Source organism: Coccinella septempunctata, chromosome 6 (assembly GCF_907165205.1).
Source record: "Coccinella septempunctata chromosome 6, icCocSept1.1, whole genome shotgun sequence".
Classification (NCBI taxonomy): domain Eukaryota; kingdom Metazoa; phylum Arthropoda; class Insecta; order Coleoptera; family Coccinellidae; genus Coccinella; species Coccinella septempunctata.
The window spans coordinates 11,354,062-11,498,240 of NC_058194.1; the positions used below are offsets into that span (position 1 = coordinate 11,354,062).

Below are 144,179 nucleotides of genomic sequence, written 5' to 3' on the forward strand. Positions count from 1 at the left end.
AATTGTTCGAATTATCAAATTTATATATGCCAAACATCAAATATTTATATTATTTCCACTACTAATCTCATTTCGTAATGCAGAAGCGATTTTTCGGCGAAAATAATAGTAGGGGTACGCCACTGGCGGCCGTCGCCGCTTCGGGTATCTTCGGGATTCTGTCAGCTAGAAATTGTCAGCCAACTTCACACCGCTCTTTGGATGATGATTGCATACTCTATGAAATCCGGGGATTTTTGGGTGTCCCCCTCTTCGTTCATGTGAGGAAGAGAGGAAGAGTATGAGTATGGGGATGGGGAATAACCTGAACCTTGTGATTTGTGATATCTGATAATATACGTCATATCAATCTGTGTTTAGTGCGTTTGGAATTTATTTTAAGACCGATAATTGGCGAGTTTCAGCGTTTACTTTTGTTCGTTTTCATTTTACGGAAAGTTAATCAACAGCAGTAGTAGAGAATTTTCAACCAACCATGAGTGACATGAAAATAGAATATTTCTCAGGTACCTAAATAGTTTCATATTGCGTACAAGTTTTTTTATCACTCAATAACATTTGTCATATCTCATTAAACTTTTGTAACTGTTTTTAATGCACTGAATGTGTACTACGAGATCAATTTACAAGAGATTCTTTGTTTTGATCGTTGACAACTCGGTTGACAATGTGTAGTGCTCATTGTGGGTTTATTTTGAACATATTTAAATTACGTTTTTTTGTCTACCTTATAATATATTAATAGCGATGGTGGGGATAACGTTATAACACATATACATAGCATTGTTAGTTACAGATATTGGTTAACTTGCCTAGTTCTCACATTTTTATTTCTATATGGCTCAAATATATCTTCATGCTGTATCAGAAACTCGAGACAACTGCACACTTATAGACCAATTTTTCGCCCGAAAAACACCCCTACACGACTGCCTGTATTTCATAATCATAATAGATCTCAAAGCCAACTTTTGTTTCACAAAGAGGCGTATCAGTGAGGGAACCCAACGAACAATACCATAATATGACGAATCAATTAAAGACCAGCGTAATGAACAACTTTTTAGGTGTACCAATCAGCAGACTTCTTCAAGATGTTAATGGTTTATATGGTTGAATTCAGTCTCTAATATATACACATCCCACCTCAACTCACAATCTACATGAACATCAAGGAACTTAGCAGAGTTAAAAATGTTCACTTAAGTTCGGTCTGAAGAAATCTCATTTTGCAATTGAAGTTTTGATCGTGAAGTGTTAAAAACTACAAATTCTGCTTGTTGGGCATTGAATTCAAGACTGTTAACTGTTTGGTTTATAGTTACCGAGATCGTCTAGAGTCAGATTTATATATTGTTATTATCTTTGATAGTTTCCAAGCTGATGGAACTGTAATAGTTATAAATACACAGTTCATTATATATCTATATCTATAAATTCAAACACTGAGATCAATAACTGGATCCACCTTTTTTGACTGGAAAAAACAGAAGAATGATTGCTCTAAGGCCAAGAAATAGGAGAAGATAGAGAAACCATGTGAATGGAATGCCGAAAAATCAGTTAGTCACCAGAAACTAATGACGCTTGGAAAACCCCTATGAAATTATATGAAATCTGCTCTTTGTCATCCTAGTTTCAACTAGATAACCTTTGAAGGAAACACAGGAAGAAGAAAAAGACTACTTAGTTTCATTCATTTCTGTTTTGACTATTCCCATATTTTAATTTTATATTTTTAATTAGGACAAGATGTCATTCACACAGGTTGGACAGGACAGTGTGTCTTGGTGCAGTCTCATTTTGCCAGATGTACATATGTTAAGAGGCTTGTTCGTAGAGTGGTTCATATCGATTATGAACTGTACAGAGCAAGCACAGATAGATTTTCTCTACCCTAAAATGGAATTGCTTCTGCTCTGTACAGGGTAGGCAAAATTGGTGATACCTGAACTAGAACTTTTTAACCTAACGAGATAAGAGGAAAATGAATGTGCCATTCATGTCGTCTTTTTTCGAAAAACTAATAATGCGTTCTACTGCATTCCTCTATCTTCTTTTGTTTTTGAGTTATAGGTCAAAATTTAAATTTGGGCGATTGCAACTTTGGTCATTATCTCCGTTTCTGTTTGTGCTAGGATGTTGAAATGAAAACATTTTACAGACACTTTTTTGATAGCAATCCAGTAGCATACTATGATTTTGTACCACAGATATATTTGCTGAGCTATAACAAGATGTGTTTTTTCTTATGAAACCAGTAGTTTAAAATGACTCGGAAAGAATCGCCATTCTTTTACCATTTCAGAAATATATTATACCCCTCAGTATTTCTAAGTCATTTCAAACTACTGTTTTCACAAGAAAAAACATATATTTATGTTATAGCTCAGCAAATATACCCGTTGGAAGAAATCATAGTACGCCACTGGATTGCTATAAAAAAAATGTCTGTATAATGATTTCATTTCAACATCCTAGCTTAAACCGAAATGGAGATAATGACCAAAGTCGAAATTTTAATTTTGACCTACAACTGGAAAACAAAAGAAGATAGAGGAATGGAGTTGATGGCATTATTAGTTTCTCGAAAAAAGACGACCGCAATGTGCCATGCATTTTCCTCTATCTCGTTGGGTTGAAAAAGGTATCACCAATTTTGCCCACCCTGTAAAGTTCACAACTGTTGTGAACCACTCTACGAACAAACAAGTGTTACTTGATTCCCAAACTATAATAAGAGAGTATCCCATCATTCTCATATCTGAGATTGTCTTTCAATGCATAAAAAAATGTGTCAACAACTTATGTCAGTTATAACTATGGTAACAAAGAAATGCCTACTGTGTACAGTCACCGGTACAGTATTGAAGATTACAATACCCAATACCCCCCCCCCCCCCCCTTTGATCAAGTATATTCATAAAAACAAAACAATTAAATAGACATCAATCTATTATAACCAGAAAATTAAATTACATCAATTTTAGATATCGATTGAAATTTATTCTGGGAGGATTCTGCATTTCTTCATAAACTTTTTAGGGTTTTCACTCCCAATCTCCGAAACAAAATCAATCAAAAATGAAATCAACGATTTGCTCCTGCGTAAATTCTTGCACTAATTTGTCAGGAGCAAATCGTTGATTTGATTTTTAATTGATTTTGTTTCAGAGATTGGTAGTGAAAACCCTTAAAAGTTTATGAAGAAATACATCAATTTTAGTTTATTCCTAAATTGTTTATACAGAATTTATGTTTCAAACCATTCGAACTTTTTGTGAAATTATGAACCATTTATGAGGTTGGAAAATATTTAATATTGATGAAACCATTTTAACAATTTCTCTAACGTCCAGTTTCATAATCAAATTCAAAGTGACTCTAAGCTTAAAGCTTTCTTTAATGTCATTTTTAGCAGGGTTATAGAAAGCTTTACAATTAAAGCGACTTTGGGTTTGATTATGAATCCGGCCGTAACCTGGTAAGACTTCAAATGTCTGCCTTGCTATATGCTTTGTCCTGTTATGAAAGACGAAAGTTTTTGAGCACTTTGATTGTCATTGAACAATAGTTCAATGTCGTATTAGTTCATTCCTCAATCCTTCGAGAAAAAAGACAGTGTTTCTTTAGAAACATCTGAAATGGCAATGAATTGAGCTTCAGTGCTCGGCAGGCTAGTGTAATGTTGTTTTCGGGCTTCCCAGCTTATTATTGCGAGTAGTATTGCTCCAATCTACATCAGTAAAACTTATTATATCAGAATCATTTGAACTGAAAGTTTTCGGGCTTCCCAGCTTATTATTGCGAGTAGTATTGCTCCAATCTACATCAGTATAACTTATTATATCAGAATCATTTGAACTGAAAGTTAATTTCTTATCAATTGAACATTTTAAATACCTCAGATTGCTTTTGGCATACATGGAATTGTTCATCGCTATAGCAGTTATTGAATTGGCTTACTATACTTCATTCAACTTTATTTTAGCAGTCGGTTGGCCATGGAAATTTGACACATTTCACTCTGTATAGTACGAAAATGTGGGGTTATGAAGCTTGTCAAAACATTTTTGGGTTTTAAATCAACGCTATGTTGCCCGTTCTACGTAAAAGTTTCTGTTGTTACGTATTTTATCAAAATGTCGAATCTCTTCGGAAAATATGACGAACATAATTGAAGTTTATACAAACTGATTGAAGGCATACCAAATCCAGTTATTTGCATGGAAAATACAAGAGATCAGTATAATATCATAATATGCGCTAGCTTGAGGAGAGTTAATATGTTCGTTATCTTCTTTGGCTTACATCATTTGTAGATTTCAAAAATATTAACCCGAAGATGAAATGCATATGATACAGTGGTTGGCAATGGGTATCTCTTGAAGGAATTAACAGATAATTACAAGAATGTTAAATTTTTCAACAAAAATCATCTAGCATCAATATAAGTAAAAGGAGTTGAAGGAAGTTTCAAGTTAAGATGCAAATTCACCGTTGAACAAAAATTTCACATGAATAAACAGTAACAGGGCAACTTGCGTGTATTTGTGGCTAATGTATGAATACATTGATATAATTATAATAATTAGGTATTTATTAGTACCTTAAGACATTTACATTGTATAGGACAAGTCAAATGAAAAGCAGAAAAATCCATTTTAGGGAACTTAGTCTCCGATGACATTTATCGAAAATCCTGTAGTAAACTTTTCGCATTAATTCACTCAAACATAAAATTCCCAAATGCCACCACTTTTTTGGGTGTCCCAATAGAAGGAAATTCTTTGTCATACTCTTCATTCACAATATTTCTGATTGTGGAAATATTCAGCTGAAATATAAGTCGTTTAGATTCAGATGAAACATTATATAAATTCTCTTACTTTGAATATCTTCGCTAACGTCTGACGTATTGTGGATTTTAGAATATCAGGGTATAACTATTTGAATGAGCGGACCTGATTTCTAAATAGCACTTCCTGAAACCCTGTCTCTTTTTTCAATCACTTTCGGCATTTTCGAATTTTCATAATAAAAATTGATATTAGTTGTGGCAACGGCGTTATGACATTAACGACATTTCATGAGTGCCAACCTAACTTCGTTCTAGTTACAAAAACTTGAGAAAATTATTTCATGGCCAACCGACTGCTAAAATAAATTTGAATGAAGTATATGTCACTACTGTTTATTTCCACTCGTATTTATTTCCACTAGTCGCTTGCACTGTGAACTATAACTGTACTGTACTTCCTACCTGCTCCTCCGCTGGGCTTATATAGGCGCCGGAAACATTCAGGTACCTTCGCGGTTATTCCAGAATCTCGCGACCGCTCTGGTTCTCGAAAGGTCCGACCGCAAGGGCCGGACTGGTTACACTGTCCCCTCCTTAAGCCTGTTCTGTCCCAGAACAGATTTAGTGAATTTCTCCGAGGACCGTGGCGAAACTTGCACTCATCACCATTCCTACAGTAGCCATTCTGATGGAAGTAGCACTCCACAGTTTTTCCAGGCTCTCTGGCCTGCTTTGGGTTGAAACTGCACACCAGGATCCGTATACCAGTCCCCTGAAATCCCACCTCCAGCATGCTGCGCACAACTCGCCAATTCAGCTGGTCCAATCCACAACCGAGCTTGGGAACAGCTAATTTCCTAACTCCAAAGCGTTGAAGGTCTTCTTTCAAGCTATGCAGCGCCGTCCATAGATTCTGATAGGTTGGCTTCTGATGGGAATGTTGCTTGGTGACTAGGTAATAAATGAACCGACCTTCACCCTTCAATTTCAAAACTTTTCCGATTCTTGGCTGCTGTCGCAATAATTCTTCCTGACGTCCAAATTTATTTCTGAATACTCTTGCTATTCCTTTGCTCATACGAAGGTCCTTCGCTATACAATGAGCGAGAGAGTATTCCCCAGACACGGTAAAGATATCTTGATGAAAGAAAATAACGGGAACTTGGACGCAATTTATTCTCTAGAATCCAACTACATAGTCGACGTTTCGAAGGGGTTTCCCTTCTTCTTCAAGGGCTATGCAAATGCAAATCTTTATCTCTATATTTAATATGGAAAACCTAAATCTATTCAGTGCTCTATCGACTAAGTTGTTAAACGGGTGTCTATCCAACATCAAGGAATATATCTGATTTACATTATTAACAATATGGTTTGGGAATACTCTATTCTTTCTACAGTTAAGGAGGAAAATTCTTCTATTCATTAGTGAAGCTAATTTCTCGCTGAACTTCAAGTACTTCTTGCAGTCTCTGTACACTTGTAAACTGTACTCACTCATAATGTACTGGTAGAAACCCCCCGGTGGAATAGTGCGAACTGGTGTAACATCCATAATAATTGATGAAAGAAAATAACGGGAACTTGGACGCAATTTATTCTCTAGAATCCAACTACATAGCTAGTCTTTTTGACGATGCTGAGATGCTAGATAGCGAACCGAATTATTACAAGCGAAGAATAAGCGAAATGATTTTTATCAAAGTCAACAATTCCGTGAATTTCAGAGGTGACGTCGGCAATCTTAGCATAGTTTACAACCCCCTCTTAGATCTTAGTGCATGTTGATTAATTAGTATATAAGTTGTAACTTTATCTTGCCACTGTGTCTCCACTTACATGTATCTTTTTACCTGGAGACCACCCTGTTATTGCTGTTTGTGTTGTTGCCGTTTGTTCGATTTTATACAATAAGTTTCCTCCCACAGCGGCCAGATGACGTTGTTTATTCATAGTCCTCTCAGTTGACAATTAAAATCCCCTCTACATTCTCCCGAACGCACTCGTTCGACACTGAAGACATATTACGAAGTTCTTTGCCTGTGATGATCATTTTCTAACCTTTTCAGCTTCGCTACATCGATGTAAATAATAAGAGTTTTCTAGACCTGATCGATAATACCAACATCGGCGAATTCTGCGTTGTGGGAGGAAAATCTCTGTTTTTCGTTTTCCTTTTATTGTTTTCACCCTGACTCACTACTCACATGCATCGCATGACCGTAGTTTCTAGAAATTTCCATCTCAGGTACTGTGCCTAATTGCTCTTTTATATTTTTCATACTTATAACCGTTTTTTAGCCCTTGAAGAAGAAGGGAAACCCCTTCGAAACGTCGGCTATGTAGTTGGATTCTAGAGAATAAATTGCGTCCAAGTTCCCGTTATTTTCTTTCATCAATTATTATGGATGTTACACCAGTTCGCAGTAAAGATATCTTGATGTACTTCATGTGTAACGCCGAACCGTGCAACGCGTGTCTCACCATAGCAATCCATAAACTTCTGGTAATCGCTGCTACCTTGAATCGGGGCTTCCACAAGACGTACTTCTTCTTTGTCCTGCGCGTACGGGGCTAATCGGTTGAAATGGACGACCTTTGGTTTTCCTCTGGGGAGCTTCCTTATCCGGTAAACTACTTCATGTATCCTCTGGATTATTTCATACGGTCCGTCCCACTGTCTCTGCAGCTTTGGTGAAAAACCTTTTCTCCGTGGATTATGTAGCCACACCAGATCTCCAGTGGTGAATCCACCTTCAATAGCCTTGATGTCGTAGCGCATTTTCATTAGGTCACTTGCTTGCTGCATTTGATTGCGTGCCTTGTCATGAATGTAATCCAGCTTGTTCCTTAATTTACGAACGTAGTCCTCCCCAGCTACGTCTTCTCCAGGCTTACATCCAAACTCTAAGTCGCAAGGCAGCCTTATTTCTCGGCCGAACATTATACTGGATGGAGTTTCCTTGGTAGATTCTTGAACCGAAGATCTATATGCCATGGTGAATAGATGTAAATATTCATCCCAATCCCGCTGGTGATCAGATACTACTTTGGCTAGATGTTTTCCCATGGTCCGATTCATTCGTTCGACCATGCCGTCTGATTGTGGATGAAGAGGTGTAGTCCTTGTTTTGTGAATTCCCAATTTGATGCATACTTCTCGCAATAACTTCGATTCAAAATTTTGGCCTTGATCACAATGCAGCTCCAGAGGTATTCCAAATCTGCAGAAGAATTCTCTGACCAATTTATCAGCTACCGTACTTGCCTCTTGATTAGGAATACCGTAGGCTTCCACCCATTTCGTGAAATGCTACCAAAATGTACTTGTTTCCATGGTCTGTTTCGGGAAAGGGGCCAGCGATGTCGATAGCTACTCGTTCCGTGGGGGATCCGACGTTATATTGCTTCATTGGTGCTTTTCCTTTACCATAAGGTCCGTTAGCAGCAGCACAAACCTTGCATCTTCTACACCAATCTTTAACGTCCCTCTTACAATTTAGCCAATAAAATCGCTGCCTGACTTTTTCCAACGTCTTAGTTATCCCGAAATGTCCACCTGAAGTTCCATTATGTAGTCTGGTCAGAATGTCTGTCACACGGCTCTTCAGCACAATCAACTGAAGTCTCTGCTCAGTTCCATCTTCATTTTCCCAACAACGTTTCAGAAGACCTCCATCAATCTTCAGCGTTTCCTATTGTGCCCAATACGACTTTATATTCTGGCTCAGTCTGGATACTTCTTCCCAAGTAGGTAGTCTTCTTCCAACTCAGGATTACTTTCAAGTCGTTATCTTCCTCTTGTGCTCTTTGAATTTCTTCAGGTAGCCAGTCGTCTTCGATTACGGTGGTCCGCCTTAAATCGATATTTTCTTCCAGGCGCGAACAATGGCTGCAATTCTCGGGACAAGGTCTTCTTGATAACGCGTCTGCATTGCGATGGCTAGTCCCCGCTCTGTGTTCAGTGTCAAAGTCATACTCTTGCAGCCTCTCAATCCATCTAGCCACTTGTCCTTCCGGGTTCTTAAAACTCAGGAGCCATTTCAAAGCAGCATGGTCCGTTCTTAGTAAGAATTTCCTTCCGTACAAATATTTGTAGAAATGTTCTACGGACTTGATGTCTGCTAAATGTTCTACGGACTTGTTGACTGCTAAAAGTTCTCTCCTGGTCACGCAATAATTCCGTTCTGGTTTGGACAACACCTTGCTGAAGTACCCGATGACTCTTTCCTGTCCATCCTGAACTTGCGATAGAACGCCCCCAATGGCTGTATTACTGGCATCGGTGTCGAGCACAAATTTACCTTCAGCCCTTGCGTAACTCAGAACTGGAGTTGTGACCAGAGCCCTCTTCAATCGTTCGAAGGCTTCAGCGCAATCATCGGACCATATGTACTCCTGTCCATCTTCCGTCAATTTTGTCAGCGGCTTGGCAACGTTGGCAAAACCAGGTACAAATATCCTATAATAAGTGCAAAGGCCTAAGAAACTCCGCAACTCACCCTTGTCTTTCGGAATAGGCCATTCCTGCACTGCCTTGATCTTATCCGGATCAACTTTCACACCTCCCCGTGAAACTATGTGTTTTACATTCTTTTCAAGGATTCTATCAATTTGGCATGATGTTCAATAATTATTCCTGCCATTTCTTCAAACTTTCCGTTAACCTTGTCAAATTTTTCATCAACCTCGTCAAATTTTTCCACTGACTATATCGAATCTCTCGTCCACTTTATCGAATTTTTCATTTATGGTTTCCAGTTTCTCATCCAATTTATCTGTAAGTTGACTCACCACATCGTTACAATTTTCCCTAATCTGGTCAATTTTCTCATTCAATTTCTCATCAATTTTCTCATTGAATCTTCTGGAATTTTCTTCCATTTGTTCATTCAACTTACAGGAGTTCTCTTCCATTTGTTCATTCAACTTACAAGAATTTTCATCCATTTTCTCAAAAAGTCCATTACCGCTTGAGTCTCCATCGCGTTCTGTAGTCTTGTGGTCACTGGCGTGAACTCCAAATAACCGAAAATATTTATTTAATTCGAGGGCTTGTTGAACCTCACACCTGACACCAATGTAACGTTTTCTTCGCTTTATTAAAACGTTCAACTAATTGAAATTATTTATTTACACTTAATACACTTATAACACACAATCTTACTATGTCACTACTATTTATTTCCACTCGTATTTATTTCCACTAGTCGCTTGCACTGTGAACTATAACTGTACTGTACTTCCTACCTGCTCCTCCGCTGGGCTTATATAGGCGCCGGAAACATTCAGGTACCTTCGCGGTTATTCCAGAATCTCGCGACCGCTCTGGTTCTCGAAAGGTCCGACCGCAAGGGCCGGACTGGTTACAATACCTATATACATCCAATCAAATTTTGATCGGATAATCCTTCCGACATGTTACCTTTGACTAATTTTAAATTTGGTTCAAGTAAGTTTGGATTGTCGCACATATTCATATTCAGGCTAAAATCATTGCGACAACCATTCGCTCTTCCAGTCGAATTGTTGAAAATATTTCGAAGTGTTTTTTTTTCTATTCGATGAATGGCCTATAACTGTGCTATTGAACCTGTACTTAGCTGCTTTTTATCAACACATTATGTTGAGTTTAGGTTCTTTGCAGCTTTCGTACGTATATGCCAATGTTCCTATGAAGCCAAGTGGACAGGTTCAGCTTACTTTGAACTATCTCTGGTGTAATCAATTTCCGTACCGATCAGGCTTTAGTTATCCTGCCAACATAACTGCTCAAGAAAATACCAAACAATATTGACAAACGAATCAGAACATCTGTCAACATCAGCATGAGTATTGTTTTCAGCAAAATCATGACCAGACAAATCCAACACCATACCGGCTTATCTTTCTCAACAAGCGTTCTTCTGAACTTTGTGTTCCGGTTGAAAATTCACCTCAATTGAAATGCCCGTATGATTACTAATGTGGGGCTCGAAAATAACAACTCTTTGGTCCTGTGGGTTAACATTGGTAAGGATGTAATCTACTTTCGAAATGCTAGTGAGCCCATTAACGTTTGTGAATACTCGAGTGGGATACCGCGACGTAGCCTTCAATTCGTAGCAATCAAGTAAATCATTAACAATTTAGTTTTAAGTCTTTACAGCCAGTCTTCAGGAACTCTATGCTTGAGCCTCCACATAGGAAAATAAAATCCACACTGTCAAAACGTGACTGCAAAGCACATAATACTTTGTCAAAAAATACTTCAACGTTACCAGCCCAGGGCCTAAAAACACTAATAATGCCATAGATCTCGACTTTCATTTCATCAGAGAATTTTGAAACCATTAACTTTTTCATCTTCAAACATTGTCTTGTGAACAGATCTACCGTGTTCCCTTGAGGCGTGACAGAAGAAAACTACCCGAACATAATCTGAGATCAGCATGGAGTCAATACTGTCCACACTACACCAATGCGATACACTCAAATCATCTGCACTTGCTTCCAGCAATAGCAGCCCAAACTATCAAATTTGTTTGAGATACAGATTAGAGATTGTTGGGCGTGTTGGTTGGACCCACCAAAACCTGCCACCGCGACGAAAGCGGTCTATTGTGTCGTTCCCTGACTGAGAAATTAGAAATTTCTAGTTTGTTCCGGGCCAATAAAGGCTGAGGTTGCGCCTTCTCTTGCTAGAGCGCCCGATAACTTGTTGCCTCTGGAGCCTGAGTGTCCAGGTACCTAAATAAGTTGCAGTCCGTTGTGACTTCCCAATTTGTAGTGGTTAGATCTGCATTTGGCAGCTACTAGAGATTTGATGGTAGCTTTACTATCCGTTCGGACTTTTATTGGCCAACTCATGACAAGCAGATGGTTGGTAAATAGGTTAATAGCGAAAATTTCTACCTGAAATGCTGTCTCCAACCTGTCCGGACTGACACTGAGTTCGGTCAGCGCTCTACGACTGTGGACCCCGGCTCCAAAGACCTGTTTGTTTCTGAAGCCATCAGTATACCAACAAGGTCCTTGTAAATAGAGTTTCTTGTTACAGAGCCATTCGTCTCTGCTTGGAATCAGAGGACTGAACGTTCCGTCCGTGCTGGTTCTTGTGATTATCTGATCAGTTCTCATGCCCATCACCTCGTCCGCCTCCAGGTGGTCTAAGAGCCGATTGGACACGAAAGAGTTTATCAGGATCATTCACGGTTAAGTGGAGGAGCCGGTGAGCTAGTCTTGCCTCTCCCTAGACAATAATGCGAAGGAAAGGGAGGTTACCGTGACGTATGTACAGCCAGCGGAGCTGCTTCGGCATTATTCCCCAAGTTTTTTCACAAATCCTTTGAAAGGCTCAGAGGCAGTGTCTGGCTTTGTGGATGATTTTATCCACGGGGGAGTTCCCGCTTCTCATCATCATCATAGAAGAAAACGGATGACACATTCTCGAGCTCTTTTTTTCCGACTATTCCAAACCTGAAAACAGATCCAGCCTAACGGTCATAGATTTTGAGTTATGAACGAAAATTAAGAAATTATCATTTTCAATGAAGCTAAATAACTCGCTTATTTGAACTCGTATTCGAAATCTGTTGTTACATTCTGCAGGCACTTTTTTAGGAGGAATTCGAATCTGATATTATTAAAATTTTTGATACGGCCATTTTCGAGATACGACAGGGATTTATGATTTTTCAAATGTAAACTATAGTTGAAAGTTCTTTCATCTTGATGCAATTTTTTTGCTGATTTCAAAAATGTATCATATGTCGCTATTCAAATGAATGTTACACGAGAAAAAAATCAAATAATTTTTCCTACTTTTCGACTCACTGTTAAATTATAAGTAGTCTGGCTTACCATAGCAACCGTTGAATATGCATTATATTTTGTGAACCTGAGCCTCTTTGATTGGAATCACGGATTGCTGAATAATTATTTCGATGATTAAGAAATCGTTTGTTCATCGCGATGTTTGGCATGCTTATCTCACGATGGTTCACAATTCGAATACTACCGTTGATAGAAGTACCTATTTTTCATCATCTTACTTTTGTAAAAATTATAATTATAGATAGCTATCGTGTTTTATTTATATTACTGACTCTGAAGTTTCTCTCATGAATAGAAAAACGATAATTGAATAAATTTTCTTCTTTAATAATCAGACGAAAGTCTTTTACTCTCTCTTGAGGGATATCGATCTCGATATCGATATATAATTGAAAATGACAATTTCTCAATTTTCGTTCATAACTCAAAATCTATGACCGTTAGGCTGGATCTGTTTTCAGATTTGGAATAGTCGGGAAAAAAGAACTAGAGAATGTGTCATCCGTTTTCTTCTAGCTGCTATAGTTCTCGAGATCCCTTCAGTAGACAACGAATTTTGCCCACCCTGTACAATAAGGGTTCAGCTGCATGATTCTCAGACACCATAAATATATAAAAGAAATATTTATTCGACAGTCCGTTTATCCTATCACAGAAGGTTGAGTTCACATAGGATTATGTGGAGTTCAGGAACCATAATGCATTTTCAACGGTCACTATGGTTACGCCAGCCTACTGAAAATTCAACAGTGAATCGAAAAGCAGGAAAAACTATTGAATTTTTTTTCTTATGTTATATTCATGTGAATAGCGACATATGATACATTTTTGAAATCAGCAAAAGAATTGCATCACGATGAAAGAACTTTCAAGTATAGTTTACATTTGAAAAATCAGAAGTCCCTTTCGTATCTCGTAAATGGTTGTATCAAAAAATAAACAGTGGCTGTAGAATGTAACAACAGATTTTGAATACGAGTTCAAATAAGCGAGTTATTCAGCTTAATTGAAAATGACAATTTCTCAATTTTCGTTCATAACTCAAAATCTATGACCGTTAGGCTGGATCTGTTTTCAGATTTGGAATAGTCGGGAAAAAAGAACTCGAGAATGTGTCATCCGTTTTCTTCTAGCTGCTATAGTTCACGAGATCCCTTCAGTAGACAACGAATTTTGCCCACCCTGTACATTAAGGGTTCAGCTGCATGATTCTCAGACACCATAAATTATTCTACTCCATCTTGATGAATTCTTTTCGCTGAAAAAAATTTGGAGAATTTGTTTTCAGGAAAATTCTGCAAATTTTCTACCCTTGTGTCGGGTTTCAATTTGGTAACCAAGAGAGCCTTGTAGACTTGTCCGGGCCCTGTTGAGGATTCATAGATCTCATTTGCAGAGTTAATTGGATCTCGCAACGCATCCGTCCGCGTTAGAAGATATTCGAGTATCATCTGCTGCGGTTGTTTCGAAAGAAATCATATGGGAAACCCACAACACCCGGAATATGTTTCTTATCAAGCATGTTAAGTTTGAATGCATGGATTACATCACTGAGTGTAGATATCGGGTTGTTTTGATTATTTATAATGTTCTTCAATTCGGAACGCAATGGTGCTACTAATTTCTCGATTACTTCATGAATGGTAACTGAAAGTTAATTTTCACCCTGGCACAAGGTATCCTGGCTACTCGGGTCGATTTTCGGATTGCCAAGGCTACAACAATCTTCACAAATCCATTTTGTACTTTTTCCACTCTCTCAATATGAAAAGTATTCTGCCAACTTAATTGTATCATTATGCGTTCCGCCGTCATGTCGCGAGTACGAGGTATAACTTGCTCTCAATGTTGTCTTAAGATTGATAGGTATGACGATCCTACCGATTGCAAGATTTGCACAAGTAGTTTTCATATCAAGTGTGTGGAAAGTTTGAATAAAATGCGTGAGGATGGACCCATAACCAATTGGATCTGTGATCGGTGTGAAACGGTACTCCAATAAATGCCTTTATTAAAGGAGCAATTCAAGAGGCTCTTCATCCGCTATATTCTGAAATAGCGAATTTGAAAAGCATAATAATTCCGCAGAATGTTCTAATGAACGCACTTATCGAGGAAATTCAATCTTTAAAAAAGAACAATAACAGTACTACATCTATGATATCAGCCGACCGGAATTCCCTTGATGATAAGAGTATGAAACACACGGAACCAAATTCAGGGGGCGTCGAACTATCTATTGATATCTACGGAGTCGTCTGGACTTGATGAAGGGGCTCCTCGAATTGTAAATAAAAATGTAGGATCCCAGGATAATGTCGGTGCTTCAGAATGGACTACTGTTAAATCTAAAAGAAAGAAGTCGATTCAAAACCGACCCGAAATACCTTCTGATGTTCATAAACAAAGAAAACTCAGTCGTCTCATAATTGGATTATCTAAGACTACTACTCTTGTCAGTGCACCCAAAAAATATAATATTTATCTCACATTCATGTCTCTCGCCTTGATCCATCAACTATAGTCGATGATATAAATGAATTTCTGTACAAATCTATTCCGAACTTCACATGCGAACAACTAAAGTCGAAACAACCAGACATTTATTCTTCTTTCAAGTTGAGTTTTTCCTCAGAATATGTATCCCAATTGAATGATCCCACTTTCTGGCCAGAAGGTGTTACAGTGAACATCTACAAATTTGTGAAATCTAACAATTCTTTCGACATTCAAATATCTACAAGACTGAAAACAATCCAGTTAAATACTCAAAGTATTTTTAACAAGTTCACTACTTTGGAGATGACTCTTGGGTCTATGAAACCTGATTTCGTCAGCGTGGCCGAACATTGGTGCTCACCGGAGCAGATTCCTCACATGTCTATCCCAGGATACAAGATTGGTGCCTATCCTACATTATGTACTGAATGAGTGTATCTTGAAGTATGGAATAGTGTTCTTAGGTGGTGATTTAAACGTGAATTACCTGGACGATGGGGATTTATCACGTCAGCTGCTCGAGGATTTATTTATTAGTTTGAACCTATTCGTTGGCTCCTCAGAGCCCACAAGAGTTTTCACAAATAAGCTAGGCTAACATCTTCCAGCAAGGTTAATTATATTGTAACTAATACTGAATATTACAGTTGTTGAACCATTTATTAGCGGTGGTCCATGAATACGTCAATTGCCCAATAAAGAAAATCAATAAAGAGAGAGCAATCAAAATGGTTTCTCAAAATAATCTCAATGAACTCAATTCATTGATTTCCAACATTGATTTCAATAGTATTCACTCTGTAACCGTTGATCAAAAATTCCAAACTTTCATCGATATATTGAAATCTAAAATTGGGATTGCTGGTCCCTCGAAAAAAATTTAACTCTAATTTATCAAGAAGATAGATTAACCGTCGGTTACGTCAAGCCAGAGACCATTTACGTAATTTGCACTGGTTACCTCTAAATTTATATACGCCCAGGGTTAATGTTCAATACCGAAAAGCCAAGTCTGATTTCGTTCGTCTGGTTAAAAATACGAAATTTGAGTACAACAGAAATTTCATATTAGAATCTGCAAATACTAACAAAGCAGTTTGGAAACTGGTTAAGTCTGAACTCTCTTAACTCTCGATGATAAAAAGCTATCTTTCCCTCAGGAAGTGGCTGATGCATTCTTGAATTATTTTAGTCAGGTGAACAGGCTTGCGCTGAGAAACTATTATGGTTACTCTATGTCAAACAAGTGCACCACTCATAAATTGATGAATCATAATTCTTTTTCTTTCCTGTACTGCCAGATGAAGTTTGCTCCACCATTGACAATTCAAAGAATTGTAGTAGCACGGGTCATGGCGGAGTATCTGCCAGAATTTCAACATCAATCTCCCCTCTAATTGCGAAATATATTTCTCCGATCTCGTGAACAAATCGATTTCCACTGGCCTTTTTCCATCTGCCTTAAGTTAGCTAGGGTTTTACCTATCCATAAGAAAGACGACATCGAAAAAATAGCGAATTATAGACCAATCTCCATACTTAGTCAGCTTTCCAAGGTGTTTGAAATAATTGTATATAAGCGTTTGCATGATTACTTGTCTCCGTTTTCCATCCTAACTAGTTGGCAGCATGGCTTCAGAATTGGTCGATCCACCCAGACTGCAAGCTGTGAATTTGTGGAGTACGTCTATGAGTGCTTGGACAGTGGTTCCTACGTCGCCGGCCTGTTCTTTGACTTTTCGCGGGCCTTCGACTGCCTTAATCACCATTTCATCTTAGACAAGTTGTACCAAATACGTTTCCGGGGTATATTTCTGAACTGGATCAACAGTTATCTTACTAATAGAAAAAATTATGTTCAAATACACAACTATGACTCAAGAATATGTGTCTGATTTAGGCGTACCTCAAGGATCGGTTCTTGGACCGGTGCTCTTTATACTATTCATTAATGAGTTGCCTGATTATATTATTGCTTCTATAATAATTCTTTTTGTCGACGACACTTCTGTAGCAATTAAAGCAATTAGTTCAATGGAACTTAAATCACTCTGTGAAGTTACATATTGTAATTCAGAGCTTCATTGATTGGTGTCACCAAAATTCATTAATAGTTAACTCCCTGCTGTCGGTTGGATTCCTGTTCCACCCGCACTTCCTGTCGAAGCAGACAGTGTTCCTCTACATTCCCCATGTACTTGCGTACAGTTCTCGCCGAGCAGTACCGCCTTCTGCATGATTCTGTAGATATTTTCTTCCAACTGAAGTTTCCTCAAGTTCTCTAACAGTTTCTTCGGTATCAGGCCTGTAGATGAAATGACAATAGGGATGGTCTTGATATCTTTCAACTTCCACTGTCTTCTGGTTTGTTCCTCGAGATCTCTATATTTTGAAATTTTTTCAGTGTGCCTATCTAGAAGATTGTTATTATTTGGAATTGACACGTCGATGAATAGTGATCTGTCCTCATCCTTATTGAGCAATATGAGGTCTGGTCTATTGTGGGTTATTTTCCGGTCTGTGAGAACCGTGCGATCCCAGTAGAGCTTGTGATGTTCATCTTCCAATACAGCATCCGGATGGTAATTGTAATAAGGAACCTTTTTCGAACTTAGAAGTTGTTATTATTATTATTATCATCGTATCTATTAATCTTGCTCGTACAACGAGAGCAAACCAATCCACGTATGAGCGACATGACTGCCAATTTTACCATATCATTGTATTTTTTTCAGTATTCTGCAGATATTGTTTATTTCTAGCATGAGCTATATACTACTACTATATATGTCCTCATATTTCTCTATGAGATCATACTTTCATAAATATGCTAACTTCAAAATTGCGGAGCAACTCTGACGGAGCCTACACATATAACTGCATGACGGAATTGAAGTTATAGTTTTAGCTGTGCAAGGTTGTTTAGAATTACTTTCAATTAAAATTTCACCATCTTGATAATTGGTATAATTAATAATCAAATATTATTTTCCTCTTGATGAAAAAGAATATTAATTATTTGGTTTTCAGATATGCTCAATTATCCTGTTTACCCCAGTCCGCCTTCAACAAGCGAAGATTCTCCAATATCATACACAACGTTATCTCCACCATCCTACATGTCTGAGAGTAGTTCATCTCCAGGAATTCTTCAATCATCTCAATTGGTTCTTGTGCCTCAGAATGTGTCCCTCATACCATACCAAGCTTCAGATAAAATCAGTGATGGTAAGATACATTCTCCGTATTGGATGTCACATGATTCATTCATTCATTCATGTCACATGAAGACACACTCAGACTGATTCATTTCCAAACAGAACCTTTAACTCGTATTCACTTTTATTAAATTAGACGGTTGGCCATAGAATAATTTTTTTAAGCATTCATAACTTGAACGGAGTGGTTGGTACAATTGAAATGTCGAATGTCAAAACGACGTTATCACAACCATTTATCAACTCCTTTTTTATGCTGCAAAAATGCGGAAAGTGCGTTCCAAAAGGCAAAGAAAAACTTATTTTGAATTGAATTCTTCTGATTATTTCTAATAGTGACCTTGCTATTTCGTGATCGACGCCGTATGAGACGGTATCGGACATAATCGATGTGAGTAAATTATTATGTTTCATCTTAATCTGAACTAGCTATATTTTTCCACATTCAGGATGATGACAAAGAATTTATTTATTTAGGGAGAACCGTAAAAATGGTGGAAGTTGAGGATTTTATTTTCTAAAAGAATTTGAATCATAAAGGGGGGCGGACATCATTTTTCAAAATTGTGAGTTCAATGGATTTTATAAATACAAAAGAAAGGCAAAATTTCATGCGAGCAAAAGCATGTCATAGTAGCCAGAATTACTTTCTTGTGGAAATTTTTACAATATAAATGTTCAGATGAAAATATCAGATTTGTGTTCTTAGACAAAACAAAAATCACAAAAACGGCTGACTCGATTCTGACGGAAGTCAATAGGCTTCGACACCCATTAGATAAGCACCAATGTGTGAAATTTCTCCTCGGTAGATTGAAAATTGCCCATAACGAATTTTGTGGAACACTCATATAATTCATCATTATTGATTTAGATTCAGGATAAATGCATAAATCAGTTGTTCATAAACGAAACTATTATCTTGCTTTCTTTTTGCATCTTTCTGATTAAAAGGAAATGGTGGATTATGATAATTACTACTTTCGTCATTTCAATAAAAGCCAACTGAAAAATGGAGCAACTATCTGCCCCTAGGAAATATTTCTCTTAAAAACGAAACTCTTCAAGGAAAAGAAAATTGCAGGAAATCTAATTTTAACTGCTACAATATGAATATTCACCAACCTATCCAAGAATTCAGACAACATTACTGGACTGCTTTTTCTCATTTTTGTTAATTCAAAGCATTTACACTTTTGAGTAAATGTTATGTAGTTAAATATTGCATGTGAGATTTCTGGCTTTATGATATGTCGGAATTGTTCCATCGATCTCAAAATATATTTTGGTTTTTCGTCGTTGCCGCTTCTACCGTTCAATATTTTTTATATTTAACAATTTCAAACACTTGTACAATAGTGTTCTTCTTTTTTTGTTTCACAATTGCTTTTGAAGAGGTCGAAGAAATTTTAACTGATAAGGATAATAATGCTATTTTAACATCTTGTTTTATTTATAATTTCCTTAGAATTACTATTGAAATAAACGTTACATATTACTAATAAGGATTTCTATTTCTTTCAGCATATCCCCAGAGTTCCCAACCATATCTTGAAATTACAGAAGAACCCATTGACAGATTCAGATTTCGATATAAGTCCGAAATGACAGGCACTCATGGTTGTTTAAATGGAGAGAGGTCTGATAAAACAAGAAAAATGACATATCCATCAGTAAAGGTGAGTTGGAGAAAAGATTATCAACTTTCGTCCCAGCCATTTTTGCTTATGAATTATAAATAGGTATGTTGGTTTGTTACATCCATGTTTGATAAAACAAGATTTATTTCGGGAATGTGCACAAATATACTCCTGGTGTTATATTCTGTATTTTTACAAATATATTTCTAATTTTGACATATAAAGTGACACTTTTTGTAACTAACTGACATTGTGAAACGCTTTTCTTTTGGCAACCAGTTACGCAAAGTAAACTATTTCGCAACTTATGATGAGAATATACTTGCTTCCGTAGTAACAGAGTGAAAAATTAAATACTTCCGACGATTTGAAGAGAATCTAGCAAAGGGCAATTCAAAATTAAAAAAAATATTTTGTGAAACACGTTGGGAAATACTATTTTTCGCGTTCTCTTTCGTAACTAGCAAATCGCTCATTGCGCAGAAATACGCTTATTGCGAAAAATAATGCTTTTCTCAACTGGTTGCACAAATAACTATTGTGAAAGCACATATTTTTGTTCACAAAGCAGATGTTTCAATCTTAAGTTCTGAATCGCTATTAACAGAAATCTCAAACATTGTGAAACAATGAATAAACGGTTGTAGAAAGAAGAATTCATTTTATTCGGTTAAAATAAGGAGAATTGTGCTATTCAGTTTACTCAAAAAAATTAAGGGGAAAATCATAATAAGCAGATGATATTCGCCAAAACTAGTGATGGGTATTACCACCTCGGGTGGCTATGACTCCATGAATAAGTACATCTAGGCATAGATTCGATTAAGGTCCTACAGTCTTTTTGATAAATTTTTTCCCAAACTTTTGAAGCGCATTAGCAACCTCTACCAATTTGTTTAGTTGGGGGACACGGGCTGGCATCTGTCTTCCTAGCCGATCCCCAGGGTGTCCGATGAGATTACGCGTGTAATCCTGACTTCATTTAAATAGGCTGTAACTATTTTAGCTAGGTGTGGGCACGAGTTATCGTCCATTAACAAAAAACTGGAACCCAAAGATGGCGCAAAAACGATCACATGATCATTGAGAATATTGGTTATGTACCTTTCAGATATTTATTAATGAGCACATATAATTTCAAAATACTAAACAGAAATTATTTTCAGCAGTTGCAACCAACTCAACAAGACCACCTGAAACTTAATCTACCGTTCTAATTTCGTTGATACGTACCTAATGTAGTGAAATTCGGAAAAAACTGTGACCCCTGCTGATCCATTCACGCAAATGCGTGCGGGAAAGAAATAGCAGGCGTTTTTTCCGCACCTTTTGGGAAAGTGACTCTTTGTAACTTGAAATGCGAGCGGGAAAAAGGTTGAACGCGCACGCTTGTAGAGAAAATAATTTATCACCTGTAATAAAAATTATCTAGTATGCGCGATTGAATTCCTACTGTATTCTTTTTCCTCATAGCATTTCTTATGTTCGGAAAATTATTTTCGTAATCTGTATGTGAATGAATGCTTACCCAACTTCTCAATGAATTCCTACAAATTGTACACCACAATTCACGACCGGTTCACGTCTTCAACCCCCGAATAAACATTTATTTATAGTTACCAGGGGCATGTTTACCACGGAAGCTAGGGAAGCTCAGCTTTCCTAACAAATTCGAAGAAAATTAGGGACATAATAGCATAATAATAAAATAAATAAATGATGAAACGAAAACAATAATCGAGAAAAATAATCTCCCCATTTACATTTTTCTCTCGAAACAACGTAGTAGCGGGCAAACTACGATAGGAACCACCGAGGGAACAACGGTCCTAGCTCTGAAAGGCCTTGTAAGCTGTGATCTCCCAGCGTAACGCTCGTAGTGGATTTCTGTATATAATTTCGCTGGGTACCCGCGTGTCTAGGATCGATCGCGTAAATTCTAAGGCCCGGTACTTTCACCTTCGAATACATTTTATTCACTGTTAATAAGTATCTGTCAAATAATTTCCTATCTGATGGATACCTTATTTCGGTGCTTTCAGATGAAATTATTTGACGAATAACAATTCTATGAAAACACGGTATACTACTTTTCACTGATTAATGTAGAATAAGACACCGTATTGTAGAAATTGTCATAGTTCCATCTAGAAAGCAAAAATGTCGTGAAAATCACACAAGGAATAACCATATATCAAAAATCTAAAAAATTTAACCAATAATGACGTACCGACATTCGATCTATGACAAATAAACTCTTTTAATTAAGTTTCAATGACAGTTTTATTCGATGAATAACACTATCTGAAACTGAAAAGACTTCATTTTTACTTATCCTAAGAATAAGGCTTATCTATCGAATAAATTTAGTTATTCGCACGTGAAAGTACCGGGCCTAAATGTCATTAATTCAACGTGAAATTTATGCGTTTTGCTTCAAATTTCTAACTGTTGGCTATATATATTTTATCACTTGGGAATATCTCTTTCTTATTTGACCATTATAAGTATTTTCGTGGCTTGAAATGTACGAGAAATTCAACCTTCTTCGGACCGCCTGTAAGCTGCGATTCTACCGATTACTCTTCGCTTGGCAGTAGTACCAGTGCCGGGTGCCGGTATATTTTGGGCTCAGTTTTAACTGTTATGATTTTGAATATTAGATACATATTGGCTACCTCTAGAAAAGTTTTATGTATATAGATTTAATAATTTCGAAAGTTCTTGTAAACCTTAAAGAAAAGAAGAATTTCGGACGAAGCCTTAAACTCTTAAAAACCATTCTTCGCTTTTCTCTTGTAGCGTTCCGAATTGCCTGTTCATAAACTTTGCAGGTCAAAGACAATTTTCTGCTTTACAAAGTAGAGAATAGAATACTATAGCGTTGATTGAAGTACCTATTTGTTGTAATTAAAATTCAAATCAACGACTAGAGTTGGAATACAAAAATTGATATAATTATATCATCTACTATGTATGATGTAAGACGTGTAGTTTATTCGTAAATTTAATATAGACTCACTCGACGAAAAATTTTGTTGAATGCACGCCTTAAATCATATAAGTGTGTGTTCAAAAAAAATATATATATATGGAGTAGCTTCCCTTATTCCAAAAGTCTAGATACGCCACTGATAGTTACCATTAAAGATCGGTAAAAGGTGTAATAACTCAACAATTCAAAATCTGCTGATATTGAATTACTTTATTTTTTTATAGTTACACAACTACAAAGGATCAGCTATCATAAGGTGCTCAATATGGCAGATTAATCATAACGGAAATGATTTCATGCCTCATGCACATAGGCTGGTGAAAAAAAGACATGGGAAAGAAGAAGCTGACGATCCTCATGAGATAACAGTTAATGAGAATACTGGATATGAGGCAAGGTTAGTCAAATTATTTCAATCCATATGTAGCTGTGATTTAATTCACTTGGTATTGATAGGATTCAATCAGAATCGTCCTACATTTCATTTATATTTGTCCATTTATTAATTGAACTGGATTATTGATCACCTCAAAAAGGATTTTTTCTCTTAGTTCGAAAATGATTCAGGAAGAAAATGGCATTATAAATTCTTATTCTTTTGGAAAGAATAATATTGAATATTGATAAGATTATTTATCCCTAATCATATTTAGGAATGCTATTATATCTCTGTTAGTAGATAACCATTCATTTGAATAACTTCATGAATACAGATGCTTCTTCATTTATAATCTGATTAACAGATGAAAAAACATATTTCAGCTTTTTTTCTATGGGTATAATCCACACTGCGAAAAAGAATATTGTCTCTGAACTCATAAAGAAAAAAACTGCACTAATGAAAGAGCTCGCTAGCAGGACCAACAGAGAAGGTTTGTCAAAAAAAGAAGAAATGGAGGTGAGTTTTGATTTATCCTTATTCTGAAGTTAATTTTACAGTTTCATATAAATCGAATTGAAAAATTGGACTATATATTTTTCGAATGAAAAAATTTGATTTACTTATATTTTTTTCATTGAAATGCAAAATTTTCTAACCATTCTCAGGGCAATGAAGTTAGTTTTTCTCTTCATAGAAGGTAATTTCTCAAGTTAATTACTTTCTCGACGTGTGCGCATTTAACATACAATTTTTGCGCCATTTCTTCACACCGGCTATATTGTCTAATGTCTAATAGGACATCGCGGTGAATTTTGCATAGTGGGTCATTCGAGGGTTCATTGCTGTAGCTTCCGAGATGGAATGGTTTCTTTCGAGGATTTCTAGTGAGCATTCAATAGTAGGTTATGGAATTTTGAAGGTTGATCAGCGAATAATGTTTTAACTTTCAACATAATGTTCTGTATCTAAACGTAGTGGTCAGCTTGTAGACAATTCGAACATGACAAATCAAGCAATAGTTTGTATTTAAAAAAAACACCGATGGAGAAAATATTTTCCAGTGTGACACTGGATTTTACTTCAAGAAGTGTCTGTAGAAGATTTTTCTTTCAGATTTCTAGCTTCAAAGACAAAAAAGTTATGAGAAGCTTTCGAAATCGTCAAAATCTCAATTTATTCTACTTAACTCGAAAATGAATTAGGAGACCGTGAGTGTGCACGTTTCAATCAATCATCAATCATCAAGTTTCATTGATGAAATCGAGAAAAACCTACATTTTTCTGTGTATGTTGTTAAGCCTGAAATCGTAGTCCTAAACAAAATACACAATTCACAATAATGAATCACAACACGAAAAACCAGACGATTTCCCTTGTTTTACACTTGTTAAACTATAATGCAACGGTTTGTTCATTGCGTTCTGGTAGTACTTTCACTACCACCATGCGTAACGTTGCATTCTGCCGTCTTCCTAGCTTTTCTTGAAGACGACTGTGGGTTGTACTATACGGTTTCTAGATTTAAAATATGTAGTCATGACGCTGACATTCTACTTGTATTCAAAATATAAATGAAATTTCAGAAAGAATACTAGAAGATTCGTGCTGAAGTTGAAAAGCTAATCGGGTAGTTGAAGCATAGAATACAAACCATCAAGATTTCATAGCATACTCGATGAATTTTTACAAATTATCGATACGAAAAATACTTCATCTTCGCAAATAGTACATTTTTATATCCAATTGATTAAAATTCTATTTAGCGGTTATTGAGCTTGTTGCGCAAAAGTGAATTATATATGTATATTGTCGCTGATAATTTTGAACAGTAGTTTAGGCGTTGGTATTGCTTTATCCAGTACACATTTCAGTAGTAGACTGAAGAATTTCATGTAGGTTATTACATAAATCAAAATCAAGTAAGTTCAGTAAGAAAGAAATTTGTGTGACTATTATTGACCAAAGTCATCATACCTACTCATCAATCTAGCACCATCAGTTCTCTTCTCATTATTGACACACACCTATATTACTTATCTGAATGCGATGAATATGAAGATTTAACAAAGATCTACGAGGGAGCCATTGAATTCCATACTACTTGGAGAGCATCCTAACTGGACCGAAAGCAATACTCTGAGCCAAAGCCCAATAGAACAAAACATAGATGGTCCTAAATGAGGCGTTGCCGAAGTGATATTGCGTTGTCACAAACATTTCGGCTTCTTGGAGATTCCTTTGGTTGGAAGTTGGAGGTAGTAGTCGAGTCGGTAGTCGACACTAGAAATTCGATCGGAAAACGTGGTTAAAGCCGTAAAAGGTTCATGTTCTTGCTTAGTTTTTTGCTTTGCTCGGTTTGTGTAATGTGTAGAAGAATTCAACTTGGAGTTCGGAGTGTCGATATCTAAGATAATCAGGAGGTAGGGATATTAAACAGGGTGTACCAAGTTCGAGGGCCCATTAGACGTTTCCGGGGAACTGGACCTATTTGAAATCTGAAAATTGGGAATATGATATTGTTCGACATTATCTACTGAGCTAAAATATTCTTGAAGCGTGAGCACTTTCAGTTATACAGGGAATGGAATCAAATTTTCTTTCTAGTTTTTTGTTTCTGATATGATAGAGTATTCAATTTCGAATATATTTGTGTTCGATACCTTCGCTGCCCCTAACTCGTTAATAAGTCACAAGCTATAATAGTTATCATGTGCGCATGACGAAAGATATGCAGAGCAGAAATAAGTTCTACCATTTCTAAAATTATTAAAAAGTTTGTGGAATGTGAGTATTTACGAATATATGAAAATTGCAGTGTTGCTAAACCACCATGACTACCCATGAGTATAAATCGTGTGAATAGAGAGAGGTGTGCACTGCTGTTGAAACTAGTGAACCTTGTTCTAGTAGATAAATTGCTGAACAAGTTGATATTGTTGACAGAACTGTTTGGAATATTTTGCGAAGAAAAGGTTGAGTCTCAATTTATTGTTATATACTGTACTTGTTGTAATATATATTCAATACTCGCGCGTTGCGAGACTTCTGCATTTGAAACTTTGATGAACCAGCTGATGTGCATTATTTGTCTTAGTTGACATTGTTGCGTTTGTTCAAGCTGTTTAATATGTCGCCTGGAGGGCGTCCAGCTTTCGCTTCCGTGAAGAAGCGTTGGGAGGACGACTCCTTTGTAAATAGCTGTCTTCGTCTTCAGATTGAGGTACAAGATTTTGTAATACTCTGTCTTTCAGCTTCCGGAATGCCCGTAATGTCGAATTGATACAGTTGTGTATTTCCGTGTCTAGGTTAGCCCTAGTATTTATGGAGCTTCCCAAGTATTTGAACTGCTCGACTTGTTCTAGAGTTTCATCCTCCAGGCTGATATCTGTTTGAAGGCTTTCTGGAGGACTTACCAGGATTTTGGTTTTGTCGATATTGAGTCTAAGGCCAAAAGCTTCGTATATACGTTTATATGTACATTATCTGTAGATCCTCTGAGTTGCTAGCGATAATTGCGCAGTCGTCTGCATATTGAAGTTCCGTGATAAACTTTGTACGGGGTTTTGCTCTGAGGCGCTTCATGTTAAAAAGGACTCAAATCTGAATCTTATTCCAACACCTCTTACAGGCATACTTATGTCAGCAATTATCGAGTTAGCTATGGCAAAAATATTGAACAGTAAAGGCGCTTACACGCTGCCTTGTTTTATTCCAGAGTTGGTTAAAAAATGGTCGGTTGTAGAGCCATTATTCTGTATTCTAGCGGTGATGTTGGTACGGAGTCTTTTACACACTGCTAAGAATTTTTCGGGTACTCTAAGGCGTACCATGAATGCCGTTTTTGAATGGAGATTCTTGAGGTATTACTTTCCCTTAATATTTAATGTTTGTGGGTCGTCCAGCACTGGACGAAACTTTTCTTCAGAATTTGGACGCACCTCTCCGCTTTTACGTTTTTTGAAGGATGGTAAGGTGCCGTAAATTTGTTGGTTGTATCGTTTGATCGAAAAAACTACATTTTATCATAAGATTGTAATTGTTTCGCATTATCAAATACTATTTTTACCGCTAAACCAAATTTTGCAGGAATATTTTGCAGAATATTGAAGTAGTCGAACTCGATGGTACAGCTTCAAACCATTCAGTGTAGGCATCGACAACTATGAGAAATTTCGTTCTATGAAAAGGACCAGCAGAATCAATATGTATTGGATACCAAGGTTCCTTAGGGTCGATTCTTTTTCACCACACATAGCTCTCTCAAGAGCCCCCATTTTGACAACACCTCTGTAAGATTCATTCAGCTTGTTAAGGAAGGACTCGAGAACGAAGTTTCTTCGAAATGATGATCCCTATACCGTGCAATATGCAACCATCTTGAAGAGAATATTCATGTTATGAATTAATTTTACCACAATCGGCTTGTTGTATAGAATAGAGTTCTTGAGTTCCTTATCGTTCTTGGTCTCTTATTAGTTTTCATCTTTTTTCACGGGTATTGTATCGATCTGGTGGAGGTTAGATTCCATAATCTATTTCATTCTCGAACATCTATGGCAATAGTTGCCTTAAGCAGGACACGCTTTTCGGACGAAGGTAGCTTGGTAGAACAAGCGTATACTTTTTTCTGGAAGGGCTTTCTCGATGGCGAAATCAGACAACATGGCGAAGGCTTTGCCACTAGAAACGACCTGGCCACCAAACTAACCGAAAATCCAGTTGGCATATATACCGAACACCTATTTCATGTATCATACGAAGATATGTATGGTACCCCGTTGACATTTTTCCTCTGCTTACACTGAGATCTGGAACGAGGAACAGGTTTTTAGGATCTGTCTCTTGTTGCCATTTCTTTACACCCGCTTCATTGTTTTTTAGATTGTAAAAGTTTGTAACACTCTTTTTCAAAAGAATATATATATTACGAGACCCAATTCAAGGGTGACCTAGCACCACACGTGCTCAGGGCATTGGCATACTCTCGACTATGTAATCGTGAGAAGAAAAGATCAGGCGTTGGTCACTAAACCCAGAGCAGATCTGGAATGCTGGACTGATCATAGACTGGTAATCTCGAGACTGAAGATCTCAATGCTCCCAAAATACCAATGCAGGCCAAAAATTCTAAGAGGGCGCCTTCAAATCTCCAATGTTTTCAGAGACAAATATATTTTGTACTTCGTGTTCATCCCCACCCCTCCGCCTCTTCCGAATTCAATGAAATTGATAAAAATTGTTTTTGGAGTACATAGAACTCATCCTGTGTTTTTCATCTGAAGAGGATGGTTATTCGATATTTTCAGAAAAAATAAGATTTATGGGGATGGCGGTGATTTTCACCCTTCAACCCCTTCCGAAAACAATGAAATTCGTAAGAATTGTTTTCATGATCATAATAAAAGCATCCTGTAAGTTTCATTTGTAGAGGTAAAGTTTTTCGATATTTCGCGAAAAACGCATATTAAAGTATGTTGCCTATGTCCACCTCTCAGCCCCTTCCGAGTGCAATGAAATTGTAAGGATTTGTGTCTGTAATTATTATTAAAATAGTCTCATATTTTCATCTGCACAGGTTCCAGACGGAGTAGAGTTTTCGGTATCAACTCTTTAAACCCAGTTCCAGAGGTGGGCGCGAAAGAAGGTTCTGTAGATGTACGGATATGAAACGAGACAAATCATTAAAAATAACAAATCGATGAAAAACTCATAAAACAGTAGAATTTCCGGTTTATCGGCACCAAGAATTGTCTTTTCATATCCATTTCCGAACAAATCGCATTCAAATTCAACGATTTTTGTGGTTTACAATTGTCATTCGTTTATTCTAAAACGGACAATTGTACAGAAACCATTAATCCTAGCTGATCTGTGATAAAAAATCTAGTTCGACTTCGAATCGGAGTTTACAGGCCGAGTGTAGCTTTTATATTTACTACACCTTTTTAAGTTTATATTGGCGCTAATCAGAATCAAAATGACATTATTCGAAATAAAATTGGCAACATCAATTTCAAACTGGCATTAATCAGAATCAAATTGGCAATAATCAAGTTCAAACTGACATTTATCATTTTCAAATTGACAATAAATAAAATTGCAACTGTAAAAATCGAACATCAAAATTCTAATGTAACTGGCATCGGTTGATCACACAGATTAACACACCTTTCTTACTATTTTTATCTTTTTCATTCAAAAATTATGAGTTTTTTTAACTCTTTATTAGTTTAATCACTAATGGTTGTAACACTTCGAAAGTATTACATTAAGTGTATTCGGAGTCTCTCAAACCTTGCATATAGTATATAGTTTGCGAAATGAAATAAATAATTTCCAAACAACAGCGAACAGTAAGTAAGTAACTTCTGAAATACAATGAGGGTCTAAAATCTTTACTTTTTATGATAACTCATTGAGAAAACGCACCATTGTGCTCATCTTCCGTCCCTGTTTTGTAAATGAAAGAAATGGTAGAATCCAGATTTGGAGAGATTCGAGAATATGGTTCACAACAATATTTGCAAGGTAACGGTTGTTACCAATCAAAAATCAATTAAAAAAAATTTATTAAACTCCTGTGTAAATTCTTGCACTAATTTGTCAGGAGCAAATCAACTAGAAAACATTGTCGCCTGACAATGAACTGAAAATAAAGAACTTTGAAATTATAATTTTATTTTTTAACGTTTCGGAGTCTATATCAGACTCCTTCATCAGACGAAAATCAATTTTTGAAAATCTTCTGAATTGTGTCTTTTGTTTGACATTAATTGACAATACATAGAAATAGAGTTTCAGGAAATTTAGAATCCTCCCAGAATAAATTTCAGTCAATATCTAACGGTTGTTAATTGTGCAAAATTCATCGTTCATATCCAATGATTCATTCCTTCTGGATATGCAAGATATAATTTTTTGAGAAAATTCGTTATTCTCGAATGGTTTTGATAAATTACGTCATTTGCTCTATCTCTCATTCAATTAAATATATTTTATTCCAATGGATAATTCAAATTCAGAATTGCCAATTTGATTTAATTTATTGTCAATTTGCAATTCACAGAATTCACTAATGACAGATTGAAATTGATTTTTACCAATTTGCTTTTGATTAATGCCAGTTTGAAATGTATGTTGCCAATTTGATTTTGACTACTGTCATTTTGATTCTGATAAGCGTCAGTTTGATTCCGAGATTTTTATTCGTTCTCCATATTCCATATACAGATTTTGGTTGTTGCATTTTCCTGCTTTCAATTTTTGGTCATTCGTTAGCCAAAGCCGTCCTGACAGTCTCTTCGAATGAAATGGTTTGGCTCTGCTGTAAGAGCTTTTCTCGAGTTTCATTACAATGAATACCTCGTATAGCTTGTGCCCTCAAATTAGTATTGATTATGGATTTCTTGCATGATTCGCTTATGAAGTTGAAATTTGTACTGAGTCTTTCAGTTCCACTTGATATTTGGAAATAGATTCAACTTCTTGCTGGCATCTCATCAAGAATTTGTGCTGCTCCGCTACTTCACTTGGATTTTAGCAGAGGTGGTTTCGAAGTACCTTCATTAGCTCTTTGAAAGTTCTAGTGTTGGGTGAATCCATAGACATATTAATAATAAGGGGTAATAAGTCTATGGGAGAATCAGGTGCAGTTTGCCGGCGTCTTTGGGGATAAGTTTCGGAAGATTCATTCAATTCATCGCAAGGCTGTAATGATATTCGTCTTGTTCCGAATGACTTTGAACGTGAACCATCTCTGCACGTTTTTGAGCGTTGATACAAGTTCACGTAGCAATTCTTTCATCTTTCTGATTTGTTATATACGTTTTATTCCATTCTATCCACTATTCCGACTATGGACTTTATTTCCATGACCATTCGACTGCTTTTATAAAAGTCAATGAACGAATGAAGTATAACTGCATATGATTCGCAATTAATCTAAAACAAGCCGTGAAATCAGATAGTGCTAGTCCTTATAGAATACATATTAGTACTTGCAAAAATCTCAATCACGTAGCGAAATTTTGAGTTGATGTAGATTACTTACACCAACTTATTTAGGTTTCTAACGAAAATTGAACATTTGATCAAGATCAACAGAAGTTGACCAAAATCTCGAATCGAATTACCTACATATGCTCCCTTCACTTTTATTTTAGCACTCGGTTGGCCATGGAAATTTGACACATTCCACACTGTACAGGGTGGGCAAAATTCGTGGTCTACTGAGGGGATCTCGAGAACTATAGCAGCTAGAAGAAAACGGACGACACATTCTCGAGCTCATTTTCTCGACTAATCCAAAACTGAAAACAGATCCAGCCTAACGTTCATAGATTTTGAGTTATGAACGAAAATTGAGAAATTGTCATTTTCAATGAAGCTGAATAACTTTTTTATTTGAACTCGTATTCGAAATCCGTTGTTACATTCTACAGGCACTTTTTTATGAAGAATTCGAATATGATACCATTAAATTTTTTCATCCAGTCATTTTCGAGATACGACAGGGATTTCCGATTTTTCAAATGTAAACTATAGTTGAAAATTCTCTCATTCTGCTGCAATTTTTTTGCTGATTTCAAAAATGTATCATACATATGATACACATTTTCATACTGTACAGGGTGGGCAAAATTCGTTGTCTACTGAAGGGATCTCGAGAACTATAGCAGCTAGAAGAAAACGGACGACACATTCTCGAGTTCTTTTTTCTTGACTAATCCAAAACTGAAAACAGATCCTGCCTAACGTTCATAGATTTTGAGTTATGAACGAAAATTGAGAAATTGTCATTTTCAATGAAGTTGAATAACTCTTTTATTTGAACTCGTATTCAAAATCCGTTGTTACATTCTACAGGCACTTTTTTATGAGGAATTCAAATATGATATTGTAAAATTTTTTGATCCAGTCATTTTCGAGATACGACAGGGATTTCTGAATTTTCAAATGTAAACTATAGTTGAAAGTGCTATCATTCTGCAGCAATTTTTTTGCTGATTTCAAAAATGTATCATATGTCGCTATTCACATGAATATAACATAGAAAAAAAAATTCAATACTTTTTCCTGCTTTTCGATTCATTGTTGAATTTTTAGTAGGCTAGCGTAACCATAGCGACCGTTGAAAATGCATTATGGTTTGTGAACTCCACATAATCCTATGTGAACTCAATCTTGTGTGATAGGAATCACAGACTGTCGAATAATTGTCTTTTCTTTCTTTTATATATCGAGATCGACATCCTTTAAAAGAGAGTAAAAGACTTTCGTCTGAAAATTAAAGAAGAAAATTTATTCAATTATCGTTTTTCAATTCATGAAAGAAACTTAAAGAGTCAGTAAAATAAATATGATGCTATCTATAATTATGATTTTTACAAAAGTAAGATGATGAAAAATAGATACGTCTGTCCACGGTAGTATTCGAATTGAGAACCATCGTAAGATAAGCATGCCAAATATCGCGAGAACAAACGATGGCAAATTAATCATCGAAATATTTATTCAGCAATCCGTGATTTCAATCATAGAGGCTCAGGTGCACAAAATATAATGCATATTCAACGGTTGCTATGGTTACGCCAGCCTACTAAAAATTCAACAGTGAATCGAAAAGCAGGTTAAAGTATTGAATTTTTTTTCTTATGTTATATTGATGTGAATAGCAACATTGCTATTATTATGCGACAGTCTGTGATTCCTATCACACAAGATTGAGTTCACATAGGATTATGTGGAGTTCACAAACCATAATGCATTTTCAACGGTCGCTATGGTTACGCTAGCCTACTAAAAATTCGACAATGAATCGAAAAGCAGGAAAAAGTATTGAATTTTTTTTTCTATGTTATATTCATGTGAATAGCGACATATGATACATTTTTGAAATCAGCAAAAAAATTGCTGCAGAATGATAGCACTTTCAACTATAGTTTACATTTGAAAATTCAGAAATCCCTGTCGTATCTCGAAAATGACTGGATCAAAAAATTTTACAATATCATATTTGAATTCCTCATAAAAAAGTGCCTGTAGAATGTAACAACGGATTTTGAATACGAGTTCAAATAAAAGAGTTATTCAGCTTCATTGAAAATGACAATTTCTCAATTTTCGTTCATAACTCAAAATCTATGAACGTTAGGCTGGATCTGTTTTCAGTTTTGGATTAGTCAAGAAAAAAGAACTCGAGAATGTGTCGTCCGTTTTCTTCTAGCTGCTATAGTTCTCGAGATCCCTTCAGTAGACAACGAATTTTGCCCACCCTGTACAGTATGAAAATGTGGGGTTATGACGCTTGTCAAAACATTTTTTAGTTTAAAATTCGACTGTGTTGTCCGTTCTACGTGAAAGTCTCAGTAATTACGTATTTTATCATAAGGTCGAATCACTTCGGAAAATATGAAGTCGAAAATATGTGACGAACATAATTGTCTTTCATACAAACTGATTGAAGGCATACCAAATCTAGTTATTTTCATGGAAGATACTAGTGATCAGTTTTTAAATATATTTTTCTACAATCGTGCGCGTTCAACCTTCTTCCCGCACCCATTCCAAGTTGCAAAGAGTCACTTTTCCAAAAGGTGCGGGAAGAAAGCCTGCTATTTCTTTCCCGCACGCATTTGCGTGCGGGAATGGATTAGCAGGGGTTTTTTCCGCACGAAAATATTATAGAGTAAATTAAATTCTATCATGTTTCTATGCACAGAAGGTCAACGATGAGAAAGCCATAGTTACGACATGCTGAATTACGTCTGTCATTATATATGAATTAATCAAATCGGATATGATCTGTTTCGTGAAATGGATACATTTATATATTTCAAGCGCTTTTAGAAAAAATATTGTTCCCAACTCTTGCGGAAAGTGTCTTTCCCGCACTCAACTGCTTACCCGAACTCTTCTTCGCATCGTTCAGGCAACGACAGTTTCGTGCGGGCAAGTATCACTTTCCGCACTTTATAGGAAAATAACTATTATTTTTGCTATGGGAGAAAATTGAATTATTGACACAATGTGCAGTTTAGCTTGAGGATAGTTAATATTAGTTATCTTCTTTGGCTGAAGGTTGAAGATGTTACATCAGTTGAAGAATTCAAAAAAAATCAACCCGAAGATGAAATGCATCTGATGCAGTGGTAGGGAATGGGTATCTCTCGAAGGAATTAACGGGTAATTACAAGAATGTTGAATTCTTCAACAAAAATCATCTTTCAATAAACTTTTTAGGGTTTTTACTCCCAATCTCTGGAACAAAATCAATTAAAAATGAAATCAACGATTTGCTCCTGCGTAAATTCTTGCACTAATTTGTCAGGAGCAAATTAACTAGAAAAAATTGTTGCCTGACAATGAACTGAAAATAAACGACGTTGAAATTATAATTTTAAGTGGTAACGTTTCGGAGTCTATATCAGACAAACGCCAGAATTCAGAAGATTTTCGAAACGTTACCACTTAAAATTATAATTTCAACGTTATTAATTTTCAGTTCATTTTCAGGCAACAATTTTTTTTAGTTAATTTGCTCCTGACAAATTAGTGCAAGAATTTAAGCAGGAGCAAATCGTTGATTTCATTTTTAATTGATTTTGTTTCAGAGATTGGGAGTGAAAACCCTAAAAAGTTTATTAAGAAATGCAGAATCCTCCCAGAATAAATTTCAATCGATATCCAAAAATCATCTTGCGTCAATGGAAGTCAAAATAATTAAACGAAGTTTCAAGGCAAGAGGAACCTTTAAACAAAAATTTTACACGAAGTAACAATTAACAGGACAACTGGCTCCTATTTACCTTTGTCTGTTTATTTCTAATACTTCGATATAATAATAATAATTATATATTTATTGATCCCTTAAGACATTTACATGTATAGGACAAGTCAAATGAAAATAGAAAAATTAATTTTCTGGAACTTATTTTACGATGACATTCATCGAAAATTCTGCAGTATCATTTCGCATTCGTCCACCCTAAAATAAAATTCTCAAATGCCACAACTCCCAATAGAACGAAATTCTTTGTTTCCGATTGTGGAAACATTCAGCTAATATATAAATAATGGTATATGTACACTCCGCTCACTTTTATTTTAGCACTCGGTTGGCCATGAAATAATTTTCTCAGGTTTTTGTAACTTGGACGGAGTAAGGTTGGCACTCATGAAATGTCGTTGATGTCATAACGCCGTTGCCACAACTAATATCAATCAATATCACAAAAATGCCTAAAGTGATATTTAGCATTCGGGTCCGCTCATTCAAAGAGTAGGTAACCCTGATATTCTAATATCTACAATACGATTATATCAGACGGTAGCGAATATATTCAATGTGAGGGGTTTCATATAATCTAATATATAAAATTCTCGTGTCATAGTTTTCGTTACCATACTCCTCCGAAACGGCTTGACCGATTTTGATGAAATTTTTTGTGCTTATCCGGTATCTATGAGAATCGACCAACATCTATTTTTCATCCCCCTAAATGTTAGGGGTAGTCCACCCCTAAATTTTTTATTTCATTTTTTGGACAAAATTTTTAATTTCTATTTTTTTATGATACAACATACAAAAATACATACAATCCTCAATTTTCACCCTTCTACGATCAACCCTTATTTTTTAATAGCCATTTTAGTAATTTAATCATTTTTCCTCTCCGTTCACAGCGCTCCATGCTTATTTCACGCATATACCACATTCTTACATACATACAATATACACATTCTAACATACATACATACTTACAATAAGTAAGCTATTTTTTGTCTACACTAGAAATTACTAGGAAATTATTTATATGGCAAAACAACGTTTGCCGGGTCAGCCGTGTCTATGAGAATCGGCCAACATCTATTTTTCATCCCCCTAAATGTTAGGGGTAGTCCACCCCTAAATTTTTATTTTATTTTTTAGACAAAATTTTTAATTTCTATTTTTTTACTAGAAACTATTAGGAAATTATTTATATGGCAAAACAACGTTTGCCGGGTCAGCTAGTATTTAATATGAATCTATACTACTTATATTTTAGCTGAATGTTTCCACTAACTCATACATTGCGAATGAAGAGGATGACAAAAAATTTCCTTCTGTTGGGAGAGCCAAAAAAGTGGTGGCATTTGAGAATTTTATTTGAACGAATGCGAAAAGTTACTACCTACAGGATTTTTTATGGAAGCATCGTAGAATGAATTCCAGAAAATTTATTATATATTTCGAATTTCAAGGGATCAATCAATATATAATTATTATTATTATATCGAAGTATTAAAAATGAACAGCCATAAATACGAGCCAGTTGATCTGTTATTTGTTAATTCACGAGAAATTTTCGTTTAAAGTTGAAGTTCCTCTTGCCTTGAAACTTTCTTCAATTCTTTTAACTTCAATTGATGCAAGATGATTAGTCGAAGAATTTAAAATTCTTGTAATTATCTGTTAATTCCTTCGAGAGATATACCCATTCCCTACCACTGCATCATACGCATTCCATCTTAATTTTTTTTGAAATATACAACTGATGTAACGTATTCAACCTTTAGTAAAAGAGGAAAGCCAACATTAACTCCCCTCAAATTTCTGCATATTATGTGTCAATAATTCAATTTTCTTCCATAGCAAAAATAGACTATATTAAAAACTGATATCTTGTATTTTCCAAATAATTAGATTTGTTATGCCTTCAATCAGTTCGTATGAACGTCAATTATGTTCGTCTCAAATTTTCAATTTCATATTTTCGGAAGTGATTCGACATTGTGATAACATATGTAATTACTGAGACTTTTACGTAGAACGGACAACATACCGCTGATTTAAAACCCAAAAATGTTTTGACAAGCGTCAACCCCACATTTTCGTACCATACAGTGTGGAATGTTTCAAATTTCTAAGGCTAACCGAGTGCTTGAATAAAAGTGAATGGAGTATACAGATCTTCTGCTTTTTGGACAGATCAATTCACAAATATTCAAATTCGCAAAACTACCTCATAATATTTTGACATTTTACAAAAGCTCATGTAGCACATACATATAAGAATTTTCAATTGAAACACATCAATATCATTAATATACACGAATACAAGTAGACGTACATCAATGAGAATTAAGCATTTTAAATCCCAAAGAAAATGGAATCAATCAAATCAAACTATCTCTTTAGATAGTTCCTGCTTTTCTACTCATATGTTATGACCATATACACTCTCTTGAACTATTACTATAATACTTTACTATTACAACTAATATTTGGTACAATAAGTTCGCAAAGCACATGGTCAATCATAGTGAAATAAAATGGACACAATTTCATTCATTCTAATGAAATGCTGAGTTACTTATCTAGCGTTTGTTATCGACACAAGGTCCAAAAACAAAACTCTTATATTATATACAATACGTAGTTCAGCAGTTCCCTGGAAACCCGAGGAATCTCAAGTGGTCTTGAAAAATGACGGTAAAGGGGAGAACGGGGAATCAACAAAAACACGGTTGTGTTATGATTGATATGCATAGAGCTTTTGTGGCACTATGCTTTTACAAGTTTTAAGGCGAAGAAATCGCCTCTGTAAATATTTTCGGAATATTTTTCGTCATAGCGGATAAATACGTATGTTTGAAAACCCTTCAGGTTCTACTTACAATTTTGTACCATTCACGGGGAGTAAAAATTGATCTGGAATTTCTTTCTTTGACTAATGAGTATTCATTTCGAATATCGAACTGTTATAATTACCTACTATTGAAGACCGGTGTGAACTTAGCAGCCACTTTCCAGCAGCCACTTCAGATCTAGCGGCCGTTTGACCAGTGGCGTCGGGTACTATTTTTTTCGCGTACTGTGCTTACTGAAATCGGTATTAGGTCTCGGAAATGAATGAATTCTTTCAAACCCAGTTTGTTTATTCATTAGAAGATGATAAATACTATTTGAAAGATTTTTTATTCCAAGAATGTTGAAGTGTCAGTACCAGCCTTAAAATGGATATTCGAAATATAATCGGAAATAGGTCTAAAAAATGAATAAAGGGTTTGAAATTCGGTGTTTGTATATATAAACCCTCAAGGAACGATATTCCAAGAGCTTTTTCATTTGCAGGACTTGGAAGGGTGAATTTCACCCCCTCTCCTCAGAATCCACAGAATAAATAGAAAAGAGGTCTTAAAAATGAATAAAGGGTTTAAAATTCGGTGTATGTATTTATGAACCCTCAAGGAACCATATTCCAAAAGCTTTTTCATTTGCAAGACTTGGAAGGGTGAATTTCACCCCTATTTCCAATAATAAAAAAAACATCGAAAATACGTCTCAAAAATGAATAAAGGATTTGAAATTCGGTGTATGTATTAATAAACCCTCAAGAAACGATATTCCAAGAGCTTTTTCATTTGCAGGACTTGGAAGGGTGAATTTCACCCTTATTTCTAATAATAAAAAAAACATCGAAAATAGGTCTCAAAAATGAATAAAGGGTTTGAAATCCGGAAAAAGCTCTTGCAATATCGTTCCTTGAGGTTTTATAAATACATACACCGAATTTCAAATCCTTTATTCATTTTTGAGACCTATTTTCGATGTTTTTTTTATTATTAGAAATAAGGATGAAATTCACCCTTCCAAGTCCTGCAAATGAAAAAGCTCTTGGAATATCGTTTCTTGAGGGTTTATTAATACATACACCGAATTTCAAATCCTTTATTCATTTTTGAGACATATTTTCGTTGTTTTTTTTATTATTAGAAATGAGGGTGAAATTCACCCTTCCAAGTCTTGCAAATGAAAAAGCTTTTGGAATATGGTTCCTTGAGGGTTCATAAATACATACACCGAATTTCAAACCCTTTATTCATTTTTAAGACCTATTTTCGATTTATTCTGTGGACTCTGAGGAGAGGGGGTGAAATTCACCCTTCCAAGTCCTGCAAATGAAAAAGCTCTCGGAATATCGTTCCTTGAGGGTTTATAAATACATACACCGAATTTCAAACCCTTTATTCATTTTTGAGACGTATTTTCGATGTTTTTTTTTATTATTGGAAATAGAGGTGAAATTCACCCTTCCAAGTCTTGCAAATGAAAAAGCTTTTGGAATATGGTTCCTTGAGGGTTCATAAATACATACACCGAATTTCAAACCCTTTATTCATTTTAAAGACCTGTTTTCGATTTATTCTGTGGACTCTGAGGAGAGGGGGTGAAATTCACCCTTTCAAGTCCTGCAAATAAAAAAGCTCTAGGAATATCGTTCCTTGAGGGTTTATAAATACATATACCGAATTTCAAACCCTTTATTCATTTTCTAGATCTATTTTCGATTCATTCTGTGAACTCTGAGAAAAGGGGATGAAATTCACCCTTCCAAGTCCTGCAAATAAAAAAGCTCTTGGAATATCGTTCCTTGAGGGTTTATATATACAAACACCGAATTTCAAACCCTTTATTCATTTTTTAGACCTATTTCCGATTATATTTCGAATATCCATTTTAAGGCTGGTACTGACACTTCAACATTCTTGGAATAAAAAATCTTTCAAATAGTATTTATCATCTTCTAATGAATAAACACACTGGGTTTGAAAGAATTCATTCATTTCCGAGACCTAATACCGATTTCAGTAAGCACAGTACGCGAAAAAAATAGTACCCGACGCCACTGGTCAAACGGCCGCTAGATCTGAAGTGGCTGCTGGAAAGTGGCTGCTAAGTTCACACCGGTCTATTGAAGATCATTGTGGAATTATTGGATAATAATTGGTTCAATTTGAAAAAAGTTATGGTTAAATGTAGTTGACAATTTAAGATACAAAATTTGAAACATCCTATGAATATTACTCAGGTTCGAAAGATGCACGATAGATTTCTACATTCTTCCGCTTCGGAAATGTGAAGATCGTTTACGCTTAGGATGAAGAATAACGAACATAACACTGACTACCCACAATTGCCTTTTTTAAATTTTTTTTCGAAACTGAAAACTGTAAGGACTAATGCAAAAGTTCGAACAGCTATCCATTCAGAATTGAATATTAAATGATATGAATTATGAAAAAAATTAAAAAAAAGAGTTTTTCAGAAAATTTTCAGGAATAATTTTATACCTTCGTTTTCATTCCCTGTAGAAGTAAGCGTGGGACATTTTTATATTCGTGAAGGAAAGATTCCCAATCTGGGAAACGAAACTGATAAACTATATTCTAATAAATAATAACGATCGGTCTTATCAATATGCAACTTTGTATGATGGATATCGAGTTATTTTTGCATTCCATTTCCTAGAACTGATGACTGAATCATAACGAAACGCGCGCAGCTCGCATCTATTAAGCAATTGTTTGACACAGGAGAAATATTTATCATTAGTTCATTAATTCAGGTTTCGAAATCACGTTAGTGTATGTGTTAGTGCATTTGCTGCTGGAATAGTAAGTTCCGGACTTTGCGGATTTCGTTGAGTTTCCTCCCGGTATTTTAATAAGTAGATGGATGAATAAAATGGTTAGTATTTACCCTTGAAAATTTAAAACAAATGAATACATTGGAGTGAATTGTGAAAAATTTGGTAGAGATGAGAGTGGTTAGTTGGTACTCAATACAATTTTATTATCTATTATCTTGCGATTTATTTTAGACTGATATCATTAAGATCCCACATTCGCAAAAAACTGAACAAAGGGGGAAGATGCGAAGTCAGCAGTTTATTCGTCATTCAAATTCTCATCATAAGCATAAATTGTGTTTACATTTCCTAAGTGAAAGAATGTGGGAATATCGTGCATCTTTTAAATTTGGGAAATATCGACACAGAATGTTTCAAATATTGTATCGAAAATTGTGGACAAAATTTGGGCATACACAATTATTGTCATCCAAGTTTTTCATTAATTGGTCTAGGAGAAAAAAATTACCATTACCAATAGGTTATAGTCATTTCATCCTAAATTACTGGAATTTTTTGAACTTATGTTGTACGTAGAATCAAATCAATGAAATCTGAGTTATAGAAATATTCTGTGAACATAGGAAGATGGATTATTCTATTAATTCTCAAGTGATTATTAGTATTCAGTCTGAGTTTATTGAATTAACAGAATGAGTCCAAGCTGTTAAAATTACCTATTCATTTTGCGTTTCTCCATAATTCGGTTAACTGAATTTTCACTCAAAATTATTTTGTGTGCTTCACATCGAATTGGTGAAATCTCATTCGCTTCGAAATAGAGGTTATTCACTGATTTCATTGTTTTCACTATCAACTGTCTATCTTTTACATGATCTAACCAAGGTTTCCGCAAGTGCTGCGGCGCCCCGGTGCACCCTAGAGAGTAAACAGAGTAGCTGTGGAGCCCTTGGGATTCATCATTTTTTGTCATCATTGTACCCCATTTCATTTAGCTAAGGCGACAAGACAAAATACGAAACTTGTGAGGGCGCCGCGAATTGAAAAAGCTTGGTAACCCCTAATACTTCTCAAATTTGAAAGTTCGAAAGATATTTTCGGAACAATTTCTCTTTCCTTTGGGATAAATTCATCCTGAATATAAAATAAATTCAGAATTACGTCATTTGAATAACGGGGATTCGTTTTGTGAATTCGAACTTTAATAATAATGGATGATAATTAGGCTTTTACTTGATAATTAATCAGATTATTCGTCTTCTATGGTCACAAAATATTCTTATGAAACAAAATACGTTCTCACGTCTCTGTTCTGTAAATTAAACGAAATGGTAGAATCCAGAATTTCCAGAAATTAGAGAATATCGTTCATAATAATATTGGCAATAAGGCAACGGTTGTTAATTGTGCAAAATTCATCGCTCATATCCAAAGATTCATTTTTTCTGCATTGGATATGCAAGATATGAATTTTTTGAGAAAATTCGTAATTTTCGAATAGTTTTAATTAATTATGACGTTATTCACTGTATATCATTCAAAACAATTTTTTCATTAATACATTTAATTCCAATGGAGACTTCAAATTCAGAATTGCCAATTTGATTTTGTTTATTGTCAATTTGTAATTGACTAATGCCAGATTGAACTTGATTAATGCCAATTTGCTTCTGAGTAATGCCATATTGAAATTGATGTTGCCAATTTGATTTCGACTAATGTCATTTTGATTTTGATTAGCGCCAATTTGAACTTGAAAAGGTATATTTCATTTCCTGCTTTTCCGGATAGTCAATAGTTTGGCAAGGGGGTTACATTACACTGCGACCTTGCTTGAGGTTTATTGTGCCCCTGTTCTAGCAACTGCTTATACAGTCGTAAATTGGGCTCAATAGATCTTATCGCAGTGCAACGCTCAAAAATCTGCAAAGATTATACAGGATGATTCAATGGGAAATATGCATACAGTAATGTTGATATAGGATACCGAGGTGCTTTTAAAAACAAGTCTTTTTCCGGCCTCAAAAAAAATTAATTAGAAGGATTTGATTTGAAACAATACCTGGTATATCAAAATTTCATTTATAAATTTGAGAAGAGCAGGTAAGAATAAATAAGAATGGTCAGGATGGCAAAATTTGTTGTCTACTGAGGGGATCTCGAGAACTAAAGGAGCTAGAAGAAAACGGATGACATATTCTGGGGCTGTTCTTCCCCGAGTAGTAATTCAAATCTGAAAACAGAACGGGCCTAAAATTTCTAGATTGTCATTTTCAATAATGCTGAATTAGAGATAGATGCATTGAAAAATGATTCGACAATCGGTAATTCCGAACACAGAGTATTGAGTCCACGAAAAATGAATGCATATTTAACAGTTGCTATGGTACAGCCATCCTACTTGTTGTCTTATTATTCAATAGTGAAACAGAAAGCAGGAAAAAATTTCATTTTTAGGTGAATAGTGTCATATGATGCATTTTTGAAATCATAAAGAATTTTCAACTACAGTTTACGTTTGATAAATCAGAAATACAAACATGTCATATCTTGAAAATAGCTGAATCGAAAAATATTCTAATTACTTATAAAAAAGTGGAAAAGTAGAATGTCATAATCATTTTCGAGTACTATACTCCATTCAAGTTTATTTTAGCAGTTGGCCATGAAATAATTTTCTCAAGTTTTTGTAACTAGAACGGAGTAAGGTTGCCACAACTAATATCAATTTTTATTACGAAAATGCCGAAAGTGATTGAAAAAGAGAGACAGGGTTTCAGGAAGTGCTATTTAGAATTTAGGTCCGCTCATTCAAATAGTTATACCCTGTGTGGGTTGAGTAGTCTGTTGAGCTGGAACTATCGTTTGATTTTCTCGTCGAATTTGTTGTAGGAATTCGGCATGTGAATTTATTATCGAGGAAATTATTACATTTCCTACACCTGATATTCTAAAATCTACAATACGTCAGACGGTAGCGAACATATTCAATGTAAGAGAATTTATATAATGTTTCATCTGAATTTAAACGACTTATATTTCAGCTGAATATTTCCACAATCAGAAAGATTGTGAATGAAGAGGATGACAAAGAATTTCCTTCTATTGGGATACCCAAAAAAGTGGTGGCATTTGAGAATGTTATGTTTGAGTGAATTAATGCGAAAAATTTACTACAGGACTTTCGTAGGTCATCGTAGAATAAGTTCTCGAAAATTGATTTTTCTCGTTTTCATTTGACTTGTCCTATACATTGTAAATGTCTTAAGGTACCAATGAATACCTAATTATTATTATTATATCAATGTATTAAGATGAACAGCCACAAATACGAGTCAGTTGTCCTCTTAATTGTTTATTCATGTGAAATTTTTGTTCAAAGGTGAAGTTCATCTTGATTGGAAACTTCCTTTAATTCCTTTTACTTATATTGAAGCAAGATGAAATTTGTTGAAGAATTTAACATTCTTGTAATTATCTGTTAATTCCTTCGGGAGATACCCATTCCCAACCACTGCATCATATGCATTTTATCTTCGCGTTAATATTTTTGAAATCTACAACATATGTAACGTATTCAAACTTTAGCCAAAGAAGATAAAAACGAACATTAACTCCACTCAAGCTAGTGCATATTATGATCAATTATACTGATCTCTTGTATTTTCCATGCTAATAACTGGATTTGGTATGCCTTCAATCAGTTTGTATAAACTTCAATTATGTTCGTCACATATTTTCCGAAGAGATTCGACATTGTGATAAAATACGTAATAACAGAAACTTTTACGTAGAACGGGCAACATAGCGTTGATTTAAAACCCAAAAATGTTTTGACAAGCGTCATAACCCCACATTTTCGTACAATACACAGTGAAATGTGTCAAATTTCCATGGCCAACCGACTGCTAAAATAAAAGTGAATGGAGTATAGTTATAACAAGCGAGTAATTCGGCATTGTCAATGTCAATTTCTCAATTTTTGTTCATAAATCAAAATCTTAAATTAATAGGGGTAATCTGATTTCAGATATGAATTATTCAGAAGAAAAGAACTAAAGAATGTGTTATCCGTTTTCTTTTAACTGGTATACTTCTGGAGATTGCCCCTTAAGAAGAAGAAGATCCCCTCAATAGAAAACTCTATCAAAAACAAACAATGTTTCAACGAATTGTGGTAAACGAAAAGACTTAGACAGAAAAGCCTGGTTGGAAACCATTTTGCTCCATACATTTTCGAACTCTTAGAGCAAGATATTGGCTTTTGGTCATTTCTCAGTTCGTCCCCTGCGTTCTCAGTTCTCCATAGAAGGTCCTATCTAGTGATACTTCAGTTGAATAAAATGTTGGTGTAATAAACCCAAATATGGTAAATGGTAAATATATATTTAAGTTGGGCAATGTAATGCTTGATTTTTTTTAGAGTGAAGATCAAGCCTCTGTAAATTTCCGTTTCCCTGAATTTGCCGGTTTAGTTTTAATGTAGATATTCCGCAGAATATCATTTAATTTTAGAAATATTTTTCAGAATCCTGATTAACAAATTCAAATTGCGTAAGATTGAAATTTTCATCAGTAATCCGCCGTAATATTTCAAAGCACAGAAAAAGTGTCTTTCTGCATTCGGCGTTGTTTTTCCGTGCACAAAGACACCGTTAATCTGATGAATTCAGCATAAAACAACTTGGATTTCTAATAACGACAGTTTCTTTTACCGATAAAGAAATAAACGCCACCGAGAATACTTCTGGGGAGAAAATTCAAGAATACCGAATTTTTGAATGCAATTTTGGTCACATGACCGTTCACATGTGGGAAAGTTAATAGGGCCGCACCACGGAACAAAATTCATTCTTTATTCGGCAGTTGTTCTTGATTCATTCTTTATTCGGCAATTATTCATTCTTCATTCTTTATTCGGCAGTTGTTCTTGGTGATTCGAAATTGCATTGTTTTAATTGTCTAACTGTGCTATTCCTCAGTGTTGATTTCCCTGTTTAGCAGACTTCTGTCGTCTGGCTCTCTGGTGAACCTAGACCAATCGACAGAAGTTTCTGCTGGTAATGCTTGGCGTGCATATCCGCGGTTGACACGGAGAGATCACAGTGACCTTTCCCGTCCTAGACCTGTTGTGATCCGTTTTCGTTTTACCTGTTTAAAGCAGACTTCTGCCGCCTGGCTCTCTGGTGTCCGAGCCAATCGCTAGAAGTCTTGAAGTCTTTCCAGTGGTCATGCTTGGCGTGTATACTCGCGGTTGCCACGGAGAGACCACAAAAAACTATATCGTCTGTTATCCTGTAAACCGTGTATTGTTGCATTGTGTTTCACCTGAATCAACTCAGTCCTGTTTATTGAATATTTTCAATTTTGGTTGGCCTGTACAGGGTGGGCAAAATTCGTTGTCTACTGAGGGGATCTCGAGAACTATAGCAGCTAGAAGAAAACGGACGACACGTTCTCGAGCTCTTTTTTCCTGACTAATCCAAAACTGAAAACAGATCCAGCCTAACGTTCATAGATTTCGAGTTATGAACGAAAATTGAGAAATTGTCATTTTTAATGAAGCTGAATAACTCGCTTATTTGAGCTCGTATTCGAAATCTGTTGTTACACTCTATAGGCACTTTTTTATGGGGAATTCGAATATGATATCAATAAATTTTTAGATCAAGTCATATTTATAAAAGAAACTTCAAGAGTCGGTTATATTATAAATTAAATACGATAGCTATCTATAATTATAATTTTTAAAGAAGTAAGATGATGAAAAATAGGTACTTCTGTCAACGGTAGTGTTCGAATTGTGAACCATCGTAAGATAAGCATGCCAAACATCGCGAGAACAAACGATTGCAAATTAATCATCGAAATATTTATTCAGCAATCCCTGATTCCAATCAAAGAGGCTCAGGTTCTCAAAATATAATGCATATTCAACGGTTACTATGGTAACCCAGCCCACTTATAATTCAACAGAGAATCGAAAGGCAGGAAAAAGGATTGAATTTTTTTCTCGTGTAACATTCATGTGAATAGCAACATATGATACATTTTTGAAATCAGCAAAAAACTGCAGCAAGATGAAAGAACTTTCAACTATAGTTTACATTTGAAAAATCAGAAATCCCTTTCGCATCTCGAAAATGACTGGATGGAAAAATTTCTTAATATCATATTTGAGTTCCTCATAAAAAAGTGCCTGTAGAATGTAACAACGGATTTCGAATACGAATTCAAATAATCGAGTTATTCAGCTTCATTGAAAATGACAATTTCTCAATTTTCGTTCATAACTCAAATCTATGACCGTTAGGCTAGATCTGTTTTCAGATTTGGAATAGTCAGGAAAAAAGAGCTCGAGAATGTGTCATCCGTTTTCTTCTAGCTGCTATAGTTCTCGAGATCCCTTCAGTAAACAACGAATTTTGCCCACCCTGTACACTGAAAATCACTGAAAGTGCTCTGGATCAAACCCGTCGCTGAACTAACCGCTTACAGGGACTTGGATCTGTCTGAGACAACTGGTTGCTATAAATTTTGTGTAAACCCCGTACTTCCCATATTGTCTCTGAAGGAATCAAAGTGACCGCTATTGATTACTTTCTTTTTTACATCTGATATTTTGACTGAGTCTAGATAATTTGAAAATTGTTTAGTTCATTAAGGGGTTACATGGGTTTCCTGGGTTCAAAAAATCTATTTTTTTTTGCTCATTACTTTCTACAACATCTCAAGAATATTGTCCTAAATTTTCAAGTCGATCCGAATTATAGTTTTGGAGATACAGCCTTTGGAAGGTGTGCGCTCCAAGTCAGGTATAGAAGGGTCAGCGCGCCAGGTACAGGTACAGTGCAAAAAAACTTTAAACGCGTTTTTCTCGGAACCGTGTTTTCAAAGTCGGTTGTCAAATGTTCTCGAAAACTACACAACCGATCTTGATGAAATTTTACACAGGTATTCGAGATACAATTTACTCTTGCTTGGACGAAGGATTTTTTTTTTCAATTATATCTATTTAAAAAAAAACAAAATGTCAAGCAATTTTGACCGAAATTTTCATTTTTTTGGAAAAATGTCTGCCAAAATTCCATTTTTTTTTGTTTGTTCATCTTAGATGATTTTGTCAGGAGTTATGCTGACAACCTTTTTTCCGAGGGGTCATCGGAAATAACGTCACAATGGAGGAGTTTTAATTTTTTAATTTTGAAAATTTCAGAAATGCTTCTAAATATGTATCTATAAGACAGAAAAAATTTTGAATTAAATAAATAATAAAAAAATAATTTTTACATAGAAAAAAATATTGAAAAGAGGCCTTTTTTACCCGACGAAACCCATGTAACCCCTTAATTTAACTGTGTTAATTTTGATTTTCGAGCTTGGCCATCTGATATATACAGGGTGATTCATGAATATTGGGACATAGGCTAAGGGCAGATTGTTCGTACCAAAATATGGCGATAGGACCAAATATACCTCAATAAAATATTGCTGTAGAAAAGGATAGAGGGCGTTAAAGTTGAATTTTTTATAAGGGAACAGTATAATATTTTCTTAAGAGTTCGAAAGTCCTTTATTGAAAGAATTATAAAAGGCATAGAATTCGGAGAAAGCCACGTAGAACATTTAATTTAAGTTTAATGTCCCAATAGTTATGAATCACCCTGTATATTGCTTGACTTGAAGAGCATTGTATGGTTCACTGTAATTTAGATTTATCGTATTAAATTATGTTTTAAAGTACTTGTTAACGCTACCACCTTAAATAACCCCGAACTCTGTCTCCGACTAGTAGATACCTGGGTGGGTTTGCTATTTCTTCCTTATTGAAAGAATAGCTGGGACTCGAGATTGAACCCTTGAAAACTAAACCCGATACAGCTCTCTTACAAGCGTGAAGTCCTCCTATACCAATGGTTTGGAATTGCATTTGAAAGAGCTGATCTGAAGCGGAGCCAGTGACTCTTAATGTCGTCGTTATAATCCGCTGGTGTTAGACTATCTTTGACGGCAGCTCTGAATCTTTCTGTTGTAGAAGTGTTTTGTAGTTTGGAGATTCGAAGGCGCTCTCTTTGCGCTTGCGTTGGTATTTTTGGCGCATTGAGATTTTCATTCACGAGATTACCAGCCTATGATCAGTCCAGCACTCCAGATCTGCTTTGGGTTTAGTGCCCTGAGCGCGGATGGCGCCAGGTCCCTTTTGAATTGGGTCCCGTAATAAAATAGGTGTTCGTTATACACAGATTGTGTTCGGCACAAAGAGCCAGCAGACGTTCTCCGTTCGAATTAAAGCTGTCTGTGTCGTGTTTCCCTATTATTCCCGGCCATAATTCAGAGTCTTGAAATCTGCCCACTCTGGCGTTGGTCTCCAAGGAGAATAATTCGTTCCCGTTTTGGGAGTTCAAAGTGGGTGCGTATACTGCAATGATGTTCACAAACGTATTTTTTGCTGCAGGAAAGCGTAGGGTCATTGAACGTTCTGAGATCCCAACTGGATTTTCGGTTAGTTTGGCGGCCAGGTCGTTTCTAATGGCAATGCCTACGCCATGTTGTCTGATTTCGTCTTTCGGCAAGCCTTTCCAGAAAAAAGTATACGCTTGTTCTACCAAGCTACCTTCGTCCGAAAAGCGTGTCTCGCTTAAGGCAACTATTGCAATGGATGTTCGTTGCAGCTCCTTATCGATTAGGGCAGTACGCCCATCTGGTCGGTCAGCCTTGGGGTTGTCTAGCAAGGTTCTGAGGTTCCATGATGCAAAAGCTATGTGCTTTTTATTGGTAGTTGTTCGATTATTCACTCGCTCAGGCACCTTCCCCTTGAGATCCGAATGGGAGGGTATTTTACCTCCGGATACAAATCTTGTCCTGTTCGACTGATCCATCTTTTTGTAGGAGCTGCGTTAGAAGGTGTTTAAAAGCTGCACTGGTAACGCTGTCAGTGCAACTTTGGTTGCGGTTACGACTAGATTATCTTGTGGCACCGGAATCCTGAGACGACAAGGTCTGAGACGTAACTTGAGCAACGCAGAGAGCCATTTCCTGCTCAAGCCAATGTTTAGGCTAGGTAATTGTGGGAAACAGAGTTATACCACTGAATAAACTAGATTCGAAATGTCTACCTTGATCCGATGTTATTCTGAGCATCTAAGCGGAATAACGAAACGCGAGATCGAAAAGTTGGCAAAAAGGCTTCAGTGAAGGCTTCCATATCTCCGGTCGGCACTACCTCCGGCCCCCGAGAATAACGGTTAACACATGTCAGACAATATCGGTAGCCTTGCGAATATGGCATTGTAATGATTTCGATGTGGACATGTTCAAATCTACCAGCTAAACTATTGAACTGTTTGATCGATCGTTCTGGAAACGTGCCACGGGACACAACGTGTCCACTCGCGACAGTATTTATTCATCGATGGCCACACGAAACGCGACCTTATTAATTTGTTCGTGGCTTTTATACCAGGGTGCGAAAGGTTATGCAATGAGTTGAAGATGTTCTGACGGGAATGCTTCTACACAAACGGTCTGCGTTCGTTCGTTAAATCCCAATAAATTTGGACGTTGAAATCGGAAAAATGAACTTTCTTTATGTTGAGGGAGCATTCATTTCCGGATTCGAGAATTTTACGTGCCTAATTCGTCGTCGGTTTCTTGCGCGACTGCGAGAGTACGGTGGTCAACTACCTGAGAAATTTTTTCGACCCGAGATAATGCGTCCGCTTCACTGTTGTCCTGGCCTTTGATATAACGTATACAGGGTGAGCTCTAAGAGAATTAAGTGAGTAACATCTACTTTGTTATCCAGGTTTTGATTGAAAGCGTTTGTGAGTGGTTTGTGGTCAGTAAATTTAACGATGTTCCGACCTTCTATGGCGTATCTGAAATGTTTCACAGCGTAGTATGTACATTGCCATTGTTCTCTATCGTATACGATGTATTTACGTTGAGCTGTAGAAGAAGAGTTCGTGTAAAAAGCTGATGGTTGTCACAAATTATCAATTAATTGTTATAGAGCGTATCCCATCGCGTAATCGGACGCATCTACCGCTATGATGATTGGTGCGTCAGGAATAGGGTGCGCTGACATGGTTGCATTAACTAGAGACTGCTTTATTAGGTTTAAAGTATTAAGTTCCGTTTCGTTTCAAGATATCAGCCCGTTTCTTTTCATATTACCCTTTACTAAGGGTGACCGGCCACCAAATGCAAAGTTGAGCGAAGCTGAGCGTTTTCAATGCTAATATAATTGACGTAGCTTGTCATTTAGCATTGAAAACGCTCAGCTTCGTTCAACTCCGCATTCGGTGGCCGGTCACCCTTAGTAAAAGGCGGTTATGGCGGAGTGTCAATTACGCGACTGAAGCGGCGCGCGACTGACGCGACCTCGACGCTCGACGAGTGCCAATTGCGCGGCTCTAGCCGATGTAGGATTAGAAATTGGAATACGCGAGAGCGTTGAGGGTCAGGTCTATGAATATCATTGTTACAAAATGCAGATATGTCATGGGGAGACAAACTCGATGTCTAATTGCTTTTGTCACCACAGTTGTGTCGTCTGAAAACGTTCCCATCTTGTCTCTGTAGTTATTGCCAGGTCTGAGTACATATAGAATCGAACCCAGGACAATCGTGGTACTCCTGCTTATATGGAATATTTTGTGTATACTTATTGTCCTACTCTGGTTCTAAATTTTCTGTCCATAAGATAGGACTTCAAGATGTCGAAGTACTTCAGTGGAAAGGTATTCATGATTTTGTACAGTAACCCACCGTGCCAAACTTTGTCAGAAGCCTGGCCCACATCAAGAAACACTGCTTCAGTTCGAATGCTTTGTTAATTATTATTTGTTGTAATTCGATGAGTCTGTTGGACTGTTGAGTCTTATTAGGGAAGGAACATCTCTTAGCTTCAATTATCCAATTTAAGCCATTGTAAACAAAGAAAATCATTGAGGGCAAGGTAACAGTGGCTGGCGTGTAAAGTAATTCGTGTAATTCGAAATTTAAAAGAAAATTACGTTGTGTTATCTGTCAGCTGATTCAGAATATACCCGAAATTTTTTATAGATACTGACACTTCATATCATTGATTCATTTAAAACTACCATTCATTAACACACACGTTAAAAAAATCTTCAAACTTGATAAAAAACAACTATCAGCTGAGAAAAATTAATATATTCAACGAAAAACTCAAAATTATCTCCAAAAATGACACAACTATACAGTTCAAGCTGTCTCCGCTATGTGGCTGCAGTCTGTATGGGGGTATATATGTAGTCACTGTACATTTGTGTTCTCAATAGCTTATCATGTATTATAGTAAGTAATACCTTTGTTTATGGTGGGTTTATGCAGGCTCCCAATAATTAAGACCTAAGAAAGGGACCAATCAAAGTGGCAGACGGCGACATATTTTCTACATCTGCCATTTAGATTGGTCCCTTGCTTAGTTCTTCGGAGGCCTGCATAAATCCATCATTATTAACAGGGTGGGTCCACAGTGCCTGATCGATCGATAATTTTTAGACTAGGAAAATGATTCAAATTGTGGCGCCATCGGATGTAATTATCGCATAAGTTGAAATTATTTTTGAATTTATTAGTTCATCGAAGTAGTGAAACATCCTGCTGTGTCAAATGAGAATCAAAACTTTTATATCATATTCTGAATGAATCTACATGAAATTCTGATTTTGAAATAACCTATTTGTCATAATTTATATGTGTGTCTTTTTGACGTATGCCACTTTTTCCGGCTAATTTCATGATTATGATAGTATCAACTGGAGATCATATCTTGAAAACCGTTAGAAATAATTGTATGATTTTTTTTATTGAATACCCGAACAATTTTGAAGTCTTCTACAGTTTCCGAAAGACACCGGAATTTTTCGAAAATTGCCTTCAAAAATTGCCAACAACTCAATTACAAATGGCGTGCACTGAACTTTTTTTTATCTGTTGGACCCTAGTGGGTGGTACCTTTTCATTTTTATGGAAACATTTTAGGCCTAAATTAAATTTTAAAAACTATTTCCATAAAAATGATAACTACCCATTGGGCAAAAAAGGTTTCACGAGCATGCCCCTTCAGGAATTCAATAAAGAAAATCCTGCGATTATTTCGAACGTTTTTCAAGATATGATATCTAGTTAAAACCACCATAACTAAGATAATTGTCGTAAAAGTGGCAAAAAGATAAATTATAACAATTAGGGTAGGTATTCCGGAATCTGAATTTCATGTAGATTCAAAATTTTAAATGAAAATTGGGTCTTGTCATGTGACAAAGTAGGGTGGTATCGTGTTTCACCACTTCTGGACTATCCTATAAAGCCAAGAATTATTTTATCTTATGCACTAAGAAGAGTCGATTTCGCGAAAGTTTTACAGCGGGTTTCATAAAACTTTAATTGTCCGATCAACGATTTGACAGTTACTCGATTTGTAAAACGAAATCACTGAAACTTTTTTATTTCTGAATATATTGCAGAATAAGCAATTGAGAATAATTGAATGGAAGTCTAAAAATCATAATTTGATGCGAGAATGATATTCTGAATGATCATGGCTGAATTATCGATTGAAAACAAATTGACGTCTATTTGTCAATCAAGAGTTTATTCCGCGATCAAGCTTTATGAAACCCGGGGTTAATCATTCTTCTAGCCCAAAATTTCTAAGACTTATCGACCGATCGAGCACTGTCGACCCATCCTGTATAATATCGCTACGCTCGTAGTGTTATATATAAACAAAGATAGTACGCGTTTCGAACCAGAAGAAGCCTGAAATACAATTTTCATATTTGCTCTTTATTTTTTTTGCAGTAATGCAATCGTTGAAACTGTTGAAAGTATGGAATTTAAGTTGACTTTAGTAGTTCGTCCCAATGGCGAAGTTGTATATGAGGGTACGTTTTGATCATTTTGATTAATTATCCTAATTGCAAACCTCATGCGGATATCTCCTACTGAATGTGTCTGGATAAAGTGCAGCTATCTGCATAGGTTTGAATTGCAATCCTACTTTCAATTTTCAGATTAAGGGATTGGCAGAAGCTGAAAGTAAATCTATTAATCTGAATGTTGTATGCCTACGGTTTGACGCTTTCTTGGCGGAAAAAGATGTCCGATTTCCTATCTGTACTGCGGTATTTTCGCATGCTATCAACAATTTGAGTAAGTTTTATGCAAATTACATATTTGAAGCAAAAATAACCATATATCTTCACTTTTCTACAGAAAGCGCCTTAACCGGCGAACTGAAGATTGTGCGTATGGATCACTGTACAAGTCCCGCCACTGGTGGACGAGAGATATTTTTGCTCGTCGAACGAGTAACTAAAAGTGAGTGTAGCTTAGTTTTAATTTATTAGCATTTTCGTCCGTTTTTATTTTTTTTTGTGTGAAAATATTGAACTAGAAAAAATTAATTGATTCATACTCCCACAGAAAATATCAAAGTACGATTTTATGAATTGGATGAAAAGGATGATTGTCTATGGGAAGACTTTGGAAAATTCAATGATTTGGATGTTCATCATCAGTACGCAATTGTCTTTAGGTAAGATATTTCACCTAATTCTGTATAGATAGTTTTATTTTGTAGAGCTCTTGCTAAGATTCAAGTCGCAGGAAATTGTGAAATCAATTAAATGACTAACAAAACATTCCGAACTTTTCAGTAATTTTCAATAGGCTGAAACTTGAGGAATGGTTGTACGGCAAATTCGAAGGAAGGAAAGTAAAGATCCAAGAAGGCGACACTTGGATGAACAATTTTTTTCCTCCCAATTTGCTATACGAATATTTTTGCTCAAATTACACCTATAATTTTTCCACTAGTGAACACTATGAATGTGGGAATAACTTTCTGGGCGGGAAGACAAAAAAGTTGGCGGTAACATGTCAGATTCATGGTACAAACTCAGATGTAACAGAATATGCGTGTAACTTCTTGAAGGAGACTTCTGATTTTAACTTGTTTGCTATGAAGCATTGAGCTAAAAAGAATCTATCCAGGGTACTGTTTAGGGAGGGATAATGAAAATAAAAATTGTAAAAAAAATTTAATGGATATATCCAATGGGCATTTTGAGTTATGAAAATAAAAAAAGTTTTTCGTTAACGTTGCTAATAAATTCAGGATATTGTTCTCCGAGTTATTTGCAATCCACTTCGCAGTCCCTCGAACCAGTACCTATATAAAAAAACCCACTTAGAATCAATAGGTGACAAAATACATCGATTGAATAAAAAATTTATTGAACAACACAACATAAATATAATTGAGATGCTGTCATAAGACTTACCCACTGCAAATACCCAAAAAGGAGTTACCAGAGCGACAATTATTCGAACACTTGGGTTACATAGATTATGTACTAGTCTGCAACGAATATTGAATTTCGAAAAAAGTTGTTACACTTTTGAAATTCGAATTGGGATATGCTGAAGAAAACTTTACAATCCTAGGAAAGTTCCATCACTATTGAAGCTCGGATCAAATAGAAAAATGAGAACAAAATTAGGTGAAATTTCATAACATAATCATGTTAGGTATGGTGATTGGGTTCAGACGGTATGGTAATGACATGTGCATATTTTTCGAAATAAAGCCTACGGTGGATACGATTACACTCCCAAACAGAAAGAGACCTATAGACAGCACAAATTCCTTGAAATATGATATTTCAGTAGGTATCTGATTGACCCTGCCTTTGTCTGATGTGTAGTAAGAATCTACAAAATTGACGACAAAAATATTTAAATCATCAGAATTATTATCATCGATATTTTGTGTTTGAGCAACTTTTTTCGAAGATTAATTCTTATTATAAACTTGTTGTTCAAAACAAACATTTACCAATACTTCCTTCCTGTGTTGTAGTGTATTTGAAGGTACACTAACTTATTATTAGTATTCCGGGAGCTTCCACATATTTATACATATACATATATTGGATATTCGCATTCTTGATTCTCGTCTCTGATTGATCTGAAATTGGTTTCTATTACACGTTTCTGACGATTTCATACATACGTTATCCGACCGTTTAATTCTCTTGAAAATACATACCCCTCCTGGCCATTTTAACCTCTCAATGATGTTAGCACAACCATTGCAGTGCCTTGCAATTTGTATCAAATTCGCCAAAAAAACGTGATCTTCTCTTCTAGAAGCCGATCTGCGACAGTGCCTCACCAAATCCACATAATAATAAATTCGTCCCTAAGGTCATCTCATGGGGATCATTCGCACTGCAATCAATTTTCCAACACGTGCTGTCCGTTAATTCGGAGATTCTTTCTCCTTTCAGAACCCTAGACTTGAATTTTCCCCTCAAAAGGTGTACGAAGTAGGCAAAAATGTTTACCGAATATTTCTAATAGCTGTGATAACTTTCGTCTCCGGCTTCACTGATTCATTGATTGAACACGAAACGATCAGTTTCTTCATCCAGCATATTGAGGTAAATCGCCAGCCTCGAATCATCGCCGATACTCTGATACTATGCTTCAAACAAAAAATCCCAATGCCTAGTTTATTTTCAACAAGATGTATGGCTAGAAATTGGCCTCACAGCATTAAAAATAAGCATTTTGCGTTATTCACCATTCTCCTATATTTTTTTTTACAGAACGCCTGCTTATAAAAACAGGGACATTGGTAGACCAGTAAATGTTTTTATGGAGCTGGTAAGGCCATCTGATAATGCCAGAAGTGAACCCAAGGAGTTTCAATACACTCCAGCATCAAACTATGGGAAACCCGGTAGCAAACGAGCAAGACCTAATGATTTCGATAGTAGTGAATACGACACCGCGAGCAGTGCAGGAAGTGCGGGAAGTGTTGCCATACCTCGCACTATAGAAAACATGAGTAATGAATTAAATGACATAAGGATAAACGATATAGACAGTGAGGAACTGAATAAATTGATAAATGATATCAATTCTGATGAATTCAGAGAAATTTTCAATAAAAATAAAAGTGAATATGAATCTGCAATTTTCGGCAATAGTGATAGTTTCAGTTTTACCAATATCAGCATGGACTTTCCTGGTAAGGATTATCCACAATTCAAGCTGAATTTTAACCATTTCTTGAATTTTTCAGTCAATAATATCACAAAAAGGAACTACTTGTAAGTATAAGTTTTTTTTTCTCACATTTAATGAGAGCTGATTAACAAAATCCTTTTCAACTGGTAGAGGTTTCTGACTATAAGAATCAAGTGTTTTATTATTTCCCAAGTAGCTCCAACACTTATATTTTAAAAAAGTGCCCATTATTCATGTTGACCTTATAGTTTAAAAGCAGAAGCCTGCTTGCTGTTTCTGCGAGGAATGACTAGTAGAATTCCACTTTCACTACTCATATGTAGATGTCTATTTTGGAATCCAATATATTGGGTCCAGTTATAGTGTATTATATGGTCTGATGAACAATACTCTACGAAGGTTGCTATTTATATATTGAGAACTGACAACACTGGTATTAATTAAAAGTAATTTATATATTCAAGACACTTTTGACCCAAACGGCCTGAAATCTATTTTTTATTTGAACTATTTTATGTCGCCAAAAGATGGCTCAGCCGAGGCGAGTTCCAAGGAGATAGAGCATTTGGCAACGCGGTTAGACGAAGTCGGTAGTGGAGAGTGGCTAATAAATGGCACTAGCGGCTATACTCTTAACCAGGTATCTTCTATAAAGAGTAACAGTTGATTCTCTTTGGTGAACATTCACAGATGCCAAGTTTGAAAGGAAACAGAGAAACAACTGTTACTCTTTATAGAAGATAGCTATCTGCATAACGATAACAGTACCGGTACTGGTGCCAACTACTAGTCACCCTCATTACTGATGACTTCGCCTGACCGCGTTATTAAATGCAATATTTTCTTGAAACTTTCGTCTTTGCTCCTTATATTAAAGCCACATCCAAGACCATGGATGGAGCACTGAATTCAAACATGGCCTTAGTTAGTTCCAAAATCGACCGTGCAAAAAAACACCGATGCTATGCCGAAACTCATGGAAAAAGATCGTCATATGACATCTTGAAATCGATACAAGTTTCAGTTTTTAGCATAACTAGAACTGTGGTTCATCCAAAGTTCATTCATCGTCCTAGGTCATGGATTACCCAGTGAAGAAGCAGCAAATAGGCAGTTTGGGTGATTCAATATGAAGAGACAAGAGAAATAGTATATTTAATTGTTCTCGAAGCCTAAAAACTATTGATTCAGATCAATATACGAGTATCTGTTGCAGAAGTTTTTTTGTTTTGAGAGCAATCAATCCCTAATGACGAAACATTTTACATCACATTTACGTCAAAAACGATAATTCAGATTAACATCGTGGACAACGATTTTATCTCGGGAAGAAGCGTTTGAGGCTTTCTCCTGCTCCAAAACATGCTCTGATGTCAAAAGTCTATGAAAGCAATTAGAATATTTCTGATCAAATTTTATTGTTTGTTCTTTCCACTCCCAATAAATAGCAACCTTCGTATATGGTGTGATACCACAGATAGACCTCAAAATGAACTTTTATATATCAAAATAATCCATTGAACATTTTCAATAAAATATTTTGTAGGTTGTCCAGCACTCTTGAACAAAGTCATTCTTACAAGAAAAAGGTAGTCAGAGTCGTCCAAGAAATTACTGAATACCTAAGAACCAAGCCAAGTGACGAGAATGATACTATAAAGCATATTAAACACTACTTATCGAATTTATCTGGAGGATACAAGTAAGTTACACTCAAAATGGAAAATGCAATCTTTATCTCAATACTTCTATATTATGGTATAGTTCAACATTCGCTGTTAGGTAACAATTACCAGTGTTGTGGTGGTGGTAGGACACCGTAACCAAGGATACACAGAACACAGCTGATTTTTAAACTCTTACAAGGTCTTCAAAGAGCTTTTGTGAGGTGTCACCTTGGTACCTAGGAGAATCAGGAAAATAAGATATAATCGTATTTTGACAATCATTCGGTTTCCCTGAGAATTATGTAATTGAAGGGTACAGAGAAAAAACCATCAATGTCAATTTTTCTCTGAAAATGAGTTAGACAAACAATTCTATTCAGAATGAGGAGCAGTATTTCATGGTATATTAAAACAGGCATGAAACTAGTTCATTCATACATTAAATCGCTACCGAAGATTTACTGTACAAAGAAAGAACTAACGATGTCGATCAATACACGGAAAGAAAAATCTAATAAGTCATTTCATGTAATGCACTCATTTTATGTATAATAATATGTATTAATAATTATCATTCCGAGAACAATAATATTTAATTTGTCATATTTCAAATAATATGAACCGGTTTTGAAGTTGAAAACGCGTTTTTCTCAGCTGGAAGGAAAATTGACATCGATGGATGTTTCCTTGTATACTTCAATTCATAAATCAATGAGCCATGATTCATTGGTCCATCAAACTCAGTCACAACCACAGACAGGGGCCCTGAACCTAAAGATATTGCTCTATACCAATATTGAGATATTGAAATGAATACAAATATAATCGAAAATAAGATGAGATATTTTAGAAACAATCTCACAATCTTAAATATAGTACTGTATTCCGATAGACTGCTTCCGATTTCAATGAAATACCCTTAACATTTCACTTTAAATAGGAGAGCCCCTATATGTTTATAAATTTCGAAGATCTGGTTTCTTCAGTAATAGTAAAAAGCGACGAAAAGTTGATGAAAAATATAGATTTTTCTCTCATCGAATATAGTGCAATCTTCTCTAATAACGATTTTACGAACAGCAAGTTCTTCGTTGAAGATCCTCGTTATTGATCAGGTTATTATATATTCACGATATTTTGAATATGTAGTTTTTCATTCAAAATATGCCCTACCGCCATTGTGTGTGATTTTTATCAGGTTGTGGCTGTTTACCTTTCAAAGGAAAATGTAAAAATGTTCCGAATATGCGTCAGATTTTTGGCAAATAATGCCCGGTCCTATACGTTGTAAATTTCGAAAGGAGGTTGTGTTGCAGTACGACCTTAAGATCTATTACACCCCAAATCAAGTTGTTCGCTCTACTACGTCGCACAGTGAGAAATCCATTTTTAGATGGACAAGTGAGTAAGGGAAGAATCTTTGAAAAATCTTTGACCAATATTTTTCAGTATACCTCAAGGGATTGCCAAAAACGGTTCGCTATAAGCAAAGTTCGCAATAAATGATAAATGTAAATAGCTATCAGGAATTAACTATTATTTCTGATCCTCCAAAAATTGGTTTGTTATAAAGTTGGCTAAAAACGAAGCGGTTATAAGCGAATATTTTTGTATCCATATTTAAATTATCCTGATTCTCCATAGGTACCGAAGTACCCCTCAGAAGCTCTGTGGCTTGTACGAGTTCGGAGAATCAGTTGTGTTCTGTGTAGGCTTTTTTATTGTGTCCTTACGCCACCTTACGCACTGTTAGTTTTAAATACCCAACATTGATGAATTGTGGGCCCGAACCCGTGTCGACTAGAAAATTTCTTCTCTAGCGCGGGATCGAAATCAGTACTTTGTGGTATACTGAGCCGGCGCTTTAACCACCAAGCCAGGGAAGCTAATAAAAACAAGTATCTAAGAAGGCTTCAAGGAGGTTACTTCCTGGGTTCTACAAGTTTCTTGTTCAAAACATTTCTTGTGTTGGCTTGCAATGACTAGATGATCCAGTTTCTTCCTCCGCCCCACAAAATCTGCAATCGTCAGATTTTTGTTAGGTACTTCCAGAAGCGGTAATGCCCAAGGAATCGAGTAAAGCTTTTTTTGATGCTAACAATGTTGCAGATCTACGACCTATTTCGATTCTACCAACGTTGTCTTAAATATTCGAAAAGATAATTCATTCACAAATAATATCATACATACAGAGTGGGCCATTGAAAACGAAACAGACGAGATTACAGACGAAATAAATTTTTTCGATAGAAATGCTCGGACAGGTCGATTTCTGTTTCGAGGGGGACAACTTAAGATGTAGGTTACGGACGCATAGCGCTTCAACCCTTGCTACTACAACCCTCACCCCCAATTTTTGTATAGGGAAGATGGGGTGAGTGATACCTCATCTGAAAGGTATTTTTATACTGATTTCAGCACAGTAATTGTTTTTTCATTTTATGCATTAGTTCTCGAAATATTCTTAACTAAGTATTTGAAAATGAAGTGGTGTTTTCATGGCACTTGTAGTGTTTTTTTGTGGAAAATCGACATTTTGAGCTTCAAAACAACCACGACTGTGGCTTCCTTCCTCCAATCCACTGACATAGAAATCTTCAATCAAGATGTCGAACAAACAAAGCGTATTGTGAAGGAGCTCAATCTTGCTGAAACTTAATCTAAATTATCTTCGATATAATTTGCAGTATTTCCAATAACATGCGGTAACACATGATCGATAGAAATCTCCAAAAAGTCCAAATACGTACATATCTCTAATCAGATTACCAGGTAAGAAAATCAAATCATTAATGATGCCACAGAAATATTCCAGTCCCAATTCGTGAAACGATTTCCGACTTAATTATGAAGTGTTTTCTCAGTTGGCTTCAATAATGTTTTCATTTTGTTGATTAACTGAGAAAACACTTCATAAAAGTCGGAAATCGTTTCACGAATTGGGACTGGAATATTTGGAATGATGTGGCATCATTTATGATTTGATTTTCTTACCTGGTAATCTGATTAGAGATATGTACGTATTTGGACTTTTTGGAGATTTTTATCGATCAAGTGTTACCGCATGTTATTGGAAATACTGCAAATTATATCGAAGATAATTTAGATTGAGTTTCAGCAAGATTGAGCTCCTTCGCAATACGCTTTGTTCGTTCGACATCTTGATTAAAGATTTCTATGTCAGTGGATTGGAGGAAGGAAGCCACAGTCATGGTTGTTTTGAAGCTCAAAATGTCGATTTTTCACAAAAAAACACTACAAGTGCCATGAAAACACCACTTCATTTTCAAATACTTCGTTAAGAATATTTCGAGAACTAATGCATAAAATGAAAAAACAATTACTATGCTGAAATCAGTATAAAAATACCTTTCAAATGAGGTATCACTCACCCCATCTTCCCTATTCAAAAATTGGGGGTGAGGGTTGTAGTAGCAAGGGTTGAAGCGCTATGCGTCCGTAACCTACATCTTGAGTTGTCCCCCTCGAAACAGAAATCGACCTGTCCGAGCATTTCTATCGAAAAAATTTATTTCGTCTGTAATCTCGTCTGTTTCGTTTTCAATGGCCCACTCTGTATATGTATATGAACACCTATTCTCTTTTCAATCCATTTCAGTCTGGATTTCGTAAGGAACATAGTACTACGACAGCACTGACCAAAATAACTAGCGATATTAGTGAGGCAATGGATGGTAAACTACTGACTGTTTTGGTACTCTTAGATTTCAGCCGAGCATTCGATACTGTGGACTTTGATATATTAATTGCTAAGCTCCAGCAGTTGGGATTCTCTTCCAGCTCTAGATTGTTTATTGAATCTTACCTGAGAGGTGGGCAGAGTAGAGTCGACTTGGGGGATAGTGTTTCTCATTGGGCGCAAATGGATGTTGGGGTCCCACAGGGTAGTGATTTGGGTCCACTGCATTTTTAATTTATGTTTCTTCTCTCGTGACTAACACACGATGTAAGTACCATCTCTTTGCTGATGATTTGCAGATATATATTCATACTGTACGGATAAAATCAATGAGGATTTAGCTGTCTTATCTGAAATGGCATCCAACTGTGGTCTTCTTCTAAATCCCGCAAAAACACAATCAATAGTGATTGTTACCCGTAGATCTCTGAATAGGATTGATCCCATGAGACCCGGAAATTGGTATTGGTATGGAAATTCTATTCCATATTCTCAAAGAGTTAAAGATCTCGGTATAATAATCGAAAACACTTTGTCTTGGGATATCGTACCATGCATCAGCTACGTCTCTTCAAAAACTTTTTACCTCTGGCAACAAGAAAAACCCTGTTCTATTCGCTATTGCTACCCTAATCGACTATGCGGATGTGGCTTATATGGGACTGACTTCGGAGCAGCTCACCAAGTTGGAACGACTGCAGAACGCCGGTATAAGGTTCGTACATGGCTTAAGAAAGTTTGACCATGTGAGTAGTTTTCGGCGGGACCTTCAACTTCTAATAATACGGCAATGTCGTTATTGGCGCCTATTAATTCTGGGCTTCAAGGTTATGAGGGCACATGAGCCTGAATATCTCTACGAACGCATTCAGGTTCTGGGTGGTGAGCATGATAATACTCGAGCTCATTCCAACGCGATATCAGAATACCTGCACATGGTACTAGTTTCATTTCCAACAATTTCTCATTGAGGTTCTCCCAACTTTGGAATCGTATTCCTGCTGCTATTGCTCGGAGCTTAACTCTGTCGATCTTCAGGTTTGCACTCAAGAAATATTTACTCACTACCGAACTTTGATAATATGATATAATATTCAAATGTGATCCCTGATCGAATGTAGTCTAATTTTTGTTTGTTATCTATTATTTTATTCATTGTCATATCTTGTTTATTTTTCCCAATAATTAGAGTGGGCAGGAAGATATCGCTTAGTGATATGCCCATTTTTCTGCACTACCAAATATAACCAACTATGTATGACATTGTTATGGCAATAAAGTATTATTATTATTAAAGAGATGAAGCATATTCTCGCTGAGATCCATTTACTGCTTAAATCTTGGGAGTGCTGGAGTTCCAAAGAAACTTTTTGCAACGTCTAGGCTCGGAAGATTTGTAGTTTTCCCCCAAACAGCACCTTTCCTGGCTATTCTTATCCAGAGTATTCATTGGAAGCGTTTCCATGCGGCTACATGCTCTCGCATGTACGAGCGTTTGTAGCCGGTTCAAAACAGGAGGCGCTGCTCTAAAGAGATTGTCCAGTGTAGAGGCTTCGTGCATTAAATTCAGTGTTGCAATGATTACGTAAGAATCGTTTTCCATCCAGTATTGCGTGTGATTTGTGATAGTTGCACCTAATTTTTATATAGATATTTTTGTCCAATTGAAGTTCCTTCTAAGTCTCTATTTGGTACTTCGTTATCAGCCCTGTAGATAAAATGACAATAGGGATGGTCTTCCAACTTCCATTGTCTTGTTTGTTCCTCTAGAGTCTAGATATCTGTATTTCGAAATCTGTCCAAGATGCCTATCTAGTAAATTGGTGTTACTTAGAATCGCTACGTCGATGAATAGTTTGTTCTTATCCCTTATTCGGCCATTATTAAATTATTTATTCCATTTTCCGGGAGCTTTCCAACGGACTCACAATTGGTTCCGTTTGAAAATTGGATGGGGTTGCGGCTATGGGGTTGAAGTAAAATACCCAATTTTATTGCCAGTAATGAGGGTAATTAAAAATCAATTGACAAGGTTCAGCGTTTTCATTTTTGGTTATTGATTGAGGAAATATTGATTTCATCGCAGACATTTACTCAAACCTGTATTTGTTATTATTCATTTTGTTCGATTGGGGTGTGGTCCGTATATAGCCGAGAATTTCAGAGCGTTACTAGGATTACTTTTGTGACACACATTGCACCGAAGTTTCAGGAATTTTACATAAAAAGACCGTCCACTTACTAACCAAAGTTTATATATACGGACCATATCCTTGGTACGGACTTGTCTCAGTAAAATGAGCGATCAGAATTATCCTTATTTCAGTGCATTACATCTGGCAGCCATGATAGGAGATGTCAGAACAATTGAGCTGTTCATCAAACTCATTGTACAGTACAAACTGTTTGAAATCGTAAATATCCCTACTAAAACTGGCCAGGGAACTGCTTTGCATATAGCTGTAGTTTGTGGTGATGTCGAATTAGCTAGGAGCCTTATCACAAATTGTCAAGCCGACATTTCTGTTGTTGACAACAATTTGAATACTCCTTTGCATCTAGCCTCAGAAGATGCTTCCGGCAATATGACAGAATGTCTTATGAGGAGCGTGAGTGGTAGATCACACATCGATCTGAAGAACAAAAGTAAGTGAAATTTTTGCTCAAGTAGATTAAGTTTGGCGTGAATAACTGTACAAATATCTATCGTTACGTTTTTCACTCATTTTTTGTTCTTTGGAAATTATACCTCATGATTTTTTTTAGGTGGGAATACAGCCTTACATATTGCAGTAAAACGAGGTAACTTGAAAGCAGTGAAAATTTTATATCGTTATGGAGCTGATGTGAATGCTCGGCATCTAAAAAGTGGTTTCACACCTTTGAGATTCGCAGTAGAAAGGAAGGATGTGGAAATTATAAAATTTTTATTGCATGATACTAATTCAGACCCCAAAAAACCAGACTTTGCTGGTGTAACCCCCATTCAAGTAATCCATCAAATGGAAAACCTGGAAGTTGTTGAGTTGATTAAAAAATATGAAGTAAGTTGAACCCTATAGATTTATAGCCACTCAAATGAGCGCTTGAGCTAGTTAGGAGATTGGTTGTGTTCTATATGTTTTTATGCTGCACTGCTATTTCTGTGTCCATAACTAGTGATTTCATCATTGCTGCAGAAAAATGAGGCTATCAAATACACCCTAACAAACTGATTACACTCTTAGACTCCTTCCACACTCGGGGGTTTTTGCCGTCGGTTTTTTAACCGTTGTTCCGAATTAAACTGATATAATGGGATCCATCACACGTGTTCCGGTTCACTTTCGCACCAGAAAATAACCGGATGATACTTTCGACAATTCTAACATGACAGAGAACAAAACGTGAAGAGGTTCTCCCCACTGGGAGAATATTCCATTAGGTCAGTTGGCCATTTCTTTTGCAGTCTTCTTGCTTTGTTGTCTTGTGTTAAGGGTTGCAGAAGGATATTTGTGTGTTCTTTCAATCTCGAATGGTGGTTTCTAATTGTTTTTAGGACATCCTGAACAAAGGGTATTTTCAGATCACCATGGAGTGTTTATTTGGTAACATATACCATAGTGCATTGGCTACATTCGCAATATCATGGACTGGCATCTTTAAATGATGGCTATATTTGGCTTGCTTGCGCATCCCCGAAGTTCCAGTCCATACGCCGAAATTTATACTATAATTGTTTTATGCAAAAGAATTTTATTATCCAATGATAGTTTTGACTTTTGGTATTGTTTTACCATTCAGATGGATTGGACATCTGACATCGTTCTTTCCTCAAGGTGAAATCTACTTTTTTCTATTTTGCTTCTTTTATTTTTATTTTCCATTTGTTGACCGAAAATTCTGCTAGTAAATGTTCTTTTACATGTTTGGATGCTATTATGCAGATTGTTTTTTTAAATCTCGAAGTTATCAACATAGCAGTTATGCCCTATTTGAGAAAATTTCAAGATTTTTTCAGATTTCAGACAAAGTATGCTAATGATAGATATATTAAAGCAATATAGAATTCAATGAGTAATCTGATTATGAATAAAAAATTTGGGTGTTACATATAAAAAACGAAAGTTTGTACCACTTCCCAATGCCTTGAGTTCATGGTTCAAATTCATATTGCGCTTCGAAAGGTCGGAAATCCAATCAAGGATCAAACAAGACGCAAATAGTACAAATACGAAATGAACGAATGAGTAGGTTATGTCGACAGTACGTTCCAGGTATAAAAATGACCGAGAAAGAAATCTAAAGATGACATTTCGTTCCCCGTTCTCTCTACGTTCAATCTGTAAGATCCTCAAGACGAACTCACCCTTAATAATGGTTTCGTTCATTCCTCGCCTTTTTAGTTTGGCCGATACGTTTTTTATGTTAGCGCCATTACGAATCTCTCCTGTGAGACTTACGTACCTCCGGCTCCATACTATGGGTTTTTCAAACACCGGTTCGGAAAATCTGCTCTATATTGATGATACTTCTAAAATACATCGAGAGAAAAGTGAACGTCATTGAACGTGATTTTCCAACCAGTCTTTAATGAAAAACATACTTCAATCAACATTTGCAAACATTTCCCCTAAAAATAAGTGATATATAGTTTTTTGAACGAAAAACTCCATGAGTGTGTCTGATGAATCATTAATTAATTGGTAAAGGAAGACGCACTTGTTTTTATAATTATATACTTTGACTATCGATTTCGGCACTAGGCCATCATCAGGTCAGCTGAAATATAAATAAGACATAGACAATAAAGTTAACAAGACGACAAATAAGGTAGAATTTTCTTTCCTAGAGTTCATCAATTCACTTTCCAAAATTAAATTCACTTTAGAAATTTCAGAACAAAATACCATCAACTTCTTAGATCTGAACATAACCCTAAAACCTGATAATACGTTCGAGTTTAACATCTACAGAAAGCCTACTCGGACCGATATAGTAATTCCTAAGTACTCTTATCATTCTCCTCAAATCAAGAAGACCGCCTTCCACTTTCTTTTGAACCGCCTAGTCAACATCCCACTTTCTAAAGTGAACTATCAAAGAGAACTAGATAATATTTGTAAAGTAGCAACAGAAAATCACTATACAAAACAATTTGTCTATGACATCTTAGCCACTGTAATGAAGAAAAAACTTCTTAAGAAGATATATCCACATACTTCTGTCAAGACGACATAAATAGCCGTCCCCTACTTTTCCAACCTCAACAGCAAACTACAATCATTACTAAAGTGCTTCAACTTAAATCTTGTTAATACTTCACATGGGACACTAGAAAGAGTACTTATCAATAATAAGCCCAAAAAAGACAAAACCCAAAAAAGCGGAATATATAAAATAACCTGCGGTAACTGCCCTGCTTTCTATATCGGTATGACAACTAGAGCTTCAAAGATCAGATTCAACGAACATATCAAGAATAGACCTGCTTCGGCCATGGGTAACCATCTATTTGAGAGCAAACACTCTATCTACTTCTCTCGATGAACTAACTTTACTTCATCAGCATAGTGATTTCCATAAGTTAACACTCCTAGAACAACTGGAAATTCTAAAATGCAAGAACGACGAACATCTCCTCAATGATATTAAAGATTTCCCGACAGTCAATCTATTCAAGATGATTCACCCTCCTGCCATATAGTCTTTTCCATCTGCCTCCATATACGCGTTCATGTGTACATGTACACATAAAACCAAGAAGAAGAATTGAAAACTGTCGAGGTGTTTTTCATAGGGAATTAGAGATTATACCGACTTAACCTAGAACATCTAAAAAAGTAAAAAACGAATATTCAAAGGAAAACTATAATTTATAATACATCTAATGTCTTTTAATTGTACATGTTTCATTGACGGTTAGTTTGTGATGTATTGCTTCGTGTCTATCAGAGAATATTAATGTGAACAAAACACTTGTAAAAATTTTACGTTATTTGACGTTATTATCTATGTCATCTATGTCTTATTTATATTTCAGCTGACCTGATGATGGCCTAGTGCCGGAATCGATAGTCAAAGTATATAATTATAAAAACAAGTGTGTCTTCCTTTACCTACCAATTAATTAATGATATATAGTTATTGTTAGTAGTTATGTTACCATCAAGCTCTTAAAGATATATTAATAATTTTCAGTCGGAACACAATAGCTTATGTGAAGATATAGAAATAAAGATGGAACCAGAAGATGATGACTCAGAGGCTGAAAAGGAGATATTTGTAAGTAGCATAATTTATTTCCTCATCAGAAGTTACGAACCTACGAACCTTATTTCGACTGTCCTGATGGAAATCAGGACAAGCCCTAGGCTCCGAATGTTGCTTGCAGTAATCAAAGAGTTTAAATGATCCATGCTCATTCGCTTAAATTTCAAAGCAACATATGGCGGCGCAGGTCGTTTCGATCAAGATATAATTGACTTTGAACAAAGTTATCAAGCTTACTACGAAAAACATAATGGGGGATTACATCAATTTTTTTTTTCAACTATCGATAAATCTATGGGAATTTCATACCCACTTATTAAAGTCAAAATTCGCGTTTTTTTGTGAAGTTAGTAGTTACTTGTGGTATATATTCTATATTATATTTACTGTTTGTATTTCTCCGTATAATTTTGTGCAGATTAAGAAAGAATCACCCTGTAACTGAAATAATTCTGGGTTTCAGGAGGAAGAAGTAAAGGCTGAACCTTTACCCCTGGGAGAAGATTATCAGAATTTTTTTCAAACTATTAATCACTTTACTGATGAATGCTTGGACGATATATCCAAAGAAATTGATTCTTCCGGAAAATGGGAAGATCTTGCTCAGTTACTGGACATTGGGCACTTGATACGAATGGAGACTATTGGTGAAAATAGTCCTGGCAAAAGAATTCTCGAAATTGCTGTGAGTGTGAATTATCTATTCTACTTGTTTTTTCTATCCTTTTTGTCCCGCCCGTAGCAGAGAACAAATGAAATAATTATTTGCTAGTTTTCAAAGCATTTTACAGTTTTCATAACTGAAGGTTTCACCAAGAGAATGGAGTGAATTGGTTTTTTATGTTGAGAAACAAATACATATAACTAATTAAATTTGAACAACTTCATTTCAATTATATAAATCGCTTACGACCTAGTGCAGTCTAAGCCATAGACCTATAACAGAGAATAGATATACCACTCTGAAAACCAGCTTCAACGCCATCTGTGTTTTTGCGGTACAGTTACCAATTTGAAAAAAAAAACTAGATTAAAAAAGAATGGGTAGAGCACATCCTTCCTCTTAAGTAATATAGACAAGCATTTTTGGAGAATTTCAAAAAGAGAATCAAAAGAAGGTTCGAATTAGCTGTTGATTACGAAATTATTGAAAAGTTGGAGCTAATGAGAATCTTTACCTGCTTTTCAGTCCTCATATTCCTGGTGCAGCTGCACTTTCTTGTGGTGTGATTGAGTCTGTCTCTCCCCTCTATATTCAATCAAATCCATTTCATTTCCACTTTTTCACATTAAAACATAAAATGAATTCTCTAGTTTTCTAATGATCAAAGATTATACATATAGAGTAAAAAGATAGGAAACGCCCTCATACCTCTTAATACTGAAAACCGACTACATTTTGGTCAGTGAAAACACGCTTGACAATGAAATGGCGCTCAAAACGGACTGTTGTCGATACAGAAAAACTTTTTAATAACAGTTTTCTGTTTTTTAATTGAGGGGCGCGAAATTCTAATTCTGTTCCTTGTATTAAATTTCAATATCGACTTTGTTTCGATCAGAAAACATCCTTAGCGACAAAACAAAAAAATGGTTTTGATTTGTGCTCAGGATGTTACGTTTTCATCCAAACATTATTTAGAATCAATTGATATCAATGAAAAACGCTGTTGAATGTGCTATATTTTTATTTGCAATTTATAAAAATTTACAAAAATTGAAGCTTTGACTAGGGCACAAAAGTATATTGTAATTGTAGGAAAGAAAGTATTTAAGATAAAGTTTATTAATTTGAACGTCGGTAGCACATATCCAACAAATTCGAAGAATGACAACTGCTCACCTGAATGAATTTCAATTTTCAATCCTTGAATCTGCCACGGTCGAAGCGTTTCGGTGCACTGAATTCTGCACACAACAATTGTTGTATGCAGAAACCAGTAAATTAATTTACGTGGATAAACAGTTCTCAATTGATCTGCAGTAAAATGTTCACTGCACATGGTGTAGTGTTTGCTGAAGTCATTGTCTTCACACCCTGAGAATTTTATCCACTTCGGAGCACTGAATATTAGAATCAATGATGACCGATTCACATGTTACGAGTTTTAATACTTACGCTTCCATTTTCCTAAGTTGAGTGAAAAACTTTATCTCGAAAAATCCATTTCATTATTCGATCCACAGTTCTTCACCATTCGAATAATATTTTGGTGTTTTCACCAAGAAATAAAACAAAAAAATTCAATAATTATCTATTAGAACGTGCTAGATAAACAAAACATTCAAAAACCTCTTTGCAAAAACTCTTTGATCAAAATTGACATCTGAAATTTCATGTTTCCACAAATAGCACTCAAATTAATATTTTAACCAGTCCTTTCGTCTTGAAAACACGCTTGACACACAGATGGTGCTAAAATCGCTTTAATCGCCTCGTTTCCCATCTTTCTACTCTATAATCTTTGCTAATGATTTTATTGAAGTTTGCAGTCAGATTATGTTTCTATGGAAATGTTTTCTTCCTTCCCAAAGATTATGGAGAAAAAATATAGAAAACGCCCTCATATCTCCAGTACTAAAAAACGTCTACATTTGACAATGAGATGGCGCTGAGAACGCACTGTCAATACAGAAAAACTATTTAATAAAAGCTTTCTATTTGAAGGACGCGAGAAATTCGAGTTCTATTCCTTCGATTGGATTCCAATATCGACTTCGGTCAGACCAGAAAACAAACCTGAGAGACAAAACTAACATTGTTTGTAATCAATGTAATGTATGATAATCAACGGTGACAGGAGTTTGTCATTTTTTAATTCTAATTTACGCATGTGTATAAGTCGTTTTCTGAAAAACGATTAGGCATCACTCTTTTCATAAGAGGTGGGCTGCAACACCTCCACCTAGCTGCACCAGTGATTCTGAAAGGTCGACAGTGGCAGACACGAACTAATCATTTAGCACAACTTTTTTTTTCTTAAATTTTGAAGCGCTGCTAATTGAGAACACATCCCTACTATAGTAGCAGACTTTCTTTCTTTGTACCTTCACATTGTCTTCAATGGAATAATTCAGTTCTTCCACGCAGTTTTTTCCGAGGTTGATTGCTACCACATCAGTCCAAGCAGAGTCAGACATGAACAAATGATTCAGCATAAACTCCTTTCATTACTTTTTATGATTTTGTAACTAGAACGGAGTAAAGTTGGTACACTTTAGTGTTGTTTATGTCAAAACGAGGTTGCCACAACAACTCCGATTTTTTTACGTTGCAAAAATTCCGAACGTGCTTACGTAAAAGCAAACAAAAACGTATCAGAAATCGGGCTTCATTCACTTTACATTATGAGACCAGGAGCTTCATGGTGATGATTTTGATAATATGATGACATTCTGTCATGTGCACGTGAAAAAATACCAGAAGATTAGAACTTCTTTCGAAGGTCATGTATAATCCCGAAGGACTAGTTTTTGAAGAAACTCAGGACGTCTTCAAAGGGGACTCAATTTGCTACAAAATGATACTAGAATTGTCTCTGTGGACCCAATAGTTTCCAAGATTCACGCCCGTTTGCACCACTTACCCTTAAATGTCCCTCTTTGCTAGGTTCCACTTAGGCTCAAGTTTCACTCAAAAATCTCCTTTGTACCGGTACCGCTTAACGCATTGACATTTGGAAACTCGGTAACGTCCAGTTTCATAATCAAATTGGAAGTCACATTAAGCTTAAAGGTCACTTTTAGTGAGTAAGACGATTCAAATCGTAATTGAAATTCTGTGAAGAGTCAAAATATCAAAATCGCAATAAAAAAATTTGAGTCATGGCTTTCAATGGACAGGCACCAGTGGTGACTACTCCCCTGTATTTTAAATGTATATAAAAAAAGTCAAAATATAAAAAATATTATATTTCAGACGCAAGTTGCAACTGTAAAAGAAATTCGAGGCTTTTTGGAAAACTTGGATGAGACAAAGGCTGTCCAGGCTATTGATCGGATGGCTCTTCAAATTTACAATAGTTCGTCACCTACAAATAGTATGTGTCAAGGATCTGCTTGAATTGCGGGGTTCCATTTCGAATCAATTCCATCATTTTTCTATTTGGTCATCCCTTGGCCATCCATGAAATGGCGAAAAACACCTGTCACAAAATGACAATGAACACATAATTAACTTTAGTGCAAAATTGATATATTTTATATTTTCGTATCTAGATAAGTGCCATGTTCTATGTCTTCTGAAGTGAGAGTTTAGTTTGTTAGAACTTAATCCCACTATTTAATGTTTTAACCAACATCATGTTGTTTTTTTATATATCATATTCTTTATGTTTTATCATGTACACGCAATTGAAAATAAAGACTTGTTATTTATTGTGTCCATTTTTTTTTTCATGAAAGATTTACTTTGTAGCAATGGAAGATTAGGTAGGCTCTTTTGATATGAAGAAATATTAGCATTGAGATCTTACAATAATTGATGTTTCAAATACTACAGATATACAGTAAAATTTATGTTCTATTGGTATGCTGGATTTTGAATCCAATATTTTGAAATGTTCTGAATATAGCAGGGAATTCTTGATAATTCTCAAGATTGATATCACAAGGACTGCGTTGGTATTCTGTGTCCTGAAGAATTCTACATATCGTCTTCTACTATAATAATAATAATAATAATAACTATGATAGAAAGCAACAGTCGCTTGATTTTATTCCGTGTATCTAACGCTACTGTTCGGTCTATGAACATAGATACATGGAATGGAAAATAAACATTCCAAAGACTGGAATGAGATGGTTGCTTATTGTCGCCAACCACAATTGAGACAGTTGATTTGGGCATCAGTGTCACATCAATTTTCAGTACGAATAGATAGAAAGTAGGTAAATTTTTCAATTTAGCGCCACTGCCTTAGTGTCGCGCTAGACAGAGAAACACCGAATGTGTGTACTACAAAACATTCATTTGTAGCACTGAATGGCCATTCCATGTATCCGTGTTCTAAGTGTTCGGTTCGGGTGATTTCGGCATTATTCTATTTCTATCTTTGAGTATTATTGAATACTCACGTTATGCCTCCGATATTCCCTTAATTTGTAATATTTTTTCATACTTGATTAAAATATCCCAATAAGGAACATAAATAGTGCCATCAATTAAATCCTAATGTATCTTCAAAAGCAGTTTATTCGAAGGTTAAATGCATACAACTGGATGGGCCTGAATGCTATTAAGGTTTACAATGATTCAAGTAGCGCGGGTACAGGCAAACCTCTCTGATATGGTACCTATTGAGCAGCCAACATACAAAACGTTCTAAACCTAAACCATAACCACCATGAGGACAAGTTCCGTATTTTCTCTGGTCTGTATACCAATAATAGGGAGCAGGATCGATTCCTTCATTCTTATACCTGTGAACATATAAGAAATTAAATATAGCATATGTTCAGTTGGTTGATGCAACGTGACTATTCTTGTTTTAATTATATTATATAAACTCTTACCCTTCCAATAGTTCTTCTAAGTTATAAATCCTCATAGAACCACCGACAATTTCGCCAACATTAGGTAAGAGAACATCCACACTTTCAGTCAACCTCTTATCTTCTGGACATTTGCTCATATAGAAAGATTTTATATTTGCTGGGAAGCGACACAACATTATGGGCTTATTAATCTGATCTGTCATCTTCCTTTCAGGCATTTCAGGAATGTCCTAAAAGAGATTAATTATCAGCAATTGCTAAGAATATTCTGTTTTCATATGCTATTTGACAAGTATAATGCTGCAAGCGAGAGACAAATATTGATGAACAAAGTATTAAAAAGTAACTAATAATTTAATTGGTAATATAATTTTGGACTGAAATTAATAAAGGAATAATATGAAGATATTCCATCATTTTCTTCTAATTTTATTTTGGTCATCTTAATTATCAATGGTAAGTAATCTCAGGGCCGCGCCGCCCTCAGGGGCAAGATGGGCAGGGCCCAGGGGCGCCATAGGCGACCCGGTAGCAATAGACCATATTAGTGAGGTTAGGCGGGAAATTTGAATCGCGATCCATCCGTGGATCTGGTCCCTGAATTCCCTATGCATTTCTTATGGGACTAAAAATGCCGCGTACTTCTCGCCTGTTTTTGGATATTTTAGCGAATTTCTTAATATTTATTTCTGTTGGAATGTGTTCTATGATCCTTTCTTAACAAGCTGAAAACAAAATTTCGTAATAAAATGGTATATTTTTTTAATAATGGACCAATATAAAATTGTTCAGCAAGATCCATGGAAGTTTGTCGTAGCTTCATTTCGTTTCTAACCTCTGAAGCTGACATAATTCTAACGCGCAAGCGTAGCATGTCATTTTCTTTGTTACGGTTCATGATTGACGTATAGCAGAAATGATCTACGACATACGGATATATTCCGTAAAATAATGTGTTCAATTTTGATTTTAGGACATATAAAAGTATTTTGTGATGTAAAATGTACTTGGAAACAACCTCTAATAATTGCGGCACCCAATTTTGCATGTCTTTATATTAACATTTACTTCTAGCTAGCGATATTCCATCTTAAAGTCGATTCCTATGTAAAAAAATTTGAATATGGATCTCCCGCCAATTGAGTGATTCTAACCTCACTAATATGGTCTATACATAAACGTGTCTTTCATGAATTATATTCCAGAAATAAATTTCCCACAATTCTAGTATCATCCGAAAATGACTTTTTGATAATTGATGCATAAAATAATATGAATCTCGAAAATTTATGAGCCCCTCGTATATTTCTATAGAATGAGAATATGGAAACTTGGTTGTATCTTGCACCCCTTTCCGGAATCAATTATGTGATTGGATTGGAGAATTGAAAATGGAAATCCTTTCTGAAATATCAAAGAAGCCCCCTCGAAACCAGAAACGATCGGTAATGGGATAACGCTCATTAAAGATAATGCAGACAAACTTGATAAGTTATATCCACAATAAGTTGCAAAAAAAGTGATTTACGATTTTGATAGGACGGCGGCGCCTTTGATGATTTCGGATGTTAAATAAATTTGTGCATTGACTTCCGACTAGATATGCATTTGATGCTAGGAATTTTTTACACGGGAATTTCTTTAGCCCAAGCTCAAAACGCCTCCCCTAATGCCGACAAGACATAGGTTATTCCAATTAAAAGCGCACCGTGAATACTACATACTTAGATTTTGCACTGCAAACCGTTGTATACACTGTGTTTCGAGACTAAATTAAATTAGTTCTAATATTCAATTAAGGTGAGTTATAGATTCATTATTCATTCTACTATAGTACTGCCGTAAATGATTCCACAAATAACAGGAAGATGATTCTTTTTCTTTATATTTATGGTGCAGTTCTGATTTATAATTTCTATACAGTGTGACGCAGCCCAAATAATATAAATAAAATAATAAGGATAAATTCAGATGCATACCATCCGCTGATATAAATTTCAACAAGTGTTACGATCTGAATTGAACTATCCAATTTGCCATCCTCAAGGCCCCAAATGGAGTACGCCCCATCGAAGAAAAGCGGATGCTGACCATAGTTTCGGTATCATTTGACCTCATCAGAGCAACATAGCTGACGGAGAAAGTTTGGAATTGATGGACCCTTATTCAATACTGGTACGCGCTATTGAGTACTATCCAGTAACACGTCAACTACTGAGTACTATACAGTTACCCAGAGCGCCAGCCAGTATGAAACGGTGTCCGATTCAATACCCTCCAGATAGACACCCAGACCATTTGGGGCCTTGACGATGGCGAATTGGCTAGTTCAATTCAGATCGTAACACTTGTTGATATTTATATCAGCGGGTGGTATGCATCTGAATTTATTCTTATTATTTTATTTATATTATTGTTTTTTCACCACTGAATAAGACTATTTCCTACTTGTTAGTAGTGGTAAAAAGCCTTTTCGCTGCCAGAACTAATAAGCTGATAATTTGAGGAAAGTAATTGTTCAGTCAAAATGAATGAGTATGAACTTAACACAGATTATATGATTTCTACTAATTAAGTTTCAAACCAGGAGAATCAGGTGGGTGAATATTGTGATAGCGAAACCCGTGTCTTGGTTTGAAACTCAATTTGTGTTGAGTTCAACTATGGATTTTCGTCAAATGTCGGCCACATCAATTCAATGGATGGAGTATGAGAATAATTATTCATTCATTTCGTTATTTTTCGACAAAAAACATTTGCCGACCTTGTTGGAAATAAAGAGGAATTGTTTTAAAATTCAAGTTCTTATGCGAAGAATACTTACAGGTGTCAAAAGAGAAAAAAAAACATCTTGTTTCCAAAACTGAATAAAAAATTTCAATTAATGATTATTTACACTTTCACTCTAAGGAATAACAAAAAGGGGCGGATTTATATTATTAGCCCAGGGGCGCATCTTTGGCTAGGCGCGGCCCTGAGTAATCTCAATGCCTGCTATAATTTCTTTTTGACTGAAGTGTTATTGTTTCAACAATGTCTTATGCAATTCCTTCGAATGCATTCCGGTTTTTCCAGTGGGCACTTTGGCGATTGCCCAAGATTGGTTCTGTAGAAGTACTACCGATTTAGTTTTCGCGTTGCAAAATAAGATTGCAGACCTAAGGTGATGAGCAGTTACGGAAACATATTATGGCTGTTGTTATTGTTTTCATAACCTTAAAAGCTAATCGTTTTTCAAGTGTTGAGTTTTCATAGTCAAAGGATAAACGGACAACCTCTTCTTCGTAATTTTCCTTGATTTCACTTGAATGGACACTTTTGGCAGACGACAAACCTACTTAAATAAGTAAATTGAAACCAAATGAAAAGCATTCCGAGTCATTCGCTTGACAAGAGAAGACGTGCTACAGTGCTCCTAGTGCTATAAAAGAGAAAGCGGACGAGAAAGTCGAAGTGTCACAGTGCCGTAAAAGTGAAAGCGGAGGTGAAAGTGTACACTGGCGAAGCTGCGGAATTTATGATTCCGTCTACGAAACTTCCGAAGTTTTTTGTAAGTTCTATAAGTGTATGTGTTATAGAGCGTAAATTCGTTCAAATTCAGTGTCGAGTCCAGATCCCGAGATCGCTGGTTCCACGGATATCACTGGTGAGTCTGATTTTTCTGATAGTATAGAAAATATTTAATTTAGCCACATAGCTTGATAGTAACATAGTAGTAAGGATTTCCAATATTCATTATTATTCCGAAATACCTCACATAGTTCAATACGGACAAAAAGCCATGTCGGAGGTCTCAGACAATGAGAGTTCCTACATGGAAGCTACGGACACCGAAGAATTCAGCGATGGAGATGCGGAGGAGCTTGTAAGGCTCAAAGAAGAGAATGGGCAGTTAAAGGCTCAAATAAATAAACTGACTGAAACCGTGTCTCAGTTGGTCGGGGACATACGCCTCTTGAGAGAGGAGGTTAACAAGGATAAAGCGCCTCAATCCCCTAGTTTTGCTGAAATTGCAAAACAGATTACGGCACAGAAATACCCCACATTTGCAGCAATTGCAAAGCCGGTAGCGGTCCCCAAAAATTCCTCCAAACAGGAAGTAGCTCCGGAACCGGAAAAGAAGAAAAATTTTGCAACTCAAGTTGCTAAAACCCAGAACGCGCCCCCAACTAAACGCGCGCGAAAAGAAAGCTCCTCTTCTGATGAGGGGACTGTCAAGAAGGCATCGGAAGTGCCTAAAAGAGATAAAATTCCACCCATCACGATGATGGGCTCCTCAGATTGGGTAGAGATATCTAAAGCTCTCTACACAAAAAGGATAAACCACAACCGGTTAAAGACGGTATAAAAATCATCGCGTCAACCGTAGATGATTTTAGAAAAATCACAACATTCTTCGAGCAGCATGGTAAAGAATTTTTTACCTACCAAATGGAGGAGGAGAAGAAGATATATGCCGTTATTAGGCATTTACCAATCGACGCTGATCTTGCGTTGATTAAGGACGACCTGATATTCCAGGGAATATCAGACGCTGAGGTGTCCAGAATGACATCGAACAAGACAAAGAAGCCAATACCTCTCTACCTGGTTAAAACCCAGAAAAAGGAAATCTTCGAAGTGAAGCGACTCTACAACCTCTGTATTGTGGTTGAACATAAAAAGAGGCCTGAAAGTCCAAGCCAGTGCTTTAGGTGCCAAAGGTACGGACATGCACAAAACAAATGCTCCTTCCCGTGAAGATGCGTGAAGTGCTCAGGAAGTCATAGCAGCTATGACTGCACACTCACCAGAAAAGGTGAAGAGAGAAATGCCACATGCGTCTTATGTGGAGAAGAGGGCCATCCAGCTAGCTACAAAGGATGTAGCGAGTTCAAGTTGGTGACCAGAAAGAAAAATTCCCGAAAATCAGTTGAACAGAAGAAGAAGGTAACAAAAACAACAACTTCTGAACAAAAAATTCAGGAAGTAGCGAAGACCCAACCTACAGAGCAGGAAAAGAAGAGGGAGACTCCAAAACCCGTCCAGAAAAAAGGACAGAAAAAGCTTACAATGAAACAGGCTGTGAACAGTCAACAGGAGAAGAAACAGATATCTGAATCAGCCGATGATTTAGATATCTTCACGGAAAAAATTTTCAACAAGATAATGTTGAAAATTGAGAGGGAAATGGAGAAAAAACTCCAAGCATTATTTAGTAAACTGAATTAATGGACCTTACGGATATTAGGAAGAAATCCCTCAAGATAATCTCGTGGAACATAAACGGGATCAACACTCGGAAAGCCGAGATAGAACAAATAATATCAGAAAGACAACCTGATATTATAGCCCTACAGGAAACAAGAATAAACCGGAACAGAAGACTGAATTTCATGAATTATGAAACATATAGATGTGACAGAATTACAAACACCGGAGGAGGAGTAGCAATATTGGTGAGAACAGATCTGAAACACTACTTTAAAAGTAGATCCGACGAAACACAAGGAAAAACAGAAAAAGTGACGATTGTTGCCGAATTAAATCGGCAAAGAGTCGAAATAACCTCGGCGTATAAGCCACCACAAAACAATCTATTGGAAGAAGAGATAACATGTTGAAAGGATCAAACCCGAAAATCTCCATCGGAGATTTCAACTGTAAATCCCCATTATGGAATAGCATAACAGAGAATAGAAATGGCAAAAAACTCAAGGATTTCGCCGAAAAACAAAATGCCATAGTTATTGGACCAGAGCTACCGACATATCTTGCTTTTGGAAGAGGAATACCAGATGTAATAGATATCGCGATATTGAAAAATATAACTCAAGAATTCTCGATTGAAACTCTGGAAGATGGAACCTCAAACCACAATCCCGTGGAATTGACAATTGGAGAAGAACCAAGAGAAAAACTGCTGGAAATAAGAGAATATACCAATTGGACCAAATACAGCCATTTAATACAATCGGAAATAACAGAAATTCCAACTCCAGACGATCTGGAATGTGCGGTTGATAAACTGGAAGAGATTATATTGAAAGCTTACGAAAAAAGCACGAGAAGAGTGAAGAGACCAGCACCAAGTCATCCGCATGGCGATACGCCTAAAGAAGTAAAAGATCTTATACAAGAAAATCGAAGACTCAGAAGAATATATAGGATGAACAAAAATGATCTAAATAGAAGGAACCTCAACCGACATAGCCAAGTTCTGAAAAATGCCCTGAAAGATCTAAGAACAAGCAGATGGAACAAAAGGGTTCAAGAACTGAATACAATCGATCATTCTGCATGGAGAATGCAAAAAAGCCTACGAGGAGAAAAGACTAAAATTCCACCCCTACACGGAGAAAGGGGAATGGCTTATACCAATACTGATAAGGCAGATGCATTGGCGGACTCGATCGAACAAGAATCGAGAATAAATTACAGGATAGACGACGATAATGAAGATTTGGAAGAACTGGTTGAAGAAAATGATGAAGAAATGGATGAATTACCAGCGACTGCTGAAATAGACAAGCCAACATCGCCAAATGAAATCAGGGAAATAATTAGAAGTTTGAAGAAGAGGAAAGCTCCCGGAAGCGATAAAATAACGAATGTTATGTTAAAGAAATTACCTAGAAAAGGTATAGCCGCTCTAACAAATATCGCGAATGGAATTATGAGGACAGAACACTACCCAGAAAAATGGAAAACAGCAGAAGTCATAGTATTCAATAAACCATTCAAAGAGAAGAAGTTTCCACAAAACTACAGACCGATAAGTCTACTGTCGGCGTTAGGAAAAGTAGTAGAAAGAATTATCGCCACGAGGCTAAATGAGGAAACCGAAAATCTGGAACTAATACCACCAGAACAGTTCGGATTCAGAAGAGAGCATTCAACAGAACAACAGTTATTAAGGCTCACAGAGTACATAACAGAGGGATTCCAAAATAAACAAGCTACAGGTCTTGTTTTACTAGACGTCGCCAGAGCATTCGACAGAGTATGGCATGAAGGATTAATATATAAGATGAGATGTGCTGGATATTCGATCAAAATATGCAAGTTGATACGGAATTATCTCAAAAATAGAAGATTTTACGTGGGAGTGGGAGGAGAATGCTCCTCAACAAGAGATATAGAGGCTGGAGTACCCCAAGGATCAGTACTTGGGCCACTTCTGTACAACATATACATCCACGATATTCCGAAAAATCCAAGAACCATGCTAACGTTATATGCTGACGACACAGGCATAGCAACTCGACACCGAAATCCTGAAATAATAGAACGAGTTCTACAAGAGTCGATTGACGAAACAAATGACTGGTGCATAAAGTGGAAAATCAAGCTCAATGGACAAAAGAGCCAAGCAATATTACTACAGAAGAGAAGACTGCGACCCATAACGAAACTGGATGTTGACGGCGAAGAAATCGACTGGAAAAATGAAGCCAAATATTTAGGAATAACGCTTGACAAAGGACTTACTCGGAAAAGTCATATCAAACAAGCAATCGACAAAACGAAAGCAGCGATGAATAGACTCTATCCTCTGATAGGAAGAAGAAGCCACATGTCGAAAGAGACAAAATTGAAGATAATCAAGGCCGTTGCTAGGCCTCAACTGACTTATGGATCAGTTGCCTGGGGTTTCGCGGCAAAGAGCCATATCAAAAGAATTCAGGCCACTGAAAACAAGCTGCTACGATGTGCAATAGATGCACCTTGGTTTGTCAGAAATAGACAGATTTATAAGGACCTGAAATGGGAAGTCATAACGGAATTCATGAACAGAAAAGCAGAGAAATTATTCGAAACAGCGGAAAACCATCCGAATCAAGAACTTAGGAGACTAGTGGACTACGACCCAGAGGAAGACACAAGGAGAATGCGAATTTACCGAAGGAGACCAAGAGATCAATTAAAAAGAGATTAAAATAACAACAGAAACTTATTGAAAAATTCCATAAAGTGTTAATCCAATAGAGGATAAACAAATCCCAGCACGATAGTGTGCGAGAAGAAAACCGACCAAGAGATGAACGGTTTATAGGCAAATGCCCGGAACCAAAATTCAAGAAGCAGTAGGGTTTTTAGTGGGTCTCGAGCTCAGGAGAGTGAGAAACCCCACACTGTTCCCCCTCAGGAGATGAGGGTGGTTCGTCTGTCTTGCAGATTTTCCCCCTGCTACACCAAAAAAAAAATGAAAAGCACCTATCAACCTGAAAAAAAATCGCGATCGCAACTTTCCAAAAAGAAGAAATATATAATTACATAAACAGCAAATTCACTCCGACACATTTCATTCAAACACGAAGACACATGCGCTATCGCTCGCCTTAGGCTGGCCATACACTTATAGGTGTACCACAAAGGTACTCTTTTCAACCTACAATATCTCGCGAACTATTCGTTGAAGGAAGATGCTGCAAAGAGTATAAGGAATAAATGCCAAAGATGAAGGTCATATTCATTAGTATAGTCAAAAGACTGTCTTGAAGACTCTTCAAATGGAGCATATTTTCGAATCAAATTCACAATGTTAAAACTGATTATTGTGAGTTATGCTTGAGAGTTAGATATATGGAATCGCGGACTTTATCATAGAACTTCCTGAGCTCTACAAAATTCTAGTTGGTCATTTTTCCCTATCTCTCATAGTTATAGCGTCGTCCTTAATAGCCGGAAAGAAATGGACTCTTTCCGACATTTTTAATAATTACAGTCATATTTCAACCGAAATCATCAACAAACTATACATATACATATGTAAATTTTTCAAAATAAAAATTAGGGTTAGTGAATTTATTTACCTCTCCAAACTCGTAGAAGGTTCCGTCTGGTTTTGTTATATTGTTTTTCTTTAAATATTCAATGGCATCAGCATAATTCATTCTTAGGAATGGACGTTCTGGCACTTTGAAGTCTGGGTTCAATTCATGAACTATATCAGCATACGGCGATTTCAGAACTCTGTCAACAACATCACATATCAAATCTTCCAATCGATCTAAAAGTTCATCGAAAGTGATGAAGGGACACTCCGCTTCCACGTGTGTGTATCTGCAAATTAATGGAAAATTTTTCATCACAGAATAATAATAAAACCCTGAAATTACTGCATATTCCTACTTACTCAGCAAGATGTCTTCTTGTCCTGCTTTGTTCAGCTCTAAAGCTCTCAGCAATACAAAATACGTCTCCCATAGAGGGCAAACATGTTTCGAGATAAAGTTGGGAGCTTTGTGTGAGATAGGCTTCCTCCCTGCGGAAAATGAGCTTCAAAATTATAATCTACTTCAAAAGACTAACATACCCAAAATAATCTAATTTGAAAAGGGTTGCACCTCCTTCTACTTGTGTTTGAACGATATTTGGTGGAGTAATCTCGGCGTAACCTCTGTCTAAGTAATGCTCTCTGAAAAAATTCTAATATATATACATTGAATCGAATCAGTTTACGATAGTAAAGAGTTTCGGGAAGAGAAAGCAGAAAGTGAAATACTCTGGCGGAATCTTCCACGGATGGATGATTCTAAAACCAAAAATTCCTTGGAAACTTCAAAACTGAGATGTGAAAGGTGTCGAGATATCAATAAGTATAAGTTACACCTCCTCACTGGCTTTCTTACAGGACACTACAGGCATATGATGATAATAGAGACTTTCCAGTCATTAGTTGGGGCGCCCCGGGAACGTACCGCTCCGAATTTTGACCGTTCCAGTCCGCGGGGCGTGGTTAATTTGACAGTTAATATTAGGAGTTCCTGTCAAAGCAAGAGCGTGAAGCTCCAGTGCGTCAAGCTCCGGGGTTTCGCGCACCTGACTCCAAAGCAGCCATAGGGTTTATAAGAAACCGACGAATGTATATTCTGTGGGAAGGGAGAAGAAACTTTTTTTCACCTATTTACAAAATTCCTCGAAAGAATGCTATTTACGATGAGAGCCTTCAACCTCGTGATCGTTTATTGACAGATTAGATTATAGTGTTGGGCCTTCTGTTCGTAGTTACGACATCGGACAATACGACGATCTCAAAAGGCCTCGATCGGTCAATTATTCAGAATTTTAAAATAATCAATGAAATTCGACCAAGCTCTCGACTCTCAAATTGCATCCCATGCACAGGTGGATTATCCGGATAAAGACTATTCAAATTCAAGCAAGGTGCATACACTGAACAACAGAAATTAAAATGGGAGAGCACAAGAGCCTCAAGAAGAACTTTCCTAGTTGCTACAGGTAGTTATAATGCCTATGCCCATAAATACCATTCAGCCAACCATATGCCAATCTAAGCTTTGACGCAACATGCTTCCTGAATCGCAATCTCGAATCCACTATAAGACCCAAACTTTCACCGGTATCAGAAAATGAGAGTTAAACTCCACTTAAGTGTCGTAGTCTTCACTTTATCTATTTGTGAATCATTTCCAAAAATCAAGACAGTTGACTTGTTCAACATAAGAGAATGATCATCTTCCCACCCACAAAATGATTCCAGCTCGCGATTGAAAACCTCCGTAGCAGACCCGATATCGTTCTCAGGGAATAGAATAATAAATCTGCATATCGTCAGCGTAGCAGTGATACCGACATCGACTCAGTGAATAAGGAGATCTGGACGAATAAATCGAATATATTATTGGCCCCTCCAGCATGCAAATCAAACCAACCAGATTTCTCTTCCCCATAAACCACCCGTTGAACACGATTACTCAGAAAAGAATTAATTATTGCACATGCCTCGGCACTGAATCCAATATAATGCAAAACGGACAATAGAATTTGGTGATTTATCAGGTCGAAGGCCTTACTGAAGTCAGGTAGTACTAGTTATTTCATTACGATCTCGAGCAGCAAGAAGACCATCCACAATATCTTTGAAAAAGTGATATGAAGTATATTAATCGACCGCAGCTGGTTGATATCCGTCGGATTGGAAATTTTAGGAAGGGGTGCAATATAAGCCCGATTCCAAAGAACTGGAAAGTAAGATGTGAGCATGCATTCGTTCAATTATATGTGCGATATAGGGAATTATCTGAGGGCAGCAAAACTGAATCATGGTCGAATTTATATGATCAACACTAAAAGCTTTTGTTTTATGCCTAAGATAGTCTCAACTAACTCACCTTCATCGACAAGCCTAAAGTGAAAACTACAATTTTATCTTCGGTAATAAATTATTTTAGTAGAATGGGGAATTCTCCTCAATTTGGATGATCACTGCATATGCAGGTTTAAACTGAATAATTATGAGTTTCATTCCTGATTTTTTCGAATGCACCGCAGAAACTATTCAAAATCATTCTTCAAATATGGGGTTTTAAAATTTAAATCGCTTGATTCCGAGTTTACGATTTGGCAACAGCGACTACCAGACAATGAAAAGAACAATGTCCGATCAGCTTGTTTATAAATAAAATAACAGCTGTTGATTTACAGGCGCCTACTTAGTGGCGAGCTTCAACTGCAACCGGCCATAAAAATCCCATAAAATTTTACGACCTTCCTCGTTCGTCGCAGACTTCATAGACAGCCATCTTTGTCTATCTCATCAAGATAATGCATTTGTTGTCCTTTATTATCAAGGCATATTTCAATCGATGTTGACAACTTGTGCAATCGACATGAAACGCTTTAAATTTTAAATACCCATTTTTATTTCTCATTTTTAAGTGCTTAAAATATTTTTTTTTTTTTTGGGAAACGGTTGAAATGAATATTTCAAAATGTGAGTTTTCAAAGATATTTCATAAAAAATACATCATTTTCGTCAGAAGGAGTATTTCCTATTCTAAGATTTCCGGTTTTGGCGAACGAGATCTGGTGAAAGCGCTCACAAATTATCTGTTTATCTCATCCACATTACTAAAGTTTGATGAAATGTTTTTCGTTTTACTAGATTAAGTTTCCTCAGTTCAGACCATTCCTGAGCTGCACTAGAAGCCGCCAACTTTTGAGCCATATAGGCCTTTTTCTCACTTCTCACGGCATTGATTGCAAAGTTCTGTAAAGCAGCCAGCGTTCTCACGGAACTCAAAATAGAAAACGTGGCAAGCTTTCTATTATGCTTTCGAAATCATTGCGCGAAAAGTGGGGATCGAGGTTGAAACTATTGTGGATCACGTAAATTCAATTCGCTTCTCATTCGATTAGATAAATACAAATATGTCGAAAGGAATCGTTGAAGTTTGTGCAGTTTTGAGTAGTGTTTTTTATGCGATTTTATCAGAAGCCCTGCGTGAATTATGCGTGCCAAAAAAGAACGTGAAAAGAGGCACTTTCGGATTAGAAATTGAATACTCAAAAGAAACTTCGAAGAAAGCAACTTAGTCTGCCAAATTAGTTTGCAGAGGATTCCAAAAATATTTTGCGGATACCTGAATACCATTTTGATCATCTCCTGCAATTATATTCCCCACAAATTTCAAAATCAGACACTAATAAACGCTTTCTTTTTGGTGCTTTATGCACCGGTACAGCTCCGAGCTTCTCGCCCCTGAGCTGTTCCCAAATAAAACATAAAACGGTTATTATTGCACCAACTCCGCACAGCGAGTTGGACGATCAGCTGTTGAGCAAAATGACAAGAGACAAGTACGGATTCGCGGTTCTTTGGATTATTTGTTTCCAGTTTAACGTTAATGTCGTTGATTATTAATAAGTTTCACTATTCTTTCGAAAGCTATTGCCATATATTTGGTTGAAAAACTTTATTTACCGGGTAAACGTTACCCTTCCTTAGCTATGGAGAGTACAAATATACAAAATACTGGATATGTCTGTAGATATAAAACTTGAAAAAATTATTTAACAATGATTTCATCTGTTAAAGCTTCGTTAATAATCCTCTTTGGTTAAAGTAGGTAAAGAGTGTTCTGATTTTACGAAAATTGCATTCAATTACGTGAAATATCAACTTATTTGAAATGAAATGCTACATTTTCACTGATGGGCGCTACTAAACTGAAGCTTATCGTTTATTCATTTGATCGATCTCTAAAAATTATGCATTCATGACAAAAATGATTAGTTCACTCTTCAAACTTGAAAGAACGAATCCTATCTTCATTCAAAATCATTCAGTTCTGATTCCATCCAACATTGATTCTTTATTCATTTATTCAATAAAAAAACTAACTGACAGCTTCAATTGACGAAAAAATCAATCTTAGGTGGTCCATAAGGTGTAGGTATTACAGCCTTATTATTAATCCACAAATGTCAACAATACACGTCTTTTAATATTTGTTGGTGCTTCACGCCCCAATCAAAAAGAACGCGTCGGTGCTCGAGCGAGATGCACCGGAGCTGGTCAGGAGCTGCTCAAACGGTCAAAACGAAAGCATATAATATGCGAGAGGCAATTAGAATTCAATTAAAATAGTAAGTGACACTGGTCTACTAAGCCACTGTTCCAAGAGTTTGGATTATATGTTTCGTGTTCCAAAAAATACAATGAACACAACTCAAACACAGTTTAAACAAAAACTGATGTCGTGGTGTTGGTTCAAATATTATTAAACTTTATTATATTGAACCAAAGATGAATCTTTGGTTGAAGAACATACAAGTTTAGTGTCGGCTTTTCACCGCTAAAAAGAGCCACCTCTCTAGTCAGCTGTCCCTTGGCCACAGATTACAGGTTTACAATTATGTAGTTTAGATCTGTCTTTGTCTGACATTAGTTTGACATCCAAGCGATAGAGGTCTCCTTGCGTTTCGAATTTGAAGATGTTTTTTAGAAAAATATTATAAAATATATTATTAATATTTCAAAGGTTTTTCATTTTCCTATATTGTTTTCAATCATGCAATAATATTTGAGTCATGTGTATTGAAAATATTGAAATGGAATTGGCACATTTTTTCCTGTTGTGACATGTTTTTCAGAAAAATGTGTTGCTTTGAGGTTAGAAAGAGTACCGCTCCAAATATGTAAAAAGTGCGCAAATAGGTACAAGATGGTTTTACTAGAAACAGTCTACGAGGCGAAACGGAATGAACTACAACTACCTGCTGCGGAATGATGAAAAATATTTCATCATTTCAAAGACTTTTTGACAATATTGGGGAAATAACATCTGAAAATAATTAAACAATAATTTCGTGGAATATCGTACAAAATCGGAGATTCCGTATATCAAACCGGTTTAATACCGAGCGTAAGCCACTCGAACCTTCCCCTCCGCTTTTGACACCATGAAGCAAACTGAAAACGCATCATTCACACGGAGAAAATTCCTAGAAAGTTCCTGCACTGTAGCATTTCACTTCCCAATAGAACGCGGCTGAACCTACCCCTCCGCTTGTGACGCCATTAAGCAAACTCAAAATTTATCGTTCACACGGAGAGATTTCCTGGAACGTTAGAGCAATAAAGCGTGCCACTACCGGTGAGAACGCGGCTTTAATTGTTTGTAATGATGTAATGAAGTGAAAATCCCTTGGTTGTTCATGCGGAGTATTTTGACAGGAACTAGGATAGGTGGTGAAGAACAAGACTAAGCTGAACTAAATGCCAACGTTTCGTTCATATATTCAAACTTTTTCAAGGCTGTATAAACGTATAAAGATTCATCAGTATAGCACATAAAAACAGTCAAAACAATAATAATAATGGCAGCAAACAATAATAATAAAGTGGGATAAAATTGAAGTCAACTCGATAAAATGTTATATAAAACATTATATCTGCAGGGTCGGACATAAGTCTGGAATAAAATTAATGTTTCTTCAATATTGATCAACTACTCAAAATGAAGACGCTGAAACTCACCATTTGCTTTTCAATTAACTTCTTCTATCTATTAATAGTTTCTCAACCAATAAATGAACATCAAGATGCTGAAAAACATGACAATTGAGTTCTGATTGCACTTATTTTTGGGACATAAAATTGAATATTCCGCGTTTTCATTTCCAGTTATTGGTTGAAAAAATAGATACTAATTTTATTCCAGGATATTCCCTGTATATCCTGGGTCGTTCCGACCCACACCTTATGGGCACGAGCCGTCACTGTTATGCGGGAGTTCAGGAATCACGATGGAGATACAGTAAATTTGTGTACATTTGACTAAGATCTTGGGTGTCAGTTCTGTGATTTACCGTCCCAAACAACACACAAACATATTTAAAACATTTAATAGACCATAGCTCATACCCAAACAACACACTTCCGTTATGTCAAAAGGGATCTAAAATGATCTTGCTCTGAATTATGATCAAAATTAGATTATCTAAACAAGACGTTTTCTATGAATGATGTTTTTGAAATATCCTTTAGATGTCTAGTCTTATGACTGGCAAAATTCTTATGTCCGTAAGATATCTGAAAATAGATAAGTTTCCAAATATACATCTGAAAAACGTTTATATAATATCTAATTGTATTAATCGCGAAAGAATCACTGGGCAGACAACTAATAGATATGATATATCATACCAATATTAGACATCAATATATGACTTTACTAAGACATCTAGATTGCATATAGAGAACATCTAACTAAAATGGTCGAAAACCAGTGACCAGATGAATATTTTTCAGATATATCATTTTGTATCGTTTATGAACATTAGAATTCAAATTGTACCAAATATGTCGATCAATATCTTCAAAGAAGACCATATATTGAAAAATCGTTTATTGGATATCTTAATTTTATAATCATGATGAAATTAATTTTCAGACGGGAAATAGATATCATATACTATATCGATATGACACATCAATATCTGACTTTGTTTATACGCCTAGATTACATATATAAAACATCTAAGTAAAATGGTCGAAAAACAGTGAACAAATAAATTTCTTTTAGATTTGTCATTGCTAGATCGTCTTTAAACTTAACGATTCCAAGTGTCCCAAATATGTCGATATAAGAAGTCAATGTCATCTATTGAAGTGACTTCCGAAATTAATTATTCATAAACCATATTTCTACGGTAGTCAAAATATTTTGGATTAATCAACAACTTCCTAGTGTATTTTTCAAATTCATATTGTGTTTTATCATCTAAGTATCAATGTTAAAAAGCACATGTAAGTATTCGTATTCTTACTGATGGGGATGTTTTTTCTAGGAGACTTAGTATCAGGATATTGAAATTCGTGAAATTTTTCATATGATAAAACTGATTGGACAATATTTTTTTGAAATAAAGGAGTATGAATATTGGTACCTGTTTCAAAAACAATAATGGTGAAGAATGATTGACTCCTAAATTCAATATGTTAAATATGAACTTTCGAACGAAACTATTGATTAACCCAAGATACTCTTGAGAGTCTTGAGGAAAAAGGATATTTTTCCGAGTTTGCAGAAAATAGGTGTTTGTTTGAAGGTATCCGATCGAAAGATATGCGATGAGAAGGGCTAGACACGAACTACGATCGGGTTGGATCGCTTGGTGGCGAACTCTTATCGCAATTCGCAAGAAGCCGCGAACCGGCCATGGGCCAATAGAGTTAATGTTCATAGTGCATAGCCATTTGAACTTGAACATTCAACATTTCCGTTAGTATACAACCCTTCTTTGTAAGAAGGTCAAGTCGGCTAGTGATTGTGTTCGTTTTTTGATTAGTGATTTGTGCTGTAATAATTGAACAAGGTGAGTGCAATTTCTACTTAGAGTAGTTACGGCAGGTAATCCCTTCACACATTAATCAAAATGCTTGAACATAGGAAAATACTATTTACTTCGATATGGTATTAGTTCGGATTTGTGCTCTCTGTTAAAAATGATATCCAGTTATCGTTTTCAAATACTTACCTGAATTTTTGGCTACAATAAATTGAAATATAGGTAGATTTAAAATAGAAATATCTTTCATAGATCAATCGTCTAATAAAGTCTATTAAATGATATTTTTTAGATTACCATTGACAAGTCAATACTATTTTGTTAGATAGGTACTGGTATATATTATATCTAAAGTGCGCTCTTCTGAGGAATATCAAACTGAAATTTGACGAATAATCGAATATACAGAGTTTGAAATCTTCGAGGAAATGTTTAGATGTTTTTTAGATCATTTAAGAATTCGGATATTTTTTCGTATTTCGATGTTCGAATTGAAAATTTTGTATCATTCAATCCATAGGAGTTCATTACAGCAGCGTTTTCTATTTCTATGTAGAATTTACTTGGTGAAGAGGGTTATCTGAAAAAGTCTATTGATAGACATCTTCTAGACATCGATTCAGAAGTGAATTTTGAATCACTTCACTCAGAAAACACTTGCTGAATAATGTCACCCTTATTATTATAAGTACTTACACAACAGGATTCAATCCGAAATTTGACGAATAATTGAATATACGGAGTTTGAAATCTTCGAGGAAATGTTCAGATGTTTTTTAGATCATTTAAGAATTCGAATGTTTTTTCGTATTTCGATGTTCGAATTGAAAATTCTGTATCAATTAATCCATAGGAGTTCATTAGATCAGCGTTTTTTATTCCTAAAATATACTAAAGGTCATCAAAAGAGTACGGAAATTGAATCCTATTGATTTATAATTTGTATCTCCAGGTTTTGGTTCATCGCTTTCTTTTCTTCAAAAGAATATTTTTTTGCATATTTTCTCAACTTCTAATTGATATTCAATCAAAAAACATTTAGCTATTTGTAATTTATGTTGCTTCCAGAGGCTGTATATGTTCTCTTCGAAAGTGAAACGCCAGCAGACTTAAATGATGCTGTCATAAAACGGGCCATTCAAGACTGGTTACGACTAGCCAATCAACGGTACGAATATGAGAGGAATAAAAACAAATAGACAATAATTTCATCTATTTAAATTATGTTTTTTCCAATTTCATGAATTTGTGTTGTTTTTGAATTATATTTATTTTTGTTTTTTTTTATTATAAATATATATTTATTCATCAGAACCTGTTTTTTCTCTTCCAACTCCCATACGAACTGTCAACCATTCCGTATAAATATGAACTCGCCCATCACTAATCTATAGATTTTCAAGGGGTCAGATTTTATAGATATGATTCGAAGATGTGGATCTTGAATCTATGGAACATCCATTTTCTTTCACATGGACCCTTCTCCGAAACATATCTTGTGAAATAAATATGTCTAGTTAAGAGGTCATTAATATCACGTTTTTTAAATTATCCTAATATAATTCCAAAGTTGACAACAATTAGAGGACAAAAACTGTATATACAATACAAGGTCATTCTAGAAATATCTAACAAACGTTCATCTTTGATCATCTAAAATAGGTGAATACTAACACCATCTTTTTCAATAAATAATCTTTCCTCTAATAGACATCCGATTTCTTCAACGATAAAGACAATGCTCCAAAGTCTAAAGAAGATCTTTGGTGCTACATGATTTAGATGTCCTGATTGTCCATGTTTTTCAGATCATCTATATATTATCAGACTGTTGATCGAAAAAAAAAGTCAAAAATCTAATGATATATAAACGTTATCGAATGATTTCAATGAAGTACATCCTCAAACGTCTATTATATATCAAACAAAATACCAAATCAGGATAATCTCGAGAATATCAGAAATCGTACTTGTTATAGAGATAATTAGAATTACGTCGAATAAACGTCAAAAGAAGTGATACTTTTCAACGTAAATCACGCGGACATTTTTCCGTCGAATCTAGGTTAAAGGTTCGATACTTTCTGATGTTTTATAGATCATCTAAAAGTCTAATGTCGTTCAGTCTTATGTATATCATTTCGCTGATATTTCTTTTTTTCCAATTTCTTTCATAACCGAGTATTTCAACATTGTCGTAATCGAAATAATGGCATTAAGCATATCTGTGGACTGCTAAAGCTGTAGAACTGTCCCTATCTCGGAATCTATCATCACAGTCATACTTGTGCTGTCTTATTATCGTCTTCAGTCTCTTTTGCTTTTTTTTTCAGCGGAGCATGCTCGTCAAAAATACTCAATATACAAGAATTCAACCACAAAAACCAGTGAAAAAAATGTGTTTCATATTGGCCTGTAGAAGCATATTTGACCATTATGCCATTGTCTGTTTCCTTCTGTGAAGAATCCGATAAAAAGTCCTTGGAAACCTGCGGGAAGTAATTGAACTTGGGAGCCGTGAACTGTTGTAGGAGTCTGGAGAGAAAGTGAGGTTTGGTTCAGTCTTTGCATGACAGGTGGCGCATCGTGATGAGAACATCTCAAAACGACGCCCCTAGATCGCTTAAGACTACCATCCTCCGTTCGGAAATTCAGTGCTATACTGAACTGACGTCGGAAAATGATCCCGAAACCGGTCTACCGATGTTTCGACTTCTCTGGGACCTCCTATGTTAGGTCATCACTAACCCACATTATTGGAACGACAATTCCCCGGAATTGTTGTTTCCATTAATATACAATATTTTAATTTTCGAATTCGAATTCTTGTTGCTGAGGATGATTTGATCAGTGATTTTCTTTAAAACTTTCATTTATTTTGTTTCTCGTGGCGCTTAAAGTAACCTTCACTTGGCGATATGTTCAGAATTGTTGTCATCTTTTCAAATAATTCATTACTCACCTGAAACTTTGAAGTAATACAGAACGTATCCTCAGAACTTTAGCGGTATTCTCTCCTCTGATCATTATATGACGATTTTCTGCTTGAACATCTGGTAATGCATGTTCATTCAAAATGGCATCAGCCCCACCTGCTGGAGCTAACCCAATGAGTTCCCAATAATCAACAACTAATTCGTGTCCCCCGGGAGCCTTGAAAGTAAATAAGACCAATATAGTTCAGTTTGTCATTGCTATTGGGATAATCAGATTCAAAAACAGTTCAACAAAGCTTGATGCCCCAATCAAGCACTTGATAGACCGATTCACACCAATTTATTTTCAAGCCAAGATTCAGTTCTGAAGAAATTATTACATCAAACATCAACTTACTCATCTAGTCACCTTCATCAAATATTTTATCAATTTTATCAAAATTTCAAAAAGTTTAGGGTTATTTGAAGAAAATCGAAGTGCATGGAGCACTTGAAGCAATCGGTTAACTTAAAACGCTTTAAATACAATTAATATTTCGAGTTGGAGACTCCGAATTCATGCTCGTTGATGTGTCGGCAAACCATCTAATTTTTATTCTCGCACCTGATTATAAAATCAAAAATCTCGTTCATCACATGAACCTTCAATATGCAAATTGCAAATCATTTAGAGAACAAAAAGTTGTGTAACAATAACCACTGAAATAAAGCAGACACCATACTGACAATTGATCACATCAATGTGAATGCATTGGCTAAGATGTCTAAAAACATGGTGTATGCACTGATTAGATTTTGTTTTTCCCGCTTCGAAAATAAGAGAAGTTTCGTTTTTCCCACTGTAGGCAGCGCTGTTTAGGAATTGACAGTTGTCAAATGATATTTGAAAATAATTTGAATGCATTCCTACGACTTGCGAATGTGCGGTATTTATTAGCGGTTATTGGTGTGTGAAAATGTATTACTTTCGAGAAAGGTCGTACAATATTGATTTATTGAACATGTCGTTCAGTTTTCTGTATGGACAATCAAGAACTACAGCAAAGAATTCGGTGTTGTTGGACTATCACCCTTTGTTGTTGGAAATTGAGGCAGAGCCAAATCAAATGAACATTCGGCATTCGGGACGGATAGAGCTAACAATTTTATGGCAACTTCAGCAATATTTAAGCAATGAAGGAACTGTATTGAAAATACGTAATGTGAATTGTGAGCATGTATTAAGAAACAGAAATATGTTAATCTGTTCGAGTCTGTTCTTCAAATATTCTTCACAAGTATAGTGAAAATTGTTGAATTAGATTCGATAATGACAAAATATAAATCAAGTAGGAAGTTTGGTCAGCTTTCAGAAGAAGATCAAGTTTGCTTTTTGACATCTGTCAATAAAAAAATATAAAAATAAATGTTGCTGAATAAACAGAGTTACGAACTTGTGAATCTCTTTTATTAAATACAGAGTGAAGCAAATATTAAAATATAACAGGTTATGGACCCAGAAGCACCAGTGATTGAAATATAATAAGTGGACAATCTCAAATTTCGTAAAAAGAAAGTGAAGAAGTGCGCAGTATCATATAATAATTTAAAAAAAAAACCAGTGGGCAGTAAAACAAGTAAAACTATGGCTTTCAATGACGATTCTAATGAAATATCAAATATGACAAAACTCAAGGATTCATCAACGTTTTCAATGTGGGAATTTGAAATTAACATTCTGTTTGAAGCAAAGAACATAAAAGATATCGTAGATGGATTAGAAGAAAAACCAAATGACTCAGAAAAACTGAAGAAATGGAAGGTTAGAGATGCTCAAGCCAAAAACTACATCTTGAAAACAGTCGACAAGAGTGTGAAGACTCATCTTTTCACTTGTGATTCTTCTAAAAGTATGTTCGAAAATCTTAGCAAGATATACAAAAGAAACACCAATCAACAGAAGTGTAGTCTCCTACAAGATTTCCATACTTTCAAATTCGAGAAGAACAAAAATGCAGCTAGTAATATAAGTAGTTTGCTTACTATTTCTCACAAACTAAAAAGTATGAATGAGGAAATCAAAGATATTATGTTGATAGCAAAAATAATGTCAGTGTTACCTGAAGAATATAGACATTTCAGTAGTGCTTGGGATTCTGTAGCTGATTCAGAGAAAACTTTAGAAAATCTTCAAGCACGTCTTACTGCTGAAGAAGAGAAATTGAAAGAAGGAAACAAAGAAAATGTGGCTTTCAAGGCTTTCATGAAAAATTCAAGAAGTAACATTGTTGCAGGAAAATTCCAAGGAAAATGTTTCAAATGTAATAAAATAGGACATATGGCTAATAAATGCCGAATGTTGAAATGCAGAATTTGCAGAAAAACTAATCATGAAGAAAAAAACTGCTACTTCAGAGATGAAAAACTTAAACAAAGTAAAACGTTCAAATGTAATATTTGCAGAAAAGATAATCATGAAGAAAAAGACTGTTTCAAAAATTAAAAAAATGAGAAAGTCAGTTTTCTTGCAGAAGTGTTGACTGAAACCAAACAAGATACTCCAGAAGAATCATTATATACAAACGAGGACAAAGATGATATATTCATTGTTGATAGTGGATGTACAAATCATATGGTTAATGATCAATTTATGCTCACCAATATTAAAAAGGAGAAAAACATGGTAAAAAGTGCCAAGAAGGGGGCGTGCATGAATACAATTGCTGTTGGTGAATATCAATCCAGTAAAATTGAATTGAAAAATGTGTCTGTGGTGCCAGAATTAAGTAAAAACTTGATGTCAGTTAATGCCATAACTAACAATGGTGGAGAAGTATGTTTCTCCGAGTATACAGTGAAAATACTCAAGAACGATGTCGTGGTCCTGGAAGGATGGAAAAATGAAAATGGATTATATGAAGTGTGTCTCAGTAAATGTAGAGAAGCTCTCCTGACTCAGACTGACATAACAATGATATGGCATAAGAAGTTAGGACATATTAGTTTTGACAACCTCAAAAAAATCTCCAAAATATGTGATGACGTTCCTGAATTCAACAATATAAAAGAAGTGTGTGAAATATGTATGACCTCTCGCCAAAATAGACTACCATTTCGAGAAATAAGGGAAAGAGCTACAAGACCGTTACAGATCATACATACAGATTTGTGTGGTCCGATCGATCCTTCTACTCATGATGATATACATTATTTTATGACAGTTGTGGATGACTTCACTCATTTTACTTCAGTATATTTACTGAAGTACAAAAATGAAGCAGAAAGCTATTTGAAGGAGTATATTAATAGATCAGAAACACATTTCAATCTAAAAGTGTCAAAAATAAGGTGTGATAATGGTGGTGAATTCAAAAGTAACGACCTGAAGGAGTGGACAAGACGGAAAGGAATCATGATAAACTTTACCATTCCTCATACTCCACAATTAAATGGAACGTGTGAAAGAATGCATCAGACAATCATGAACAAAGCGAGGGCTCTGTTGTTTGACTCACAACTAGATAAAGAGATGTGGGGAGAAGCAGTGTACACAGCAACATATCTTATAAACCGTAGTCCAACAACTACAACAAATTTTCTTCCTTCTGAAAAATGGTATGGAAAGAAACCTAATATGTCGAGAATCAGAATTTTTGGTAATATTGCCTATGCAAAAGTACTAGGACCTCTAAAGAAATTGGACCAAAGAAGTAAGAAATACGTTTTTGTTGGATATGCCGACAATGGTTATCGATTGTGGGATCCAGCAACGAGAAGAATATCTATTCACAGGGATGTGGTAATTACTACAGGAACTCCTATTCAAGAAGAAGACAATGATGAAATATTTGTGAGAATAAATAAAGAAAATTTTCAAGAAGATGAAAATGAGAATCAAGATACTGTAAGTCAAGAAGAAGAACTAGTTGAAGATAATCAAGATGAAGATAATCATTATGATGAAACAGTTAAAGATCATCAGGATGAAGATAACCATTATGATGAAGCGAATGAACATTACGACCAAAATGAATGTAATAGCAGACTGAGAGACAGAAGAAACATAAAGAAACCCACAAAATATGATGACTATTTGATGGAATCAGATGATGAAGAAAGTTTTTTGACATATCAGGACTGTATCAATGATGAAAATAAAGATAAGTGGTTGCAAGCAATAAATGATGAAAAAAAATCGCTTGAGGAGAATAACACATGGAATTTTGTTGATGAAAATCAAGCAAGGTAAAGAAATTTTAACCAGTAGATGGATTTTCAAAGTCAAAGATGATGGAAGATATAAAGCAAGATTAGTTGTCAGAGGATGTCAACAAAAATCAAAATTGGATTTCAAAGACATTTTCAGTCCTGTGGTGGAAAGTAGTTCGCTAAGATTGTTATTAGCAATTGCAGCACAAAATAATCTTCAAATTCAGATATTCGATGTGAGAACTGCATTTCTAAATGAAAAAATTGACAATGAACTTTATATGAAAGTTCCAGAAGGATATGATATGCCAGGGAAAGTGTGTTTACTTAATAAAGCACTTTATAGATTGAAACAAGCTCCATTACAGTGGAACAAAAGGTTAACTTCTTTCCTAAAAAATGAAGGAATGATTCAGTTGAAATCTGATCAGTGCTTATTCAAGAAGAAAAATAATAACCTATATTTGGCAATCCATGTAGATGATGGAATGATGGTTGGTCAAAACGATGAAATATAAAATTTTATAAAAAAATTTAGTCAAGAATTTAAAATAGTTATAAAAGATTTTAAAAATTATTTGGGCATGGAAATAAAGAAGAATGAAGATGGAATACAACTATGTCAAGTTGAATATGCTAAGAAAATTTTGAACAAATTCCGAATGGATAAAGCGAAACCAATGAAAACCTCTCTCGTTGTTCAAGGACATGCAGAAGATGAAGGTTCTTGTGAAAATAAATTTCAATACAATGAAGCAATAGGGAGTTTGCTGTATTTGACATGTAAAACAAGACCAGATATATCTTATGCAGTAAATTATGAAAGTCGTGCTACTGCAAATCCAAGCAATGAAGATTTTCAAAATGTGAAAAGAACAATGAGATATTAACACAGCAATTCATTACTCATCGAAAAGAACAGAAGACAATATAAAAATACAAGCTTATTGCGATGCAGATGATGCTGGTGATAAAAGAGACAGAAAAAGTACAACAGGATATGTAATCATGTTTGCTGGTGGACCAATATCATGGTGCTCGAGAAAACAGAGTATTGTGGCTTTATCAACTACAGAAGCGGAGTACATCGCTGCTGCAGAGTGCTGCAAAGAAGCCAAATATCTAAAAACAGTCATAGAAGAATTATTGAACACAGATATGCAAGTCATAATGCATGTCGATAATCAAAGCGCAATAAAACTGATTAAATCTGGTCAAATGAGTCGCAATAGTAAACATATAGATGTACGTTATTATTTCATTAGTGAACAATTCAAAGAAGGATGGTTTCAAATAAAATATTGCAGTACAGAAGAACAAGTTGCTGATATCATGACAAAACCTCTGATGAGTACCAAGTTTGATTACTTCAAGAGAAAGATTGTATTCGCCATTATTATGAATTGAGGAAATTTGTTTCTATTTCAATAATTTTATATTAGAGTATTTTGTCATTAAGGTAGAGTGTTGAATTAGATTCGATAATGACAAAATATAAATCAAGTAGGAAGTTTGGTCAGCTTTCAGAAAAAGATCAAGTTTGCTTTTTGACATCTGTCAATAAAAAAATATAAAAATAAATGTTGCTGAATAAAAAGAGTTACGAACTTGTGAATCTCTTTTATTAAATACAGAGTGAAGCAAATATTAAAATATAACAAAAATTGCGTTTCAGTCAACTGAATATATTGAATATTTCGCCAATCAACTGTGTTCTATTGAAATCATATTGAATTGCTTTCCTCACGAATACAATTTGTCAAACAAAAATTATCTCGAAGAAAAATAGAAGTACTCCTTCGAATCCTTCTATAGTGTTGAAATATCTGCAGATTCGTTTTTACAACGAAAATACAAGTGTAAATCACAAATATTCGTTAACAGCTGATTCTTTTATGGATCAGGAACACAGAGATTACTGTAATCTGTGATCGATATAAACGCAGAACAAAATAAAGCGAGAGAGTATCATTAGATTTTCTTTCATAGAACAAGGATAGAACATGGTGGCGCCGCCACGAAACGAATCTCTTATTTTCGATTTAGTCTAATGTCATTCCATTCAAAAATTGACGAGTGCATACACCATATTTTTAGACATCTTAGCATTGGCAATGTGAATGACAAGATTTTTCATCTTTATACATTTATTTTACTTCATTCATATTCTGCATGAGAAAAAATAACAAAGATAAGTTGATAACATTCCATATCTTTTTCGTTCTTAAGGCAGGACGAAGTTCACCGGATGAGCGAGTCATAACTAAAATGACATTCGATTGTTTGCATGGAAGAGCTGAGAGTAATTTGAAGCTATGATATTAAAGACCCTGTAATATCAGTAGCAGAATAGAAAAAGCAACCGATTATTACTGATCTTATCAGCCCAATAAACTCAGTTTCTCTTAATCCATCATACAGTTTTTTGATAAAAAGGAGACCAAAATGGTGTTGAAAAGGATGTAATAGGCAAAAAGACAGCAAGTCGATTACCTCCAAACCAGCAATATATTGGTACATTGTGTTAATCTGTAGGCCTGGGCTGGGATTTATATGAGCGTTTAAATTTGAAAATACCTAACTGTCCAATAACTGGACAGTTTACTCTATTTTCAGTTTTTGATTTGCGGATGAATCATTTTTTAGATCTCGGTAATATACTTTTGCAATATGCAAAAGAAGACGTGACCGATTGGACAGTTCTGGATCACTAGTGACCAATAGTCCAAATTGTACTCACAATCAACTGAATGATACAATGATTGTTTCCTTACTTGATACAAGCTACTCATTGGTTCACCGAGTTTTGGTAATGGCCTGAGGGCCCTTGAGAGCACCCTTTGACAAGAAAGCATAAAAAGCCTTGGAAAAATTTCAACTTACACTTTTACCTTCTGGGAGTTCTTTTAGAACACCATGAAGAACAATAGAAGATTCCGTTGTGAGTATTAATGCATTATACGTTTGAGTTAATTTATCTGTCAAAATGCTTTGTAAAAAGCCAGTCCCATCTCTTATGGTTATAAACATCATTCCTTTTCCTTGCTTCCTTAAGCGATGTACCCAACCATAAATCTTAATACGCTGTCCTCTGAAGTCCTTCCCTGAAAAAAATTTCAGTGGATATATCAGAAGGAGCGAAATTTTTTTAAACAACCTTTATTTTGTTAAAAAAAAGATGTTAATAAACAACACAGTATAACCTCCATAATCCACAGTACCACCTCTATAATTCATAGTACAACCTCTATAATTCACAGTACAACCTCTATAACCCACAGTATAACCTCTATAATCCACATACTTTCAAAAGATATAATAACCCGTACCGACTAACAAGATGTACCACTGAGCTATTTTGACGTAGCAAGTTTCGTTGACCTTGAGCAGCTCGCATCTCGAAGTGGGCGGAGTTAGAAAGAATATATGTCAAATTTTAATTTTTCTAGTATAACCTAGCAGACATATAGAGAAACCGAACCGACATTTGAGTTATCAGAAATGAACCCACAAGTATTTCGAATTACTGTGTGCAAATATTCACAGAGTGCAGTTGGTGTTGCTTTAAGCTACTCGAAACCGTTTTTCTAACCTTACAAGCAAATTTGTCATTTCGTGTAGTTACAAGTGATATCAAGTTCACTAATTTTCACGAATATTCTCGTTTTTCCAATGCTACAAGAGTGGATGGAACTTATAAGATGATAAATCAAGATTCCTGAAGCAACTTTCAATTTTCTTTCTGTGAATACAAAAATATGCTTTTTTCGTTGAAATTTCGAGAACCATTTGAGAAGTGAAACTTTATCCCCAGAAGATAAACAAGATTGCGTGTTTCGATCTATACTCCATTCAAGAACGAGATAACTTTCCTCCTGTGGAATATGGTCATATGTATTGTAGTATATCTAGTTTCAATAACAAGTTCTTACACAAATCAGAGCTTTCAAGAGCTTATCAGCCTAGAAATACTTCAAAACAAGCTTTTTATCTGCTTTGCCCAAAAATATTCCAGGGAAGTATTTCACAAAATGGTCAACACAGAATTGGAGTACATGTAGAAAAAGAAACATTGAACTTAATAAATAATTATCGAGTTCAATGGAAGGAAATATTGACTAACCTATGATGAAATGCTGAAATGAGGATAATGAGATTGATCGGTTATATGTATATCGAATGTGTTGTTGGTAGGTACTCCTGACCTTGGCTCTGCAGCGTTTGTAAAAGTGATATTTACTGATGGAATGAGAATTTTTCAAAAATGTGAATACAAAATATGTTATTCAGTTTGTACTAAATGTTCTCGAAAATATGCACTCGTTTATTGATAAATTGTATTCGCTGTATTATAATATTATGAAGAAGAAACAGTACTTTCAAAAATATAATCGATATAAATATATGAACAGTATCCAAATACAACTAAAATAAACCAGTATAAAGTATAAATATAACCAGTATAAGTCAGTTCTTCAAATTGTGTCCAACCCTTTTCCTTTGAAGAAGACCCATTTTTATTTTGGAGTTTCATGCTTGATATCTCTTTTTATAGTTATAGTATTATAGTGACTAGCATGATCTAGATCACATTCAATAATAATAATAAATTTTATGAACACGATCGTTATAGAATATCGCATTTCTTCTTCATATAATTTCGAGTAAATGCGAACCATGAGGATGAAGTATCCGTGGCGACAATCAATCTAATGGATAATAAACAAAAACTGAGTTCTTTAAGAACCAGCCTTTGAATTCTTCACAAAAATATCAAACAAAATACGATTGTCATTAACGGCATTAGATTCCCGATCGAACACGAAACCGTCAAGACGATAGCCGATTTTATTGTTCGAGCTGATTGGCCCATGCGATATATCTGCGATCTGATTGGCTCACCCCGTACTAGAAACCAGTGGAGGATTCTTTGGGGTAAAAAATAATCTGAAGATCATCATTTACACATATTCAGGAACAAAACTCTTTGCCCGTACCTTGCATATCCACTCCCACTTCATTCAACCTAGAATATAGAAGCACCAAATTTCAACCATTCGACCATCTGAGCTCTTCCTGACTTGGGTGACCAATCACAGCCATCTATAGAGACTTGAGATGACTGTGGACCAATCAGATAGAAGATCAATTTCGAACCTAAGTTATCAGAGTTACGAAGTTCTTTTCTTAGGCAGTAAACTTCTAATTTCAATTGCCAAAGATAAATTCCATTTTTGAGAATTTTTTTTCTTGTGCCCACTATAGTGACAAAGCGTAGTAGGAACTGATTCGGAGAGCGGTCCATATAAACACTCCATAATTTATCACCTGTAATATAATTACTGTCGCACTGGCCGATTGCATTTCTACAGCCCTCTTCTTTTATTCTCTATGTTCGCCGTTGAATTTTCGTAATCTGTATGTTACGGCTATGGAGAGTAGAGAGAAGCTGTGTATGATATTACTGAGTTTCGGGAACTTATTGTGGGTGGCGACCTAGGATAAGAGCATGTTGCCTTCAGCTTTTTTTTTGTCCTCGATATATATTTTTTTTTAAAACTATGTCTTTGAATGTATGTGTACTTGATATATGATGAATTGACGTGTCCTAGGATTGTAATATCTAATAGGCAAAATAAATGATGATGATGATAAAGGAGAATGATTGCTGCTTTGAGACCATAGATTTTTTTGTCCCCTGAAATATGTACCAATATGGCAGTTCATGTTTTTGCCAACAGGCGCGCTGGACGTCACGGGAGTGCGAAATTTTGATTTAAACTAGTTGAAGTTGGCTGAGTGACCTGTTTTCCTGGTGACAGATGATGGGAATATTATTTTCGATTTTTGATAAGAGAACAACATATGACCATGGTGAAATGTTGAAGCGTGCGCTAGTGTAAGAGTGTTTTGGCATTGGAAAGAAAAGGAGAAGAGATAAAATAACCGAGAGTATTTTTGGGAGAAAATTGGAAAAAACCTTACCTCAAGAATCGACTCCGAATCAACTTGTGTGTCAAGAGCACTTTTGCGATGAAGATACATATCAAAAATATGATGGAATCATTATAAACGAAATCGTCATCCCTCGTGAGAAGTTGACTCTTCTGAATAAGAATATCTAACCAATAAAACTACATGGTTCGGAAGTGGATATTCTTGAAGAATTTTGTTGGCATAAACATAATATATGGTTTATATCGGTTCTTAGCTGAGTATTGGAAACAGAATCTACTCTAATACCTAAGTGATAAATCTGAGATTGCTACCTTTTGTTGTCTTGATGTGTACTACTCCTCACTGCAAATTTATATAATTTTGAAGATTACGGTTAACCAACTAACATACCTGTTTTCAATAAACAACGTTAAACAAAAGTAGGTACAATTTTTTTGATCAGTGATTTCTTTTGAATTGAAATTTAAAAGCTGATAACATAGTCACCTCTATTATTTGACTTGTATTTTATTGCATGTAATTCAAAGAACTCATATTTAATATAGATTTGAAGAAAGGTATTTGAAAAATCATCAGAAAAACCACGATGACACATAACCTAAAATAAAATGAAGGCTGTTCATTTCAATTATCCAATTTGACGCTTGAATCCCCACCCCTATAAACGCAACCCTATAAACGCAGCAATCGCAGCGACACCTATCCTACGTTCCCTATTTTCGGGCGGGGACACATTTTTAGTACGGCGATCGTTCTCCTTTTCTCTATTCTCTATAGTTACGGCTGAAGATAGGTATGAGCATAGAGAAAGAAGGAAAAGAGTGCCGACTCAATGGTAAAATAAATTAAGCGTGATTGGAGCGCCCTCATTGGCAGTAGGTCTCAACTATCTTGTTACCAAGATCGACACCACATAGGGTATTGTTGGCTTTGAATTCTCATTTTGCCGCCTTAAATCATATTTCGGAACAATCTGAATTAAAACCTCCACTGAAAATTGATAATAAACTGTTATGTTAATTAGAGTTTGTTATCTATCTTCAGTGTGGTATCCTTCTGTGAACCTTGATCAGGAATGATCGACAAATAATGAAATACTTTTATTACATATTATAATATATATTAATTTTTTAACAAGAGGTAATGAAATAATTCAGTATTGTAAAATCAAATATTCTATTCTATATATTACCAAGTTATTCAAAAAACAACATCCAGTTTGAATATATGATTCAAATAACCTGGAACAGAGTGAAAAATTGTTGATACAAAGCTAATGCGAAAACTTTGTCGTCAGATGTCCAACGCTCCCCATGTTTTTTTGTCTTGCTTTTCTGAACTGGGAAGATACAAATTGGACCCCATTAATGCTAATTGGTTGCTTTTTGTAAAAAAATTTAGGATAGATGATCGTCTGAGCTAATTTCAATTAATGTTTGGACTTTTCAATTTCTTTCTTTTTCAATCCAGACAGCTGCTCTTATTGATGTTTACTGATATCAGGATCTACAGATAATGGTGGACACCTTTAAACATATATACGAAGCTTTAGGCCTTAGACTCAATATCGATAAAACCAATATCCTGGTAAGTACCCCAGAAAGCCTTCAAACACATCTCAGTCTGGAGAATGAAGCCCTAGAACAGGTCGATACTTGGGAAGCTTTATAAATACTGAGCTAACCTAGACGCGGAAATACACAACCGTATCAATTCGGCATCACGGGCATTCTGGAAGCTAAAAGTCAGAGTGTTTCAAAATCACGACCTCAATCTGAAGACCAAGACAGCTGTTTACAAAGCAGCCGTCTTCCCAACGCTTCTTTACGGAAGCGAAAGCTGGACGCCCTACAGGCTACATATTAAACAGCTTGAACAAACGCAACGTCATCTAAGACGTTGCATTATCAGATGGTTCCACAAAGTTTCGAATGTAGAAGTCTTGCAACACGCCAGTTGTACAACAATGGGGAATTCTACTCTTGGGTTATCACTGCATATGCAAGTTTAAAGTGAATAAGTATGAGTTTAATTCATGATTTATTCCAATTCACCGCGGAAACTATTCAAAATCATTTTAAAATTTAAATCGCTTTGTGCGGAGTTCAAGATTTGGCAACAGCGCATACAAGACAATGAAAAGAACAATGTCCGATCAGCTTGTTTATAAAATAACAGCTGTTGATCTACAGGTGCGTACTTACTGGCGAGCTTCAACTGCAACCGGCCATAAAAATCCCATAAAATTTTACGACCTTTCTCGTTCGTCGCAGACTTCATAGACAGCATCTTTGTCTATCTCATCAAGATAATACATTTGTTGTCCTTTATTATTAAGACATATTTCAGTCGATGTTGCCAGCTTGTACAATTCACACAAAACGCTTTAAACTTTAAATACCCATCTATATTTTTCATTATTAAGTGCTTAAAATATTTTTTTTTGGGAAACGGTTGAAATGGTTATTTCAAAATGTGACGTTTCAAAGATATAATAAAAAATACATCATTTTCGTCAGAATAGAGTATTCCCTATTGAGACTCAAGTAATAACGAGGGCCCGACTCAGATAGAGCGGCCACATTCTGAGGATGCAAGACACAAGACTCCCCAAAATAGCTCTGTATGGCGAATTGACAGAGGGAGCCCGGAAACCAGGAGGACATTATAAGCGGTTTCAAGATACACTACATCAATCCCTAAAATCAGTTGATGCCAATCATAACTGGGAACAACTAGCTTTAGAGAGGTCACAGTGGAGGTCTATGGTGCACAGTTATAATGAAGACTCGAGTACAATACAGCGGCAGCCAGATCTTGTTGATGACTATTCATGCCCGGAGTGTGGAAGGATCTGTAGATCACGGTTGGGTCTCTTCAGTCACAGGAGGGCACACAGTCGCAATTAGCCCTAAGAAATTATAGTCTGTTTTGTTTTATGTCTTTTTGTAGATTTATTCCCGGTAACGGGATACAGCAATGAATGAATGCTTCTGATCCACAGAGCCTACAAATCTCATCTGCTGACTTTCCCATACGGTACAATGATATTTGTACCAACAGTGCCTGTCAGCAGTCCCACCATCACCCGAAGCTGAACTCGTAAAAGCTTGAGTAGTTTTCTGGTGTAGGTCGGTGAAATCATCACGAATTTCTTTGATTGAGTAAGTCCAGGAGTATTTCTCCAGAGGGTTATTCTGTTGTTCAACTCCCATTGTTGGTCCGCTGGTATTTTCCAAGCCAGAAGGCTCAGGTGTTATCTTTGATGCTTTTTTCATCTGCTTTTTCATTTCCTTCAATATCACAATGCCCTGGTAGAGTCGCTTCATCGCCCCTGTTCATTTTAAGACACTCCTGAGCGCATACGTAACCATCCAGTGTCTCGATCTGTAAAATAGAGGGCTTTACAGATCCTCAGTTCAGCTCCATATACGCCAATGCCGGTTCCTCTTTCTGATTTTGATCCTTCAGTAAACCACGTGAATGACTTTTTGTCCAGACAATTTACGAAACTCATTGCACTAGGACGGTCAGCTATGACCGTTTCGAAATGGAAGATGATTGGCATAGCATTCGATGGTTTTGCCCAACATGGCCGCCGTTGCTCTGGAAAGAATCTTATCTATGTGTTTCCCCCAATTGAGTTGACTGTCCAGGATATTTGCGCTCACTGGAGAACTTCAGAATCTGGCCGTTCAGGACCGGAGCCCTAAGGTCGAGATTCCTTTTTCCAGTGATCGGAATCAGTGTTGTCGTCGAGGGATTGACAGTTATCCCCTCCACCTCGATAATCCTGACAGCAATTTGCATTAGGCTGCTTAGTGGATCCTCACGCTTGCCTCTAACAGTCACCAATATGTCGTCGACGTTAAAACCACCTGCCGTGAGCCTCTCTATGGAGACGGCCTTATGAGGCCGTCCATGATCAGGGTGGTCATGGCCCTCTCCTTGAGGGCATCCTCTTTGCGTCATCACGGTCACTTCAGTTTTCCCCAGGTAGGCTGTAACGGTTCGCACTTTCAACATAGCTGATAGCCACGCAACAGTGGAGGGTTCTATCCCTTTCCGTTTAGCTGCATTACATATGGAAACATTAGGATATTATCAAAAGTCCCCCCAGTGTCTCCAAACATCGCAAGCAGAATCTCCTTTGCCTCTTTAAGAAGATGGTGAAGGGCCTCTACAGTAGATCTACCCGGTCTATAGGCAAACTGTTATGGAGCTTTAAATTTATCCTTATACTGTTGTCAATTATTTTCTCCATGGTCTTCAGGAGAAAGGAGGTGAACACAATATAAAAATTTATATTTCAATTTGATTTGTCTTTTCATGTGATCCATTATGGGGAGATATCCAGTTTTACCCTCTGTGATTAGATCATTCTTCAGAAACTCATTTTGTCTCCTCTACTCAAAAAAAAAATCTACTCAATTTAGAGTCCTCTGTTTCAAAATATAACCTAAATACCTTTTTGTTCATATTTTCTTTCCAAACCAATGGCAAAATAGAAGTGGGCAAGGCAAGAAAACAACGTAAACTACGATAACGTACTACGTTATCCACCCCTAAGCCTGAATTACTGGATGAGGTAACGCTATTACCGCATGACGTTGCAGATCTTCCCATATCTCTCTATTGAAATCAAAAAGGGTGAAATCAGGGGCTTGGACTGTATTAGCGGAGGACTTCGGTATAAGTTCGTAGATTATTAGAAACTTATGTTTCCTATTTCCTATTCTCAATTATAATGGAATTTAAATGTATTTTCTCATTTACTACATATTTTATGTTTCCGATTCAGGAGAATTATTTGTGAAAGAATTGTATGCAAGTTTTGAACCTATACTTAATACTATGATTTTGAAAATATGTGTTGGGAGCTTATATCTGCAGGACATTTGTTGAGGTTTTAGAATAATTCATGTTCATGCTGTAGCTTTGACAATAGATATTGCAGTTTTTCCTTGACATTTCGTAAAATCTGAATATTACATTGAAGATATCCACTCTGCTCTGATAACTAACAGAATCCATTTTTATGCTAATAATTCAGAGTATGTACTATGAATTCAATAAAATCCTCAAATTCTCTACCAAATTTTCACAAGTAAACTTCTGAACATTAAACTGTAATATTCAACAAGGACGACACTTTTATTCATTTATTGCATACTTTTGTTTAGAGATGGTTAGATATATAAAAGAGTAACAACTTTGTAACTTTTTGGCTATAATGATGAATTCCGAATTTTCCCGATATAGAATAGCGCAACGTTTAGCGGACAGCGTAATTTTCCGTAAATTACGACCGGCGCTCAATGCGATTTTTAAATTTCAGTCTCCGATTAAAGGTATGGTTTCAGTAGTGCGTCAGATGAAAGCATTGGCTGTAGAATGTTACTTCAGCTTAGTAATTGTGTATGAGTCACTATGAAATATGAAACTTTAAAACCAGTTTTCCGCAAAATTTGATGCAATTTATAATTCTTTTTAAAACATACCTGTTCTTAATTACTTGCTCGTTGTGCTTAATAATATTATTCTGGTAAGCTGAATCTAATTGAGGAGCGATATTAGTCGTAACCAGAAAAGCTAATTCTGTCGAACAATTTACACGCTTGGCAGATAGCTCATGCTTCTTAATTTTTTCATTAAGGTGATCAAATCTCTAAATCCTGCCCTTGCCCATACATTATCACTTGTCTTGAGAATCGTTTTGCGTAAGAAGTTTTTGGAGTTTTATCTGCCTGGCTTAAATTTAAATCGGGAGTCGGTCTACCCAGCAGTTCAATACGGCTTTTTTCCGCCATGATTTCAAAACGTAAACAAATACGAAAACACGCTAGGTTGTCTATACGCTAGCGGGCAGCGGCTAGACTGAAGCGGATCATAGGGGCTACTTTTATCGTAGTAGCCCTTTTACTCCTTGAAACGACCGACACGAAGATTTGCGGCTGGAGCCGAATGACTGTCCGAATGCAAGAATTCGGGGCTATACGATTCATCGCCCATGCAGGGACGAACTGCTAGATTATGATTGAAATAAACAAAACTGCAGGAGTCGCATGAAAGTTTCACATTAATAAATTATATAAATAACCGTGGAACGTAATATTTTCATTAAAAATCGTATGGGAAGGTAAATAGCATAAAAGGATTGATTTCTTGTGATTTCTTGTATGGGGGGCTGTAATTCTATAGCCCTCACAGACCAGCTGCCACTGGTAAAGGAAGTCACATTCTGCAACCACTGCATGCATACTACACACTATCGAAACCATATCTTTAGAAACTTTAAGAGATATGATACCATAATTAGGCAGAATCCCTCAGAAAGTTTCCTGTCAGTTCTGTCCACACTCCTTGGACTTACCAAGGGATGATTTTCAGAATAAAAGAAAAGATAACAGTATACCAATTTCAGTCCAGCCAGCATCAATCACCTATTGGTTACTTAATTCATTTTTGTGGAAAAGATAAGATCAAATATTTTTCAATTACACATTTGCATGAATTTGGAAACTAGATGATGCAATATCTGATGAATTGAATGAAATTAAATTGGAGCTAGAAAGTGAACAGCATCTTCAACTGTATCAAGATATATACAGTTATATAAATATAGTACAATCAAACTATGGTGATTTACTAAATGATAACCCACTTGCATTCAACTGAATCTTACTGAACAAATGTGAGGAAATACTTTGCAACTGCTCAATATGAAGGAATTTTGAAATACACAGGAAATTAAGGAAAAATTACCTTGGGAGATTTTTATTCTTTTAGCTTCAGCAAGGGATTTATCCTCCTCAAGAGTTACCTTTTTTGCTTCGTCTAAATTTTTTTCCCTTCTGATAGCATCTTCTTCCTCTTTTTTCAATTTGTCCTGCTGTTTGTAGTTATCCCTGACCCATATTTTTTGAATTTTTTTTAACTGGGACTTAGCTGCTTCTTCAAATTTAACATCATCTTTTTTACCATCCACATATATAACAGGAAAAGGTTCTTTGCCGGCTTTTTTCATAGCCTGTAATATAGTTTTAAATGGACTCGACTCTGAACCATCACCACTTTCATCATTTCCATATTTCTCAGAAGTATAGATAGCTAGGAGATTGAATTACGAAATTATGTACCTATCCTTATTTAAAACAATGTAAAAATGTATACCTGAAATACCTTCCCCAGACTGCCCAGACATATTTTATATAATTTAGTAAATATGTTGGAATATCCTGCTGCTAATTTTCGAACAGATTGGGGCACAGATTACAGAGTAGGGTTAGGGCACTAGTGTGAACTTAGCAACGGTTTCCCAGCCACGGTTTCTGACGTACGGTGCTTCGACGACGCGAGGGACAGTCGACCGTGCGCAGCGTTGCCAAACTGCACAGAAGGAAGTGAACGATTCATTCGCTTGTATTTCGATATTATTTCATTGGAATGAGCGGAATAGCGGAATAATGAAATCTACTCATTATTTCAATACAACCTATGTCTCCTGACATTTGATTCTCAGTAATTATTGCCTGTTCATTGATATCCGTACTATATAAGTGAAAAACTTATATCTCCCAAAATACTTCGTGTTCGTTAATAATTTTTTCGCTAAAATGTGCGTAATTGAATGCTTTGTCAACTTCAATTCTCAAATAAATTTGGGACACCGTCAGGACTTGAGGAATTGGGGTTTTTGAGCCAGCAACGGTTTTCCGTTTCCGTAAAAACTCTATATCTCGGAAAATACTTCGTGTTCGTTGATAATTTTTTCGCTAAAATGTGCGTAATTGAATGCTTCTATATCTCTGGCGTAATTGAATGCTTCATCAACTCCAATTCTCAAATGAATTTGGGACGCCGTCAGGAATTGACAGAATAGGATTTTTTAGCCAGAAACGGTTTTCCGTTTCCGTAAAAATTCCATATCTCCGAAAATACTTCGTGTTCGTTGATGATTTTTTCGCTAAAATGTGCGTAATTGAATGCTTTATCAACTCCAATTCTCAAATGAATTTGGGACGCCGTCAGGACTTGAGGAATTGTGATTTTTGTATTTTCGGAGATATAGAGTTTTTACGGAAACGGAAAACCGTTGCTGGCTCAAAAATCCCAATTCCTCAAGTTCTGACGGCGTCCCAAATTCATTTGAGAATTGGAGTTGATGAAGCATTCAATTACGCACATTTTAGCGAAAAAATTATCAACGAACACGAAGTATTTTCGGAGGTATAGAAATTTTACGAAAACGGAAAACCGTTGCTGGCTCAAAAATCCTATTCTGTCAAGTCCTGACGGCTTCCCAAATTCATTTGAGAATTGAAGTTGATAAAGCATTACATTACGCACATTTTAGCGAAAAAATTATCAACGAACACGAAGTATTTTGGGAGATATAAGTTTTTCACTTATATAGTACGGATATCAATGAACAGGCAATAATTACTTAGAATCAAATGTCAGGAGACATAGGTTGTATTGAAATAATGAGTAGATTTCATTATTCCGCTATTCCGCTCATTCCAATGAAATAATATCGAAATACAAGTGAATGAATCGTTCACTTCCTTCTGTGCAGTTTGGCAACGCCGCGCACGGTCGACTCCGCCTCGCGCCATCGAAGCACCGTACGTCAGAAACCGTGGATGGGAATCGTTGCTAAGTTCACTCTAGTGGTTAGGGCAAAGAGAATCTTTGGCAGAGACCAGAGATATAAGGCCTGTTCGTAGTGTGGTTCACAACCAAAGATATTATATATTATCTTTGTTCACAACGGTTGTGAACTGTACAGAGCAAGCGCAAATGGATTTTCGCCACCCTAAAATGGAATTGCGCTTGCTTTGTACTGTTCACAACCGTTGCGAACCACTCTACGAACAAACCTATTGAATCTTCTATATCTCTGGCAGTGATAGAGAAAGTCCCTGGAGTTTGTCTCTGTCTTTGGCATTGAACTCTATGGTTCCCATAGAGTTCAATGTCTTTGGTATCTGGTATCTGTCATTTCTGTGGTTGAGATGAGTCAAAATCGGACCACTCGGATTGCTCTAACTCTGAATCGTTCGTTTGGGGTATCTAGATGCAGGATAAACGTTCTATTGAACAAAGGATTCCTTTGTTACATACGATCTGTTGTCACGTGACTGAAATATTCGTCCGCTCGTGGATGGTATTGCCGAACGCGGTAAATCGCCTCAAGTACATCAGAGACTCTGGCAGAGGGTAACCCCAGAGATATAGAAGGGGGCAGGGACAACAAGGTTGTCTCTGGAAGGGGGTAACCCCTTTGGTCATGGCCTCCAAAGATTATAGAGTTTCTATCAGAGTTTGCGTATGGTCCGTATATACACATTTGGTAACCGAAAGTTACCAGAGCGGTTACTCTGGTGACTGATATTGAACCGAATTGTCCGGAATTCGACATATACGGACCGCCCACTTTCTAACCAGAAGAAACCAAAATGTATATACGGACCACAGCCTTGGTAACCGAAAGCTACCAGAGCGGTTACTCTGGTGACAGATGATGAACCGAATTGTCAGGAATTCGACATAAGCTGTACTCGGGTTCGAATTTTGGACGGTACGAGAATTGTTCTAAAACTGCGCAAAACTATTGCGCCCTAAGGCGAATTTTGGCGCTAGTGGTTAACATTGAACTTTAGTTCAATGGTGGTTAACTATGGTTAGGTTCAAAGATTATAGAGTAGAAAGATAGGAAACGCCCTCATATCGCTAGTACTAAAAACCGACTACATTTTGGCCAGTGAAAACACGCGTGACAATGAGATGGCGCTAAAAACGCACTGTCAATACAGGAATACTTTTTGATAACAGTTTTCTGTTTTTTGATTGAGGGGCGCGAAATTCGAATTCTATTTCTCGTATTGCATTCCAATATTGACTTTGTTTCTATCAGAAAACAAACATCCTGAGCGACAAAACAAAAGTATGGTTTTGCTTTGTGATCAGGATGTTAGTTTTCATCTAAACATTGTTTGGAATCAATTGATATCAACGAAAAACGCTGTTGGTTGTGCTATATGTTTATTTGCAATTCATAAAAAATTTACAGAAATTGAAATAGTGGGCAATAAATGAAGCTTTTCCTAGGACACTAAAGTATATGGTGATCTGCTATACGTCGAAGGTGTTGTTTCTGTACAATAGGTTGTTCTGAATTAATGAACTTAGTTGAATTTGTAAAATATACAAATATTGCAGACATATGCAAGACCTGTATGTCAGTATAGTTTCTTGGTGCTTTTTTTATGATTTCCTATGATATGGTCTCTTCATGACACAATATACAAATTGATTAATGAATGAACAGAACACTCACAGCAGGTTTCATAAAACTTTGACTTTCTAAACAACAATTTGACAGTCACTTGGTTCCCAAATGGAAATCAATAAAACCTCTGCATTTCTGAATATATTGAAAGTGTAGCAATTGAGAATCATTGAATGGACCTATAAAGATCATCATATTCACTTTATTAAGTGAATAATAATGCATAAACGGCCTATTGGCCGTTAATGCAAGGGATGCTTTCTGCATACAACAATTTACGTCGATGAACAGTTCTCAATTGACCTGCAGTAAAATGTTCATTGCACATGGTGTAGTAGTGTTTGCTGAAGTAATTGTCTTCAAGCCCTGAGAATTTTATCCACTTCGGAGCACTGAAAATAAGAATCAATGAATGACCGATTCACATGTTACGACTTTTAATACTTACGCTTCCATTTTCCTTAGTTGAGTGAAAAACTTAATCACGTAAAATACATTTTATTATTTTATCCACCGTTCTTCACCATTCAATAATTTTCGAACAATATTTTGAAGTTTTCACCAAGAAATAAGGCAAAAAACTCCAAAAATCGGCAACTAGAACGAGCCAGATAAACAAAGAGCGTTTGAGAGTCAAAACATTCAAAACCTCTTTGATCAAAATTGACGTCTGAAATCTTAAAAAATGTCATATATTTCTGCAAATGGCACTCAAATTAATATTTTAACCAGTCCTAGCGTTTTAATAACACGCGTGACACACAGATGTCGCTCAAATCGTTTTAGTCGCCTCGTTTCCCATCTTTCTACTCTATAATCTTTGGTTAGGTTGTAGTTACTTGGGTAACCACATTTTGGCGAGGATAACCATGTAACTATACTTCATTCTCTTACATTGAATATGTTCGCTACCGTCTGACGTATTGTGGATTTAAGAATATCAGGGTATAACTATTTGAACGAGCGGACCTGAATTCTAAATAGCACTTCCTGAAACCCTGTTTCTTTTTTCAATCACTTTCGGCATTTTCGTAATAAAAATTGATATTAGTTGTGGCAACGGCGTTATGACATTATCGACATTTCATGAGTGCCAACTTAACTTCGTTCTAGTTACAAAAACTTGAGAAAATTATTTCATGGCCAACCGACTGCTAAAATAAATTTGAATGAAGTATATGACGTTTTAATGACGTCACACGAAGTTAACCACGTAACTTTCCTCTTGAGTAGGGTTAATGCAGAGATATAGAATTCTATATCTATCTATTCTATATCTCTGATTGAAACGAAACCGGCCAAAATGGTAGAGTGAATCCTCTTGTTGATACTCTTTGGTTCTACTCTGTAATCTGTGGGCCAAAGATTATAGAGAGAGTTCTCTATAACCTTTGCTGTGGGCATAGTTGACATGTCATAGACATAGAGACATGGACTGAGCAATGCCAGCATGAAATTGGCTATTTATTAGAAAGAGAGAAAAGCTCGTCGGGATATACCTTTCTCTTTTTTGTTCACATAGAGGTGAGTGTAGACCAATCAAAATTCTAGAAAAAGACAACTGCATTCCCGACGTGTTTTTCTCTCTGTCACTTTTTTTGACCGTATTTCATGCATAGATATAAAGGGAAGGCACAGTCCATGTCTCTATGTCTATGACATGTATATTGGCGAATCTATGGAGGGTATAGGTATAGGCGAATCCAAAAATCTAGACGCCCTCTGCCGACTGAATTCCGAAACTACTTTGTCAGTACTGCAAAGACAAAACAAGTTTAGTTCCTTTTCCTTATGTTTTTTTTTATCTCACGTTGTCCAACAAAGTATTATAATTATTATTTGGAGAAGTTATATTGGGATTATTGTCTGGGTTTCCGAAAAAATATTGGAAAAGTTATTTATATCAGTGCTTTCATAGACAAAATCTTTCTCTATGAGTGCTTTCAACTGGCAGGAGTTAGGTTAAACGATTTTTCTTTGCGAGAGTTTTCTGTTAAATTCAATCGATGATTTAGAAATACAATTTCATAATTTTCATACTTCCAAATGAATGCATTTTCTCATCTGTAGATCTTGTTCCATGAGCTGAATCATATTTATGTCTCTTGAGATTTCAGTATGAGGAATACCCTCGGGAATACCTATATCATAACATGGAATTGAAATACTTCAAATAGAAACTTCACAAACTCAGTATTTGCTGCCTCAACATTATTAGCTAGGTTTAATTCAAGAAAGAATCTGTGAAATAATAGGATTTTGTGTCTTGGTAGAGTGGATCACCAATATCATCGCTCGATTTTATTCCATAATTCATCCTTTTCAAATGAAATATTTCCAAAGAATATTGATCTTTCTTTACGAAACTAAATCAATCTAGATTTTCTAGAAAAACTCTGTTAGGCCTTACAAATCTCGAAAAGAGTACTGACAAACGTCAAAGTTTGTTTTCATTTCGCAGCGCCCTCAACGGTAATTGGATTCGCGAATTAGTGTTCTGTGGTTGACATTCTGTGGTTGCTAGTGTCCTGTCAATTTCAATTGTCAACTCCCACTTGCTAGAGCAACCGAAATTTTTATCGTTAGATTGAATGATGCAAAGTTTATTTTCGTTTATACCTTAGAATATTCAAAGGATTATAATAGTAGTTCATCTATGTGAATGTTCACGTGAAAAGCATTTATTCGTTCTGTTTCTTATTTTTTGAGTGTTTTGTATTCACAACATTTATTGTTTTTCAGTACATCGTTAAAGGTGATTATCATAAACTCCGTACAAAAAAATATGTTGGTCATTAATATATTAATCTTCAATATTTAATTATTGCTTTTTCACAGTTTGTGTACCATACCATGAGTTGTTCGAATTCTAGTATCAACTTATCTCATAGTATAAGTGGGTATATAACTGCTAATGAAGATGAATGTGACAGTAGTCAATATTTATCTGTTTTGAGCCAAGATTTAACTCTAGAAGAAATGAATATTACATTGACAAATGATAAAAATGAAGAGAGTAATGTAACTGAGTTGGGGTCTACAGAAGATAGAAATCCACCTTTCATTTTCAAAGTAGATGATACCAATGAAATTTATGGTGTCCAAGTGGCACGAGATGAAGATGGAAATCTTCAAAAATACCAGATTCAGTATAGGTATAATGTGCTTCAATTTTGTATACCTCCACACTATTAATTCTCTTCCTTCAGGTAATAATTATTTTATATTTTAGTGAAAATATTAATGGAGAGTTAGTGCCTATGCTAGAAACAATCCAGTTCTTACCCTTGGATTATACAGAACAGCTAATTCCACCTGAAGAAAATTGTTCTTCTATTGAAATATCTCAACCCAATGACAGTTTTGTTGTAAACCATGAAGAATTTATATCCCCAAAAAGAGACTTTCACATAGAACATGAAGGGCATATTAATAGAGATGAAAAGGGTAAGGAACAATACACTGGCCTTCTTGAACAATCCAGCTATATATTTCCATAAAAATTAGTTTAACTGAAAAATGCTGAGACAGGTTAAGGCCACGTACTTTCTTCATGTGCGAATAACTAAATTTATTCGATAGATAAGTCTTATTCTTAGGATAAGTAAAAATGCAGTCTTTTCACTTTCAGATAGTGTTATTCATCGAATAAATCTGTCATTGAAACTTGTTAATAAGATTTTATTTGTCATAGATCGAATGTCGGTACGTCATTATTGGTTGAATTTTTAGATTCTGGATGTCTGGTTATTCCTTGTGTGATTTTCACAAAATATTTGCTTTCTAGTTGGAATTATGACAATTTCTACAATGTGGTGTTTTATTTTACATTAATCAATGGAAAAAAGTCGAAAGAAGTAAACCATGTTTTCATAGAATTGTTATTCGTCAAATAATTTTATCTGAAAGCACCGAAATAAGGTATCGTTCAGATAGGAAATTATTTGACAGATACTTATTGACATTGAATAAAATTTATTTGAAAATGAAAGTACCGGGCCTAAATCTATTTGGAGGGGAATATTTTTTTATTGCAAATTGGTGGGTTTACGATCATTTTCCTGTAGGTCTGTTTTCAACCTGTGGGATCACAGGCCCACATGCATTGTGTTTTCTTTCCTTGCATTTTCCTTGTACTACAGTTTCCAGGTTAAAATGAGTTATAAGTTGAGTGGTTGTTAAAGGTGAATTTTTTTTTTTATTGGTTAAAAAAGAAGATAGCGAAAAACATCTCTTTAGGTATAGGATGATAAAAGTTGCTAAAAATGACGTGTTGTAGCACAAAAATGGGAAACAAATATAACCAAAGCTGTCAGAACTAACAATGCACATGAAAACAACAGAAAGTTTTCCAAATATTGACTCTATGAGGCCCAATCTTGGTGAAAATCTAAAATTGAACCAATTCAATGATTTGATTGTACCTTACAGTGTTAACGGTTAGAGGTCACAATTTAAGAACACTATGTTATTGAAATGCCAACATTTCAGTTTGTTCAATACCTTTTTCTCAGTTGCCAGTAATACTTCCTTGTTAGGAAGATTTGTAGAAAAGTTTGTTCTCTCAATAATTTAGTTTCTTTAGCACAGGAAACTAATTTTTGATAGCCCTGAAGAAGGTATCAACTGCCTAGCTCCTTTTCTTAAAATATCTTCTGGGACGCCATGGTAAGAAAATTGCACGCTATTTCTGTACTGTGTGAGGAGCAAAATACCTGTCATGATACAAACAGAAAAGTACTTTTTATGACGCCCCCATGTCTTTTAGTAATCTCAAATTTGAATGTGAACGCTACAAATTCACTTGGTAAGGGCCCTGCAAAGTTAAGAGTTAAAATTAACGATAGTTTCCTCAACTTTAACCGCAGTACATCTCAAGTTCCCCCAGATGAGATCAGTACAAATAACTATTGAAGAGAGTCTTGATGCCCAGCTAAAGACGTTGTTATGGAATGAAGAGAAAAATCTTAGTATCGCTTTTGGGGAAGCTAATGTACCAAGGAGCTTGCTATTTGATGAACATGCTGGAGAGCCCTCTTTCCGGGAATTTACTTGGCTCGTTTTAGAAACGACGGGGTTACAAGCTACATTATGTGTTGGCCACAAGCGAATTGAGACGTGTTGATGGTCGTGGTGTGACTCCATTGCATTGGCTTCGAATAGCAATCAAAATCGAGCGATTGAGAGTTCGGGTTTCCCCTACAGTTGAAAAAATGTCCAAAGAAGTTTCACGTGTATCGCATGGCTTCCACGAAAAATTGTTTTTTAAATTCTGTTATCCGAAAAGGCGTAATGGTTACGATATCACAAATAAAAAAAAATTGTTGGAATTTAACCTGTTAACACTAGTTTGGAAAAGCGTTGAAATTAATCGAGACTAGATCAATGATTTGAAATCCAATTACACTTGGGTATTGTTTAGGTAGGTGAAATTACGGACTGACTGGATCGGATATGGAAACGATAATCATGAAACACCTGTCCTACTCCCATGCACAACGCTTGAGCCCGGGTGTCCACTGGAAGCGTATTCGAGCGGCTACGCGCTCACGCGAAACGAGCGTGAAGCGGCAAGCCGCTACAGATCCCAAGTAACGTATTTCAATACAGCGTTGTCCACTGCAGGCGCCTTCGAGCGGGCGTTTTCAAGCGGCTACGAGCTCGTACGCGCGATCCGCCTGAAATGTGATCTGTAGCGCGTGCACGCCCGTTGGCTCATTCATTTCAGTCCGGTTAAATTGAGATTCAGTAAAGATTTTGTGCCTATAAAAGATTTCTATTGCTTAAATGGCTTCATCAGTGACCGAATTAAATCATCTTGTCTTTTTTCCTTATAAGGAATTGAGCATAACTTTTGGCGGTCAAAACATTGGGTTTTTTGTAGTTTTTCAATCATATGTCTTCAAGAAATACGGATATCGACTGATTACTTGCGAGAAAAGCTATAGAGTACTGAATTCTACGTCGAATGAGATTAAGTGTGTACTTTTTCTCACTAATGGATCCCAAAGGGACAATTTCCTGAAACATTTTAAAATGTTATATTTCATATTGATTTCTCGGAAAAATCTTTGAAAGCAGCTTATATATGAGAGAAGTATAAATAAAAAAAAATTGTAAAGCATTAAATTTCACATCGATTGAAAACACGCGTTCATTACACAAATACAATTTTTTCGTTAAGATTTCAGATTTAAAACGTCATAGACCATTTCGTGGTCATGGACAGTCAACGACAATATCTCTGATATTTTGCTCAACATTGATATACTCTAATATGGAAACGGGTTGAGGAACGCCGCCTCAATCGAGAATTTAGTGATCTATAATAAAAAAAAATTGAGCTTTGTTTATATTCAGTTTTCCAGGGGAGATAAAATCGAAAAAAAAAAACGAAAACACGCATTTTTGGTCACCAAAAAATTAGCTTTGGAAGAAACCTAGGATAGTTTTTCTGGATGAGTCGTTCAAACAATTGAATACTTATTGGAAGAATTGTTTCTCGTTGTTTTCATCGCATTGTCAGTAAAATAAAATTCGATTCATTCAGTAGTAGTTGGGAAATATATAAGGTCCGTTCTTCGGTTGACAGTAGAAATGGTTGAATTCTCGATTTGATTTTGGCTATAAAAATTGCAACCATCGCAAACAACAAGCAATACTGTATTGAGAACGATCCTTCGGCTCCAACACTGAGCCCGGGTGTCCACTGGAAGCGTACTCGAGCAGCTACGCGCTCACGCGAAACGAGCGTGAACGTACGGCAAGCCGCTACAGATCCCAAGTAACGTATTTCAATCGTAGATAGAGGAAGGGGAAGATAACGTAAACAACAAGAAAAGTGTGTCCAACATCCCTATGTTTTTGTTGACATTTACTATGCATCTACTCCATGTTTGTTTACGTTTACCCCAATATTTGAATGTTTATTATCGTAATTGTGTTCGATGTAATAGTGTTTCGTGCGTTTTAAGACTTGAGTATCAAGAATTTCGGTGTTGACATGCCAGGAAATTGTGTAATTTGTGAAAAGTATGCCGAAAAAGATAGATTCGGATAGGGGTAAACGTAAACAAAAACAAGTTGATGTTCGACACAGAGAGCTCTACTTCGTAGCTGCGCAATGCGGTATCTTTTCTTTCCTCTATCTACTAGAGGTGGGAGTTCTAGTTCACTCAGAGGATATAGTTCACTAGTTCTCGTTCACGATGGTGAATAGTTCACATGAATCGTTCACTAGTTCACAATCGTTCACTTCCATTATGAATCATGGAACGATTGACGGTTATTGGTATGCTATGAATTAGTGATATGCAGTCGTTCTTTCATGTCTGGAACTGGACTAATATAACGTTGAATTGAAACTGAACTCTGATACGGGTTAAAGGGTTTCACGAGAAAACAAGTGGAAATGTACATTATTTCAAGCCTTATGCTTTTTGCTGGGTTCTGGGATTTGTTTCGAGAATAAAAGAAAAAAGATCAATAAAACGAAATATATTGAGGTCAATAGTTATAAAATAAAAAATACAGTGAGATTCGATGAACTTTTTAGGGTGAGGGAGATACGAAAACGTTGCGAACTCATCGATCGTTTCTGTCATTCAGGGAACGAGTGAACTATACTTCGAACTATTCGTGAACTAGTTCCTTTCGTTCCTTACACGGAATAGTTCAATTGAACTAGTTCGTTCACGAACTACACACCTCTACTATCTACGATTTCATTGCAGCGTTGTCCACTGCAGGCGACTTCGAGCGGGCGTTTTCAACCGGCTACGAGCTCGTACGCGCGATCCGCCTGAAATGGGATCTGAGATTCAGTAAAGATTTTGTGCCTATAAAAGATTTCTATTGCTTAAATGGCTTCATCAGTGACCGAATTGAATCATCTTGTCTTTTTTCCTTATAAGGAATTGAGCATAACTTTTGGCGGTCAAAACATTGGGTTTTTTGTAGTTTTTCAATCATATTTCTTCAAGAAATACGGATATCGACTGATTACTTGCGAGAAAAGCTATAGAGTACTGAATTCTACGTCGAATGAGATCAAGTGTGTACCTTTTCTCACTAATGGATCCCAAAGTTGGGACAATTTCCTGAAACATTTTAAAATGTTATATTTCATATTGATTTCTCAGAAAAATCTTTGAAAGCAGCTTATATATAAGAGAAGTATAAAAACGTATAAAAAAGTTGTAAAGCATTAAATTTCACATCGATTGAAAACTCGCGTTCATTACACAAATACAATTTTTTCGTTAAGATTTCGGATTTAAAACGTCATAGACCATTTCGTGGACATGGACAGTCAACGACAATATCTCTGAAATTTTGCTCAACATTGATATACTCTAATATGGAAACGGGTTGAGGAACGCCGCCTCAATCGAGAATTTAGTCATCTATAATAAAAAAAATTGAGCTTTGTTTATACTCAGTTTTCCGGGGGAGATAAAATCGAGAAAAAAAACGAAAACACGCATTTTTGGCCACCAAAAAAATAGCTGAGGAAGAAACCTAGGATAGTTTTTTTGGATGAGTCGTTCAAACAATTGAATACTTATTGGAAGAATTGTTCCTCGTTGTTTTCATCGCATTGTCAGTAAAATAAAATTCGATTCATTCAGTAGTAGTTGGGAAATATATTATATAAGGTCCGTTCTTCGGTTGTAAGTAGAAATGGTTGAATCCTCGATTTGATTTTGACTTTAAAAATTGTAGCCATCGCAAGCTGCAATACTGGATTGAGAACGATCCTTTGGATCCAACATTGAATTGAACGCACGTAGCCGCCTACAGTGGACAACCTCTGTAGCGCCGCGCCGCCTGTTTTGTAGGGGCTACAAACGCTCGTTTAGCGTGAGCGTGTAGCCGCTCGAATACGCTTCCAGTGGACACCCGGGCTGAAACGCTTCTAAAATGCCTCGTCTACGGTTTTCACGCAATAACAATTCAACGCCTTGTAAGCGGATTCTCATTCATTTACACAGGAAGTAACGTCCTGGGGCTCTATTCTCGAATCTGTATGAATTGGATCCTAATAGGAGTATGATGATTGCATGGTGAATATCATTGGAAGCAGTTCCTTTGAAATGTTGAGGAACATTTTCACATTTAATAGTTCGAGAATACAGATTTTAAAATTTTCATAGGAAATTACACTTTTTTTCCATAGGATGACGTTCCTACATATTCGAAAACTGAACGCCAGGTGTGAAAATAAGGCATCTCCCAAGATTCTCGAACTACCCCTGTGCGCTCTGCTTGCTTAATCATTTTTTTTTGTAGTTTTTCGCTTGCTTTAACATTTACATCATTAAGTATATAATAATGTTCCCTTTTCTTATGATATATTAATTTTGTCAAATACTTATCCAAAAAAATGTACTTAAACGCGACCCTGAACTTTATACTTTCAGTTGAAGGGTACAGGGAAACAACCATCAATGTCAATTTTCCTTTCAGCTGAGAAAAACGCGTTTTCAACTTCAAAATCCGTTCATATCATTCGAAATATGACAAATTAAATATTATTGTTCTCGGAAAGATCATTATTAATGATATTATACATAAAATGAGTGCATTACATGAAATAACTTAGATTTTTTCTTTCTGTGTATTGATCGACATCGACATCCCTGTGCGATAAATCTTCGGCAGCGATTTAACGTATGGCTGAACTAGTTTCATGCCTGTTTTAATATACCATAAAATACGACTCCTCATTCTGAATTGAATTGGGTGTCTAACTCATTTTCGGACAAAAATTGACATTGATGGTTTTTTCCCTGTACCCTTCAGTTGATTTGTTAATACAGTGTCGTGAGACAACAAAAGTGTGTTCAAGGTTCGGATATCTAAGTACATACCAAAAATGTCATCCTCATAAAACAGCCTCTTCAGCCGATTTTATTCCGGGCCGTCCAAAATCGGTGTGTGTGCAACTAGGCTTATACGTGAATACTGACATGGACAGAACGGTTTCTTTAATTCTATTCTATTTTTATTCAATTTATTCGTTACTTGTCTTTAACATTCCTTTTATATTCTAGGATGGAATATTCAAACTGCCACAGAGGAATCTCCTAATTATCCAATAAAAAATGAACCTGAAGGTTTTTATGACCAAAGTTCCATACTTCCAACTGAAGTTGAGAAAACAGTTATAGTTGAAGGTCCACATTCCATTGAATTGACTTCTGTTGATGCAGAATCGAAAGAAATTCACGAAGATGTTGGGATGTCCGATGAGGGAAATCACCTCATGGCTATTCAGCACCTTGAAATCGGACACTGTTTAGATCAGGAAGAATTGTATGAAGAGACTATTGAAGAAAATCATTTTGAGCAACTATTCCTAGAGGAAAAGCATATGATTGGTAGTGGTCATCTCATGGGTTGTACCAAAGATTCTTCACAAAATGAAATATATCATATTCTAAATAATATCTCTACGAATCCAGAAAATGTCTATGGCGATAGCGGAAACTCTATCCTGAAAGAAACAGCAGATCAGCATGCTAAAACCAACATATTGAAAAAGTCTATACAAAAGAGTCTTTTAAAAGATTTCATCAATTCAGAACAGAAAATTGTTTATGTCCAGACGCTACCTGAAAAAGAGAATATGAAAGTCATGGATATTGAAAGGTTTGTATTCAGTTATCAGTTTTATTAGTGAACTGTTGTCCCTTGAGTACGGTTTGAATTTCATCAATTTTGTCACAGAAAAAAAAATCGGTTGATTTCAAACACAGTATAAAGATTCGGATAGCCAGGGAAGATCTTTGGCGAACAATGTTAACCCTGACGTCCCTGACCAAAATTTGTCTATAGCTTAATCTGGTTGTGTTCTAAAGCATTGTGACCATCAGCTGGCGCATCAGTAGGTAGACATGGGTAAAAAACGTGAATCATATTAGGTCACAGCGGGTCCAGCGGTAGGTATGCGTGAGTCGTGAGTGAAGTAGGCTTGCGTGAGTCGTGAATTTGGTAGTTCCCGAAGAGTTTCAAAGTGCAAAGTGGTGAAAATAAATTAGCGAGTGTGTGAATAAATTAGAATAAGACCTTGTACATAAATTAGTGTAGTAGTAGTGTAAATAATTTACACGATTACAGACAATTTAATTAACCAATAGCTCCTTGAAATTTCCCCATGACCTTTGAGTTGAATGTTGCGCTAAGCCTACCTGTGCGCCATTTCACTTACTTATTTCGAAAAAATGAGTTGATACATCTGGCTAATTGCAAGGCGTTGTGCAGTGTAAGACATCTCTAAATGAAATATAGGGTATTCCATTTTTTCAAATGGGACTTATTTATTTATAAGTTCAGCTCAACTTCCGGCATAACTGGAAGTACCACAAAGGCGAGAAGATTTTAGCTGAATATATCCCGGCGATTCATTATGAATTAAAATTTTCAGAAAAAAATCTCCTTCAGTTCTCTAAATACATAAAGTGAACGCTTTCAGTAAAACTCTGTATTTTATATTTGTATTTATTCTGAAAAGCCAAATAATCGCGCATTTTGATTCAAATTTTTTCAGCTTCATCAGGCCAAACTCCAGGAGTTTACTCAAAAGCAACCAACCATCTCAAGTATTGAAACAAACAGATTGTATTCAATCTGGAAATAAAAATATTCAAAAAAATCCATGCAACAGAAACGCACCTCGTACCAAAGAGACGAAACAAATTTATAGGACTAAAGAGGCGAAGCAGCAAAGACTGTTCATGAACTTCATCAATTCTACTACTATCCCCCAAGTGCCAGAACGTAAAGAAAGGTTGCCCAGGAAACAACAAATAAAGCCACTTGAACATCCTAATGAAGATATCGTTGTCAAAGAAGTATGTGCCAAATTTAACATCAGAAATTTCAGATGCCGACAAATATATTTTAATACACAATTTTTTTCAGATGATAGTTTCTGCAAACAATTTCGTTGAACCTGTTTCTGCAGAAGAAAGAAAATTCCTCCCTGTTACAGAGTATGTTGAACTTCTTGACTCTGGTGATGAATCAAATTCTGGTAATAATAAGAAGAAAAGAAAGAACAATAGAAAAGACGAACTTATTGAAATTGAAATAAGTGATACTGATGAATGTGATAAAATTGATTTAGAACTTGAAAAATTAAAAGATATTGAGGACAAAAAAAGCGGAATGAGTAAAAAACGAGGAAGGCCGCCAAAATATAGAACTTCTGCTCAAGATAAAAAGAATATCTACCCAAATTCTCCACCTAAAATGAGTCGTTTTGACAGTGATGTTGAAAGTGTCACGTCCACTTTGCAAGTAATCAGGATGGAAAATCAAATCAAAGGTGATGTGGAGAATGCTGAAAAATCATCAAAAAAAAATTATTCAGTGGAAGAGATTGATAAAAATCCTACAGACAAAGATTCTTTAGAGAAATCTAAAAATATAGAACATACTGTAAGTAATGAAAAATCATCACAGACAGATTTACAAAGAAGTCAGACTCAAAATTTTCTTGAATCCACACTGAAAAGGGGGTTTGATTACAAATTTGAGTGTGAGCAGTGTAAATCCAAATTTATCAATAGGTTTTTACTAAGTAGACATGAATGTATTGCGAAATTTGGATCAACCTTTTCTTGTAATATTTGCAAGCAGAAGTTCATGAATAATACAAGTTTGAATTTGCATAAAAAAAATCATATGAGGGAAACTCCCATGCTTAAGCCTAATTTGACCAAAATTCCTCAGTCTAGAATATTTCCAAAAAAAGAAGCTGTCACTTCGATGAAATCAACCATATCGAGTTCTAGAAGTTCCACAATTTCAAAGACACCTTTAAAAATTCCGCTCAAACAATCATTACTGCTATCTAAGAATCCAAAAACTACTTCATCTTTTAAAAGTGCCAGGCAGTCTGTCCTTCCAGTTGAAGGGAAGCAATTGATTGTCCCCTCCAAAAGTGTTGTGGTACCCACAACCGATCTGGTGCTGCCTGTCAGAAATAATTCTTCAGAAAATAAAACAGATACCGCTGTAGAAGGATGTAATAAAACCCAAGTGAAAGGAGATATCTCCAAGCTTCCTTCAATTGTAGTTACTCCAGAAAAAATACCAAATAGCTATACTTTCAAGTGTGAGACACAATGTGACAAATGTTCCAAGCACTTTGATAACAACACATCATGGTTTGAACATCAAGTGTTGAATCATGGTTTCAAGACGCCTGATAAAAGTATAGGGGAAAAGAAGCAGAAGAAAATTGTCAAAGATAAGGTTATACATAATGGAATACGTGCAGCTCCTACTGTTGCTAAGAATTTCTCTATGTTGAGGAATAAAGTACAACACATATAGTGTATTATGTTAATTTATATGATTTATGTATAAAGAGAATATTTATTAGAAAATGAAAAAGTTTATTGATCACAACTTTTTCAGCAATATTCATTCATAGATACAAATTTTTGAGTACAATAGCAATAAATTCAAATTTTATATACTCTGATATGTACATTTACTAACCATTTCATCGAAGCGTGTTTTAATGAATGGTTTTTTTTTTCATCCAGATAAAATATTTGCAATAAAAACAAAATGAGGTTTTCAGCTGAATCGAGGGATACTCAATAAACTGTTTATTTGTGAAAATTTCTGTGATAACAAATAATTGGGATTTCTCAGTCAGAAGTTTTTGAAGATCATATCTCTTTAAAGAAAATTTAGAATTGAATCAATAGACGTCCAGTCAAATGGTCCAGCAAATCATCAACTAACAGACAATATTAGTCATCCCGACAGTGATTTTTGAAAGCACATCATTTACTAAGCGAGTTCGGTAGTATTGGGTGGGTCACATACAATACACACACAACAGACCAATTGAACCTCAAGACCTTAACACCAAGTTTTATAAAGCTTGATCGGTGAATCAACGCTTGATTGACGAATAGGCGTCAATTTGTTTTCAACTCAGTCATGATCATTCTCGCATCAAATTATGATGTTCATACGTCCATTCAATTATTCTCAATTGCCACTTTTTCAATATATGTACATATTATCTTAGGAAATGAAAAAGTTTCAGTTATTTCGTTTTAGAAATCGAATAACTGTCAAATCGTTGATCGAAAAATCTTTTATGAAACCCGCTGTAGGAGTTATAAGTTTCGATTGGTACATTGTGACGGTATCATTGTACATTGTATTCTGGATATGGTTGAGCGCGTATTCACTGTCGAGTATCATTCACCAAATTGTAGGGTACCACGTTTACGCTAACCTCTGCCAAAACTGTGTCTCATACACATACTCTTTTTATCGTTTGCTGTTAAAAATTGTAATGCTCTGTATCAAAAAAAAAGAAATGTCGAGCGGCCATAAAAATCTCATGAAATTTTACGACTTTCATCGTAGATTCGTGAAGCCAATGTGGACGTGTTGCGAACTGGACACCAGCACGCTTCGAAGCGATCCGAGAGTTGTCGGTCTTTGCCATTGCCACGCTCAAAGGCAAAAACCGTGTTTCGTAGGGCCTGTTTCGATATTCCTGGTTTTACTGCCTCGCAATCGAATAACAATAGAATTCGAACGACTGGGCCAATAGGCATCGTCTCTGAAATACTGACAGTACTGTTCAGGAATATCGGAACAGACGGTAACGAAGAATTGAGGCACTGGCAAAGATTATATAGTTAGGTTAGGTTAGGCTAACCTAACCTAACTCTATAATCTTTGCTCACTGGTGCTTTATATGCAACATAATTGGATTTTAATTGACGTTGCTGTTGCAGCTCTCCAGTGCATAGGCGCATTTAACGAACTCATAATACTAGATGTGCCCGCCTGCTCCGCAAGACAAATTTTCTCTAGCCAACATTACTTTAATTTAACTTAACTCAACTTTATTCTACTTCACTTCTCTACTCTATTCTCCCCTACGCTTCTTAAAGCCACTCTACTCGAATCTACTCTACTTTACTTTTTTTGTAGTCTAAAGCAAAGATTATAGAGTTATATAATTTTTGGTCTAAAGCATTCTTTGGAGATTCCCATTTCCAACATTCCATTTTAAGTCTTGTGAAAATCTGTTGGGCCATTAGGTACCCGAATAAACAGACAGATGAAAATTACAGAAAGAAATTGTTATTATACTTATATAATGTGTCAATTTTTTTTTCAAGCTCAAATGGGGTTGAGGAGCTTTAGTCACATCTTGTATTGAAGATAATTCCATTGCCTTTTTAAAAATGGCCCAAAATAGACATTTTTTGTTAATACTACCAAAAAGAGTAAAAACAGTTACAATACCAAGAGTTGCAATGAAACACGACATTTTTCTTCGGTCTTCGGGTCAGAATTTTTCAGTCTTCCGTTGGATGGTCTATTCCTGTTCCGATTTTCGATATAGTCATTTGTATGGCCTGCTGTACGGTTCAGTAGTTGGTGGCAACTGTTTTGATTTCTTCACTCATGTACGCTATTTGAAGGTCTTTCATATAGGGTTTTATTGCTGACGTTCCAAGCATTTACTATAGAACGCAATGTTTTTGACTGGAATCTTTGTATTATGTTGATTCTTGACGATTTCGCACAACCCCATGCAATGCAATGGGCCTGTTCCGATATTGCTGGTTTTACTGGCCAGCAATCGAATAACAATAGAACTCGAACGACTTGGCCAATAGGCATCTATTCTCTGTCTCTGAAATACTGACAGTACTGTTCAGGAATATCGGAACAGACGGAATGTTGCACACGCCATATGTCTGAATGAGTTTCAGCATTACTTTCTACAGTTATTCCTTGTTATTGACGGAAAGTTTAGATTTTGTCCCCAGTAGCCAGTACATCTGTCTAGATTTGGCGTCTAGTTGTTTTCTTTTCGTCTGTATGTGTGCTTCTGCCAGGTGAATTGTCGATCCAAGTGCAAGCCAAGGTAGTTTACATTATTTTTAACTGGTAGAGATAAGCTATCTATTGCTACTGGGGGACAATTGCTTTAGCGAGTTGTGAACGTCACTTTAATTGATTTGGAGTGGTTCATTTTGTGTCTTCATTTTTTTGTACCAATTGTTGAATTAGATTCGATAATGACAAAATATAAATCAAGTAGGAAGTTTGGTCAGCTTTCAGAAAAAAGATCAAGTTTGTTTTTTGACATCTGTCAATAATAAAAATATAAAATGAATGTTGCTGAATAAATAGAGTTACGAACTTGTGAATCTCTTTTATTAAATACAGAGTGAAGCAAATATTAAAATATAACAGGTTATGGGCCCAGAAGCACCAGTGATTGAAATATAGTAAGAGGACAATCTCAAATTTCGTAAAGAAGAAAGTGAAGAAGTGCGCAGTATCATATAATAATTTGAAAGAAAACCAGTGGGCAGTAAAACAAGTAAAACTATGGCTTTCAATGACGATTCTAATGAAATATCAAATATCACAAAACTCAAGGATTCATCGACGTTTTCAATGTGGGAATTTGAAATTAACATTCTGTTTGAAGCAAAGAACATAAAAGATATCGTAGATGGATTAGAAGAAAAACCAAATGACTCAGAAAAACTGAAGAAATGGAGGGTTAGAGATGCTCAAGCCAAAAACTACATCTTGAAAACAGTCGACAAGAATGTGAAGACTCATCTTTTCACTTGTGATTCTTCTAAAAGTATGTTCGAAAATCTTAGCAAGATATACAAAAGAAACACCAATCAACAGAAGTGTAGTCTCCTACAAGATTTTCATACTTTCAAATTCGAGAAGAACAAAAATGTAGCTAGTAATATAAGTAGTTTGCTTACCATTTCTCACAAACTAAAAAGTATGAATGAGGAAATCAAAGATATTATGTTGATAGCAAAAATAATGTCAGTGTTACCTGAAGAATATAGACATTTCAGTAGTGCTTGGGATTCTGTAGCTGATTCGGAGAAAACTTTAGAAAACCTTCAAGCACGTCTTACTGCTGAAGAAGAGAAATTGAAAGAAGGAAACAAAGAAAATGTGGCTTTCAAGGCTTTCATGAACAATTCAAGAAGTAACATTGTTGCAGGAAAATTCCAAGGAAAATGTTTCAAATGTAATAAAATAGGACATATGGCTAATAAATGCCGAATGTTGAAATGCAGAATTTGCAGAAAAACTAATCATGAAGAAAAAGACTGCTTCTTCAGAGATGAAAAACTTAAACAAAGTAAAACGTTCAAATGTAATATTTGCAGAAAAGACAATCATGAAGAAAAAGACTGTTTCAAAAATAAAAAAAATGAGAAAGTCAGTTTTCTTGCAGAAGTGTTGACTGTAACCAAAGAAGATACTCCAGAATCATTATAAAAACGAGGAGAAAGATGATATATTCATTGTTGATAGTGGATGTACAAATCATATGGTTAATGATCAATTTAAGCTCACCAATATTAAAAAGGAGAAAAACATGGTAAAAAGTGCCAAGAAGGGGGCATGCATGAATACAATTGCTGTTGGTGAATATCAATCCAGTAAAATTGAATTGAAAAATGTGTCTGTGGTGCCAGAATTAAGTAAAAACTTGATGTCAGTTAATGCCATAACTAACAATGGTGGAGAAGTATGTTTCTCGGAGTATACAGTGAAAATACTCAAGAACGATGTCGTGGTCCTGGAAGGATGGAAAAATGAAAATGGATTATATGAAGTGTGTCTAAGTAAATGTCGAGAAGCTCTCCTGACTCAGTCTGACATAACAATGGAATGGCATAAGAAGTTAGGACATATTAGTTTTGACAACCTTAAAAAAATCTCCAAAATATGTGATGACGTTCCTGAATTCAACAATATAAAAGAAGTGTGTGAAATATGTATGACCTCTCGCCAAAATAGACTACCATTTCGAGAAATAAGGGAAAGAGCTACAAGACCGTTACAGATCATACATACAGATTTGTGTGGTCCGATCGATCCTTCTACTCATGATGATAAACATTATTTTATGACAGTTGTGGATGACTTCACTCATTTTACTTCAGTATATTTACTGAAGTACAAGAATGAAGCAGAAAGCTATTTGAAGGAGTATATTAATAGAGCAGAAACACATTTCAATCTAAAAGTGTCAAAAATAAGGTGTGATAATGGTGGTGAATTCAAAAGTAACGACCTGAAGGAGTGGACAAGACGGAAAGGAATCATGATAAACTTTACCATTCCTCATACTCCACAATTAAATGGAACGTGTGAAAGAATGCATCAGACAATCATGAACAAAGCGAGGGCTCTGTTGTTTGACTCACAACTAGATAAAGAGATGTGGGGAGAAGCAGTGTACACAGCAACATATCTTATAAACCGTAGTCCAACAACTACAACAAATTTTCTTCCTTCTGAAAAATGGTATGGAAAGAAACCTAATATGTCGAGACTCAGAATTTTTGGTAATATTGCCTATGCAAAAGTACTAGGACCTCTAAAGAAATTGGACCAAAGAAGTAAGAAATACGTTTTTGTTGGATATGCCGACAATGGTTATCGATTGTGGGATCCAGCAACGAGAAGAATATCTATTCACAGGGATGTGGTAATTACTACAGGAACTCCTATTCAAGAAGAAGACAATAATGAAATATTTGTAAGAATAAATGAAGAAAATTTTCAAGAAGATGAAAATGAGAATCAAGATACTGTAAGTCAAGAAGAAGAACTAGTTGAAGATAATCAAGATGAAGATAACCATAATGATGAAGCGAATGAATATTACGACCAAAATGAATGTAATAGCAGACTGAGAGACAGAAGAAACATAAAGAAACCCACAAAATATGATGACTATTTGATGGAATCAGATGATGAAGAAAGTTTTTTGACATATCAGGACTGTATCAATGATGAAAATAAAGATAAGTGGTTGCAAGCAATAAATGATGAAAAAAAATCGCTTGAGGAGAATAACACATGGAATTTTGTTGATGAAAATCAAGCAGAAGGTAAAGAAATTTTAACCAGTAGATGGATTTTCAAAGTTAAAGATGATGGAAGATATAAAGCAAGATTAGTTGTCAGAGGATGTCAACAAAAATCAAAATTGGATTTCAAAGACATTTTCAGTCCTGTGGTGGAAAGTAGTTCGCTAAGATTGTTATTAGCAATTGCAGCTCAAAATAATCTTCAAATTCAGACATTCGATGTGAGAACTGCATTTCTAAATGGAAAAATTGACAATGAAGTTTATATGAAAGTTCCAGAAGGATATGATATGCCAGGGAAAGTGTGTTTGCTTAATAAAGCACTTTATGGATTGAAACAAGCTCCATTACAGTGGAACAAAAGGTTAACTTCTTTCTTAAAAAATGAAGGAATGATTCAGTTGAAATCTGATCAGTGCTTATTCAAGAAGAAAAATAATAACCTATATTTGGCAATCCATGTAGATGATGGAATGATGGTTGGTCAAAATGATGAAATACAAAATTTTATAAAAAAATTGAGTCAAGAATTTAAAATAGTTATAACAGATTTTAAAAATTATTTGGGCATGGAAATAAAGAAGAATGAAGATGGAATACAACTTTGTCAAGCTGAATATGCTAAGAAAATTTTGAACAAATTCCGAATGGATAAAGCGAAACCAATGAAAACCCCTCTCGTTGTTCAAGGACATGCAGAAGATGAAGGTTCTTGTGAAAATAAATTTCAATACAATGAAGCAATAGGGAGTTTGCTGTATTTGACATGTAAAACAAGACCAGATATATCTTATGCAGTAAATTATGAAAGTCGTGCTACTGCAAATCCAAGCAATGAAGATTTTCAGAATGTGAAAAGAACAATGAGATATTTGAGAGGAACTATTAACACAGCAATTCATTACTCATCGGAAAGAACAGAAGACAATATAAAAATACAAGCTTATTGCGATGCAGATTATGCTGGTGATAAAAGAGACAGAAAAAGTACAACAGGATATGTAATCATGTTTGCTGGTGGACCAATATCATGGTGCTCGAGAAAACAGAGTATTGTGGCTTTATCAACTACAGAAGCGGAGTACATAGCTGCTGCAGAGTGCTGCAAAGAAGTCAAATATCTAAAAACAGTCATAGAAGAATTATTGAACACAGATATGCAAGTCATAATGCATGTCGATAATCAAAGCGCAATAAAACTGATTAAATCTGGTCAAATGAGTCGCAATAGTAAACATATAGATGTACGTTATCATTTCATTAGTGAACAATTCAAAGAAGGATGGTTTCAAATAAAATATTGCAGTACAGAAGAACAAGTTGCTGATATCATGACAAAACCTCTGATGAGTACCAAGTTTGACTACTTCAAGAGAAAGATTGTATTCGCCATTATTATGAATTGAGGAAATTTGTTTCTATTTCAATAATTTTATATTTGAGTACTTTGTCATTAAGGGAGAGTGTTGAATTAGATTCGATAATGACAAAATATAAATCAAGTAGGAAGTTTGGTCAGCTTTCAGAAAAAAGATCAAGTTTGTTTTTTGACATCTGTCAATAATAAAAATATAAAATGAATGTTGCTGAATAAATAGAGTTACGAACTTGTGAATCTCTTTTATTAAATACAGAGTGAAGCAAATATTAAAATATAACACCAATAAGAGTTCACTTGCCCATTATTTTGTAGTAGAAATATATAACCCAGAGTGACCAGACGTCCGTCATTGTGACGTCAATCGTCCAAGAAGTCCGTCATTGGAAAACTTCCGTCAAAATCTTGAATTTAATTCAGTATTTTTCTCAGATTATTTGAGATGGATAATAAAAAAAGAAATTGCAAATTTACGGAAGATCTTTCAAAAGAATTTCCATTCCTTAAAAAAACAACAATTGATTCTGGAGTCCAATGTAGGAACTATTTGGATCAATTCAGATTGCATTTGGAGAAAGGCTAGCGACGCCTGAAGCCCTCTTCTCATTCCACAGTGTAATACACAACCATTATATTAATATCATTAAATTTTCGTTTTTGCGTTGTGATAAACTTTCATTATTTCTCTATTTTCACTAAATTATTTTTTTATCACTGTACGAAATGTACAATAAATATCCAAAATTAGATATATCAAAAATTCATAAACAAAATTCAACCAAATATTTCCATTCGAAATTATTTAGATCATCCGCTCTTTCATAATTGTTATTTCCTGTGTAAGTAGGCCAGGTGAGACAAAGGATTGCAATAGTTTGTTTTAATATCTAACATTCCTTAATCCAACTGCAGCAATTTTGCAAGTAAAGAAAAATGTACTGAATATGCAGAATGTAAGTCGATTTCGATTATGTGGTCTTGACGTCATTGTACAATTTTACTATATATAGTTTGTTAGATTAGGAAATAAACGTTCATTATCAAGTGATCCACATTATCAATCTCAATCCTCGAGTCCCTAAGTTTTCACCAACCCAGAACTCTTAGAACTTGAGGTACAATTGAGATACCACCCCAACATTGGTCCTTCGAGCCTACAATCAACCACCAGGAACTTTGGAATACATCCACTGGACCCATATCAAGAAGCAGTCAACGGACTCAACCACCAGGGACTTTGGAATACATCCACTGAACCCACATCAAGAAGCAGTCAACGGACTCAACCACCAGGGACTTTGGAATACATCCACTGAACCCACATCAAGAAGCAGTCAACGGACTTACACCCCCTTGACTCAACCACCAGTGGCACAAAACACTCACTTCGGATGGATTATTAGTGGAACCGCATCATCGAGTCCACAACTTCGTGTAACAAGCTTGATCACGAATTTGAATGAAAATTCACAACTCACAAAATTCTGGAACATCGAAGAAGCAGAAAATTCCGAGGAAACAACAAACGACGATACTTTCGTCGAAGAATTTTACTCCAACACCTTTCGACGGGACGAGCACGGTTATACTGTGAAACTTCCATTCAAGAAAAGTACAACTCAGCTAGGAGAATCGAAGCAGAGGGCACTGGCACGACTATTTCAATTGGAAAACAAGCTGGATAAAGACGAAAAGCTCAGAACTATGTATAAAGAATTCATGCAGGAATACATTGCGCTAGGTCATATGAAAATTGCTAGCTCAAATAATTCAGCGAAGAGGTATTATATTCCACATCAACCTGTATTGAAAGAAGAACGTGATACGACAAAGCTAAGAGTCGTATTCGATGCAAGCGCATGCAAAGACAAGTACCGGACTCAGCCTAAACGACATCCTTCACACAGGACCTAAACTGCAGCAAGATCTCATAGATATTCTGATAAGATGGCGAAAACACAAAATAGCCATAACAGCTGACATCGAGAAAATGTTTAGGCAGGTGAAATTGGACAGAGAAAACCAGCCATTATACTCTATACTCTGGAGAAACACCAAAGATGAGCCAATTCAAACCTACGAATTAACCACTGTAACCTACGGTACAGCACCAGCAGCTTACCTGGCCATAAGAACAATGAGACAACTAGCTATAGATGAAAAGAAAAACCACCACCTAGCGGCTGAAATAGTGCTACGGGATTTCTACGTGGACGATCTTCTGAGTGGCGCAGACACTATTGAGGAAGCACGACATATACAAAAGGAAGTAACTGACCTACTCAGAAAAAGAGGATTCAATATAAGAAAGTGGAAATATAACGAACTGACCGAAAGCAAATCCACCGTCACGCTGGATGACAAAAATGGACCAACCAAGACGCTCGGTATAACATGGACTCCCAGAGAAGATAATATTCAGTATCTAATAAAACGAAACTCCGAACATCGGTTAACAAAAAGAAAGATCTTATCAGAAATCGCCACAATCTTCGATCCTCTTGGATTATTATCCCCAGTCATTATACAGGCGAAACTGTTAATACAAGAAATATGGAAAACCAACACATCATGGGATGAACCACCAACAGAGCACATCAGGAATACCTGGAAAAACTTCAGAAACGAGCTTCCAAAATTAGAAGAAATTCAAGTTCAACGCTGGATTCACCTACGGCGTGGTCAACCCTTAGAAATACATGGATTCTCAGATGCATCCCTGAAAGCATATGGCGCTGCAGTATACATAAAAACAACAGACATAAACGGGAACACCCATGTGGGATTCCTCGCTTCCAAATCAAAAGTATCACCACTAAAAAATACAAAGGCAATCCCGCAGTTAGAACTCTGCGCAGCCCTTCTTCTAGCCAAACTCATCAAACGCTGCATTACGGCCCTGAATCACAACAATTCAAAAATATTCACCTGGTCCGACTCTCAAGTAGTAATATCATGGATAAATGCTGACGCTGGAAAGTGGAAAATGTTCGTCGCAAACAGAGTTCGAGAAATCCCTAACCTGCTAGGTCGAGGTCACTGGTACTACTACCGTTGGAAACAATATCACTTGCATTCAGCGATAAACTTCAGCACGAACGTCGTAATAATCATTGTCATTGTTTTACTTATTGTTTACTCTTTAAAATATAGGAAACAACAACAAGCACCGACTGATGCACACGCGAGCAATAGACCAGTTCATCATGAGGAGATCGAGCTGCAGCCAATATACAATGATCCCAGACCAGGCAGCCATCTCCAGGGATGACAACCACCAACAAAGACATCAAGACCCCAACCACATCACCATGGCCGCCGGGAATATGTACGAAATGTACAATAAATATCCAAAATTAGATATATCAAAAATTCATAAACACAATAATTCAACCAAATATTTCCATTCGAAATTATTTAGATCATCCGCTCTTTCATAATTGTTATTTCCTGTGTAAGTAGGCCAGGTGAGACAAAGGACTGCAATAGTTTGTTTTAATATCTAACGTTCCTTAATCCAACTGCAGCAATTTTGCAAGTAAAGAAAAATGTACTGAATATGCAGAATGTAATTCGATTTCGATTATGTGGTCTTGACGTCATTGTACAATTTTACTATATATAGTTTGTTGATCGCTCGTCTCTGAAGTTCAAAAAAAACCCCAGCATGAGCGCAATTTCCCCACACTAGGACTCCGTATCTAAGATGGGTTACTAACAGGGTGAAATACGCCGACCTCAGCACCCTAGTGGACAGCGAGCTTGAAAGGGCTCTCAGAGCAAATAAATTACTACTTAGACGATGGGCCAGATGATCCACATGATCCGCCCACGTGAGAGATGCATCCAGGTACACACCCAGGTATTTGACAGAGGCATTCGTGTTGGATAGGCTACTCATATTTCTTAGGCCGAAAATCAGTTCCTGAGTCTTTCCTTCATCCACTCAGAGGCCGTTTGACGCGAATCTATTTGAAGCCCTTATTTGAGCCAACTCGGACATATATACGAAGCTTTAGGCCTTAAACTCAACATCGACAAAACCAAAATCCTGGTAAGTCCGCCAGAAAGCCTTCAAACAAATATCAGCTTGGAGAATGAAACTCTAGAAGAGGTTGAGCAGTTCAAATACTTGGGAAGCTTCATAAATACTAGGGCTAACCTAGACACTGAAATACACAACCGTATCAATTCGGTATCACGGGCATTCTGGAAGCTAAAGGTCAGAGAATTTCATAATCACGACCTCAATCTGAAAACCAAAACAGCTGTTTACAAAGCAGTCGTCCTTCCAACGCTACTTTATGGAAGCGAAAGCTGGACGCCCCACAGGCGACATATTAAACAGCTTGAACAAACGCAACAACGTCATCTAAGACAGATAATGCACATCAGATGGTTTCACAAAGTTTCGAATGCAGAAGTCTTGCAACGCGCGAGTTGTACAACCATCAAGACTCAAGTAACGAGGGCCCGACTCAGATGGAGCGGCCACATTCTGAGGATGCAAGACACAAGACTCCCCAAAATAGCTCTGTATGACGAATTGACAGAGGGAGCCCGGAAACCAGGAGGCCAGTATAAGCGGTTTAAGGATACACATCAATCCCTAAAATCAGTTAATGCCAATCATAACTGGCACAACTAGCTTTAGACAGGTCACAGTGTAGGTGTATGGTGCACAGTTATAATGGAGGCACGAGAAGAATACAGCGGCGGCCAGATCTGGTTGGTGATTATCCATGCCCGGAATGTGGAAGGATCTGTAGGTCACGGTTGGGTCTCTTCAGTCACAGAAGGGAACACAGTCGCAATTAGCCCTAGTCTGTTCTTTTTTTTTTCATGTCTTTTTGTAGATTCATCCCCGGTAACGGAATACAGCAATGAATGAATTAAGGAATGGTTTCATTTGCTATGAGGTATATTCCAAAAGTGGACCACAATTTGTTTTGTAAATGTGAACGGCTTTTTTTGATCCCAGATGTTTTTTCTGAAAAGCATGCTTTTGTTCATGGCGTCAACCTTTGTTCTATCTCTATACCAAGCCTTAGTGTAGATTTACAATTAATGTGAATTAAGAGTACCGTCACAAGAAGAGCTCAATTTTTTCTCATGTTTCAACCTTCATTTAATAAAGGAAGGACTGTTGTGTTTAATCTAACTCACATTGAAGCTTGTTTCTAAGCCATATCAGGCATCTATTGGAATAACAGAAGAGTTTGATTGTCTATTACATGATTAACCTGTGGACATCATGCAACAATATAATTTTTGGTGAAGAAGCTTTGTATGAGATTTTTGTTCAGTATTGAATACAACCTAGGTGGAAAAAAAAATGAATATTGTTTCTCTAGAGATAGCTTAAAGTACAATTTGTTGGGCATGCTGGTGGCATCCACCATAGATTAACTAATTAGTTTATGGCATCCACCAGACATGCCACCGGGATCAAACCTATGAAGTAAGGATACAAGATGAGAAACAGTCTGATTAGAAAGCTTTCAATTGGTATTTAAGTCTACATGCCAAAATATAAACATTCCAAACAAATTATTCTTAACTTAAGTATTATGTGAAACTAGGTATATGGACTAGATTAGGTATATGCTAAATATGCATAACATAGTTTCTATGCTAGATCTGAAAAAATCAACTGACTGCTTATGAGACGTAACAGCTTTATAATGAGAATGCTTATGTGATATATTTTTTTTTCATTCTTGAATCATATCAAGTTAAAATTAAATGACATAGATTGCCAAATATTTGCCAGTTCTAAAAAGTGGATGCGTAAACTTCTGTTATTATAACTACAATATGATCAATGCTGTAGGATATTGAAAGCAATCAGTTTATTATGAGCTGAACTAGAATTCATTCATTTGACTTGGTATGGTTATTATCTTTGTGCTTTTTTACAATACCATCATCAAATATTTCCAGTATTCCTAACGATATAGTAGCTGCAACAAAAAAGAATAAAATTTTGTGAACAGAATATCTATTTCCACTCACCAGTTCCTAGAATTAAATATGTTTTTAGTTTACTTCTTATCCCTTGATGGATTAAATAACTTCCTATAGCAACCAAAGCAGAAACACTTGTTATTTTACAAGATATACATTGTTCAGAATTTTCTTTACTCATCTTGAACTGATTTCAAGTTCGAAGAATTCAACAGTTAGAATAAGAAATATTTTTTAAAAGGAGTTGAGTGTGTATATGAATCCATCGCTTCAAGTGCTACTTTAATAAGGCATATTTGTCTATCTATATATCTAATAATATCAGTGACCCACTAAAAACCTTATATCTTTGACTTTGACTAAAAATTGCACAGAACACAGAGCCAGAGCCAAAGAGGTAAAGGTTAATTTCTAATTTCTTATTTGACAGAACAGCTTTCTTTTCTGTACCTCTTTATTTCACCATTGCTGTGTGCTGTGTCCTCCAGTCACCTTCAAATTTCTAAGGTAATAACGGATAATAATAAAGATCTGCAGTGTTTCAATTCTAATTATTTATCAATTTACAGTTGATTGACAATATATTCCTTTGAAATGGCATCAATTAAATCATTTTATGTGCGAAATATTACTAAAATAAGTAAAAATACAAGGGCTTTTTCGACCTCTAAATATGTTTGTGCTAAACAAATGACAGTAAGAGATGCTTTAAATTCGGCTCTAGATGAAGAACTTGAACGAGATGAAAGAATATTCTTATTAGGTGAAGAAGTTGCCCAGTATGACGGGGCTTATAAAGTAAGCAGGGGTTTATGGAAGAAATATGGCGATAAAAGAGTAATAGATACTCCTATAACAGAGATGGGTTTTGCAGGTGAGTTGATTGGGTTGAATGAAATTTGAAGAATTAGTATATTAAGGTGATATTTTTAGGTTTGGCTGTTGGTGCAGCCATGGCGGGTTTGCGACCAATATGCGAATTCATGACCTTCAATTTTGCCATGCAAGCTATCGATCAGGTAATTAATTCGGCAGCCAAAACGTTTTATATGTCTGCCGGAAGAATCAATGTTCCTATTGTGTTCAGAGGGCCTAATGGAGCAGCTGCCGGTGTTGCTGCCCAACATTCTCAATGTTTTGCTGCATGGTATGCACACTGCCCAGGCCTCAAAGTAGTTTCACCCTATAACTCTGAGGATGCAAAGGGTCTTCTCAAATCAGCAATAAGAGACCCTGATCCAGTAGTATTCTTGGAAAATGAAATCTTATATGGTGTTCAGTACCCTATGTCAGACCAAGCATTATCTAAAGATTTCCTTCTGCCATTAGGAAAAGCCAAGGTAGAAAGATCAGGTTAGTTCTGAAGAGCCTAAGTGAACTTCTAGGCCTAGTTGTACAGTTTAAGTTCAAGCTGAGTTTAAGTTTGAACCTAGATCAACTTGGATAATTCCATTCCATTTTGAATTTGAACTTTACCCGGCCTTAATATAGACTTAATATACATGGACTACACCTGAGAGAGAAAAAGAGGCACAGGGGTGCCAACCTAAAATAACCTATTTCAAAACCAATAGGGTACTCTAACAATTTGTCAAAATCAGCTGATTTTTCGTTACCGTGGGGCACACAAAGCTTTTTATTATCACTATAAAGAGGCATTTCTGAAAAAGCTATAGTCTTATCACTCTAATCTAACGTCGGGAAGAACATTTTTTCCAAAAACATGCACAAAACACAATACTCGACCAAAACAGCACTCGAATCAGTGGAGGGAAAAGCTTGTGTGCCCCACGACAGCGAACGCTTAGCTAATTTTGACAAATCGTTAGAGTTCCCTATATTTATATTTTCATCGAAAATTGAAAAATTCCCCACATTTTTCAGAATACACTGACTGAAAACGTTAACTCATTGAAATTGATGAAAAAATCGAAGACAAAAATCCATTTTTGTGCTTCAATAAGATTTTTCATGAAAAAATATATCTTAATCAGTATAAAATATCTTTATCTTGTGCTAATGAGAGAAGCTTAGTGAAGTTTTCATAATTTGGAAAGCAAATCTTCAAATACTACTTTCTTGTGAAGGTGACAATTTTCAGTACTTTCTATGATGAAATGAATGTTTAGTCAATGTTTGAGGACATATATATTATGTTGTCATCATAGCATGCCAAAATTTTTGAAAATTTCAAACTAGTCACAAATAATAGGCGTTGAATTAACTAACCTGGAATATAACCTCAAAATGAAAGGATTTGCAAAAAGAACAAATCTGTTTTCCAAAGAGAGGACTTTTCCACATAATTAGTCGATATACATATGAATTTTGATAACATTCACACAAACTCCTATTTCTAATTTCAGTTCAATTTGTACAAGTTTCCTTTGCATCAACATTCAAATTTTATAGATCATGGGGAAGGCAAGATATAGTTTTGGCTCTCATTGAATCAATGTCATTGTATTATGATTAAAGACCTAAGAGGTTCGGATTTAAACAATATTACTCTGTTTTATCAGCTGATTCAGAAGATAGTGGGAATTTTTTTCATGAATACTAGCAATTCAAGACATTTATTGATCTAAAATTGGTAATTATCAATACACAAACTGGTATTAGTGGATTTCCCTCAATAATAATCAGTAAAACAATACTGGTCTGATTGCAGCAGTCTCCAATCACGAATTGTAAATGATTTCGTAAGTTTTCAATAAAAAACGGCACAACCAATTCTACTTTTAGCCACATCGCTGAATAAGTAATCAAATTGCCTTTCATTTGATGTATCACAATCCATATATTCCCATTTGAAAAAATAAAGCGGAGGAGTGAGAAATATCATATTCAAAAAAACTAACGATAAATTGTTTTTGAAATTAGAAATCGACGGGATTTTCCTTCAGAATTTTTCGTACAAGAATTATTGACGAGTTATGTTACAACCGACATAAATTGATTTCAATGATGATTTCTGTTCAGTTGGAGATCGTTGATATTCCTGATGCAAATTTTCTGTTTCCACTCACTACTGATTTCTGATGGCTGGGTGTGTTGGACGGATAAACCAAACCTGCCATTGCGACCAAGCGGTCTATTGTAGCACACAGGCAAGCTCTAGCTCTACGGAGCTAGATCTCTCCCTCCAATCCCATCCTACTCAAAAAGATATGATGTCGGAGGGGGAGTGGTTCTTGAGTTCCTCTAGGACCATCTTGAGAGAAACAAATACTCCAAGTCTGACCCTGTCTGCCGCCGGGCAGTCACAGAGGATGTGCTCAATAGTTTCGTCCTCCTCTAAGCAGAGTCAGAGTCTGTAGAGCGGGCCATTGACGATGCTGCGTTTTTTATGATGGGCTCTGAGTCTACAATGTCCTGTGAAAACCGCCATGATAAATCTCAGATTGCTTCTAGAAAATCCCAGCCAACGACTGGTGTATGGGCTGGGAGCCACTGAAGTAGCCCTGTGCGAGTCCCGGACGGTTGCGCCAGTACTCCAGGACCTTTTGCCCTATCCAGCTGTTGTTTCGTTCCCTGATTAAGGAATTGGAAATTCCTATACCTGGTTCCGGGCCAATAAGCGCTGATGTTGCGCCTTCTCTGGCTAGAGCATCCGATACTTCGTTGCCTCTGAAGCCAGAGTGTCCAGGTACCCATATCAGTTGCAGTCTGTTTAAACTTCCCAATTTGGAGAGTTTAGATCTGCATTCAAATACCTGTGCTGAGATTTGTCTGCTGCCAGAGATTTAATCGCAGCTTGACTGTCCGTTAGGATTTTTATTGACCTACCTGCCCAACCCATGTTAAGCAAATGGTTGGAGCATAGATCAATGGCGAAGATTTCTGCCTGAAATGCTGTCGCCGACTTTTCCAGACTGGCACTGAGTTCAGTCAGCGGTCTACGATTGTAGATTCCGGCTGCAGATCCCTGACTGGTTCTGAAGCCATCAGTAAACCAGCAAGGTCGTTGTAGATAGAATTCCACTCACTAACCA

At 35.9% G+C, this 144,179-nt stretch overlaps 5 protein-coding genes and 1 long non-coding RNA gene across 7 annotated transcripts in view; 5 read left to right on the top strand and 1 right to left on the bottom strand.

The window, feature by feature from the left end:
- Window positions 1-364: 364 nt before the first annotated feature.
- Window positions 365-72,834, top strand: LOC123314990 (nuclear factor NF-kappa-B p110 subunit-like). Of its 2 annotated transcripts, XM_044900500.1 has the most exons (16): window positions 366-506; window positions 18,146-18,343; window positions 19,858-20,012; window positions 23,193-23,365; window positions 23,731-23,866; window positions 53,814-53,952; window positions 54,016-54,120; window positions 54,226-54,337; window positions 56,415-56,839; window positions 56,894-56,921; window positions 58,385-58,540; window positions 64,532-64,851; window positions 64,972-65,249; window positions 68,386-68,469; window positions 68,921-69,142; window positions 72,377-72,834. In XM_044900500.1, exons 1-16 carry the CDS (start codon window positions 476-478, stop codon window positions 72,518-72,520), a joined length of 2,706 nt encoding a protein of 901 aa, XP_044756435.1. In that variant the 5' UTR covers window positions 366-475; the 3' UTR covers window positions 72,521-72,834. The 2 variants fall into 2 exon arrangements, 1 of the variants encoding a protein (XP_044756435.1); XR_006537896.1 differs by lacking the exons at window positions 68,921-69,142; window positions 72,377-72,834 and adding an exon at window positions 65,771-66,023 and having other exon boundaries at window positions 365-506; window positions 68,386-68,466.
- On the top strand, window positions 40,866-41,235 carry LOC123314996. Its single transcript, XR_006537900.1, has 2 exons — window positions 40,866-40,944; window positions 40,999-41,235. It is a non-coding gene; the product is annotated as an uncharacterized LOC123314996 (long non-coding RNA).
- Window positions 72,835-73,633: 799 nt separating the features above from the next.
- Window positions 73,634-110,933, bottom strand: LOC123316152 (asparagine--tRNA ligase, cytoplasmic). Its single transcript, XM_044902146.1, has 9 exons — window positions 110,790-110,933; window positions 110,382-110,726; window positions 100,542-100,762; window positions 93,497-93,687; window positions 83,252-83,353; window positions 83,072-83,200; window positions 82,749-82,998; window positions 73,972-74,183; window positions 73,634-73,878 (listed from the first exon to the last, which is right to left on the bottom strand). Exons 1-9 carry the CDS (start codon window positions 110,818-110,820, stop codon window positions 73,695-73,697), a joined length of 1,665 nt encoding a protein of 554 aa, XP_044758081.1. The 5' UTR covers window positions 110,821-110,933; the 3' UTR covers window positions 73,634-73,694.
- A 5,505-nt stretch (window positions 110,934-116,438) lies between these two features.
- Window positions 116,439-127,399, top strand: LOC123316151. The gene is made up of 6 exons (XM_044902145.1): window positions 116,439-116,665; window positions 116,749-117,065; window positions 117,143-117,357; window positions 123,966-124,563; window positions 125,462-125,765; window positions 125,836-127,399. The coding sequence occupies exons 2-6, from the start codon at window positions 116,764-116,766 to the stop codon at window positions 127,252-127,254; spliced, it is 2,838 nt and encodes a 945-aa protein (XP_044758080.1). The 5' UTR covers window positions 116,439-116,665; window positions 116,749-116,763; the 3' UTR covers window positions 127,255-127,399.
- Window positions 127,400-136,066: 8,667 nt separating this feature from the next.
- On the top strand, window positions 136,067-137,488 carry LOC123315965. Its single transcript, XM_044901875.1, has one exon. It carries the CDS (start codon window positions 136,067-136,069, stop codon window positions 137,486-137,488), a length of 1,422 nt encoding a protein of 473 aa, XP_044757810.1.
- A 3,065-nt stretch (window positions 137,489-140,553) lies between these two features.
- The window catches only part of LOC123315169 (pyruvate dehydrogenase E1 component subunit beta, mitochondrial), a 9,226-nt gene continuing 5,600 nt past the window's right edge, over window positions 140,554-144,179 (top strand). The window contains exons 1-3 of the mRNA XM_044900765.1: window positions 140,554-140,691; window positions 140,754-141,058; window positions 141,118-141,537. Of these exons, the coding sequence (XP_044756700.1) occupies window positions 140,779-141,058; window positions 141,118-141,537 (700 nt within the window). The 5' untranslated portion in view covers window positions 140,554-140,691; window positions 140,754-140,778. The remainder of the gene's footprint in view (window positions 140,692-140,753; window positions 141,059-141,117; window positions 141,538-144,179) is intronic.

What these genes read in the sequence shown, in the direction of transcription:
- LOC123314990 (XM_044900500.1), top strand. Translation starts at nt 476, where the DNA reads ATGAGTGACATGAAAATAGAATATTTCTCAG. An exon ending in AGTTGATTAAAAAATATGAA is followed by an intron (nt 65,250 to 68,385) that starts GTAAGTTGAACC and finishes AATAATTTTCAG; the next exon opens with TCGGAACACAATAGCTTATG. An exon ending in AAAGAATTCTCGAAATTGCT is followed by an intron (nt 69,143 to 72,376) that starts GTGAGTGTGAAT and finishes ATTATATTTCAG; the next exon opens with ACGCAAGTTGCAACTGTAAA.
- LOC123316152 (XM_044902146.1), bottom strand. Translation starts at nt 110,820, where the DNA reads ATGTCTGGGCAGTCTGGGGAAGGTATTTCAG. An exon ending in AACTCCCAGAAGGTAAAAGT is followed by an intron (nt 93,688 to 100,541) that starts GTAAGTTGAAAT and finishes TTTACTTTCAAG; the next exon opens with GCTCCCGGGGGACACGAATT. An exon ending in ACAAGAAGACATCTTGCTGA is followed by an intron (nt 82,999 to 83,071) that starts GTAAGTAGGAAT and finishes ATTAATTTGCAG; the next exon opens with ATACACACACGTGGAAGCGG.
- LOC123316151 (XM_044902145.1), top strand. Translation starts at nt 116,764, where the DNA reads ATGAGTTGTTCGAATTCTAGTATCAACTTATCTCATAGTATAAGTGGG. An exon ending in AAATACCAGATTCAGTATAG is followed by an intron (nt 117,066 to 117,142) that starts GTATAATGTGCT and finishes TTTATATTTTAG; the next exon opens with TGAAAATATTAATGGAGAGT. An exon ending in AAGATATCGTTGTCAAAGAA is followed by an intron (nt 125,766 to 125,835) that starts GTATGTGCCAAA and finishes AATTTTTTTCAG; the next exon opens with ATGATAGTTTCTGCAAACAA.
- LOC123315965 (XM_044901875.1), top strand. Translation starts at nt 136,067, where the DNA reads ATGCAAGCGCATGCAAAGACAAGTACCGGACTCAGCCTAAACGACATC.